Source organism: Cardiocondyla obscurior, linkage group LG08 (assembly GCF_019399895.1).
Source record: "Cardiocondyla obscurior isolate alpha-2009 linkage group LG08, Cobs3.1, whole genome shotgun sequence".
Classification (NCBI taxonomy): Eukaryota; Metazoa; Arthropoda; class Insecta; order Hymenoptera; family Formicidae; genus Cardiocondyla; species Cardiocondyla obscurior.
Genome location: NC_091871.1, coordinates 7,257,169 through 7,381,273, shown reverse-complemented (window position 1 = coordinate 7,381,273; position 124,105 = coordinate 7,257,169). Strand labels below are relative to the sequence as shown.

The 124,105-nt window shown below is 38.0% G+C and overlaps 12 protein-coding genes and 1 long non-coding RNA gene across 36 annotated transcripts; 7 read left to right on the top strand and 6 right to left on the bottom strand.

Moving 5' to 3' along the window:
* Positions 1 to 2,864: 2,864 nt before the first annotated feature.
* Positions 2,865 to 33,756, top strand: LOC139104566 (receptor-type guanylate cyclase Gyc76C). The gene is made up of 20 exons (XM_070660115.1): positions 2,865 to 2,980; positions 8,230 to 8,345; positions 13,526 to 13,985; positions 15,362 to 15,559; positions 27,019 to 27,325; positions 27,454 to 27,600; positions 27,856 to 28,049; positions 28,142 to 28,301; positions 28,510 to 28,664; positions 28,815 to 29,105; positions 29,210 to 29,470; positions 29,674 to 29,745; positions 29,815 to 29,983; positions 30,055 to 30,204; positions 30,300 to 30,639; positions 30,712 to 30,835; positions 30,914 to 31,012; positions 31,093 to 31,237; positions 31,350 to 31,606; positions 31,849 to 33,756. Exons 3-20 carry the CDS (start codon positions 13,569 to 13,571, stop codon positions 32,731 to 32,733), a joined length of 4,371 nt encoding a protein of 1,456 aa, XP_070516216.1. The 5' UTR covers positions 2,865 to 2,980; positions 8,230 to 8,345; positions 13,526 to 13,568; the 3' UTR covers positions 32,734 to 33,756.
* Positions 33,757 to 33,826: 70 nt separating this feature from the next.
* Nd-b14 (NADH dehydrogenase (ubiquinone) B14 subunit) lies at positions 33,827 to 35,042 on the bottom strand. The gene is made up of 3 exons (XM_070660118.1): positions 34,593 to 35,042; positions 34,242 to 34,357; positions 33,827 to 34,045 (listed from the first exon to the last, which is right to left on the bottom strand). Exons 1-3 carry the CDS (start codon positions 34,714 to 34,716, stop codon positions 33,917 to 33,919), a joined length of 369 nt encoding a protein of 122 aa, XP_070516219.1. The 5' UTR covers positions 34,717 to 35,042; the 3' UTR covers positions 33,827 to 33,916.
* Positions 35,043 to 35,838: 796 nt separating this feature from the next.
* On the bottom strand, positions 35,839 to 38,275 carry LOC139104568 (calcineurin subunit B type 2). The gene is made up of 5 exons (XM_070660117.1): positions 38,136 to 38,275; positions 37,898 to 37,937; positions 37,447 to 37,658; positions 37,169 to 37,378; positions 35,839 to 37,087 (listed from the first exon to the last, which is right to left on the bottom strand). The coding sequence occupies exons 1-5, from the start codon at positions 38,136 to 38,138 to the stop codon at positions 37,040 to 37,042; spliced, it is 513 nt and encodes a 170-aa protein (XP_070516218.1). The 5' UTR covers positions 38,139 to 38,275; the 3' UTR covers positions 35,839 to 37,039.
* A 3-nt stretch (positions 38,276 to 38,278) lies between these two features.
* Prp6 (pre-mRNA processing factor 6) lies at positions 38,279 to 42,678 on the top strand. The gene is made up of 9 exons (XM_070660116.1): positions 38,279 to 38,617; positions 38,729 to 38,788; positions 38,863 to 38,989; positions 39,605 to 40,155; positions 40,222 to 41,002; positions 41,127 to 41,342; positions 41,423 to 41,764; positions 41,835 to 42,178; positions 42,267 to 42,678. The coding sequence occupies exons 1-9, from the start codon at positions 38,280 to 38,282 to the stop codon at positions 42,544 to 42,546; spliced, it is 3,039 nt and encodes a 1,012-aa protein (XP_070516217.1). The 5' UTR covers position 38,279; the 3' UTR covers positions 42,547 to 42,678.
* A 2,885-nt stretch (positions 42,679 to 45,563) lies between these two features.
* Positions 45,564 to 47,326, top strand: Veli (L27 and PDZ_signaling domain-containing protein veli). Of its 2 annotated transcripts, none has more exons than XM_070660108.1 (6): positions 45,564 to 45,701; positions 46,053 to 46,189; positions 46,329 to 46,370; positions 46,437 to 46,549; positions 46,676 to 46,921; positions 46,995 to 47,326. In XM_070660108.1, the coding sequence occupies exons 2-6, from the start codon at positions 46,153 to 46,155 to the stop codon at positions 47,151 to 47,153; spliced, it is 597 nt and encodes a 198-aa protein (XP_070516209.1). In that variant the 5' UTR covers positions 45,564 to 45,701; positions 46,053 to 46,152; the 3' UTR covers positions 47,154 to 47,326. The 2 variants fall into 2 exon arrangements, with proteins under 2 accessions (XP_070516209.1, XP_070516208.1); XM_070660107.1 differs by having other exon boundaries at positions 45,592 to 45,741.
* A 51-nt stretch (positions 47,327 to 47,377) lies between these two features.
* On the bottom strand, positions 47,378 to 51,771 carry Hay (ATP-dependent DNA helicase hay). The gene is made up of 15 exons (XM_070660088.1): positions 51,549 to 51,771; positions 51,197 to 51,402; positions 50,960 to 51,070; positions 50,703 to 50,852; positions 50,445 to 50,618; positions 50,166 to 50,354; positions 49,841 to 49,938; positions 49,664 to 49,770; positions 49,277 to 49,573; positions 48,939 to 49,207; positions 48,591 to 48,755; positions 48,298 to 48,484; positions 48,091 to 48,239; positions 47,747 to 47,863; positions 47,378 to 47,642 (listed from the first exon to the last, which is right to left on the bottom strand). Exons 1-15 carry the CDS (start codon positions 51,580 to 51,582, stop codon positions 47,514 to 47,516), a joined length of 2,382 nt encoding a protein of 793 aa, XP_070516189.1. The 5' UTR covers positions 51,583 to 51,771; the 3' UTR covers positions 47,378 to 47,513.
* Positions 51,772 to 52,652: 881 nt separating this feature from the next.
* On the top strand, positions 52,653 to 78,155 carry Nfi (Nuclear factor I). Of its 10 annotated transcripts, none has more exons than XM_070660092.1 (13): positions 52,653 to 52,817; positions 53,011 to 53,671; positions 57,370 to 57,525; positions 60,079 to 60,270; positions 60,496 to 60,679; positions 61,453 to 61,506; positions 61,722 to 61,820; positions 63,440 to 63,580; positions 64,071 to 64,208; positions 74,214 to 74,398; positions 74,678 to 75,040; positions 75,170 to 75,404; positions 75,491 to 78,155. In XM_070660092.1, the coding sequence occupies exons 2-13, from the start codon at positions 53,591 to 53,593 to the stop codon at positions 75,718 to 75,720; spliced, it is 2,058 nt and encodes a 685-aa protein (XP_070516193.1). In that variant the 5' UTR covers positions 52,653 to 52,817; positions 53,011 to 53,590; the 3' UTR covers positions 75,721 to 78,155. The 10 variants fall into 10 exon arrangements, with proteins under 10 accessions (XP_070516193.1, XP_070516201.1, XP_070516194.1 ...); XM_070660097.1 differs by lacking the exons at positions 52,653 to 52,817; positions 53,011 to 53,671 and adding exons at positions 54,335 to 55,326; positions 56,524 to 56,692; XM_070660095.1 differs by lacking the exons at positions 52,653 to 52,817; positions 53,011 to 53,671 and adding exons at positions 54,335 to 55,326; positions 56,023 to 56,692.
* LOC139104563 (uncharacterized) lies at positions 72,373 to 86,315 on the bottom strand. 5 transcript variants are annotated; one of them, XR_011546051.1, is made up of 8 exons: positions 86,198 to 86,306; positions 85,950 to 86,030; positions 85,824 to 85,842; positions 85,458 to 85,525; positions 83,948 to 85,377; positions 75,516 to 75,729; positions 75,145 to 75,328; positions 72,373 to 74,990 (listed from the first exon to the last, which is right to left on the bottom strand). It is a non-coding gene; the product is annotated as an uncharacterized lncRNA (long non-coding RNA). The 5 variants fall into 5 exon arrangements; XR_011546050.1 differs by having other exon boundaries at positions 85,824 to 86,030; positions 86,208 to 86,315; XR_011546049.1 differs by having other exon boundaries at positions 85,824 to 86,030; positions 86,183 to 86,306.
* Positions 86,316 to 86,386: 71 nt separating this feature from the next.
* Positions 86,387 to 93,185, top strand: Kr-h1 (kruppel homolog 1). Of its 2 annotated transcripts, XM_070660104.1 has the most exons (3): positions 86,387 to 86,524; positions 86,674 to 86,812; positions 89,184 to 93,185. In XM_070660104.1, the coding sequence occupies exon 3, from the start codon at positions 89,197 to 89,199 to the stop codon at positions 90,919 to 90,921; it is 1,725 nt and encodes a 574-aa protein (XP_070516205.1). In that variant the 5' UTR covers positions 86,387 to 86,524; positions 86,674 to 86,812; positions 89,184 to 89,196; the 3' UTR covers positions 90,922 to 93,185. The 2 variants fall into 2 exon arrangements, with proteins under 2 accessions (XP_070516205.1, XP_070516203.1); XM_070660102.1 differs by lacking the exon at positions 86,387 to 86,524 and having other exon boundaries at positions 86,535 to 86,812.
* A 3,145-nt stretch (positions 93,186 to 96,330) lies between these two features.
* Idh (isocitrate dehydrogenase [NADP] cytoplasmic) lies at positions 96,331 to 99,076 on the bottom strand. 2 transcript variants are annotated; one of them, XM_070660106.1, is made up of 4 exons: positions 98,937 to 99,076; positions 98,687 to 98,853; positions 98,454 to 98,594; positions 96,331 to 98,054 (listed from the first exon to the last, which is right to left on the bottom strand). In XM_070660106.1, the coding sequence occupies exons 3-4, from the start codon at positions 98,466 to 98,468 to the stop codon at positions 96,843 to 96,845; spliced, it is 1,227 nt and encodes a 408-aa protein (XP_070516207.1). In that variant the 5' UTR covers positions 98,469 to 98,594; positions 98,687 to 98,853; positions 98,937 to 99,076; the 3' UTR covers positions 96,331 to 96,842. The 2 variants fall into 2 exon arrangements, with proteins under 2 accessions (XP_070516207.1, XP_070516206.1); XM_070660105.1 differs by having other exon boundaries at positions 98,454 to 98,853.
* A 227-nt stretch (positions 99,077 to 99,303) lies between these two features.
* Positions 99,304 to 106,796, top strand: LOC139104552 (neprilysin-4). Of its 6 annotated transcripts, none has more exons than XM_070660081.1 (18): positions 99,304 to 99,421; positions 100,032 to 100,172; positions 101,111 to 101,222; positions 101,326 to 101,531; positions 101,659 to 101,813; positions 102,095 to 102,289; positions 102,524 to 102,653; positions 102,862 to 103,041; positions 103,249 to 103,509; positions 103,809 to 104,011; positions 104,346 to 104,525; positions 104,599 to 104,810; positions 104,919 to 105,141; positions 105,252 to 105,428; positions 105,569 to 105,731; positions 105,874 to 106,083; positions 106,165 to 106,271; positions 106,373 to 106,796. In XM_070660081.1, the coding sequence occupies exons 2-18, from the start codon at positions 100,064 to 100,066 to the stop codon at positions 106,646 to 106,648; spliced, it is 3,099 nt and encodes a 1,032-aa protein (XP_070516182.1). In that variant the 5' UTR covers positions 99,304 to 99,421; positions 100,032 to 100,063; the 3' UTR covers positions 106,649 to 106,796. The 6 variants fall into 6 exon arrangements, with proteins under 6 accessions (XP_070516182.1, XP_070516185.1, XP_070516181.1 ...); XM_070660080.1 differs by lacking the exon at positions 99,304 to 99,421 and adding an exon at positions 99,651 to 99,949; XM_070660082.1 differs by lacking the exon at positions 99,304 to 99,421 and having other exon boundaries at positions 99,651 to 100,172; positions 102,524 to 102,638.
* Positions 106,797 to 107,106: 310 nt separating this feature from the next.
* Positions 107,107 to 114,821, bottom strand: Dsh (Segment polarity protein dishevelled). Of its 3 annotated transcripts, none has more exons than XR_011546047.1 (11): positions 114,310 to 114,820; positions 113,840 to 113,909; positions 113,219 to 113,471; positions 112,814 to 112,996; positions 112,499 to 112,709; positions 112,126 to 112,254; positions 111,820 to 112,034; positions 111,174 to 111,665; positions 110,657 to 110,905; positions 107,522 to 109,382; positions 107,107 to 107,413 (listed from the first exon to the last, which is right to left on the bottom strand). XR_011546047.1 is itself a non-coding variant. In XM_070660090.1 (11 exons), exons 1-11 carry the CDS (start codon positions 114,468 to 114,470, stop codon positions 107,373 to 107,375), a joined length of 2,073 nt encoding a protein of 690 aa, XP_070516191.1. In that variant the 5' UTR covers positions 114,471 to 114,821; the 3' UTR covers positions 107,107 to 107,372. The 3 variants fall into 3 exon arrangements, 2 of the variants coding, with proteins under 2 accessions (XP_070516191.1, XP_070516192.1); XM_070660090.1 differs by having other exon boundaries at positions 107,522 to 107,590; positions 114,310 to 114,821; XM_070660091.1 differs by having other exon boundaries at positions 107,107 to 109,382.
* A 440-nt stretch (positions 114,822 to 115,261) lies between these two features.
* Csn8 (COP9 signalosome subunit 8) lies at positions 115,262 to 117,900 on the top strand. Its single transcript, XM_070660109.1, has 4 exons — positions 115,262 to 115,541; positions 115,703 to 115,773; positions 116,238 to 116,416; positions 116,879 to 117,900. Exons 1-4 carry the CDS (start codon positions 115,476 to 115,478, stop codon positions 117,136 to 117,138), a joined length of 576 nt encoding a protein of 191 aa, XP_070516210.1. The 5' UTR covers positions 115,262 to 115,475; the 3' UTR covers positions 117,139 to 117,900.
* Positions 117,901 to 124,105: the final 6,205 nt, after the last annotated feature.

The window sequence follows — 124,105 nt, the reverse complement described above, 5'->3', positions numbered from 1 at the left end:
ACAGCCCGTATTCACGTAGCGAAATCATTTAATATTTGACGTCAAGCATGATTATCGTATAACGGTATGTAATGACCGTTTGTTTGTACAGGTTGCAAGCGGCGCCGTAATTTTCAAATGGTATATTTGTCTCCCTGAGAACGATACTGCAGAACGTTCCTGCATTGTTGCAAAGCTATTTCAAAGCAGCTCGTAAACGAAATCGCCGACATGTCCAGGTACAAAAGAAAATCCATACATTCGCCATAATAATTATTACGATAAAAATCTAAAACGTGCCGCAAAGTGGCTTTGATACAGCGGAGTGCAATATACCCCAAGGCTTCTCAGGATTGCGATTTTCTATCGCTCGCGCTTGGTGCAAAAAACGATGTTATTGTCAACGTACATACGCGGTTACTTTAAGATGGTACGCGCTAGGAGTTGAAAATAAACTCGTTGCTCTAATTCGATACGTTCGATTACGACGACCGACATCGTCGTTACTTAGTCTGATTTCCATCGGCACAGATTGCTTGGCCGGTTAGCGAAACTCGACAATTTCGAGCAAATCGCACGTTCAGATTCTCGTCTTGGATATGACGACTTTAATTAGCGATCATATTTGTGTTGTTCGATACTCTGACTTATTTAAAATCGTATCTTTTTTTTTTCCCGCAGCTTTGTCCGTGTATTACGTGAGGTGTTAGCGAAATCAAAACTTAGCAAAACGTCGGAAAGACGCAGGAAAGAGCAATATCCCTGATGTCAGTACACTACACATGACAAACGCCGAATGTTGACATTTGCAAGGAAAAAAAGATAAGATAGCAGCTGTTAGCACCGCGATCGCCGTTTCTGCGCGTTTTACCATCTACATCATTGTCGCTAATCGTAGAACGTATATGCGTGGAGATCTTTCTCGCACGTGAAAATCAATGCCACCGATAAGCAGCGGAGGCTGCGCCGTCCGTGAAATTGTTTCAATCACCGTAATATTATTACCAGCTGCTTATTTTCGTCATTGCTTTATACTCGAAACGTTTTTGGATCCGGCGATAAAAAAAGAACAAAAAAAAAAAACGACGAAACCGACCTCCGTTTTTTTTTTTTTTTTTTAATCGCATTCCTCGAATTGCAAAGTCTTCCAATCGCGATGTCGCGACTGCTTTCTGTGGAAACGTGACGCTTCTCATTATCGCGCTTCATTATTTACCCGCGTTGTTTTACAAGCACGTGCATTGCGTTTCGCGGCGAAATACCGGCAGAAAACGAAAATTTGCATACTTTATTTAGCCGATCCAATTCTATGTTTAACGCTACATTGCTCGTTCGCGAGGAGCACGTAGGTGTGCGTTAAAGACGCTAACTAAATTGTAAGTCCCAAATATTTAAATATTTAAATGCGATATCCAGACGTGGCTCTTCTAATTGTAAATAATTGCCCTGCGCGCTAATCGTTCCACTTGATTCCCAAATTAAATTTTATTTCGGCAAACCAGCATATGGCACGTGTAAACATCGACAAACTTTTTCCACGCGTAACGACATCGTGTCGCTAAAGCCGTGCTCGTGATCGTCAATCACTTTTACGGTACGTGTTCGGAAAGCAAAGTGTGTTGCGCTCTCGGTGAGCAAATAGCGTTAAGCTGCTTAACTTCTACTCGTAAATGAGATTACATTTAGCAGACTATAGATTTGTTAACGATTACAGTGCAAACGAGCACATACTTTAGCGGTGTACCCTGAAAGGCAGATATGACGTTTGCTGCGGCGACAGCGAATGTCTCTTTTTATTTTACAAAGTTATAATTAAAAAAAAAAAAGATTTAATTTGTGCGCTTGTTAGAGTTCGCGGAGGGCAAGTTCACGCGCGTGAGCGGCATTGTTGCGCAGTGCACCATAAATTCAAATTTTTATCCTAGATCAAAATAGGAAATCAATGCGATCGCATGTTGCTCGTTAGCGTAATCGATATATGTGAAATTACAGCAACGAGTTTCATCGACGCGGGCGTCGTTGAGAAAGGCGGGGGATTGCGACTGATCGCGAATTCGAGCTGGATCGCGTACTCTGAGCACCCCGAAGTGCACCGCTCATAACGATCGCCGCATCGATTTCGCCGTTGCGGTGGTGCCCCCTACGTAGCGATCACTCGCTGGCACTAGGCCCCGTCGAATCATGTGTCGGCTTCTTAGCGGCACTTCTCAGTACGTTGCGGTCCCTGCTTACGTATATATCGTGCGGTGGTCATTCGCGGATTCGGCGCGAGCAATCAGGATCCGAGAGCGGAATCGCGACGAGAAAAGAGAGAAAGAGAGAGAGAGAACGAAAAAAAAAAAGAGGGTGCATGTGTGCGTGTGTGTGTGCGTGTATGTGAGAGTGAGTGCGAGTGCGCGCTAAGCACGGAAAATTCGACTCGATCTAACGAGGAAAAGGAAACAGTGGCCACCGACTATTGTTGCTGCTGACCAATCCGGCGATTGGTTTAACTGTCCGTGTTCTCCCCCCCTTCTTCCCCCCCTGAGCCGCAAGAGCGCCGCGGAAAGGCACGCGACTAGTAAGCGTGCAGCGCGAGATTTCGCGGACCCGGAAAGTGTAGAAAAGGGAACCTCTTCCGGAACTCTTCCCTTCCCCCCGCCCCTCCGCCCCCGTCATCTCGCGCTCGGTCTTAGGGCACTCTCTCGCATTGTCCATCGTGCGCGAACGTGTGTACGCGCGTGTGCATGTGTGCCCCTCGGATTGTGCGACCACAGTGGTGATGTGATTTCGTCTCGCGCGCGCTGTTCCCGTTTCGTTCCGTCGGCGAGCGAGTTACTCTGAGCGCCGCAAAGTGAGAAACAAGTGCTACCCCGGCCGCACGGAGGTTCGAGAGGTCGACCCCCCAAAGTTCGGGGAATGTTGAGATAGCCCGGCCCTCCCCCCCTTCTTTTCTGCCCGCCGCTTCGTTCATTCACGGCTGGGAGTGGATTACCATGCTGGACACAGCCACAAGTCGCAGGTAAGAAGCAGAGATCGCGAAAAGAAATCCCTCCCCCTCCCCCGTTCCTACCGCCCCCGCGCCTCCCTCGTCTCTTTCGTTCGGGCCGCGAGGCGACGGCGAGCCGCCAGCTGTGCGTTGTTCAAACGCGAGGAGACGTTCTTCCTCGCGTCTAGGTACGCGCGCGTGCGTGAGAGAGAAAGAGATCGTTTGCCGATACGCGAGCGAACGTCGTCCCGGCTGTGCGCGAACGAATCTCCGCTCGTGCCGCCCGGTGAATTTTCTCACGCCAGGCGGCCGCTCGGAGACGAACGAACCGCGCAGAGCCGTTCCTATTTCAATATCGGAAACGCGCGGCTTATCTTATCGCGCGAGGGGCCTTTTTTTTTTTTTTTTTTAAGTAGAACCACCGGGAAAACAAAACGCCGAAACGTATGTGCGGCCCGCCGCCGCTTGTTCGACCACCGAAACGCAGCATCCGCGTCTGGCACCTTGCTCGATATTAAGACACGAGTATCGCAACGCTGCTGCGTGGGTGGGTCATAATATTCGCATTTAGAGAGGCGGCTAGTGCACACGCTTTGAGAGCTACATTTGTTTATTTATTCTAACGCCTGCACGTGCTTCCGTAACGTCACGATAATATCGCGAAGAGCAGCGCGATAAATCTCAAGCCGAGGGCCTGGCAGTGCTCGCGTTAACAAGTCGCTTTTGCGCGCTCGGAAAAAGTCACTTTGCGAAATTTTTCTGTCCCTTTCGGTATTTTCTTCGACGTTACGCGAGGCGCGTAACATCGTATCTCTAAGCTAATCGCAAGCGAGAAAGAACGCGACGGATCGCACGTGTCAACAAGCAGGCTACCGCGTGACATTGATGCTGGCAAAAAACGCGTCTGAAAAAAAAAAAAAAAAAAAAAAAAAACAAGCCTTCACATGAGAGAATAAAGATAGACGTATACTTGCGTGCCAATTATTCACGTGTCGATGAAAAAAAAAAAAAACACGGAGAAATATCATTTTGTATATAGTCGCGTTTCAATGACGTGCAATTTGCAGCGAGGAGATCGGAATGCTTCGTTTTTCGCTATTTCAATTTTAATTAATTAGAGTTATTTTTGTTCCGATACGTCGGAATAAATATACACGTGTTACGATATTAACGTAATTTATATATTCGCGTGTATAAGTTATATTTATAATTCGCGGATTCCCGGTTTCTATTCGTCACTTAAAAATAAATTAAAATTAAAATAAAATTAAATTAAGTAAAAGAGAGGGATTATCTTATTGTGTCATTTTGACATTTAAAAAGTGTTCCAGGACTTCTTTTTCACTTCCACGTTTCGTATTCTCGTCGCATACTTGATCGAAAATTCTTGGTTTTTATCCGCGTCGGGCGAACATTTTTATTTGCCTACTTTATTTAATCTTTTTTTCCTTCTTTATTCGTATCTCCGACAAGTGCATCGCGTTGATCCAACGAATAAAGTCGAGAGAGTTTTGAGAAGGGAGGGAAAACGGGCGGGCGTACGATACACCAGGCACATTCACGTTTCGCCGAAAGTCTGCTTTAAACGCCGCCTAATAATGCGCAATATTTACATATTGAAGCTCGACGATAAGATAATCGGTCGCCTTACGCGCTGCGTGCGCGCCGAATAAAAATTGGCAAGTCATATTTATAATTATAAACAAGAGTCCTGTTTTAATCAAGCCGATGATTCTCAGGCCGGTATTCGATAATTCACGGTCCGCTCTCAATCGTTAAAAATCCGTCTTGAATATTACGGCTTTGTGATCCGCGACAATTAATTTTTTTTTGTAACAACTGATTGACTTAAAAATTTTTTAAATACTTGAATATTTTCTAACTGGTCAATGCTTTAAAAAAAGATAATAATAATGTATCGCACGTGTAATACCAGCTTTCCCGCAAATCTCGATATGCGATTGACGACGTTATGTGCAAATCCATATTTTTGCGCCTCACAAAGTCTAGAGTTATTGTGCACGCGAAGCAGCACATTGGCTTCCTCGCTTACGTTTCAAGGCACCGATTGCCATCGCGTTTCTTTGTTGTCCACCGCGGACGAATTTACGTGGGATCGATATCTCTCTCAATACTACGCACTGCGTTGCTTGTACAATATGTGTATAATATCGGTTGCGTTGAGCCGCTTTCGCGACGCGGACCAGGCTAATCCGGATGGAATAAATCCGGATCGAAATAATCTATGACTAAGATTGGATAAAATTCAACTCCCCCGCCTCGATTGGCCTTTCGAGAAGAAAGAAAGGAGGAAGGGTCGAGTCATTCCGGCGAATTATCGCGCTTGAAAACAAACTCATTAATACGCGCCATGCGATAAATCTCTCGCGTATTGTCTTCGTCGTTGTACATACGAGGTTTGTTCTTTCCAGGCCGCACTGCTGAACTGGTGCGCTCTAGGGCAACAAGTTAGAGTGAAACAAACACTTTCTTTCGCTCTAACTTCCTGCATCAGTTTGGCGGCGCAGCTGGAAAGAATAAATCTATTGCGAATCGCGCGAGTCTTTTAACGTCTTCCCGTCTACAATCGCGGTTCACGCTATTTTCGCGACGTACCTCGGGATTTTAGCCGCTTTACTTATCGCTGGTCGTCGCGTAGTTTAAAATACACCCTCCCTATATTTACGCTAACGCGTCCCCGGCCTTTGTTCAGTCAGCCGCTAGATTACCGAATCTTCTCGCGCGTCAAACTGTCTGGCTAACGAATCGCTCCCACGCGGATCTATTCCGATTCCCGGATTCTCTCCTGAAAATAATTCCGCTCGCGACTCCTCGGACGAAAGATGAAAATTCCGGCTTATCGATAAAACGAGCGCGAGCTGGGGAAATCAATTTCGCGCTCGCAATGTGGATCAAAGGTTGCCACGATAATCATTCTCCGGCCAAGCTATGGCATCCGCCAGACAATAGTTTTCTGTTGTTACTGTTAAAAAAGAATCGTTCTCCAGCGGAATGGACGTACGAGAACGATGATAGGTTGGTTCGTTTTACCAGACCTACCGCTTTAATCGCTGTCTCTATTTTTTTTTTTTTTTTTTTTTTTTTTCTTTCTTTTTTCGTGGCAAATATATGTCTCGTATTCGCGCACGTTTTATTTGCGCTCGTCGCGATGACGTTCTTCTCTCGTCAGCGATTTTGAGTAGCGCGAAATGTGACAGCGTGGAAAACAGCATCAATGAAACGGCGAGACACGTGCTTTTCAGAAGCGTGAAATTTAATCGTGATATAAGTACAGATTTCTTTTAAATAATGCGCAAATCTATACTCGACATTGTCTTTAAATTAATTTCAACAATTAATTTGCGATCGGGGCAGCGCTGCTTCCGACACGAATGCAGGAATTACGATTGGAATTCGATTTAATCAATCGAAAAGAAAACGGCCAGCGCCAGGTTTCGCGAGTCTCGCTTTGAGCGGTTAAAATTCACTTAATCTCAGTTTTAACTTCTAGTTCGCCGCGAAGTTAAAGGAATAAAGATGTATTTGTCTATTCCGTATACGCGCGTTACGTACGGTGAATAAATTTTGTCTTCAAAGCTGGCGCCCGCCACTCAACTCACGGGCCGAGCATTCCGACATGTACGCATACATAAAAAAAAAATATAAAAAAGTAGAAAAAGAAAGAGAGAAAGAAATAGGGAGAACGAAAAGACTCACGAATTTTATTTTTTTTTTTTTAATTGTTTACGCGTGAACTCGTGGGTTGAAAACCTTCCGCACGTGCCGCCTGAAAATTGTGCCATTTGAAAATTGATAAACGTTCCGCGTGCTAATAGTAAATTGAGAGCCTCGCGATCCGTACGCTGGTAATATTGCCATCGTATGCGCAACTTATTTGGGTTAAAATGATGATTTACGACGCGAGTAGCCTGTTGAACTGACTGCTAATAAATTGCGAAGCACCGTATGGGATTACGTGATCGCGCGATCGCGACGATACGAAGAGGGACGCGTGATTTTATGCCGGTTGAAATTTTATATTTACCGCGAGGAGCGTATCTGGAGAGTTTAATTTGTACAGACTGGCGTAATTCGACTCTGACCGAGCACACCAGCGGATTCCGTAACTCCGCTGGTGGCTGGGAACAACACAGGTTAATCGGGTAATTTCAACGTTCGAGCTACGCATGTGGCTAATTATGGCCGTTAACCACTTAACTTGATTGACTAATTAGAAAGCACTTTTTTTTCCTTTTTTTTTTTCTCGGCCATGCGTCACGCTCGGTGAGATTGATCGTCAGTCGCACCGTTTTCGACTCCGCGCGACTAATCACATTGTGAACGATCATATTATTGCGCACGTGGATGTTACTTATAATTATTCCTATTTTTCTCAAGTTCATTGACATCGCGTGCATCAACTTCTGTATAAATTTCTACGGTAATTAACATCTTAAGGAAATCAATTTGCTAATTATTTTTCCCACAATGCGAGAGGAGGACGGAGTCGGAAAACGCGTTCCTACGCACTGAATGTAATTAGACTAATAAAATAAAAATTAAAATTAAAAAAAGAAAAAAAAGAGGATGCTGTGCCTCGCGTCAGACGCAATGTTCGGCAAACGCGCGGTCACTTTCGTGTATGCACTCGGTTACGTATTCTCGCTCGGTATTAAAATAAGCACCGGGAACAAAAAACGTTGCGAAAAGAAAAAAAATAAAAGATCGTATGGAGGAAGAAAATTATGAACGAGAAAGAGGAGACGCGATGGCGGCGATGGTAGATGATGCGGTGGCGGAGAAAGAAAAAAAAAGATAAGGAAGACGGAGGAGAAGGAGGAGAAGAAGAAGAAGAAGAAGAGTAGCTAACCGGCTGGCCGCAACAAACTTGAAGTAAACTAAACCTACCGGTCCTACCGCTCGCTACCACTACCAACCCACCGAACTATTGCCTGAAACCAGTCTATATCTGGACTCTGGCTCGATCTTCCTCTCTTCTCCTTTCTCCCTCTTTTATCTAACGCACCGCGCCAGAATAGTGGAAACCCTCGCGTCTTCTGCATTCGAATGACGTGGGTGTCCCTTACGAGGGAAACTAGTCGCGAGAATCTCGTCAGATTTGAGAGCGAGATCTTGTACCGAATGCGCAAAATGTACTTTGTTTTTCAATTTTTTTTTTGTAGTTAAAACAGCTTAAGATTTAACGCAAAAAAAAAAAGAGAAAATGATGATAGAAATACGTGATTGTCGTCTCGATTACATGACGTTTGTATGTCTTACAGGTGGCTTGACGTCCAGGTTGAAATCGCGAAGGGAATAGTTTCGCAGCAGTATGCTCACGACCTAGCATTAAAACTTGGACCATCTTTTTCCTGAGTCCCTGTGCGATGTTGTTTAGGTAAGTCAGTTTCTCGTTTGGAATCGATTAATCAAGGTCTCAAATATAATTAATGCCGTCTGTCGCGTGGAGATTCTTCGGGGAAGCGTTTACGACGAACGAGCGCTGCTCGGCGTCGCAGCGTTTGCGCGATTTAATATCCCCGGGAGGCGAACGACGTCTCGTAGCAGATATTAAAAGTATGTGTTATCGTGTACGCTGGCCGTACTATTTTAACGCGTTATCTACGTCCACGTCCGCCACGAAACCGCAAACACGCTTGCTCGCTTTAGCTCCCGCGCTTCGATTGCAGCGTCTGTTCGCCCGAACGCGTCGCGCAAAGACGCATCTCTTCTCTCGCTCGCTCGATATATCTCGCGGGAAAAAAAAAAGATGCGAGGTATGGATCGCGATTTATACGCAATCACCTCGCGCCGTGTACTCGTAAATTTCACGACGAACAATTTTTCTCAGTGACAAAATTCCTTAGAGCAGGTCACGTTTTTCAACGAAAACGGACACGCCCGTGTGTGAAATACGATCGCATTCCGTTTCGGAACTGTTACAGCCGGCGATATTTTCGTATCGCGAATGTATTAAGAAACCGGTGAGATAATCAACTTTAAGGGGGATCCGTCCTGATTCGCGTGGCGGCTAATTATGGCCTGCACCTTAGGTACGTTCGCAATCGTAACTCGAAACGTTGCGCATGAAACATACCGGCGCAAAGGGCAGTCGCGATAAAGTGACATGGTCCACGTGCGCGCATCTCGCGCTACTTATCCGTCTACCGTTCTACAAATGCTCTCCTTGTAACGTAATCCATACCGCCGCGCAGAGAGCGCGACTTGGGTCTACATATCACGAGTGCGAAACACGTCGTTGGAAGCCCGAATGTATTCAAAGTCGCGCACCATCTCGGCCAACCCTTCGCGCGAAATGCGTCAGACGCGAAATCCGAATCGTATCTTTCCGCTCGATTAAATTAACACGCGTTATCTCGATTATCAAACGGCGTTACTTTTTTTCTTTTTCTTTTTTTTGGTCCATCAGAGTTCTTGCCCCGAGATTCGCAAGGTGGCCGATTAACCACGTACCGATATACAGTCGGCATTGACTTAGCGTTTTCAACCGAGCACATTTGAATGTGCTCGCAGTCGGGTAAAAGAGAATTTCAAAGAGAAAGAGAGAGGGGGCATGGATTTATCGCTGTTTATCTAAACGATATGCACCGCGAGATTATTGACCCTGGATTGCGTAAACGCATACCAGGAGCGTGTGCCATGGCTTCTCCATATTTCGACTTTCTACGTAATTCTGTATCCGCGGAAGAAGCCACGGTATTTCAAACATTTATTTTAGAAGATACGGCTGAACAATTGCGACTCGGGGGTTGTCGGAGAAATTCCTTTCTATCATCCACATCGGAGAAATTAATCGACCGATCACACCCGTGATACTCCTTATTGAAATGAAATAATAGTCTCGCGACGAATAATTCGCCGGGAAATAATTTCGGTGCACGACCGCTCGCAACTTCGCGCCCCGTTTAACTTACGCGTAATCTAACCGCTCTTACTTTATCACCCGGAGAAATAATTTAGTCGAAACCGCCAGGCGAGCGTAACGTATAAATAATGTGTATGCCTCAATAAACATGTTATTTTTAACCTTTTATCGGTCTTATATTTGCCTCGCATATCAGTTACGTCTTTTGCGAAAGACCTGTTTAACTTGCCTGTCTTATTAATAGGAAACCTTTTTGCGACTCTGTGGCTTATTCATCTCGAATCCTCACCGATGCAACTAATTCGTCATCGTCGAAAAGATCTCGCGATGATAGCGCAAAGATTTTCGCGGCGATATAGCTCTCCTCCCCCCCGCGGCTCGCGTGTACGAGCGGCAGAGGTAATTAGTGGCTCGATCAAAAGCGCTCGAATACGTCCACCTGGCTGAATAACGAGCGGCGCGATAAGGGCCTCTCGAACGCGCGGGGAAACGCACAAATCTTACGAATTGCAGCGGTGACAAACGCGCGAGAGACGGTAAAGGCGCGCGACCTTCGCCGAACGCGTTTGCTTTACGCCTCGTGCGCCCGAAGACCGCATAATATTCCGCGGCTATTTTTAGAACGTAATACGCGTGCCCCGCACTAGTTGCCGGCATTATCGCGATAAAACGAGTATACGTGAGTCCATCTGCGTGGCTCGTCGATGCGATCGTTTCGAGATACACGATATCTCTCTCCGGGCCGCAAATGTAAAGCATGACGTCGCCGTACAAGCGTTGGCCTCTCGATTACAAGGGATTAATCGCGACGCTTTAATTGCCTATTTCGCAGCACTCGAATCTAAGCGGCCTATGCATTCTCCCGCATGTGAATTCTAAAGTTAGGATTTTTATCAATTTTATTTATTTATTTTAATTTATTAATTGAGCGATAAATATGACTAGGCATTCCTTTTTTTTTTGTTAAAAGTATTATAGAATTACGGTTAAGGCTAAAAGTAACTATAATTACTTCGGTGCAGTTGTATGTGTGTATCTCTTTTTTTTTTTTTTTTTTTTTTTTTTTTACTACGGTAACGTTTAACGGCGAGCGGCCTAAGCTAGTGGTAACCAAGTTAATTAAAAACCTCCTGCGTTGGAAATTAAACGCAAACTACGACCGGATGAACCAAGACAATACCTGCTTCCTCCCCCTGGGCGAATGACACCGCGCGTCGGACGGATGCTTTTATCGTCGTTCTCTCAAGTTACAGACTGCTGCGGCTCGTCTTAGAGATTACGTAAGAGATCGTAACAGGTGCTTCCCTTCCATTCTCTTTCGAGTTTCTTTTTGTCTCGCAACCGTGCACGTGTTTTCTAACCGTACGCGTTATTTTCTAACCGTACGCGTAATTTTCTAACCGTACGCGTATTTCGTGACGGTTATAACCGGGTTCAGAGCAGCGTCGATAGCTTTCTGGCGGCTTTCAGCGGCGACGGATCGCTGAGGCGAGTCGACGCGTTATTCGTACAGATGTTTCCTTATCGGTTATCATTACAGTAAACGTTGGAATTCGTAGATAAGTCTCCTTGTATTTTTCCTCTCGGGATACTGTTCTCGTCGAAATTAGGTCGCGCTGTTTAAATCCCGCTTCAACACGAATTGCTCGCGTAAACGTTTATCTCGGTTAGCGGCAGCGCGGGCTGTTTAGACTGTTTTGCATAAATCGTGAGGTTTTTAAAAATAGACCGACGAAACGGAACATATAATGAAAATGCTAATGCGCGACGTGAATTGCCGGGGTCGCGTTGTAGGCTCACAATTACATATAACGTATACATTAAAAGAGAATGCTTAAAAGAATGTCCATCGCATAATGCATGTAAATCAGTTGGATAGACACATCACGATGTAATATTATAAAGGGTTCGGCTATTATGAGCTGGGCATATAAATGACATGCACGATGATTCAAGCGAATAAGCGTGTTCTCGCGATAAATGCAGTCAAGCGGGAAGACGCATTTTATTGTTACAGTCGCAGTACCAAGCACGGCCAGTTTTCGCACTTACGGTTGTATCGCAGAAAATGTATCGTTCGTTACTCGTCCAGTATACGAATAGACATAGCTACGTATATAACAAACGCGGGCTATTTTTTAAGAGATCCCACCCAATTTCAAATTACTAAATGAAATGTTGCAACTCACCACTCTGCATGAGCATCAGCGGAGTTGAAGATTTCTGCCGGTGACTGTAACATAAAATGTAAAATATTAATGTAGACATGACGATGTATCTGTTAATTAATTTAATAAAAGAAAAGGTAAAGGTTTTTTTTATTAAAGATTTTATTTAATAAATTGATGCTCACCTAAGAGTTGCTCCGCCGATGCAGGATGCCCCCCGGGCCTGCTCCTCCTCTCAGTTTGTGTGACGAGTCATCCTTCCGCGCACTAGAAACTCGCGACCGCGCCCGGATTAATTACTATCGCGAAAATTATTAAGCACTGTCGCGCGTGATTTTTCGACACTCCCGTAAAAAAAAATAATCGTAATAAAAAGCGCCCGGTAACTGCGGCACACCCGAAACGACCGACGAACCGACTGTGGTTCGTAAAATTATTCATATCGGCGTTTCGGCACTTTTCACTGAACGACGCGACGCAGCGGAGTTTCTCTTGCTGTAACAGAAAAGTTTAAAAATTATTTTGTAGATATTAAATTAATTAAATTAAATATTAAAATAATGTTAGCAAAATTTTGAAGCATTTAACTCGAAAGGAAAAATGATACTTACCCCTGGGTTGCTCCGCCGGGGCAGGATACCCTTCCTGGGCCTCCTCCTCCTCTCAGGTAGCACGTGTCGAGTCATCCCTCCGCGCACTGGACACTCGCGAACCGTGATTTTACATCGCGAAAATTATTTACTACTTTCGCGTGTCCTTGCCTGGTACTCGCGTTTAGAACAAAGCCAAAAAATTGCGCCCGAATAGTGCACGGAAGTCCCGAAACGACCGACACGGCACGATCACGTAATCGCTGCATGGGGCGTACTTTACGGAAAGGAGACGTAATCGCCCGTACTCTCCTCACACCGAGAATCACACGTGCTCTCCCCACGCGGAGAATGGGGAGGAAAAGATCCTACGCCGGGCGGATTTCGTTAAACGCGAGCACGTATTAATTTCGGCGCGTGCACGTGGTCGCCGCGTAGTGCGTACTTTACGGAAAGGAGACGTAATCGCCCGTACTCTCCTCACACCGAGAATCACACGTGCTCTCCCCACGTCGAGAATGGGGAGGAAAAGATCTTACGCCGGGCGGTTTTCGTTAAACGTATTAATTTCGGCACGAACACGCGGTCGCTACGTAATACGTACGTGCGTCTTACTCTACGGCTAGACAAGGACAAAGCGAGAGTGGGAGTGGTGGGGGAAACTACCTAGCACGCGGCACGTAGGCTCGCGCTCGCTCTCCCCCACGCCCCCCTCATCCTCTTCCCTCGCGGCACGTATTCTCGCGTTCGCCTCTCACCCCCCTCGCCCCTCACCACCTCCCCTCACCCCCCTCGCCGCCCGGGCGATATTTTATCACAAAATAATTTCTTTTCTAATTTTTTCTTTTAATTCTTTCTTATTTTTTCTTTTATTTAATTCTTTTAATTCTTTTAATTTTAATTTTCTAATTTCTAAATCTTTTAAATCTTTTAGGTGAGCAGGAAGGAGGTGCTGCTGACCGGTGGCGGCGGCGGCCATGCGTCCGGGTCCGCCAATTCAGCCGAGCCGCCGCAGACCTCTTCGTCGCCAGCATCCGCACCAGCAGCAGCTTCGTCGAGAGCGCAAGTCCCAGCAGCAGGCGCGTCTGCGATCGCACCTGTTACCGCGGCCACGCAACCATGGTTCACGCGCCCTTCTGATGCTGCTGGTGCTGGCCAGCAACTCCCTAGTCCTGGCTCAAGCTGAACCGCCGGAACCTTCGGCGGCTTCGGCGGCCTCAACGACTCAATGTCAGCAAGTATCTACCACACACAGGAATGTGTGGTCGGCAATCAATGACACGGCTATTCAATCGCGGAACCTGACTATCGGCTACCTCACGGCCATTAAGGGAGGTCTTAAGGACCGCCAGGGTCTCGCTATATCCGGCGCTTTGACCATGGCCCTTGACGAGGTAAGATAATAACAGCAAAATTTTCGCGTGTTTGCATGCTCGCTATAGAGATTTTTTTTTTTTTTTTTATTATTTCCGTCAACTGAAAGTATCAATTCGGTCGACGATACGATCACTAGCAGCAGGAATCGTCGACAATACCCCGAGTTTCTTTTTCGCGAACTCCGCCAGATTGTTCGCCGTTTCCTTTCCCCGTTCTCGTCTCGTAAGAAGTCTCAATAATTTATTCAGCGGACCGTCTTCCCTTCCATTAACTACTCGCGTATCCGCGAGGAACCGTGAGACCGTTTCGGGCGTTCCGGGCACCGTTTGATAAAGAGGAAGTAAAAAGAGAAAGGTACACGCAGCTCTTACTCGTCGCTCCCTTTACCGTCGCCGTCGTTATTGCGAGAGGAAAAGTAACGATTCTTTTTGTTGGCCGAATAAGCGTCGAACGAGTTGCACGAGGTCACGAAGGAGAGGCCGGGCACCTCCATAAGGGTTTAAAAATATGAGACCGGCGTTATTCGCTGGTCCGCCCACGCGTTGCCGGCAGAAACGACGCTCTCTCGCAAACCGTGAGAAGAATTAGCTCGCGGAGTTCGGGAACACGTAACCACCCGTTGCTTTACTCCTCGTCCCGTTCTTCTCTTTCTTTCCCCCTCGCCAGCCTCCTTTCCCGACCGGCGTCCCTTCCTTGTTCCCACCGTTCTTTTTATTCCTTAAACCTGCCTGCAGTCTTGCAACTTGCGACCACATGCATAGGATCGAAAGGTTTCTGGAATGGGAAAGGGAAATTGGATATTAAGGGGGGAAGTAAAAAAAATTAAGGAGAGACGAAAAACCCGGACGAATATCCGACACGCACGTTAATTTTTATCGCAATGCGCAACATCGAGATGTACGTACGTCGAAGCAAAGCGACGCTGCTGTTTAAAGATTAATTGTCGCACGGGGGAATGTAAAGTCAAACGTGTGTCTCTTGCTGAATGTCCGGCTCGCTCACCGTGATCGCCTCGCGAATGCAATACAGACGCAGGTGTAACAGTACCGCTTTATGGTCAGACTTCGCCCGCGGGTACGGATAGCGAAAAATAAACGACAAATAAAAATCGTGGAATTCGCGCTCGCTGCGCGCACTCCCACGAAGTAAGTTAACTCCGGTTCGGTATATTAGTAAATGGAACGAGCGTTAATTGGCAATCTCGCATAATCGACGCGAGAGAGTCTGGACGTAATAAGGCGCGGCGCGAGCTCTCGGCTTTTCAAACGCTGCGAGTCGCATTCATAATTATCGCGTTCATATTTAATATCGGATATTTCATTCGAGAAATTTTTCTGGTGCGTCTGGATTTTTAAAGTTGGTGAAAAAAAAAAAAAAAATTAATGTGTTCTAGATCAACAATGATCCGAACATTTTGCCAAACGTGAAGCTGGTGATGCGGTGGAGCGACACGAGAGGAGAAACCGTCGAAGCTACCAAAGCGATGATCGACATGATTTGCGACGGGGTTGTGGCCTTTTTCGGACCGGAAGGCTCCTGTTACGTCGAAGCCATAGTTTCGGAGTCCCGGAACATACCTATGCTGAGTTACGTAAGTAAAACTTTATCGCTTCTCTACCCCCGATTCGATTTTCACGCATATCAAACCCACCCGTTTCGTCAATAACCGCGCTATTGTACGCGCGATTATTAATAGCGCGATATGAGCGCGGAGATATTGAGTAACGCCACACAACGAACGCGTTATTCTCATTTCCCGATGGTGACGTGCGCGTGACACGGGAAAACAAAATGTTGCCGACAAGCAATAGCGAAAAAAAAGTCACAGAAATATAATCTAACGTTGCAATTTTTAATTATTCATTATTGCACTAAGTTAAAAACATTATCGCGATAACAGCGGAAAGAAAATTAGGACGAGCGAGCAATTATTATTTTAAAAATAAAATAAAAAAATTAATTTAAATTAAAAATAAAATAAAATTAAAAATACCGCGGTGACGCAGCCGACTAAAGATAATTTTCGCTGTCGTGAAGCTGGCGGGATTGTCAGGCTCTGACAAGATGAAATCGAAGGACCCGGTCGGCGAAGGGCGCGAGAGAGCGGCGGTACTTAACAAAGGTGGTTGAGGCGGCGGAGGTGGGTTCGACAAATTGAACACCCGCGGCGAGACAATATAATTACGGGCCGTATGCTCTGTGGCGTGCCGGTACGATATGCGAGATACGTCACAGCGAAGCACGCAACGCCGATCCGATCCGTAGCGCGATTCGATATTGCCGGAACGTAACAGAGAAAGAGAGAAACCGCGGCTGGCTCATTAAACGCAGTTCCGGCGGCTGTTAATTGCGACCACAAAAATCCTGCATTTACGCATCGCGTTCATCTATTTCATTTCGAGTCCGTTGTACTTTTAATCTCCCGCGGAAAAAAAAAAAAAATAATAATTTATCGCCGGAAGATTTCTTCGCCACTGGTTCGCGGTATTAAACTTATATAACCTTAATTGATATGACTAAGCTTAATCTATAGACTGCCGGAAATTTCTGTTTGCTATTTATGCGGAATGACAGTTTAATTTTGACTCGAGCGTACGCTGGATACGCTGAAGAAAAAAAATAAATAATCTTGCGTACTGCTAATTTTGTAGAAAAAAAAAATTATATTTTAAATTCCGTTTTCACGTTTAATAACTTCCGTAATTATTATCGTAAAGCCGACGACGAATTATGCCGACGGTCTTCGCGCGACATTTTATATATTTTCGTGAAAGTCGCCGCGATGCCAGAGGTCTTTGAGAAAACGAACCGGCATGAAAGACGATTCGCGACGGAAAACCACGTGTTTATATATCGTTATGGAAAGTTTCGATGAGACCGTAGTCGCCAGACGAGACAACTCGTCAATATAAATCCTTTCCGCGATTAACTTGAAGCCACCGGCCGAGCCGTTCGGATTACGACACGCGAGATGAGATGCTGTGACGGCAATTTAAAGGACGACTCGCTGATACAGGCACAGGAAAGTGGGCACTTGAACGTTGAGAGATCTCCAGATTAGTTCGAGTTATATTCGCGATGAGGGAAAGAAAACAGTCCGCGCGAAGCGAGCAGCGAGATTAAAAAAAAAGGAATCTACGCGATCGTTTGATTTTCCGTTCCACTTTTTCATGGATGTACTGATGCAGCTAAAGTATCACGAAAGTTGACGAATATATCGAGCACTGACAATGAGCTTGTCGCAGACGTGAATTTCGTGCGCGCGCGTTTCGGTCAGCACCGGTTCTTCCGGTTAAAGCGAGGCAAAGGTGAAAGAGAAGCTCGTCGGCGATCGAATAGGAATGTCCGTGGGCCCTTCTCTTGGCACGTGAGGGATAAGAGTGCGCATAAACATAAGGAGCTACCACTATACTTACTTTCACCTAGTTTCACTCGCCAGCTGCAGAAATCGTACCGCAAATTTGTACCTTCTTTCGATCGAGCACCGAACGTTTATCCGATAAGAGATTCTCATTAAATTCAAAAGGATCGAGTCTTTCTAAATTAAAAAAAAAAAAAAAAAAAAAAAAAAGAGTCAGCTTCGGATTAAAATCTATACGTTCGAATTGACGCGATCGTAGATTTTATTCGTGCGCAAGATTAACATTCTCAATTTGAGGAATACCTTTCTCTCTGCGTAGAACCATTCTGAGCGCCCGATCCGGATTTGTATGCGTGATCGGAGAACGCCCGGGCGCGGCGGCAGATATCTCTCGTAATAAAGCGTTTATGTAGGATATCGCGCGGATCAATGGAAACTTTTGACCCTCTGACACAATTACTAAACCGCGGGTGTGTGGGTCCGTGCCCCGGCACGCGCTCACCGCTTGCACGTATACTTGCGGCCACGTGTCGCTACCTGTTGCTTGCGGTATCGCACGGTGATAAAACCGCGAGTCGGGCTCGTTCGCTGCAGCTGCGTTAGAAATTGAATGGCATCGTCGACGATTCGCGAGGCGTTACCTCGCTCGGGGAGCGAATCGCGCTAATAGGAACGAACGCGGCGATGCTTTCCGGAGCAAAGGAAGAAATCGCATATCGTATCGACGGCGCATTTGCATGAAAACTGCTGATTCCCCTGACCTTCGCGATCTATTTATAGCGTGATCTGCTGCGTGATGCACTTGTGCGGACGCTTACCTGGCTGCATCGCGCCAGGTACTGCCGCGATCTGACACGGCCGCGGCCCTTTTCCCCTTTTAGGGCCAGGAGAAAAGCTCGAGCAGTGAAATTTAAGATCGCGTAGGTGCTTGACTTTCGCGAAACGCCACACGTGCTTTTAGTCGAACGTAACAAAAGTCTTGGACACTTTCACAGAGTCGCAGCACGTAATATAAATTTATTACATATAGAAATTAATTTGTCTAATTGTGTTTGTCATTAGCATCTTTTTCTCTCTCTTTCTTTCTCTCTTTTTTTTTTTTTTTTTTTTTTAATTTTTTTTGTGAGAGTCGTATCGGCATTAGTAAGATACGCGTGTGGAGAAGCGCCACTTAAAATCGACCGAGGTTGGCACAACATCTGTTCCAGCATCGCGCTCCGACGATCATTAAATCTTCTTAATCGCTCGTCGCATTTAATAACCTCCGGAGTGCTGGACGATTCTTCGGTCTCGTCGCTACACCGGTTTATTAACTTCCCCCGCGAGAACCACGCGGGATTTCGTTCGTAAAGGAAGTATCCTAGAAGCTGTACTTTTTATTTATTAGCTTTTTATTGACAATATTAATAATATTCGTGCGACATTGTAAACTTGCAATGCTCTTTGACCTACAAGCCGAATTCTTTCGCGCATACGTTAATTAATTTAAGGGACCGCCGGCGACTTTTACCATGTGATCCGGCAAGAGTTTCGCTTAATGAACATTGCTGGCACGTAACATGTGCGCTCGCGCAAATATTAATTCCAACACGAGAGGAGGGTCAATCGGGAGTCGCGGTTGATTATTAAACGATCTCTATCGCTGCGTGGCGATTGACGATGTTTCGTATGCCGCGACGAAGGAATCCATTCATTACGGGCTATGCTTTTGCGCGCGTAGATGTGCTATTTTTAGAACCCAGTGGAAGAATGGGCGAGCGCGGCGCGTGAGAATACTGGTTTCGCGGCGCGGTCGAGAGTCCGACCCCGCGTTTGCTTCATCATCATCGCCGTCACGCGCATATATTTATACCGCGCGGAATGAAGGAAAAAAGAAAAAAAAAAAGAGAAATAACCGTGTGTAACGTAATACGCAGAAACAGGATCAATTAATATTTATGCGGACCCGACGAGCGAGCGAAGCGAGCGAGCTGAGCGGCGGGCCCTCGCCGCCGCCGCGCCGTATCGGGAATAATAAAAAAATCGGGCAGGGCAAACAAACGGTTATGAGGGAACCTGTTATATAAATGCGTCATCGGTTTATTTTGTTCTGGTGGTAGACAACGCTTCGCTCCGACGAGCATTCGCGGCACGCACCAGGATACACGTTCCTATTCCGAATCGTGCTCGTCTATTTTTACACTCGCCCAGATGTATTTATAGCCGATATCAAGCTCGCGCGACGTTTTCTTAGAACGTTATTATCTTTTTCTTGGGAGGCCACGGATGCGTAATTGCCCACCGAGGGTGGAAGAGTAAAAATTTCTACGCTCGAGTTGCGCGACTTCGCGGGGGAGAGGTTGTCGAAAATCGCTGCACGGCTCGCTGATAACGCTACGTTTATTGGCAAGAATCCTCCGCGCGAATTAAATGCAGCCCGTCGTCTGACTTTCGTTATCAACGCGCGTGCTGCCCGAATCTGCCGCGGTCTTATGGGTTCGATACCGACGACTGTTTCAAATAATTTCGCGAACAAAGGCAGAGCTAGACAAAGTCGAGGTACGACATTTCATTACGGACAGATAGGTATAAAATATCATAGTGCGTGGATAACACTCGAATGCATTGAAACATAACGCGCTTAATAGCGCACTTAATGACCGTTCGTCGATTTGAAATCACTCGTGTACGTACACAGGGTCCACTTTCCTGCAAAGTGTCCGCGCAAAAAAAAAGAAAAAAAAAAAAGTCTAGTCTCCGGAGCGACGGTTCGACTTCGACTTCGCCTTAGGGCGAGTCGTCTTAAGTAACGATGATGCACCCGGTTTCAGGCTAAAATATACTCAATTAACTCTTAATTGGCCGGCACCAATTATGGATCCCATGCGAACGCGTATTCATTTGGTCAACGAGAATGTATGGCCCGCCGACGATATGTCCCTTTTCTTACAGTCCCTCCGTGATTATTGCGTCGCGTAGACGAAGAAACTTTTTCAAGCGCGCTTCTGCATTCGTTGCTTAATTATTTTTTGTAGCACGAGGAATACTCTATCGCTCGAAAGCGATCGCGTGGAAGATCAGGTAGATAAAATGCAAAAGAGCGGACAATGTACGCGAGCAAAATGGAAATTGTCGCGGCTGACAAATACGTCGCGATGGTCGATTCGTCGGTGTACCGTTTCGAGATCGGCAATCTTTGCCGTGGCGAAATTATAATCGAGAGCCCGGTGAGACACGAGCGTGCCGGCGTGTTTCTCGAGAAGCCGATGCAAGGTTAAACTAGATTCCTGGTCGTCGTCGCTTCCGCGTTCGCAATAATGAGATCAGTCCAGCTGTCACCTTTCTCGCCGAGAGTAACCATTCGCATGGACTTTTAATAATCCTTCGCGTAAAGAACGCGTTGAAAAAGAAAGTTCCCGATCCGGCAAAACTAATGAGCACCCAACTGTAGGAAAAGCTTTGTTCGTTTATTTCGAGCATCTTGTATACGTCGTATAATACGACCCGCGACGCATCTCGCTCTTTCGCGAACAGAGTTTACAAAGAAAATTTGCAACAGTTATTTTATAGCTAGTTTATTACTTGGCATCGGTATCCCCGACGGTGCTCTCGCGTGAGAAACCTTTCATTTCGTAATCGGTCAAGCACACTATTCTTCACAGTGAGTGTACCGTCTCCCTATCAATTTCGAATATTTTCTCTGTTACGGACGAGCAAAGGAAGCGAAAGCGATAAATACTTTTCAGCGATTCTGTAGCCTCGTTCCAGGAATAGATAACGGTTTCAGTCGATCTACGTAATGTCCATTGCAAAATCGATCGTAACCGTGCCTCGGACTATAAATCATCGCGTCTTTACGCAATTACCCAACAAAGTTACGCGCCGCAAAATTTTTTTCTTCGTAATTAGCCGAACAATCGACGAACGATTACAATTGCTTTCTTGTTGCATCTCGATGCCTGCGAGGCGCGGCGTATTAACTTGCTTGGGGAGGCGAAAGTATGCTCGACGCCGACGCTACCGTGTCGAGTTTCATTATCCGCCAAGTTCTAAAGAGCAACTAAATACCCTTGTAAACCGACCAAGTATGCACGACAATTTGCGCCACCTTGATTTCGCGGGGCGATCTTAATTAGTTGATTATGTTTCGTCCGAGCGATGTTTGTCGACTTTATGAAATCTTCAGAGTAACCCGAGACGCTTTTCAGACGCTGCGGCGTAAAGTGCGTGCGGTTTTAACGAGTCGAGACAGCTTACAATTGCTTTAATTTCTCGTCACCCGAGCTCGGCCGTGCATTTAAGTTTAACACTCTAAATATAATATCAACCGTCGTTAATAAGTCGTATAATAAATCGACGGTGACACGGATAATCTATCAACGTCGTCGTCACCGCGTTGAATAAGATTATCGTACATTTTTTTTTTTTGATCGATCATTAAGCACGTTAATAGAAAACTGCTCAGACGAGGAAGTGTTTCGCCTTCCGAACATTACATATGTCGCGCGATAAATTAACGTCTCGTTTCGATTCATTGAGACGACAATACGAACGGACAGATGACCGCGTCGTAATAGCGAACAAAGGAGTGATTATAATTAATATTTTACCCGTGCGGTAACAGTATCCCGAATGCGGCACGAAAGCGTTGCGATGACAGTTGAACATTTCCATGCGTGCGGTTTAATTACAGATAAATCATCTAAATAGGAACAACGATATGCGGCATAAATATGCAATTTTTCTCGAGCGCATAAATGCGGCTTCGTGACAAATTACGTGAAATTGTTCACTCTCGAGTAATATTTTAATTTTTTTTTTTTTTTTTCTTTTTTTTTTGCGAGACAATAATTATCTTTGGAATTTTTTAAGATTTAAAGAATAATGGTAAAATAATCTGTTTTTTTTTAAATCTATTTTTTGACTCTGAATTTTAAACTTAATAAGTCAAATAGTACATTTAATATAAAATATTAATCCCATTAAATATTGCAATATTTTTGTATCCTAATCCATCTATAAATTAAATTTTTCTTTATATCGTATGTGTGCGGTACGATGCTCGGAATCAAACTTGAGATCTGACTACGAGTCAACTGCGGTACTCGTATGGAGCCACGTTATCTCTATACGACGGACGCTTTAAATATTTGATATTTTAATTTGAAGCGAGACGCTGTCTCGATAGTGCAAGCGTTATAGAAATGATAAAGACCGATATCGCGCTCCATTTTACGCGTACAAAAGTGAATTACCAATCGCGAACGGGACGACGCCGCTCAACGTGGTCCACGGGACGCGCCGCGCGGGATGCTGTGGCAAACGAGCGGCGAGAAGTACCGGAGGTGTTGCATTATTATTGACGGAGGAGGACCGGCCGAGTATTAAATACGCCGGTCGTATCGAGATGTACGAATCGCGTTCGTCGCGGCGTTTGTTCAGCTTGCGCGTCGCCGTCTCGTTCGTGTACATTCAAGGATATCGTCACGGCGCTACACGGCTTACGCGGCTTACTAACTACATGTGTTTATCGCCGGCTATATTTAGCCCGGGCTATTACTTCGCCGAGCACGACCGACGCGAGCGAGCGAGCGAGAAACCGGCGAGCGGGTCGAGAATTCATGGCGCGGCAGGCAGCGCGCCAGCATCAACAGCCCAGCCAGCCTGTAACATTATGGTCGCGTTCCCATGGCGGTATATCCCCGTCCCCGTGCCGCGAGATATCCCGTACGATCGCCCTAACCGTTCTTCCATAGGGCCATCGCTACCCCGGTCCTACAGCTGCCGCCGTCGCACGATCATCACGACGCCTCGCACAAAAGACCCGCTTATCTCCGCCGCTATTCCGTCGCTTACTCGCGAAAGCATAACCGATCAGGCGCGGCTGCAATTTCTCGTGCAATTATTTATCGCCGAAATAGCATTCCGAAGTAACCGTAAAAGAATTTTTCCCTCCTCGCGTTGTCGTTCGTCGTCCGACGGAACCCGCGCCGGGCAGCTGGCGGAATCGTCGTTTCGTTCTTAACGCGGGATCGCTAAATGCTTGGACAAAATTGCAAATACTTGGAATAGTTTCGGCGAAATGTTAAACGCTGAAATATGTATTATTTCGACGTGCGAAACGAGTCGAGTGAGTTGCGGAATTCCGTTTTGATAACGCGGCGTTGTGGGGAAAAGGAAAAAAAAAAAGAAAAAAAAATAAGAGATGTGCCTCGATACCGCCGTATGATCGCGCACCTGTTATCGTCGAGAGAATTACTCAACGGATCTCTCGTTGGGAGACGCAAATAACTTGCGACGCAAAACTTTCTAGAGTCCACTTTCCTCGGACCGTGGCCTCGTGGACGGCGGAGTCGCCCCGATGTGCGGAATCTCCGTAATTCCGAAAGTCCCACACGTGTACTCGGGCGAGAAAACCATCGCCGGGATATCGGTCACCGAAATATAATACATTAATATACATAAATACATGTTTTTTCTTTTTCTATTAATACTCGGCCGGAAGAAGAGCCATCGAAAGAGATACCGTTTCGCTAAAATAAACCGCGACGTTAACGCGATTTATTCCAGTTCCTTTTATCGAAATTATATTTCTGCGAGCTTCTCGCGGGGATTTAGTTCAGACTATTATACATTTTTCGTTAATCAGGTTTATTTATCGCGTAACCTTTGGCAACTTATCGGCGTTGGGACGGCTAGATATATTCGCCGGATCTATCTTGATGGTGTCGATAATTTTGCAAGACGTTGGAACAACGATCGGGCGATGCTTGGAAGACGGCGGTGATAACGACGAAAGACTTTGCTTTTGCGGAATCGTCAGTTTCCTGTGTGGCAAAGGTCACGATCAACGGGGCATGGCAGTGAATCGTGGCATGTTTCGAGGTCAGGTCTTTAGGAGGAACTTCTGCGAGAAACACGTTTAATCCCGTACCGGATTTAGAAAATTGAGACGGATCGAATTAGAAACTGATGATTGACGGAGAGCTCGAATCGCACCGAATCGACCGAGCTATGAAATTCGTCAAGTTCGTGCAGGTTTAAAAGTCGGTCGTCCGTAATATCGTCCGAAATTAAGTGAACTTAAAGTCGAAAGGAAATTAATCAATTCGAATGAGACTTCGACGCTCTAGACAATTTTGAAACACGACTCTTTGGCTGCGTTACGCGACATTGCGTAATTTAGAACCGGCGATTTATCCGGCACGGTACGACCGCTCGGTGGATTGACACGTTGATCGTCCCGAAAGGATGCAAAGCCGTTCGTCATCTAATAAAAGAGGATTTCCTCGACTGTTTTTTCGAGCAATCGTTGCACAACCAGACACAATCGGCCGGTGAATAAAACCGGCTCGCAGTGCCGGGGAGAGAGATAAAAAGAGAGAGGAAGAGAACTCTCGAGTCTTAAGCTCCCTCAAGGTGGTCTCGTCTAAATATAGCCGAGTAGAAGCCGAGAATAACCCCGCGCCGAGCCAACAATGATCAAAACTCACCTCGCCAGCGTCTCTTTTATGAACTAGGATAACCATCTCGGCCGGCGGATCCGTTTTGTCCGCCGGTTCTTCTGCCATCGTCCTTTTACCCAATGAAAAGATAAACAGGGAGATAAACAAACAGAACAGAATGATCGTTCGAATGCAGCCTGCATAATGAGAAGGCTGGAATAACGTATCCCGAAATGCAGTCGCGCTCGCACGTAGCCTTGTTCAGCTCGAAAAACAAAACTTCGAGATGAACATTGTAAAAACGAACGTCGGTAGCTATTTTATCCTCACGGGAATTTGTAACTTTGAGCGTTAATTTAAGAAATTGAAATTGCGAGATTATTGCGGCGAAGAAAGGCACGATTGATTAAGTCGGTCGGTCGGTCGGAAAAAATAAATAAAATAAAAGCGTAATCTTGAAAGAATTGCGTTGATGCCAATGTTTAGATTTGTCACTTCGTGTCCCAGATAAGTTACTTACGCGCCGTTTCGTTCACGCACGTGGGCAATTTTTTTTTTTTTTTTTTTTTCTGCGAGAGGCGGCTAAAAGACGGCAGATTGTCACGTTCGGTATGTGAAATGCGCGGGAGGACACGGGCCATTGCCCTGAGACGTTACGGTAACGAAGCCTTCTACTTGCTCGTTGAAAAGTCCACGTGAAATCATATTTCTAAAATTAGTGCCTCGCCCACGAACTAGGCTAACCGACTCGAGCGTATCGGGTCAGTTTCGCCTATCGAAGATGCCGATCCCACTGAGCGCGAAGAGGAAAAGAAAAAAGAAAAAACCTCCGCGAAGTCTAGATTTCGATAAATAAACCTGACCCGCTTTAGCTCTCTTTTCTATTCGTGGCTCGCGAGAACAAATCCGTACGCCGGTTTTCTCCTTTCAGCCGACGACGATGCTGTTGCGGGAAAACTGGTCGCCGGCACGTAGGACAGCGGCATGCGAGCCTACGTAAGATCAATTTTTTTTTTTTTTCCTTTTTTTTTATAAATATAAACGTGAAAATTGCCGACGCGTAAATTAAAGAAGGAGAGCCTACCGAAAACGTTGAAACACTTGCTCTCAATGGGACTTTTTTTTTTTCTCTCTCGATTCGCTCTTGATTCACATAACGTCGTCGGGGCGTCGTTTAAGTTAGGCCAAGGGCTACCCCACCAGAAACTGATTGCTAATGAAAAATCAACGACGTGCGCGAACGTGTTACATTATATTTACCGCGATTGTATCGCTGAAAGGCATTATTACATCCCGGATTCTTGGATGAAGAAGAATGGGCGGTCGGCGGGGCGCGTACTCGACGAGGATGAAAGGGAGGCCCGTGAGGCGGCACGGCGGTGGTCGCTAAAGAAGAACTGACCCTCACGACTGTCACGTTTAATTTATATGTTAATGAGGAGTGCATGTCACATTTCAGCCGCGCTGTGCACCTCTCTGGATGCGGGAGCGCGCGCGGGAAGACTTCGCCCCGTTCATTCCACTCTTCTCCTTCTCCGCCTTCTTCATCTGCTTCTTTCTCTTCCCCTTTCTTCTTCTCCACCTCGTCTTCCTGGCCTCCTTCGCCTTTGGGTTTATATTTAACCGTGCCACACACCATGGCAACCCGACGCAGTCAACTTCGCCGCATTACTCCTGGTGCATCTCCATCCCTTTCCTTCCCCCCCTTTCCCTCCCTTCGTCTCAGTTCGGCGTGTCCTCCCCCCGGTCTCCCTCCTTCCTTTTTCTTTCCCTTCGCGGCGGTCCGTTTTTATTTTATTTTATTTTATTTTTTTTTTCTTTTCTTTTTCCCTTCGCAACTACACTCGTTTTCGTTGTGCCGATGAAGAAGGCGAATACGCGTTACAACGCGGTGGTGCCCGGTCGCTTTCAAAGATAAGGCGGGATCTTTGTTGAATTTATGAGCCACGTAATTAAATCATGTGTCAATGCGTTGAACGTATTTAATTGTGTTTTCGTAAAATTTTACAGCAGTTAAAATACGGTCTTTATTTAAAAAGAAGGTGCAAAGACTTGACTGTTATCCGAGGTCTTATCGCTTTTCCGCGACGCCGATTGATTCTCGCGGTCGCACCTCGGCAAAGAAATGCGGGAATTATGTCGTCGAAGTCACGCTTGGGCCTCACGACTTTTGCGTATCTCGTCTCTCGCAGTTTAACGCGTTACAAAAAATAAAATTTATACGCCAAATATTATGTTTAATTTCCACCGATTTTCTGGTTGCAGAAATGCTCGGATTACAAGGCTTCGAAGGTGAAGACCTTCGTGAGGACCGAGCCGCCGGACACGCAGGTAACTAAATCGGTGATCGCCCTGTTACTGCACTATGGATGGAACAAGTTCACGATTGTAACCGAGAGCGCTTGGTCGACGGTCGCCCGTTCACTTCAGGAACAGGCGACCGAGAACAATCTTACCGTGAACCATTACAGGACCGTCGAAGACCGACACACGTGTTGCGAGGACAGGCTACCATGTTGTCAAGTCAACGTGTGGTTTCAGTTGATACAGGAAACGAAGAACATGACTCGCAGTAAGTCTGTATTTTTTTTTTAATTTGGCTCGGCTTTTTTTTTTAGTTTGCCTTGCCCGTATAACACTTGCCGTAATTTTCTTTATTTTATTGGCGAAATATATTTTTCATTAATTTATTTCTTTCAGTTTACATCTTCCTGGGCACGGCGATGTCACTGATAGACATGATGAATTCAATGCAAGGTCAAAGGCTTCTAGATAACGGAGAGTATATGGTAATACACGTGGACATGATGACATATTCACAACGTGAAGCACAGAAATATTTGTGGAGTGAGTGAATCTAGCAAATCTTATCAAATATTGTGTTTATGTCGTGAACAGTAGCGCCGATAAGCCGATTGCGTAATTTTATGCTATTTATAATGTATAAGCACAGCGTTACAAGACTGTAATCCTTTACTGAATTTAAAACAAAGTTATTTATGCATATATTTTTTTTATAATAAACTTAAAGGTATTATAAATTCAATGCAACACAACACGTTTATTTTAATATTATAACGTACAATAATCTATTATTTTTAGAACCGGAGCACTTTAATCATCTGAAAAATTGTCTGGAGCCGAAAGATTTTTTAAAGAGGGCACGTTCATTAATGGTCGTTGTGTCAACGCCACCGACGCAGAATTACGAAGAATTTACTAAAAAAGTCCGATATTATAATATCATCGAACCTTTTAACTTCCCCGTTCCTGAACTTTTGAGAAAATTTGAAAAGGTATTTCTAGACACTAAATTAATTGTAATTGCCAAGGTACACAATTTCTGTTACACATTTAATCTTTTTTTCTTTTCTTTTTCTTTTTTTAGTACGTGTCTATTTATGCTGCATATCTCTACGATTCTGTCAAGCTGTACGCGAGAGCTTTGGATCAGCTAATACGAGATTATCCGGATCTTTCTATTGAAGAATTGGCCAAGAATGGCACTCTTATAACTGACATGATTCTCAAAAATCGTACATATCAAAGTAAGTATAATAACGTTCGACAGATGTAATCTATATTGATTGGATTAATCTGAAGTGGTTTTACGATTTAACACTCGACATAGTTGTCGATAAAAAGAAAATGCAATTAAATCGATAATATTTAAGTGGATCTCTGCTTTTTTTGTAAATATTGAAGAACATAGATATATAGATACCTTTATTAAAATATATTTTGATGGTTGATAAGGTGTGAGCGGCGCAACCATTAAGCTGGATCCATCTGGAGACTCGGAAGGAAATTTCTCAGTGCTCGCTCTAAAGAAAGAACCATTTACTATTCAAAATTTTTCTTGCGACTATCAGATGATGCCTGTAGGTCAATTTCAGCAAGGCGAAACTCTAGTGAGTGAGTTATTTATAGCGTTCGCAAAATTTTTACGGCAAATTAGAAATATAAAAGATGGTCGTTCAATATTTAAATAATAGTGTCATAGAGATTAAAAAAATGCCACAATAAAATTTGAACGAATATGACATAATTGTATAACGCAGGTTTACAAGTCTTGGCCAGGTGCTATGGATTGGCCTGGTAAAAATAAGCCGGAGGCAGAACCTGGTTGCGGTTTTCTCAATGAACACTGTCCGAAAGATGACACGCATCTTCGCAGTATCATTGTCGCTGCAGCACTGGCTGTTTTACTGTTTTGTGCTACGGTGATCACTATGAGCATATATAGAAGATGGAAGATTGAACAGGAGATAGAAGGATTGCTTTGGAAAATTGATCCGAATGAGATACATGGTTATCCTCATCTTGATAATATGATGTCTTCCCCTAGTAAGGTAAATAGCCTGAAAAATAAATACCCCGTCTTTCTTAATTTCTTAATGCGCAAAATATAATTAAATAGATAGATAGATGGATATATTATATCATTCCGTTACAGTTAAGTTTGGTTAGTGCAATGTCCTACGAGTCAAGATGCGGCGGCCAAGTGTTTGCGCAAACTGGACATTATCACGGTGTTATGGTACGAATAAAGGAGCTAAAATTCTCGAAGAAAAAAGACATTTCACGGGACGTTATGAAGGAGATGCGCATTCTCCGTGAAATTAGACATGGTAATCTCAACTCTTTCATCGGAGCGTGCGTGGAGCCGATGAGGATATTGTTAATTACCGACTATTGTGCCAAAGGAAGTCTTTATGTACGTCATAGCGTAATCACGGTGACATCCTGCTATTATTCATAGTATAGTATATTATGTAGAAGAACAATATATTATCATGCATAAATTAAAATTATATATATATAGCGTAAATGCACTCGATTTGAAAAAAATTAAATAAGAAAAAAAAAGACGGCAAAAATCAAATATATTTATATGAATATGGTTTGTATATTTTTCAGGACATTATTGAAAATGAAGATATAAAATTAGATGATATGTTCATTGCATCGTTAATTCACGATCTCATTAAAGTAAGTATTTTGCGAATTGGATTAGAAATTAAATTATATTACAATTAGTAATACTGTTTTATTTACCAGGGTATGCTGTATATTCACGAGTCGTCTTTACTAGTCTGTCATGGTAATCTGAAGTCTTCTAATTGCGTTGTGACCTCACGTTGGGTACTCCAAGTCTCTGATTTTGGTCTTCATGATATGCGTCACTGTGCCGAATCTGACAGCATCGGTGAACATCAGTATTATCGAAGTATGCATTTTAAATATATTTATATTTTTTATTGTTTTAATAATTATTTTGACTAAATTATTTTATTGCAGGCTTATTTTGGAAAGCTCCTGAATTATTAAGAAATCCACATGCTCCCATTAAAGGCACTCAAGCAGGAGATATTTATTCTTTCGCTATTATTTTGTATGAAATTCTTGGGCGAAAAGGACCGTATGGAAACATAAATCTGGAACCCAAAGGTAAAATTATTAACAAGAGTGTAATAAAGAAATATTATAAATATGATTATATATTAATCTACATTTAATATTTAATTAAATATAACTTATGACAGAAATCATAGACCGAGTGAAAAGATTCCCGGAAGATGGCGAACCGCCATTTAGACCCAACTTAAACATACTTTCGGAGTCGAAAGCAAATTGTGCCGATTACGTCGTTAGCACTATTATGGATTGCTGGGCGGAAAGTCCAGAGCTTAGGCCAGACTTCAAAATGATAAGGACCCGATTAAAGAAAATGAAAGCTGGATGGCATCGAAATATAATGGATCAAATGATGAATATGATGGAGAAATATGCGAGCAATCTCGAAGATTTAGTTACTGAGCGTACAGGACTTCTTTTAGATGAAAAAAAGAAAACTGAAGACCTGCTTCATAGAATGCTACCTAAGTAAGTTTTTCCAAGATGACGTATTTATTAATTAAAAATAGTGCAACCATAAACTATGTTATTTGCATTTAGGCCTGTCGCAAATTGTTTAACAAATGGTATTGGAGTAGAACCAGAAGCTTTTGATTTAGTTACTATATACTTTAGCGATATTGTTGGTTTCACCGCAATGTCAGCGGAAAGTACACCATTTCAGGTATATATTTATAATATATAATTTTATAAGTAATAAAATAAGAATTTTTTTTTATGCAATCGATAATTATGACAACAGGTTGTAAATTTCTTGAACGATCTGTATACATTATTTGATCGTATAATCAGAGGATATGAAGTATATAAAGTAGAAACGATCGGAGATGCCTACATGGTTGTAAGTAACATTTTTACGTAATTATGAAACACAATTTTTTAATGTTCAATTCTCTTTAACTTTCTTTAACTTTTTTTTAGGTTTCTGGTCTTCCAATAAGAAATGGAGATCAGCATGCTGGACAAATAGCATCAATGTCGTTAGAATTACTTAACGCTGTTAAGCATCATACAATACCACATCGACCTCAAGAAACTCTCAAGTTACGTATTGGCATTCATACTGGTAAGAAGATATATGTATATACATACTATATGCATGTACACACATGTATATGACTATATTCATATATGCATACATGCATTACCATATTACTTAGTGATAATGTGACTCACAGGTCCTGTAGTAGCAGGCGTTGTTGGTTTAACAATGCCTAGATATTGTTTATTCGGGGACACTGTCAATACTGCTTCTCGTATGGAATCTACCGGAGAACCATTACGAATACATATCAGTAAGCAATGCAAAGAGGCGCTAGATAAGATCGGAGGTTATAAGATCGAAGATCGAGGTTTCGTTGAAATGAAAGGAAAAGGAACAGTGAAAACATACTGGCTTACGGGAGCTACTGTAACGCATAGAAAGAATACAGAGGTTTGTAAGAAAGTTTTAAAATATAAGTATATATGAATTAAATATGAAAACATGAATAATAAGGACATAATAATTTAATAATAAATCTGAGGGGCGGTCCTATGTGAAAATTCACTAACAGCATTCAGATTGAGTGAGAAATATATTATTAAATTTTAATAGAAAAAAAAAATATATATATATATATTTATTTTACGTTATGATTATTTTGTTAAATAGATCAAGTTTTTATATTTTTACAGAATTCTAATGGGGATGAAAATCTTCCACCATTATTCTGTAGACCGCGAAAGAGCCCAAAATTAAATCCGGATTCACGATACGCATCGTTGCTAGATGGATTAGGCGCGGGTAGCCGTAGGCATTCAAGCGTACCATATCCAACAGCGGACGATTCTTCTTCGCAATGTGGTGGCTCTAGTCCAGTTCCACGACCATTACACGGTCGTAAATTTGAAAGATCTCCCCTATCTCTGACTGAAAGCGTTTCAAAGACCACATTGGATAATATTTCAGTACAGGACGAAGAAGAGCAACAAAGACGTTTAAATATTAAATCAGTCGATGATCTGTTCATAAGTACAGGGCCAAAACTTAGGAAAAATGCACGTGCCTTATCTACCATCGCATCTTCGTCATCGAGCGATTATCCATCTCAGACAGTCATACGCGGATCCCGTTCACTCGACCCACTTCCTACCGATATATATAACAAGCGATTCGAATCATCAAATTTCTGGAAGGAGAACGAATGCACGCGAATCAATTCAAAAACAGAAATTTCTGAGAAAATGTTAAATAATAATTATTCTAATGGCAATGTGATAATGATGTCTCACACTGATAATCCTCCAAATGAAGCAGATCCACTGTTAGGTGACGACAGTGTAGACAAAAGAGAAATACGGGAGAAACGTTCGCGCTCGCTAGATCAGGTGGTACCTGCATCTAGTATGGACAGTGTACCTGATAAAAAGTCTTCTGCGCGAAAATTGTTAGAAATGCCAGCCGTTTCAACTATTATACAGATGTTCAATGGTAATGGATTGCGCAATAGTAACGTCTCTTTAAGAAGAGGAATATTAGCAGGGTATGATAAACAAAATGAACGTGAAAGTGTGGTCTAGTACGCATTCAAGAAATTTTTTTTTCTTTTTTTTAAGTGACGAACTGCACAATAAGAATCACGTGTAAAAAAAAAAAACTATGCACTGTCAGATGCATAATTATGTGAAACATTATTTACGAATCATAAACATGATTTATTGTTGCCATCTTTTTTTCTAGCGTAAATACGTGCAATTTATATGTATATGAAAGTTACCGAATATAATGTATATAATTTTATTTTAATATTTAAGTATTTAACTCTTGTACTAAAGTGTGTGCATTGAGGCAATGTAAAAACAATTTTTACACGATGCAGGACTGCTGTTCTGTTCTCTTCTCTTTGTTAAGGTTTTTAATTCGAGTATGTAACAGCAAACTATTTTATAAAAATCATGACCAAAGTACCACGAACACTTAGTTCACACGACAATTCATTTCATTTAATAGTAAAAAAGAAAGTAAGATGACATCGCGTATAGTCGATGTCAGAATGTTATTTTATAGGTAACTTTTATAGTTTTATTTTTACGTGAAACAAAACAATAGTAATAACAAAAATCTGCAGTAAATATAAAATAGATAAGGACTGTATTTAAATTCGGATCGATGATCAAAATCTATAGGAAATGACACATTTTATTCCTATTGTGTGTTTAATATCAATCGATGTAATTGAAATATATGCAGTAATTCTATAAAAATTACCTAATGAAAACTTGCTCGAGCATTCCAATGTCGACTATACATACACGCGTGCAAAATCAAATAAAGCACATGAATGTATAAGACGTGTATATATAATACATATATTAAAACATATACATATCTCTTTGTAAGTCTATATTTGTTTATTGAAGGAAATAAATTGTCCGTATGGCTGTGAGAAATAAACTAAACTAGATTACACTTAAGGTGCTTAGTAATATATCACGTTGTCAACTGTATATAACTGAATAATAATATATCAATGTAAAGATAATATGTAAATTAAAAGAATTATTATCTTCTATAAGAAAAAAATTAAAGAGTTTTTAACTGTATCTTCGTTAACGTTCAATGAAATTTTATTTCATAAACAGATTTATTTGCAACATGTAATATTCACATATCTTAATTGAAATCTTTATATTTACACATTATATATACATAAATTATTACAATCACATGTCTTTATGACTAGTGAACTAACAGCAAAGTAAATTAATCCTGGCCTTTAAGAAATTTTGACATGAAATCAGTTGGCTTCTTTTCCCATGTTTCTTTCCAGTAATACATAACTGCCCCTTTAGTTTTCCATGAATTAGCTACCTCCTGCAACTCCATTTGACCCTGTTGAATTATATATAACTTTTGTATTAAATTTTATATTTTTATTTTCAGATAAAGTACTTAAAATCTTGGAAAATGCTATGCTATGATATTAAAATAATATAGAAATTCACTATTTTTTTAACAGATGTTACTGCTGCTAAAAATTACTCAAAGGAGGACGAAATATATTTATATAAAAGACTTTTATTCTTACCCTTATAATTAGTTTGTCTATAATTCGTAAATCAGACACGTGAGCATGGCGTTTAAACTCTTCACGTATTTTCTGCTTGCAGTCCACTTTATTTTTCGGAATATCGTAAGTCTGTACTGTAAAGGAAAGGTAAAATTACAAGTTTTAATATGCACTGTGCCAAATAAATTAATTAGTTTTACTGTAGAACTTGCTGCGTGTAACGTACAATCTGTGACGTAATTGCACGCAATAAAACAAATTATTCGTTTAATATATAAAATAATTAAGGAACGGAAAAGAAAATGCATTTTAAGATTAGGCAACAGAGCTTATAAACGTTTGCAATTTGTAATACATTGTGCTACGTACATAACAGTGGTATTTGACGGATCCACGTTTTATACAACGTGAGCACTTTACGCCGAGCGTCTTCCTGATTAACAGAAAGAATTGGCTTTACTTGGCGAATGACGGTCGAGGTTTTGCTGGCCATTTTGATCCGTTCTGTTAACGTTAACCCCACGTCACCCCACGTACGGGTCGTACAGTTCGTTGCGTAGCCGGCTAGTCGGAAGAGAAATAAAGACTAGTATATGCTCGATAATTCTGTATTTTATTCCAGATTACCGCTCCGATTATTCCGAGCAGAAGCGCTATTGAGCGCGCGTACTGCCCTCGTGTGTTCGCTTTCGTATACTATAGTGTGCACCAGAGAGCCCAACTCGGAATCGCGGCTTCCACGCGTACAGATACACAGGCTTGTCCGTGTGAAGCCAGCGCTTCGGCTGCCGTCGGATAGAAAAAAAAGGCCAGAGCTATACACTGTCTGTCGCCGGCAATTATCGCAGATCCGCGAAGACTTCTCTCGCTCCGAATATTTTATAATTTAATATATAAAAATTTTTTAAGTAGTACGAAGTCAGAGTTGCCAAACTGTGTATGGTCAGACATTTTCAAGATGTAAGTAGTAAGACTCAACGACAAGTCAAGTATTATTAAATTATAAAATCATTAAAAAATCTTTTTATTTTACTGTTAAGTTTATATGTCCGCTCTCATCTTATAACTCGGCGATGTTACCGAGAAGCGGATCTGCGATAACTGCCGGTGACGCCGCGAAAGAATAGGACAGACAGTGTTATAGCCTTGGCCTTTTCTTCTATCCGACGGCAGCCGAAACGCTGGCTTCACACGGATGAGCCTCTGTATCCGTACGCGTGGAAGCCGCGATAACGAGTTAAGCTCTCTGCATGGAACCTTTATATTTAGATCCTCCAGAAAATACTTTTCGAAAATGAAATACAGCTGGATAACATTTTTCTTTCCCTCTTTATACTTGTCTCAAACGAGCAATAATCACAATACTATTCGATCTTGACGTCAAATAATTGTCTCTTGAATATTCTGTAAAGTAAATTATTGTTAATAATTGATATATTAATCACATTTAATAAAATTGAAGAGGAAAAGTCAGCACAATGCTAAGAGTACGTTGACAATGTGTCTTTAAATAATGTTTAATAATATTTAATTAAAAATTATATTAAAAATTTCTTTAGAAAATAATATTAAAAAACATTAATTCTCCTAGGCATCATCAATAAAATGTGTGGTATATAGCAGAGAGTAATTTCAATATATTTCACATTTTTAAACTTTAACTAGACATATGATAAGATTATATAACATGTAAGTATATATAGAAACAATTAACAATAATAAAATTAAGTTATTTGTATTATAAATATCGTAACACATCTGGTCTAATTAATGCGATAATGTGATAAATTATTTTTCTGATTGATTACATATATAATAAATAAATATTACATAAATAAATTAATTGTACATTCGAAAATTACAAATCGACACATCTCGTCAGTATGTCGCTTATACATATATGCGAGTTGTATGTACACAAAGATTAATTAAGTAAACTCTTAGTTGAATATTCAGCATTCTGTAAAACTGTAAAATTTGCTGTATCTTTCGAATGCACACATTTGTGATGGTTCGTTATAAATATAATACATTTTAATAGTTAGCTTATTTAGTGTTTATAATTTTTCTAAAATATTAATATGGTAATACATTTAAATATTAATATCTCGCAGCACATCAGCAGAAAGTTCATATTTTTCAGGGATTGCCAAAACTATTAAATAAAACATTTAACAATATTAAAAGTTATAAAGATAATATTAACAATTATTTTTTGAACAATGATAGAAATATGACATTATGGTAATAGTTATTTACTACCATACTATCATAACAGGTGGTCGTATTAAAGATGTAAAATGTTATATTCGTGCTTTTCCATCAAGAATTAGTAAAAAAAAAAAATTAAAAAAAAATTAAAAAACAAAGTGCATCTATGTCCAAAATTTTTTATTAATTGGTATTTGAGAAGACTACCTTTATCGTAAATTTTGTAGGAAAATCTTGACGATCACGCGGCATCAAACTTAAGATGCTAGTTAAAAGTTGTAATTTAAGATCATTTGTCGATCTTTATATTTAATGTGAAACATCCAAGATTTGTTCCACTATATTTTTAATGACATCAAAATGTATCACATTGATATAATAATATTTGTGTGCCATGTACTAATCTGGCATACCATGAAAATTTTCCATTCGCATAGACTTGTAACGATCAAAGGCTTAAGAACAATAATCGTATGAGGTTATTCTAAACAGATCTCTGTTAGAACTATCCCATAAATCTATTGTTAATAGATTATTAATTTATAGATTTTAATCAACATATACCATGTTTTGTGTAAATTAAGAGTTTGTTCACACTTGGTCACTTAAACGTCAACTACCATTTTCTTATGAATATCTGTATTGCCAACTACCTGAAACATATATTTAAAAAATGTGTAATATTTTGTGTATTGTATAAGAGTTGAATGCACATGATGTATAGCAATACTAACAGAACAAAATTCTTCAAAACTAATCCTGCCATCCTCATCTTTATCAGCAAACAGTATTGTTTTATCAACAATTTGCTGTAATTGTGTATCTTTCAGATTACTGCCTACCATCATTTTTAGCACTTGGAAAAGCTCTCCATTACTTATATAACCGTCATTATCCATATCGTAAATTCTAAATGCAAATCGCAATTTGCTCTCCTTGTCCCCCTACAAATCAGAATTATTCATAATTGTTTGCACAGAAAAAAAAATAATTATTTGTATAAAAAGATTACCTTAACACTGAACTGGGACACTCCATGAATAAACTCTTTAAAATCTACCTCTCCATTGCCATCTGCATCAAATATATCAATAACACGTTGTACCAAAGGATTTTGTTGTAATTCAGGTAAAGACATAAACTCATCAATGCTGAGAGCTCCACTGTTATCCAAGTCTAATTTTCGAAATCTTTTTCCCAATCTTCTGATTTCGTCTACATCAACTAAGAACAAAATTATATTTATTAATTATAAAATTATTCATTAATGCTAAACCAATTTTGGCAAACTTTATTATTAGCATTTTAATTTCTAACATTATAAATTATACATATAATGCATTTTACTAAGAATGCAATAAGCCTTTCTAAAATAAAACTGTTTTCTTTGGATTTGACGAAGAGACAAGGTTACTTAAAAATACTTGCAGTAACTAAACATAAATAAAGTATTCTCAACTTACAGTTTGAACATAGTTCCATAGGCAGCGAACTTTCGTTACCCTGCAAGATAAATGACTTTTAAAACATATTTGTTGCTTGAAGACGGATCGCATGGAAAATAACTGTCGTTATAAATAAAAATCGTTCCGAAAATCATTTTCATGCAGGAGTCAGGGGTTAACGGAAAGATGCGGGATAACATCGAGACCGTGATGGGAATCGTGCTGACTCGTATGCCCGCGTGATGCGTTCGATTACCATTTCGAAAGCTTCGCGAATTTGTCGCTAAGATCTTCTCAAATAACACTGTATTTTTCGAAAAGTCTAAAGAAACTTGAGCACAGTCGCCATAAAGAGAAGCTCTAGCAGCGTATCGACGTTTTGCTCCTTTTTCTTCCAAGTATGTTCCTGTCAGCTGCAACGGGTCCGCTATTTTGGTTCGGTCTCGGAAAGTGTGTTCTCAGGCTCTGTTTCTGTAAAGAAATCGAGAACGGAAATTCCTCTGATTGGTTAGACTTACCTCTCGATCAGCAAACCAATCAGCTAATTCCGTCCTTTCTTTCTCTACGTGGTCTACACTCTACAACTCTACACTATTCTACGTCCGTGTTAGCCGCTGTCAGCTGCTGTCATTTTGTAAATACGATGGCGGTCCCTTCAGTTTCGCTGAATACGCGAAATAAAAAGCATTTTTTAGGTGTACCGGCACCTTTGGGATATGTTGCTGGTGTTGGTAGAGGGTAAGTCTCAACTCAGCACATATCGATTACTAATATTTCTCTATAACATTAATTACAACGTATTGTAACGATCGGTGATATCTGTAATTAACCTCGTTCTCGCTTAAACAGTGCAACAGGATTTACAACACGGTCTGATATCGGTCCAGCTCGAGACGCCAATGACGTTTCGTAAGTAATTTGAACAATTGTACAGATGAAAATTTCGGGCTTGTAAGTTTTACAATTATTTATTCTGAATGCAGTGACGACAGGCATGCCCCACCTACAAAACGTACGAAAAAGAAAGAAGAAGAGGAAGAGGACGAAGAGGACTTGAACGATTCAAATTACGATGAATTTTCGGGATATGGAGGCTCCCTTTTTAGTAAGGTAAGCGCGTGTGTCTGTATATGAATGTACTCTTTATATCAGCGCTCGGAATTAGTAGCTTAGTTTGGTGGATTTTTTATTATCTCCGCCTTCGGTCTTTTACTATCGCTCGAAGCTCGACGGCCGGCTGCCGATCGCCCGGGAGATGCTTTAACTCGGAAGCGTTCCTATGTATATTCACGCTGGAATTATACACTTTAATAAATAATTAATAAATTTCTTTTCCTAATTAATAACTCATATAATTACGTACATATTTCTAATTTCTTATTATCATTTTTATTATTTTTATTAAATTACTGTGTGGCCGAGTTTCAAACATATAAAAATGTATTTTAATATATATAATTTTATATGTTTGAAACTCGGCTACACAGTAAAATAATTATTAATTAAGAAAAAGAATTTTATTAATTATTTAACAAAGTGTATGATTCTAACGTGAATATAAATAGGAACGCTCCTAAGTTAAAGCGTCTCGCGGGCGATCGTCAGCCGGCCGTCGATCTTCGAGCGATAGTGGGGGATCAAAGGCGGAGACGATCGGAAATCGGCCGAACTGAGCTACTAATTCCGAGCGCTGAATTATATAGCTAATGTTCTTATCTACTTTAGGATCCTTATGATAAAGATGATGAAGAAGCAGATGCAATTTATGAAGCTATCGACAAACGAATGGATGAAAAACGCAAGGAATATCGTGAAAAACGTCTCAGGGAAGAATTGGAGCGTTATCGTCAGGAACGTCCTAAAATTCAACAGCAATTCTCTGATTTAAAAAGAGAATTAGTTAATGTTACAGAGGACGAGTGGAAAAACGTTCCCGAAGTAGGAGATGCTAGAAATCGCAAACAACGTAATCCACGAGCAGAAAAATTCACTCCATTGCCAGATTCTGTATTGGCGAGAAATTTAGGAGGCGAAACATCTAATAGTATTGATCCATCCAGTGGTTTGGCTTCTATGATGCCAGGTGTAGCAACACCTGGCATGTTGACTCCCACAGGAGATCTTGATCTTCGAAAAATTGGCCAAGCTAGAAACACATTGATGAACGTTAAATTAAATCAGGTTTCTGATTCTGTAGAAGGTCAAACTGTAGTTGATCCAAAAGGATATCTTACAGATTTACAGAGTATGATACCTACTTACGGTGGCGACATAAAGTAAGTACGATTTGTATGTATTTTTTAATGTCTATTAATAAATATTTAATTAAATTTTTATTTTAGTGATATTAAAAAAGCCAGATTATTATTAAAATCTGTCAGAGAGACTAATCCTAACCATCCTCCTGGCTGGATTGCATCTGCACGTTTAGAAGAAGTAACTGGAAAAGTGCAAGCGGCGAGAAACTTAATAATGAAGGGATGCGAAGTAAATCCCACTTCTGAAGATCTGTGGTTGGAGGCTGCAAGACTTCAGCCACCAGACACGGCAAAAGCAGTGATAGCGCAATCAGTTAGTCAGATTCCGACGTCTGTCAGAATTTGGATAAAGGCTGCAGATTTGGAAACGGAAGTAAAAGCAAAGCGAAAAGTGTATCGAAAGGCGCTGGAACATATCCCTAACTCAGTCAGATTATGGAAAGCAGCTGTTGAGTTGGAGGAGCCTGAGGACGCGCGTATCTTGCTTAGCCGTGCCGTTGAATGTTGTTCCACAAGTGTGGATTTATGGCTCGCTCTCGCTAGATTGGAGACTTATGATAATGCGAGAAAAGTTTTAAATAAAGCAAGAGAAAATATTCCAACTGATAGACAAATTTGGACTACCGCTGCCAAATTAGAAGAAGCAAATGGCAATAAACACATGGTGGAAAAGATCATTGAACGTGCGATATCTTCATTGAGTGCAAATGGAGTGGAGATCAATAGGGAACATTGGTTTAAGGAAGCTATGGAAGCTGAAAAAGCGGGAGCGGTACATTGTTGTCAAGTTATCGTTAAAGCCATTATTAGTTTCGGAGTAGAAGAAGAGGACCGAAAACATACTTGGATGGAAGATGCAGAAACTGTAAGGCCTTTTGCACTTTTATTATGTTATTATATTAAATTTAATTATATTAAATTTTTTATTATATTAAAAAATGACTGAGGACAACGATTAATCGTCATACTAAAAAATATATCGTTTGCAGTGTGCTCAACAAGGAGCCTTGGAATGTGCCAGAGCGGTTTATGCATATGCATTAATGACATTTCCTAGTAAAAAGTCAATTTGGTTGCGCGCCGCTTATTTCGAAAAGACGTATGGTACGCGGGAATCGTTGGAAACTTTATTACAAAGAGCAGTTGCTCATTGTCCTAAAAGCGAAGTACTATGGTTAATGGGCGCTAAATCAAAATGGCTTGCTGTAAGTAAATTCGCAATTTCTTAATTATATTTTATGTTATTTCCTGAATTTCTTTTTATTTAATTTTAATTTTGTTTTAGGGTGATGTACCGGCAGCTAGAGGTATTTTGTCTCTTGCGTTTCAAGCTAATCCAAATTCCGAAGAAATTTGGCTGGCAGCGGTAAAGCTCGAGTCTGAAAACTCAGAATACGAAAGAGCGCGACGTTTATTGGCAAAAGCCAGAGCATCTGCTCCAACGCCTAGAGTAATGATGAAAAGCGCTAAATTGGAGTGGGCTCTTAATAATCTTGACGCAGCATTACATTTATTGAAGGAAGCTCTCGAAGCCTTTGACGACTTTCCGAAACTATGGTTAATGAAAGGACAAATTGAGGAACAACAGGGTCAATTAGACAAAGCAATAGATACATATAATCAAGCGGTAAATAATTTTTCTTCAAATTGCAAATAAAGATAAATATTATTTTTCTTTTTATATGTATTTATTACAGATTAAGAAATGTCCAAACTCGATACCGTTATGGTGTCTGCTGGCACGATTGGAGCATAAGAAAAATCAAGTAACTAAAGCACGATCGGTTCTGGAAAAAGCCAGACTTAAAAATCCTAAAAATGCAGAATTATGGTTGGAAGCTATACGCAATGAATTAAAAAGTGGTGGCGCACGAGATATGGCAAATACATTAATGGCTAAAGCATTACAAGAATGTCCAACATCTGGTTTACTCTGGGCAGAGGCAATTTTTATGGAACCGCGACCTTTACGAAAAACTAAAAGCATCGACGCTACTAAAAAATGTGAACACGATCCACACGTTCTTCTAGCAGTATCGAAGTAAGTTTTTTTTAAAGTTTATTCAAAATATAAAAATCTAAAATTACTGCATTTATAAATATTTCATGTATTTTTTTTTTAATTATAGATTGTTTTGGTGCGAACACAAGATTTCAAAGTGTAGAGATTGGTTTAATAGGACGGTAAAAATAGATCCAGATTTAGGAGACGCGTGGGCATATTTTTATAAATTTGAATTACTAAATGGAACCGAAGAGCAGCAAGAAGATGTAAAAAAGAGATGTATTGCTGCGGAACCTCATCATGGTGAAAATTGGTGCAAAGTTTCCAAGAACATAGCGAATTGGTGTTTGAATGTAGATCAGATATTAATATTAGTTGCAAAAGAGTTACCTATTCCTATATAAAATAAAACCTAACCGTGAATTGATTAATTCATTTAACTAGATTTAAATTAAGATGTATTATTAAAAAATAAGATGCCTAAATTGACGTATGTTAACTTTTATCGCTACCTCAATAAACTCAATTTATCGGTGGCAGTCTATTTCCATCAGTACCTCGAATTTCGCGTAGTATAATTTATATGCCGCGCATTTTTTTTAATGCTGCGAGAAAGCAATCGTGACGCCACCGTCGCCGACTGAATTTGAGGTACTGATCAGTGGTCGCAGATTTCAGACGGGCAACACACGCACACTAGGCACAATGCCGTGTCCGTGTGTGCCCGTAGCGCCTGCCTCGGACGCAGAGAGTCGAACTCGGAATCGCGGCTTCCACGCGTACAGATATAGAGACTCGTCCGTGTGAAGCCAGCGTTTCGGCTGCCGTCGGATAGAAAAAAAGGCCAGAACTATACACTGTCCTACTCTTTCGCGGCGTCGCCGGCAGTTATCACAGATTCGCTTCACACTAACATCGCCGAGTTATAAGATGAGAGCAGAAATATAAACTTAACAGTAAAATAAAAAGATTTTATAATGATTTTATAATTAAATACGCGTAATTGCGGAGCGATTAACGACGCGTCCGCACCCACGAGGCTCCGCAACTAGACCGACTGTCAGAGATTTCGGCGCGTACAGAGAAAGATTTCGATTGCGAACGAGTATAAATTTATTTAGAATTTTTGCCGATATGTGTATCGGTGAAACGCGCTTTAATGCGCGTAGCTATTATGCGATAACTCAATCTCACGTTTCTTGATTAAAACGAACGCCATCGATCGGATCGTTTATTGTTAATGAGCGGATTAAATTTCTACATATAATTTAATTAGCGGGGTTCGTTTTACACCGCATATCTGAAAATCACTCGCGCGTGCTGGTCACTAAAGCTCTATTTGACTTTACGATATCGCGAATGAGAAGCGACATGTCTAATTTTTATTCACAATAATCGTCGAAATAATTGAGTGGCTTTTTTGCACGTTATCACTCTCGCTTTCTACGGATTAACTTATTGTAAAACTGCGAACTCTCTTTTTCTTATACCGACAAATGTCTAAATAATTGCCTTTACGAGTATGCTTCGCGGGAAAAAATTGTCCATAGCCGGTTAAATTATTTTCTTTTTTGAATATTAAAACAAACCATGCGCATGCTTTGCATCCGCTATTTTTCAAAAAGTTTGTTGTCAGCGGAATGAACGGCGCCAAAAAAGTGCGCATAACGGTAAAAATAAACGGGTCGCAATACAAAATTTTTCACACTCATTGGACACTCGCGGTATCATCCCCATGCCGACCAATTACAACCCTTCTCTTATCACCTGATAGGTGGGAACGTTTTTTCCCTAGTGCGCCAATTAATTACCCCCCCCCAACATAAGTACCGTTATCACGACCGCGCTACCCTCATTTCGCGCCTAAATGTAGTCGGGAACGGATCTGTAAAGGGGGGATAACTGTTCTCTACCGGAGTTCAAGTTTAAGTTCACGGTCACTTCGATGAGTCAGCGCCTTGAGGAGTCATAATTAAATAAAAGTTTCATCGACGATACATCAAGATACATCAAGATACATCAAGATACATCAAGATACATCAAGATACATCATATTTCTTTTGTCAAGATCGAGGATTTAACGGAAGCGTCGTGGACTATCCTGCGAGCGATCTAATGCGCGATGAAGTATTATGTGAGTGAGTGTGAGTGTGAGTGTGAGCGTACAGTTTTGCGTTTTTGTATATTATACGGGGTGTTGTGTTTAAGTTATTATAAAACAAGGTCGCTTTTCTCGTGATCGGAATATTGTTTCGCGCTCTCGGGTTATAATTCGCGTTTTCAATTTATTTTTAATTGATCGTTGTACAGCCCGGAGTATTCGTCGGTCCCTCGCGGAGTGTCGTTTTCTGTTTCGTTAGCCGTGACTGATAGTGCGTGCGCTACTGCACGCAATTCGGGAAATTGGCATCTGCTGCTTGAGATTCGCGTTACGCCGGATTGTGCGACGCGTATTTCAGTAGTTTTATAAGTCCTATTCGAACAATTTTTCCTTGTTTTATAATAATTTAAACTAAGTATGAGTGATATTGTAATAAAATGCGCGGTGAATATGAGTCATAGTGTTATGAAGTGCGCGGTGAATATTATGTGAGCGAGTGTGAGTGTGAGCGTACAGTTTTGCGTTTTTGTATATTATACGGGGTGTTGTGTTTAAGTTATTATAAAACAAGGTCGCTTTTCTCGTGATCGGAATATTGTTTCGCGCTCTCGGGTTATAATTCGCGTTTTCAATTTATTTTTTTAATTGATCGTTGTACAGCCCGGAGTATTCGTCGGTCCCTCGCGGAGTGTCGTTTTCTGTTTCGTTAGCCGTGACTGATAGTGCATGCGCTACTGCACGCAATTCGGGAAATTGGCATCTGCTGCTTGAGATTCGCGTTACGCCGGATTGTGCGACGCGTATTTTAGTAGTTTTAAAGTCCTATTCGAACAATTTTTCCTTGTTTTATAATAATTTAAACTAGGTATGAGTGATGTGTAGAATGCATCAAAAATTTTTAACCACACCGGTTGTACTTGCAGAAAATATGAAAAGTATATACAACCGACAGTCCGCAGTCTGTTTAAGTGGGACGGAAAATTTTTGCTGCATTGTACATTAAAAATTTATATTACATTATATCTTGAAAATGTCGTACAATACACAATTCGGTGACTCGGATTTCGTACTATTTAAAATTATTTAAGACTCCGCGATGTTACCGAGAAGCGGATCTGCGATATGTGCCGGCGACGCCACGAAAGAACAGGACAGACAGTGTATAGGTCTGGCCTGTTCTTCTATCCGACGGCAGCCGAAACGCTGGCTTCACACGGACGAGTCTCTATATCTGAACGCGTGGAAGCCGCGATTCCGAGTTGGGCTCTCTGCGTCCGAGGCATTAGCTGGCGCTACGGGCACACACGGACACGGCATTGTGCCTAGTGTGCGTATGTTGCCCGTCTAAAATCTGCGACCACTGGTACTGATGGGAGTGGATCGTCACCGAGAAATCGAGTTAATCAAGATAGTGATGGAAGTCAACCTATGCTAAATCATACGTCCCATTTTTTAGTGGTACATCTGAATTCCAATTTAATTAAACAAAATATCGCACGTCAGTATATAATTTAGTTTTTATCGAGGGCTTAAATCGGGTCAGAGTCAAATCAAAGTGGAGTAATTAGTCACAAGATATATTGGTTACAACAAAATTTATTTTATTACTGTTATAACTAACATATTTATTGGATAAATTATACATAACTCTGACTCGATTCAAACCTTCGATAAAACCTTAATAATCAATAGCATCAGTAAATTAGAACGATTTTCTAGTTCTATTCTGTGACGTCGCCAATATTTGCAGTGAATATCAACGTAGCATAAATACACTTTTAAACTACATATTTTTTCGATATTTTACAGTATATGCACATACATACACACCACACAACGCGCGCACGCACATATAATCGCGTATATAAAGGTGCATCAAGAAAATCGTAATTTCTTCTCACATAAAAATATGGCTACCATGGGCGAGCCTCTTACTCTAGCGAGAGGTAAATTTTTATTTATTAGTTCGAGTTATGTATCGTTATCTTATATATATGACAGTTAACGATAACGTAAGCATTTATCTCATAAATTATATTAGTTACAAATATTTATTTATATAAAATTTTAACTGTTCCTTTTTAGACGTCAAAAGGTCTATAGAATTATTAGATAAACTACAAAAAGGTAAGCAAGCACGATATATTTCACGTATTTTAAGTAACTTGATTTTATGACATTAATTTTTTTTAGGAGGGGAAGTTCCTACAACAAAATTGGCAGCATTACAAAAAGTATTACAAAGTGATTTTCTTAGTGCAGTACGGGAGGTTTACGAACATGTGTATGAAACAGTTGACATTCAGGTAGGAAAAAAAAAGGAAGACGAACAAATGATCGAGTTGTGTTGGAATAAAGCTTATCTGAAACAAAAGAAAAAATCTGCTTTTGCCGTTTGAATAGGTACAGTGTTATAAAGAGAATTGTTACAGGGTTCACAAGATGTACGTGCATCTGCAACAGCAAAAGCAACTGTTGCTGCCTTTGCAGCCAGTGAAGGCCATGCGCATCCACGTGTAGTCGAATTACCTAAAACAGAAGAAGGTCTTGGTTTTAATGTAATGGGAGGGAAAGAACAAAATTCGCCGATTTATATATCGCGCATTATTCCCGGTGGAGTTGCCGACAGACACGGTGGTTTAAAACGTGGAGATCAACTTTTATCTGTTAATGGAGTGGTTAGTAATAATTTTTTTACATTTGATTTATTTATTGTAATAGTATTTTACTATAATAAGATAATTTTTTTAGTGTGTTGAAGGTGAAAATCATGAAAAGGCGGTAGAATTATTAAAGCAAGCCCAAAATTCTGTAAAATTAGTCGTTCGTTATACTCCACGCGTTCTCGAAGAAATGGAATTACGTTTTGACAAACAAAGGGCTGCTCGTAGGCGTCAACACATGCAATAAAGCGTAAAATATTTAATTCAATAAAGAAATACAAATTTATTAATTGATATATCTACACATTTAAACTATTTATGCTTTATAGGTATAATTTCACTAGTGTTCAATTATTCTGATAGTTGTATTTATATTCTCATTTAATAAATGTAATATGTGATCTATTCGAGTACAGCAAAGTATAATTTTTCTTTGATAATTCCCTTATTAAATTATGAATATTACACTAATGATTTATTCCATCTTTCGTTTAATTTTATATCCGATACACGTATTACAGACTACATTTTATAGTTTAATAATGTTCATTTTTTTATCGATCAACTTGTAATATCACGACAGTATGTTAAAAAAAAATTATGCTACTTATGTTCTGAATTTTTTAAAGAGAGGATGTTTATTTGCCGTCGACGAACTGGAAGCTTTTTTGTATTCGTAATAAACAGCGTCATCCACTCCGGACATTGATACCATTGTGCCAGCTTTACGTATAATCTGGAATAAAGACTTAATTTTATTTTATTCTAATACACACAAATTTGACAAGAGAACCCTTGATATGAACTTTACGTTTTTACAGAAATATTTTGTACACTTACCGGTCTTAGCCCTTCACCAGGTATTCTTTCTTCATCTGCATCCGTGTCGCTAGCTGTTAATACTTGCTGTAACAATTGACCTTGTTCCTCTCGATTTCCATACATTAAATCTGGCTCCTACAAACATGATAATCGTATTTTATGAACATATAAAGATTGTATGCATTTAATGCCTCAATTAACATTTTGTATATTGGTTTTGACTGCTTTTTTTTTTTTAATAAGCAACGGAGGAGAAAGAAAAGAGAGAGAAGCGACGGAGAAAAAAAAAATTGAAATTTTATCGATAGTTAATGATGTATAAACAGCGTGGTTAATACTAATGTCATTAACGGTATAATTACCTCTTCCATGCCTGCAAGTTTTGTGATAACTTTGTAGGAATAACCTTGATTGACAAGAAATCGTTGACGTTTTCTTGAATAATTCATTTCCATTGTATCTTGCGATACGAGTGTATAAAAGAATGCATTATATTCCTCCGCAATTGCACCTACATAATAAAAATTGTAGCAATACAAACTTGTTTAACTGAAATGTATAAGTCATACCTTTTTTAGCCCTAAGAATACGTCCTAATCTTTGTGCTTCTTGTCTTCTAGATCCACCATGAGATGAAATTTGAATTAAAACATTAGCTTCAGGCAAATCAAAAGAAGTATCTGCTACTTTACTAACAAATATCGTATTTACTTTCATGTTAAATTTAAAATTTTGCAAAATTTGTATTCTTTCACTCTGAAAAAAAAAAAACATAAATTATGAGATAAAGTTTTATTATAATTAATTAAAAAAATTATTCTTACACATAATCGGTGTATTAATACCGTAAATATTAATTTACCTGACTAGTTGGACCATAAATATATGGCTTATTCATTTTAATGGCATAGTGCTTTAATGCAAATACGTTGTCAGAAAAGACAATCGTTTTATCGCCACGTTTTTCGTGATATCGAATTAAATATTGGCAGCAACGAAATTTATTTGGATTCATCACATATAGTAACTGAAATTATAAAGTTATAGCAGAAATGCTCCATGTATGTACATTAATCAACATATTCAAAATTAACCATTTCAAAAACACTTATTACATTATACAAAAGTTAGGAATATATTAGTTTGATATAAAAATGTATAGCTTAAACAATTCAGAACATTAATTGTATAGATATAAATAGAATCTAACCAATTTTCTATTCATTTTGCAGGCAAGATACTCTCTGTAAAATTCTGATGTCATAGGACACCAAACTTCTGCGCATTGTACCCTCGCGATATATCCTCTTTTTTGTAATTCCAACCAGTTGGCTTCATATAATTTAGGGCCGATTAAAAAATTCAGATCGGCAATTTTGTCGTCTTCTCGCAAGAGCGTGGCTGTTAAACCCAATTTACAATGAGATTGAACAATTGTTAACACTCTACGGAACATTTTCGCAGGTATAGTGTGCACCTCTAAATAAAAATCATCATTAGTACATGAAATATTACTTTGTTTCATAATTTTCGAAAAATATATTTTACCATCTAAGACCATAATACCCCACTCCTGTTCTTGAAGCCAACGCATCGTTTGTTCTGCTTCCCACGATCGTTTCTGAGTATGAGTAATCATAGAATATGTCGTTATTAATATTCCACAACCCATAGGCTTATCTTTCGCTTCACTAGTAAAACGACAAATCATTGAATCGTCGGCAGTAGACCACATTTTAAATTGTTGCTTCCATTGTTCTACAGATACACCAGAATTACATAGTACTAGAGCGCGTTTACGTACTGTACAACAGGCCGTTACTCCAACTAAACTTTTACCAGCACCTGTATTATTAAAATTATTTATAAATGTACATTATCGTTACTATCTCTTTTTTTCATGTTATATTTAATATCATATATATCACAATTTACCGCAAGGTAAAACTATTACTCCAGATCTAGCTCGTCCATTGCCGAACATTTTCCGTAAACTTTTTTCTTGATAAGGCCTTAATACAGCTGATGGCTTCAAGTCGATGCTAAATACGAAATATTAAATTATTATATTATGAGACGTGTGCGTGTACAATTTTTTATCCATTTACTTACTTTATGTCAGGATTCACACTGTCATTTCGAAAATCATATTCCGCCAATAAAGGATGTTCCAACTCAATGCATCGTTTTTGTATTACTTCAATTTTTTCCTTTTCAGTTTATGTATTATTAAATACATGTAATATTTAAAGAATATAATAGAATATTTTCGATTACTCGACTTTAAGAATGCGTTCCATTTAACAGCCGCAAAATAATGACGCTCCCAAACGTTGCGAACATTAAGTGAAACACGTTCTCAAAATCGAGTGATCGAAAGTATTCTATCAGTCTTAATAAAAAAATAAAATATATGTGCGTATATGAGAATATGTACCTGATTTACTTCAAAACTAACTGTTTTCAGTTCTTGCTCTTCTTCATCTTCATCTTCCTTATCAATCTTGTCATAAAAAGCAGTTATATCTTCTGGAATGGTAGTCGCTTCCGTTACTATCTGTTCAGATTCAGTCTCTGAATTTGTCTTACTAGGTGCAGGTGTATTTATGGGTGCTTTTGATCCAAACTATATTGCAACATTAAAGAATACACCACATCTTATTAGATTCTTTTATTATTAAGATTATTTGTTACTGGAATAAGAATTTAAACACACCTGAGGGACTTTTATTTTAGTTTGAATATTTGTTTCAATGTCATCAGTTTCCACATTTTCTACAAGCTTTCTTAATCGACATTCTTGAATCACTGGATCCTTTAATAACCTCTGCAGTACTTCAGGAAATGGTGATTCAATAAAATATTTATTATGTTTTAAAACGAGTTTAACCTGTATATAAATTGTAAAACATTTTAGAAAATTTATTTCTTTATAATATTAAATAAAATGTTAATAAAAATCAATGTTACTCACTTTTCCATAAGATAATGTACATAGTTTAATAAATTCAATAATACCATCAGGAATACTAGTCTTACTTAATCTCTTTAAATACTCTATTATATCTTGTGTTTGTAGACCTACACTAACTGCAGCATAAAGTGAATATGCAGTTAGTTTATACTAAAATAAAAAACAAAGCATTATATTGTATATTGATTGCTCATTCTCTTTTTATCACAATTAAAACCTGACATTATGTACATAATACATTTTCATCAAGCTCTTACCTCGTGAATATATTCTGGTCGACATACAGGTTCTGATATAGCTATTAGAAAATCATGAGCATGTTTGTACACAGGAGAAAAAGATTCCAAAAAAATATGTCCATTTGGTGCCTGCAAAAAATATAAATAACTATTACTTTAGAATTATTATATATTATTTCATAATAATTTTATGTAATAAATTCCCTTGTTAAATTGTATAATTTAATTGTATAATACAATTAAAGACATTTTTACCATCCACAGTGGTCTAGATGAACAATCTGGTTTTAAAGTCATTTGCAAGCGATAATCTTTTGCTCCAAATTCATCCTCAATCGCACATTCGTCTTGTTTTTCCACATCATTTTTCGCTGCATCCGGCACGTCATTAATTTCATTACTATCTACCAAATCTTCATCATTGTACTCGTCATAATCGTCCTTACGCTTCTTCCATTTACCTTAATTTAATGCAAGTGAAAAATAAGCAAATGCAAATGTAAAAAACAAATAATAATTAATTTTTTTTTTTACAATTAACTTCTTAACGTAAGTGCTAAAATTAAATCAAATAAATTTAACAAAATATGATGTACAGGTTACGTACTGTTATCTTTCTTAAAGCGTTTTGGTGGACCCATCGCATAAAGATTCTGTGATTTTAATTTTTAATCGGTACAAAAAATCGTGACGAATTAACGTTTGTATAAAAGGACCAGTTTCTTCTCCTTATTTTTAGTTTGCAGCCTCTTGGTGTATCGTTCATACACGATGACACGCAATGCGCGTGAGGATGACTGCGAATGACTGCGAATGACAGCGTTCGATTCGTTTGGGTGATCGTTGAATAATTTTCCAAACGGTCGCTAGAGGCTCTCGGCGTTTCGAGCATGAGCAGTGTCAACTGCACTGGCGCCACTTCTGGCACGTAAAAGTTTAACTAAAACGTCCGTTACTAATAAGGAAGAGAAACAGTTGAAACAGTTGAAGCAGTTTTATAATGGCTCGCAATAACCTAATTGCATTTGCCCGGCTAGACAATCACGTTGTAGACCGAGATGTCGTACAATTATTCATCGGAGACGTACGAAATCAACTACTACGCTTACAGGTAAAGGTGCATGTATGATGTATAAACGGGCTCTTACCGAAAGAAATATATATATGTATATATATGATACGAATATAATAATTTTTCGTGCAGTATCGGTGTACTGTTGGAGTACACTGGTTGATATAAAAAATGGTAATTGTTAATTCATTCAAAATTAATTAAATATTCAGGACTCGTTGCCGCAATCTTACTCGAAGCTTGCGTGCTGTGCCTCTTTTTTGCAGGAGTTATTTTGTCGTAATTCTTTGTGCCTTTTTTATAGATACGATCCCCTTTGTATGCACTAAAAGTGTATGCACAAAAAAAGAAATGAAGGTTTCTATTTTAATGTGTATGTATCGATACTTTTTTCTAATTAATTTGTATTTTTCTATTTCGTTTGCGTACGTCGATTTATTTCAACTTTGCTTCAATTTACTCGTTTCAATTCGCACGTCTTTTATTTTTCAATCTTCTGAATTATCTTTTGTATCTCGTAGTGGAGATTGCACTCCGACATCGAGTTTGCGCGACGTCGCTGGCTTTTTACGCCGACGCCAACACCGACGCCGACGCCGACGACGCCGACGCCGACGCCGACGCCGATGCAGTGTTCGCAATTTGGAGTCGATAAAGTTCGAGGCTCGACGTCTTCGGTCGCAAGAGAGCTAACAGAAATTGAAACAAAAGGACTCCGCTGTGGTTCAACGTTTGTCGATGTGATAATCAGGACAAAATTATTCGGCGAAAAAAAAAGGAAAAAGAAGAGAGAGAGAGGAAAAGGTATGAATTATTGATAAAGAAAAAAAGAGACTGCGTGTGTGTTTGTGTGTGTATGTTTGGGGGCGTGTGTGTGTGCGCGAAAGAGAGAGAGAAAGAGAGAGCGAGAGAGAGAAAGAGAGCGGGAGAAAGAGAGTAAGAAAAAATGTAAAAGAGATTGAAAATTAAAGTTTACCACTGTGGGTGCTGTGATTAGATAGGATGCGTGTGCTTGGGTGCGGCGTTTTGTCACCACCCAAGAAACGACAGTTTAGCAGTATCAAGAGCATCTGTAATACCAACGCCAAGAACGGCAGACTCGTTGGTGCCGGGAACGACAACGACAGTTCGGCGAGAACGTTTCTCGAGAGTGCGGGATCGTTCGCGAGAGATAGCGGTCGAGTCGCCGAAGACGAAAGATCTCCGGGCTTGAGAATTCCGCATTCGAACCGCATCATCACCATCGCTACCATCATCGAACTATCGTTTAGAACTTGCCCGCTAATTTGCGAAGAAAGAAACTTTTCTCGATACACGTGCCTCACCTTCGGCAATTCGCGAAAGCGATTGCACGATTGTACACCGGAGAAGGCGTCCAATACGCGGTCTCTATTATTCGGACGATAACGGACAATTTCGACCTGGCATCAGCCGAATGAAATTTTTCTTCCGCATGGTAACGAACGCCGTTGGATTTGGACGTTAAAACGTGGGGATCGAGTGGCGTTAGATTTCTGGCGGCAAGGTCGAACCTGGACCAGCTCCAGCCTGGGTCTCAGACAACGTTCAGACTACTCATGTTTATCCCGGATACTCTGAGAAGCTGCATGGTGGAACCGGATGTCTCGACTTATTTGCAAGCTCCTTCCGTCGGACAGGTGCTTAGATTTTTAAAACGCCTGGTTTACATTCGCCGCTCATGTAAAGGTTATTCGATTTTGCTATTTCGTGCGCCTTTGCTGCCATCCGAATTTTTTTTTTGTTAATTTTGATAGCTTTTAAATCACATTTTTTTCCCCTTTTTTTTATAAGATAAAGCATCACGAAGCACAAGTAGGGATTATTTAAGTACGTGCGCTTTAAATGCATGAAACTCGCTTTTTGCTTCATTAATTTAACTGAAATATTTTATAACATGTATCAAATTTCGTCAATTTATCTATTTCTCGGCAATAATCTCCGCGTATCGTAATTAATTAATTAATGTGTGTATGTGTGTGGGCAACTTTTTAAAAATAATTTTAAAAGGTTCCCTATTTCTGTTCTAAAAACATTCTAAAGAGTTGAAAAAGAATTTACTTTTCCTTCTTTATATCGTCCAGTCTGGATTTTTTACTGAAGAAAAAAAGAATGATCAAGAAATTAATGAATATGTTAATATTAAAAAAATATCTTGATAATAATATTCACGTTTATTTCGAACAATTAACGTTACTTGGAGAAACGTGGAAAGTAAATTCTTTTAAAGCTTACAGCGATCATTGCGCTATTTCGATCGGGGTTCAGTTTCACCGTTTGATAGAAAGAGGGAAGGTTTAATAAAGAAAATGCAAGAATCGCTTGATATCGCGTCGCGTTGTGTCGCGTCAGTTGGAGGGCAAATCTAGTAAGCTAGGACAGGAGCTATTAATAACTGTTTAGGGTGCCGTACCTGGCCGCCGCGCGCGGTACCATCCGCGTCTCGATACGCGCGGCGTCTCGACGACCGGCGTCTCAACAGCTCGACTCTCAGTGTCGTCGCGACGATCAAGACGTTGCGTTCACCTCGTGTTCCGTTTACGCCGATACGTTAACGCAAATCGTCCGAGCTAGTGGAATTCAAAATAGCCCTTTGCTACGTAATTACGTGATTAACTTGCTTTTCTAGCGGAAATGATAGTTTGCGGTTTAAAAAAAAAAGTTATCGCTGCAGTTGTATCAATTGTTATCATCTCGTGCCAGTTGTCTTGTTAAGACGGTGTTCTTTTTTTCTTTTTTTTTTTTTAATTTGTTCATCCGTTCAAAGCCTGCGTTTCGTCGGAGTCTTCTGCACTGAATGGCGCGAACCAATATACCACTTGAAAGAATATGAGAAAACTGCACCACGCGCTTCATATAGAGCTAGATGTTCTACTGACACGAGCACTCGCTCTTCAAATTTCCAACGAATCAACGTGTTAACTTCACCTTTTCTTTTACAAATCGCTTTATACTTCTCGCGTTAACTTGGTACATTTTTTTTGTACATGCTTTACTTTGATCGCTATTATTTATTGCCGTTAGATAAAGAATCTCTATATTATTTTTTTTATTTTTCTCTTTAAAATCTCTACGACCGGTAAAGATTATATCTTGATTCGATGTACATGTTTTATTGGTTGTGACTCGTAAAATCTTTTTTGAACAAATTTGCGCGAATAAAAACAGAAGAGGAGAAGGAGGAGGAAGAGAAGGAGGTGGCTAAAAAGACGGTGGTGGCGGAAGAGAAGAAGGAGAAAGAGGAGGAGGTGACGGACTCTAATTTGAGTTCGCGAATCGCTCGTACCTGACAATGGTACGTTTCTCGTGACCATCGTTTTCCGGGAGTGATTCACTTTGCTTCTTCCCGTTTGACTGCTCGTCGGTTTTGGCATGAATTTTCGCGTAAGAACTTACAATAAAAGAAAAAAAAAACAGAAACAAAATATTTAAAAAAAAAAACAGGGAAACGAGAGAATGCACTGGAATCATTTCATTTGGCTTTTCTGCACTTGTAAATCTCCCTAAAATACATTCAAACATTTGTCACGGCTTTTTAACCAATGGATCTTTATCTTCGCCGCGATATAAATGTTCCACGTTTTTGACTTGGTTGCCGAAAATAATATTACGTAGACAGATGAACACGTGTGTAAACGTGCAGTGGCGCGTTTCGTCAAACATCTATGAGCGACGGGTCTCACAGATAGTTACGCAGTTACGTTTCCTATTATTTTATAGACTCGTATTAATTTACACGTACGTCCTCCCTCTTCCCGATTTATTTATTCGTTTTCTTATTACTTGATAACCAATACGCGACTAACAGATGTTTTGGTTTTGTTATCTGATGTCCGATAAGGTGCCGAATATACTTCTCCTTCGATTCCTTTTCCTTTTTTTGTCGCTTTATCGATTCACAAGACTCTGACGAGATCACGAACTGCTTGCGATCTTTAAAATTTAAACTGCAGCAAGTTTAAAAGGAGCTTTTTTTTTTTTTAAACGAAAGGAGCCTTAAGTTAGCCGTAGTGGAGATGAATTTGGATCAGTCTTTTTTAAGAAGGAAATGTCGTCTACCGTTAACGCGTGTAACGTTAGAGATCCCAATTTGAGATTACTATTGCTCGCTGATTTAACGAATATCCGATTGACTTTATGGTGACGGCTTTGATAAAAAATTATGCGTTATTAGCGTACGACCGAACGTGTAGAATACACGAACGTGACAGTGTTTATCAGAAACGATATCGTGAATCAGACTCGACACTGATATAAGTAGAAGAGATTTTTGTCTAAAGTGTGAATGAAGAAGTAAATTATTTTTTGGAATAATTAAAAAAGCACGCAAGGGAGAAGGAAGTAAAAGTGCGCGAGAGCAAAAACTGAGAGAGAATTAATAATCTTTGAAAAAGGAGGCTTCTCAAGTTGTTGATTCTTGTGCATTTTCGACCACTCACGTAAGAATTAAAATCGCGAAAAAAAGGCCGATCTCGCTTTTTTTTAAGAACAGATCGATACAAATAAGACCGCGCGCAATCCGCAACTATGGCATGAAGGAGTACTGGGATCTTCGAAATTGTTACCACGAGGATCGCTGTGTGTAATAGCTAGACGCTGACAAAAGGAACGTACAGACGATAGTGTGCTACAGTGGCTGCAGCGTTTGTAAATACTCGATGGTTTGTTTTTTAACAATTTTTTCGTGGCATTCAATGTATGCGCAATGCGAGGATTTTATGTTACATTTATCATGATTAATATTCATGATGAAAGGAGGGAGAGAATAGTCAAAGAGAGAAGAACGGGGAAAAAAGAGAATATCATGTAAAAATATAAGCTCGTTGACTCTTTCGAAGCGGACAATTTTTACGCAAACTTTTTTATTTCGCAAATTAGGCCAAGATTTCATTTGGCAATTATTTAATAAGAGGGAAGTAATCGCACAAGCGTAACGAACGGTAAATAAAATGCATCCCCCCGTGTCTTGTATCAATATACTGAGACGCTGGATTAAAGTTCGAGATTGAATATTAGGAATAATATTCAGATTATTAAGTAATACGCCAAGAATGTTTTTTTTTTAATACTTTTTGTAATTTTTATACATTTTTCTTTTTACTTGCCTAAAGCTTTACCTAGCCTTCGTTATTAAAGCTGGTTGAATTAGTAGTTGGAGAGTATCGTTCTTTACTTTTGCGTCTTCATGGATTTCGAAAACTTGGTATTTTTACAGTAGTCGAGAAATTGCATGTGCACTTAAAAATAAACTTACCAAACTACGAGTTCTAAAGTTTAACATAATAATTTTATGGACACGGATAATTCTATAAAGGGAATAAATGTTGTCTGATTTCAGGATGAGTTCCATCCATTTATCGAGGCTCTTTTACCATTCGTAAAGTCTTTCTCATATACATGGTTCAACCTACAAGCTGCCAAGAGGCGATACTATAAGAAACACGAAAAACGAATGAGTTTAGAAGAGGAACGTCAATGTAAAGAAGAACTTCAGGTAAGGTATTAATAGAATGAGAAATTTTTATGTAAATTCGGACCGCTGATTATAAAAGCCCTCGGTGTGCATTATCGGTTTTAAAATTAAAATACAATTAATCGTTAATAATTCGTAATAAGATATTTTTTTTAATATTTCTTTTTTTTTTCCCCCTTTTTTTTTTTATTGTACGAATATTTTGGTCTGCGACTGTATACGCGTTGGCGAGGGGAAAAAAAAAATCCGGGAATAAGCGAACGTGGATGGAAAAGAACGAGAAACAACGAGTCCGGACTATGCGCGACGCGGGTCTGTCGTTTTCTCTTAATTTCGAGACAGACCGCAGTACGATATCGACTACTTCAATTCGGGTGTAGGATGCTGCGAGGGACCGAGATGAGCGACTAGCGCGAGTAAAAGAGATAGAAAGCCGGGGCAAAAGAAAGAGAATGTGAGTAATGGACGGATAGATGGGGATAAACTAGAATGAGAAAGGGGTGCGCGGTGCGGTACAGTGCGACCTGGCGCGTCGCTCGCAAGAGAAAGGAAGAGCGTACGTATGTGAGAGGAGTGTATGTAGCCCGGCGGAGGGTTGAAAGGGTCGCGGTGGAATCGAGAGAGTCTGTGCAAGGAGAGCAGAGCGATCGGAATCATCCAGAGGGAGAGATAAAGAGAGAGCGAGGGGCGAAGAGCAAGGTGGACACTAACACTCATGAAAAGTATCCGCTGTGCGAGCATTGCGCACCAACTTTTCGGCAATGGGATGAGTGGAGAGAGAGAGAGAGGAGAGAGGAATGGCCGGTTGGTTTGGGGCGGTCGAAAATGGTGTTGGAGGACGTAGACATGTAGCGCATACGCCGTCGCGACGGAGGCTGCGGCTATGCGGCGCCTACCAACCACCATCTATAATCTCTATGCAGATATCGATTTTCTACCCTGTATTTCCTAAATTTATGCAAACTAGCAGCGCACTACCCTTTCCACCGTTACCGTTTGTCGTTCGCATTGTCATTTTTTTCCCCGACCCGCAACCCGGAAGCTATACGTGATATAACTATGGATTTCATTTCGTGAGATTTTATGTTTAATGATTGTTCTTTTTTATTTTGTTTTTTTTATCTTTTTTCTTTTCTTTTTTAGGGAATGATAAGTAATCACTCGCATTCGCCAGTAGATTAATTGCACTGCAAAATTATATCCCCGGAGCGAATTAAAACGAGACTACGTTCTTTTGAAAGCTCATAATTATCAAGATAGAAAATAAAGAGAGGCGTTCTTTTTCGGCGGGTCTCCGGATTTTCTTGATTCTCGTTCAGTTGCATAACAACGCTTGGTAAATCGACGACAGAAGTAAAGACGCATATGCGTTATAAAACGTAATCGTGTAGAATTGGTGAGGCGAGGGAGATTGCCGCGCCTTCGAGGCAGTCCATGTACGCATGTCACGATATTGTGCGTTCTCGGTACAATTCTCGTCAACGCAGCTCTCCTTCGCATTCAGCACACTTGATATCGAGTATACGCAGGATGCACCGCAAATGCGCGCGTGACGCTTTCTCCGGCAAGGAGCGAACTGTAAATGCACTTCTTATCCGCTTTATTCGCGAATGTACGCGAATGCGCGAGGATGCGTGCGAGCGTCTAAGAACGTGCCTAACATTTTGTCTGCGCACGGAAATATTCAAGTGCCGATGTATGATAGCCTCGCGATTTCGAATACACGCCGTTTCGATCGTTTTTTTGCGTCGCTGCAAACTATTATCAAATTAATTAATTATATCTTGCGCCTACTCTGATAGAAGTCAGACAGATATGTCATTAGAGGATCCATTAAAGTTTTCATAACTTTATAAGATACTTTCCGCGGTGGAGGATTCGCGTTAACGAAGCCTACGACGTGTTAATGATTTATTATTATTATTAATATTCTTCGCAGCTTTGAAAACTTTAGAACAATTTTAATTTACCCTCCTTTTAACTCGTCGAAAGTTCGATATTTTTATAAGTTTTTTTGATTGGACTTTTGTAAGGAATTCTCTCGATGACGAAATTAATTAGAGACTGAAAAGAAGCGCTCTGTGCCTCGTTAAGCTATAGGTAACACGTAGGTTAAAGAACTTTTTTTTTTTTCTTTCGTGGTATACGGACGTACGTACGTATGTGTGCGCGTGACAAAGATAAGATAGATCGTGCGCGCGCGCAATTACGCGTGGATGCATTCCACGCACTTTCAATGCATTTCTCAGGATTCTTATGCATGCGTGTATTTGCTATTCCGAGGACGGCAAGGGTCGTATGCGTGAGCTGCATATTGCGAACGGCCGAAAGACGAACGTCCCTCGTTTCTTTCAACGATTGTCGTTGATCGCTATTCTTGCTCTTCGAGCGTGCAAACTTTACTCGACGAAACATCCAGATCAAATGTCATTAAAGTGGTAGAGTCCTATACTAGAAAATAAGCGAATTAAAATCAGTAATCTTTAGATCGCGCTCTTCCCTCGTTAATAGCATTTTTTAAATATTTTTATACTTATTATTTGTAATTCTTTATTTCTCCTTTTCTTTTCTTAGAACGAAAAGTTGGAAGTGAAACAGAAATGGGCCTCACGGCTTCTGGGAAAACTGCGGAAAGATATCACGCAAGAATATCGAGAAGATTTTGTGTTGAGTATTACGGGAAAGAGACCAGCGATGTGTGTTTTGAGCAATCCTGATCAAAAGGGCAAGATGCGTCGAATCGATTGTCTCCGTCAAGCGGACAAGGTAATTGGAATTTACTTGCGGTCCTTCTAAACACATCTTTATTCATGCACCACCGGAGAAATTATGTGTAGAGAGTTGCGAGATATTTAAAATTTCCTTCTCTAAAATCAGAGAAGGAATATATGGAAATCTTCAATGGATTAATGGATATATTTTAATCAAGATATTTTTTTTATCAAATTTACGCACACGTCTTAACGATTTTTGTTCAACATTTTTTAACAGGTATGGAGGTTGGACCTAGTTATGGTAATCCTTTTCAAGGCCATTCCATTGGAATCGACAGACGGCGAACGCCTCGAGAAAACTACGGAATGCGCGCAACCAGGACTTTGCGTCAATCCCTATCACATCAACGTTTCCGTCCGAGAACTGGATCTCTATCTCGCCAATTTTATTACAAGTCACGGTAAGAACCTTTACAGTTAATAATTGTTCACACATACACGTACACACACAACTATAAATATATATATATATATATATTTATATTATATATAATATATATACATATATAAATATATATATATATATATATATATGTATTATATTTGCGTGTTTTAATAAGAGTACCTTTCGTATTTTTGTATGTCTACGTACCGACGCGAGCGGTGTGCCGCATGAACATGTAGAGAAAATATGCACGCAAGCGCGTGACCATGCTTGCTGCTGTATGCTCGCTCTATAAATAAATAGGCAACGGACATCTTTAGCGAGAGCTCACAGAGCCTCGTTTATACGTTGATTTTCTTTCGTGCTACTGAAAATACCTGAATATTTTTGCACTTGTGTGAGAATTCGTCGTATGCCATTCAATTTAATTTTCAATTACTAAAGCCATAGATCTACGCATTTCGAACAAGTATATTCGAGATAGACGCGATGTATATTTTCAGCACAGATCAAATTTTGTCGAATAAAATATTTTAATCTCTATTGAATTAAGATATGAAACAATCAATAATATGTAATCTCTCATCTTTGAAGCCTCGCTATCTCGCGATAATCAACTTGAAAGGATTTGAGGAATATATTTATAATTTAAAAAAACCCGTGAATCTAATTAGCGATATACGCTGATGTGATATAATTAATGAAATATGTTGTTACTTATAGTCGCAAGTAATCAAATTACAGTTTATTAATTGAATCTGTGTCTGTCACTTTTTTTTTCTGTTATAGAAGTACTTAATGGCATCTGTAACGCTAGCAAAGAAGAAGACAGGCGTCGAAAAGGTATCTATATAATTGCAATTTACATTTCTGTAATCGTATCTGTATTAGTTATCTCGTGGGGGGTGGCGGGAGGGGGGAAACAATCACGCTGTTGTTGGTTAATCGTTTTCCATAAAATTTTATACGCACATCTGACATATATTCGAACTCATGTATATCGGGTCTTGGTAAATTTTAACAAATATTAAATATTATTCGCTGGGTTTTGTTCCCAGGTACAGGATATCATGAACTATATAATGGTGTCGTCTGCAATGATACGATTCTTGCGACAGGTGTCTTTAGTTCCAAAGAGCTTTGGATGCTTTCAAAAGGTATGACGCTATATTTCTCATAGATTCGAATTCGAGTTCTCCCGTTAATCGTACGTAACTTGACTTAAGTGGCCATATACGGCTGACACGCGTTTACGTATATAATAAAGTAATGTGTTAAAAAGTCGTCAATTTTTACCTTCCGCCACAACGAAAATTTACATAATTTCTTATAATTTTTTGGACGTAGATTTATTTATTTGCAGTTGAACTATGATAACGTTATAAAATAGATTTTTTTCTTAATTTTATGAAGTTTTTATTATGTTTTTTCAACTATCTATTTGATTAATCCAAAATTATAGATTAATATCGCTAAAAGACATTTAATTTACAGTAGACTTGATAGAAAAAGTTGCTCATTTAATTGTAGATATATAATCGACATTTCCTTCTTCAAAAATATGTCGATGCCGAGTTTATTACAAATAAATTGTTTTTTAGCGATTTTACTTTACCATTTTAAATGCGCTAAGTTAAATTTTAATTTAAACCCCATAATTAGCGATTGTAAAAATTTATCGAAAATCCTTAGATAGAAAGTTTTAGTTTAACATAACAGTATATAAAATAAAATATTAATAACCTTTTAGAAATAATAAATTTTTATTTTAATAACGAATAAATCTTCCAGCATAAATTTATGTCCAAAAAATTAAAAGAAATATATAAATTTTACGTTGCGACCGAGAGCAAAAGCCGACAATTTTTTAATATACTTTTTTACATTTGGATCAATTTTGCAGATTAATATTTTTTCAAGATATTTCATATGCGCGAATAATTCCTATGTGGATGCTTTCGAAAGGTGATTAATAGCTTAATACAAATAAATCTGTTGTAAGTACTTTGAAAGCATCCTGATAATTACACACATTAATTTTCTACTTGAAAGAAATACACATTGTATATTTCTTTAAAAAAAAAAAAAAATAACTAAAAAGATATCGGTAAGCCTATAATGAAAAAGCTTTAAGTATTGCGATGGGTCGTTATCCCTTTGAAAAGATTATATGCAAGTACTCGGTGTGAATTTATTGGCAATCTCAATAACAACAAGCGGATTCTGAATGGCAATTGGCCATTTGTCGAAAATCAAAGACGATTAAGATAAAAACACTTACTGAATTCTAATATTATTTTTGAATATCTTTTTCTATTCTTGAGCTTATTAAATTAAGAATATAATTTCCCATATTATACATATACATATGTTGATTATCACGTTCTTATTTTCAGTATAACAAAACTTTTAATACTCCGTGCGTTTAATACGCGTACTGTTTTCTATACGTAGATCAATAATTTATTTAAAGAAAGAAAAAGAAAGACACCCAATTGTCTTAGCAAATATCTCGTGGAGACAATTTTTATTATAATTATTGAATATCGAGAATAACTAAATTTTTCTTCTCCTCTTTCTGCTACTTTTCTTCTACCTCTCTTTTCTTTCTTTTCTTTTTTTTTTTTTTTGTTCCCTTTTTCGTCTATTCTACCTTCGTTTTTTTTGCGCGGAAGTGTCGTTTTTGTGATCATGCTTACCAAGTGCAAGGAAAACGAATGACACACACGTACTAGTATACTAAAAACCATAGCTGCTAATGTGCATCTGGTTTCAGCGTCCATATTGCATGACCTCAGCGACATGCAGCCTCAAATAAACGCGATCAAAATAGAGCACCCGCCATACTACTGCAGCAGCTACACCCCACCATCCGCAGCCACGACCGCGGATCACGTTCAGCCGGCGGCTAGCTTCAGTGAGTTTCAAAATCTGCCTTTGCCCTTATTTTTAGTAGATAGAGTCGGGGTCGAGCGGTAACCGCGGTGTAACACGCTTTCGTCTATGTCCATTAGGCTTGCTAAACTAGTTCACGTCATATAAGCGGGAAGAACCGGGGAAGGAAGAGCAGAGAGAAGAAGAAAATTATTTATTTTTACGTAAATTATTATTTTTTTTTTTTTCTTATTCCGATTCTATTAACGAATATTTTATTTCGTCTTATTCGTCGTTTATATTAAATTTTTATCGCGAGGATACGCTTATTATAACGCAACGGATAAAAGTTTTGTTGCAGAAATGCTGAAAATAATTTCCACCGTTTTAAAAGGAATTTACACACGCCACTAATTAGTTCTATTAATTTAATGATTAGAAATTAAGTTTCCTGTTATCGACGAAGCTTGAAAGTATTTATATTATTTTAAGTTTACCTGTGTAGATTCATGTATTTTTTTTTCTGTACGTAGGTCCTCCACCGGTTCATCAATTGATAAGGAATGATAAGACTGAGAAGCCGCCAACAGTCACAGTTTCGAGTGCATCGACATTTTCGTCGGTCCTCAGATCGGAAGATGGGCATCGAGGAATGGAATCTCCACAAACGGGTATGTATTTCGTTTTTCAGTTTTCGCCGATTTTCAGATCTACGACTTGTCTCTCTCTCTCTCTTTCTCTCCCCTTTTCTCTCTCTATCTCTCTCTCTATCTCTATCTCTCTCTCTCTCTCTCTCACTATCTTTCTCTTTCTCTTTCTACCTCTCGCTCTTGACAATGTTGCGAATCATTCGAATCTGGCTGCCATCCGATGATTCGCATGAAGAGAGAAGGCTGGACGAGACATCTCTCTGCAAACATATATTTAATATTATGAGGGTTGAATTATTAACTAAAATTGCTGCGAAATTAATAATATGCTTTTCCAGTCAAGTATAAAATAATTTATATACAAAATTTGATTGAGAGCTATCAATTTACTTTTTTAAAAAAAAAGTAATCCTAGCTTTTGCAAATGTTAAATTATTTCTTATCATATACTGATTACAAGTTGCATCAGCATATTCCAATTTAGAACTTGAACTCAAATAAATATAAATTTTTATAATTATGAAAGAAGAAGCTTATACATAAGGGAAAAAGAGATTCAAATTTTGTTATTGTTAAATAATGACATATAATAACCAATTATAAAATATATTCGTACGTATTTATGTAGTTTAAACTACAATTAATACTAATTAAAATATATCTTTACTTATAAATTGATAATTTAAGTTACTTTGGTTAGATATTATATTAATAATACTTGTTCTTTCTAAGCGACAAAAGCAACACTGATTAAAATACGCTGCTGAAAAGCTGGCGAAGACTCGCTTCTTGATAATTCTGGATTCAAATTTCGAATCCTTGTATCTGTAAGCAGCGCGTGTTCTTATCGCGCTTTTATGGTTGCCACGCCGATAATTCTAAACGATATTTTTTTATATATAATTCTGAACAACGTTCGCATAATTATAATTATTTTAATACATTTGGACAAACGGCTCCGCCCATTTATTATTTTTTAACAATTTTGTAAAGGCGGCTGGCATCTCATTTTTGTGAAATATGAGGGTGCCAATAACTTTGATTGATTATTTGGCAATCCTCGGAAGTCCACAGTTGCGATTATTTGAATAAATTTAAATAATAGTGCTGTCTATTTACCACATACGTTATACTTTACATGAATGAGGTGCCACGGTGGGCTTGAAAAAATTGCTTAAAAATACACCGGAAGAAACGTTAGTCCAGAACTTTAAGCGTTCGTTTTATATATATAAGCGAAATGATCGCGTGTTAATTTCAACGTGTAAGTTTCTCTCTGGGAAGTAGTTTTCCTGAGTGTAGCAGATGTATTCGGCCGGTACAAAGCCGCGCCGGTACCACTAGTTCGCCGGACTAGATATCGAGCAGCGCTACGCAAAGGCATGCCGAGCAAGACCAAGCTCACCAAAGCCATCTAAGCGTTTGCATGCAAAATCGGTTCCAGGCAGCTAGATAAAAGTGACAAGCCGACTCTCGATGTCCTACGCAAGCTACGCGAGCGAAAGTAGCGGGCTTACTTAGGTGTACAACTTACGCAGTATTCCTTGAGCTTTATACGTGAACCACCTACAGCGGACGTTTGTGATGTACCTTTTCTACTGCTATTTCGAACGGATGCTAAGGTGATTCCTTCCACGCGGAGTGCCAGAGAAGAATAGCTAAACGGAGGTATGAAAAAGCCCCAGCAAACAAACATGCTCGAGATTGTCTATCAATTACAAGTAAGAAGATCAGAGGCCGACGACTCCGTTGCGGAAGAACACTTTTTTACTACTTACTACTTGTCCGTGGAAGGTGATAGATCTCTTTTTAGTGTAAAGGACTCTACTCGTTTTTAAAAACGTCTGAGAACTAAGATACATCAACGGAAGCAGCTGCAATGTTTAAGAAAATTCAACGCAGTTCCTTGATAATAAGTGACGACACGAATAAACCTCTGGATTGCAACCTTTTAAAAAAAAAAAAAAACAACCTTCTACGTCTACTACAATATTTAAAGAATTAAAGGTGAGCCAGAATCAGATTAATCCTGATAATTCCTTATCTTTTTTTTTATTTTAATTCTCAAGAGCGTTGAATTTTAAAAATTCGCGCTCGGCGTCGATAGGCGCTTAAAAAACTGCAAAAAAATAACTTGTACTTAACTTAATATAATTTGTACGTTGGAATAAATCTATCGTCGCCAATAATCCACACTGTTCGTTTACTGATCCTTCTTTTACCGGCGTGAGAAATAACTAAACCACTCTCGTGCTCTCTTTAAAAAAAATTATTTTCAGATTAAAAACTTATGTATTCAAATTAATGCAGTCGCTGCTGCTTTGCTCATCAGTTTAACTGAATCAAAACTATTTTGAATACTCGTTAGAAATTATAGGACTGTTACGGGTACGTATGTACCGTAATGGACCACTCTTATACTGCTGTACAGTGCTTTCTGATGTTCTGGATGGCTTGGGCATGTTGCCCGTGTTCCTTTATTGAAGGTAGTTGAAATCTGATTGTGTACATTAACCATTCTTAATCGGACGCACTTCGAATTGCACACTAATCGGATTGAAGATTGAAAAGTTATTCCAACTGTTTCGATGACGTATTACAGTACAGCAAATTAATAATGTATTTTTTAATTACCGTTGCATCAGCACAGTAAACTAATAATATATAAGAGTTTGATGCGCCCGAAGCGCATTTATAAAACTATTATATATTATTTTTATTCGTTTGTTTTATAATGAGAGAAATTTAATATCATGGAAAAGTCTTTTATAATGTATTCCGGAAAATAGGAAACTTGTTAATAGATTACAAAGAAAGAAATAGATTACACGAGGACGTACATTTATAATTAGTTCTTAAGTAATCAATTGAAACGTCTGAACGCTGAGAAAGCTGTGGAATAGACGTGGCAGACACTCTATCTGCATATATCATAGATAAACGAGTTCTCTCCATCACTAACGGGCAACGTAAAACTGTCGTAAATTAATTTTCTGTAGTATGTGTGTTAATCGCAAATAAATTTCGCGTCGACACTTCGTTAACCCCTGGCGAAAGTGGACTTTACCGAGTCGTCAGTTTTCTGTGCCTACGTCTTGAAAAGCATTCTCATGTATTAATCCACCAAGTTGTCCAATTTTTACCTATCAATCAATGTTTGTTTTAATGAGTCGCGTTAAAAATGACGCGTCATGATGTCTGTTTCAGTCTGACCCTGAACGTAGAGAGAAGCTCGCTAACTCGACTAAAAGGTACTTTGTGACTGGTTATTGACTGTTGTCTTTCCTCTTCTCTATTTCTTTCTTCTCTCTCTCTCTCTTTCTCTGTTTCTTTCTATTTCTACCTACATGTATATGTATGTATAAACACATATACACACAAACATCTTTTTACGCACGTGACTGTTTGATTATACGCGCATACACATACAAAATAATTATGTGTTAATTGCAAGACAGTGGGAGATTTGTAAGTCTCTGCATATTCTTAGACTCTATGCTTGCGTATCAATTAGCACTATATGTTTACGTTATGATAGATATCAAGCTGATGTATTATCAAAGTATCTTACATCACTAAAATCAAACTTATATTAATCGATTTATTATGTCATTTTTTTTTTTTTTAATTAATTTATTTCTTCGATGACAGATAATGTCGTTACACAACGTACACGTACAAAAATTGACTACGAGTACCGGTATATATTATTTTTTTATTATGGAAATGCGATAGTTTTGTGATGAAGTAGGACTTTTAAAAAGGCTGACTGTAAACACGTCGAAATCTTTTCTATCGTACGTGTTTTTTGATGCAAGGATAGCTTATCTCCGCGAACGTAATTGATATCGCGCGGAAAAAGGACACTTATCACATTTTATGAACCTGTATCTTTGTAAAAACGTACAGGTACTTTCATATTTTTCTTTTTCTGTACCGAAACGGTTATTTATCTTCTTCCCTTTACCTGTATCATTTCTTTCTTTTTTTTTTTTTTTTTCTTCTTTTTTTTTCCTCTTCCTTTTCCCTTTTTTTTTCCTTCCCGAATTATTATTATGCAATTATTTTATATTATTATTGCTCAAGATAATTGTATGAAATATGCAATGATCCACAAACCTTGATTGTTCATTCATGTCCATTTGACATTCACCGGACATCTATTGGACATATTAAATATATTAGAAAAATTATATATATTAGAAAAAAAAAATCATATCTCTGCTAATTTCATAAACGGATATGCCATGAATATTCGTAACATATTTCGATATTGCAAGTAAATATTTTATGAATATTTTTCAATATCTTTAAAAAAAATGTTTGTAAAATATTTCTCAGATATCCGTTTACTCTCTGGAGAACGACCGCGAATTTTCAATAAATTTACGGTACGTCTAATAAACGTCTTTAATAACGTCTATTAGATGTGCCTGTTAGACGCACGCAATGCGAAACTATGAACTTTTCATGAGTCTCCATTGAACGTCTAAACACCTATTGGAAGTTCCAAATCTTCATGACAAACGTTTAATGAACTTCTATTAAAGGTTTTCTTCATATGTGGCGAAGCCGATTCAATGATGCCAAATACCGAGCTCCAATAATATGCAGCGTTAAAAATACAATTTCTGCTTGTTGTACGACGGGGGTTACTTTATTAATTTATTTTTAACATATTATTGCACTCGGACTCTGACATCATTTGCTGCATATAACTTGATACAGACTATTTTAATTTTTAAAAATTAAATAATAGGTTCCGGTAAATTTCTTACCATATAGTAACGTTACATAAACTTTGTTTTATTATAATTTCTATCACTTCGTAACCATCCAGATAGCACAATTCGACAGGGAATATTTTGCAATTTACGTGCTACAGATCGCGTCGACAAAATGCTAGCAGAATATGTTGAATCAATTAATGCTGTCAGAAGCGCAACGACAATCAAGCACGAATGTGCATCAAGTTTCTGGCTTCTGTTCTGGCTCTGATACATACTGCTTGCACTTTGTCGACCGGGAACTTTGATATTACATTATTATGGGGTTATAAGAACTATTTTTAGAACTTTATTCTAATTAAAAAAAAAAAAAAAGAAATACGCTTTAGAAATTTATCCAAATATTTCGTAAACACTGTATAGATATCTTTAGCACTTAAGCAGCACTAAAGAAAAGCAAATCCCGTTATAAGCGGGAATTGATTAACTTAAACTGAAAAAAGAAAAAAAATTAATGACGATTAATTCAAGATCCTCTGTTTATCAGGCAAATCCTCCTTAGAGCGAGAAATCCGCCTGACGTCTGATTGCGACATGGTAAAATGCTTGCGCTCATGGTCGCAAGAATGTTATATTTTAGCACTAACAATTATATATATACATATAAATATATATATAAATATGTGTTAGATTGATGTTGCATTATTGTGTTTCTTATCTATACACATACACATATATCCGCCTGCAGCTATGTGCACGAACGTCGTTGATGCGGTACTATCATTGACTGCCAAAAACTGATTATCTATTTACTTTTTTACTTCTTTTGGTACTCTTGTCGTCCACAAAAGAAGCCAATACTCTCTACTTTCCGATTATTTTATAATACATGTGTAAATTGAGTAATAATCTATTTATTCTGTTGTTTTTTTTTTTTCTCTGCTTATTTTAACGTTTATGTGTATATGAAATTTGTGCATAAACATGAGAAATAAATAATTAATATAAATATTAATATATAAATGTACAAATATATAAATATATATATTTAAACCAAAGAATTTTATCGATATTAAAAAAAGAAAACTAATTGTAAGATATATGTGTATATGTCTGTTTTATACACATGTACACGCATAAAGAACTTCTCTCTCTTTATATACACATGCATATCGTGATTCTTAATATAAATTTAATATAAATTAAATGCCCAAGCCAACAATAGAGTCCGATTTTATGATATTTTCACGTCTATTTCAGATATCATTATTATTAATATCAATAATAAATTTTCTATAAATTGTACTAGTATAATCACACGTCGTTTTCATGCACAATACGATCCGTGCGACGACTGTTTTACTTGTCGAAAACTTAAATAATTATGTAGCATATTCGATACTAACTCGACCAGTCGAAACAGCTTTTATAGCGTCATTTTTTTTTTTTGCATTTACGTTAATCTCAGAATTATATTACAACGATAGAATGGACTCGTTAATTTTTTCTTCAATTTCAAATAACGTGATTGGAATCAAAGTGATAAAATTTCTTATGATAAATAAATAGGTTACAGAAGAAAATTAATATACTGTAAAATATTAGCTTTCTAATTAAAAAAAAACATATTTAACTTTGCACCTTTAAAAAGAAAAATAATAGTTTAAAAATAATGACAGAGATTTTTCGTTCTCTATATAGTATATTTTTATTATCTATGCATATATAATGGCATACAAGTACAGGATGAATCAGAGTTGACGAACCAACCCTTTACATAAGAAGATATGTGTGTTGCCGACTTACTAAACTTTTACTAAAAATCTATAGTCTACATTAACGTATGCTATGGATTTTTAGTAGGATTATCCTCAGTTGAAGACGGCAACTTCTTGTAGTAAATGGTTGGCTCATCCACTGTGATAAACCCTGTACAATATTAATATATATATATATGGATAATAATTTTCCTTATAAAGATTTTTGCTTGTCCGTCTAGTTCATCTACCTGTTGATACGTCTATCTTGTTGCTTTATTTAAGTTAATAAAAAGAAATGCTACTTTAAAAACGAACGTATTTTGTTACGTTTCCTAAATCTTTTTTCTATTACATTTGAAAGTATTGTTTGTACTCCGTAGTAAAAGCAAATATAGTAATTAAAACTGGGTTGATAAACAGACGGATGTCCTTTCTTGCCAAATGCATAGTACGATTTAACTAGCAAGCTAATTATTGCTATCTGTCTGTCTATCTGTCTCTCTCTGTCTCTCTCTCCTCTCTCTCTTTCTCTCTCTGTCTCTCTTTCTCTCTCTGTCTCTATCTGTCTGTCTGGCGATCTATTTTGTTAATTTGTTTTTAGTCTTTATTTAACAAACCTTTTTTTTTTTTTGTATTCACTTATTCACGTAATAAATTTGACTGTACAGTCTCGACGCGGCTCGGTAATCCAAAGAGAATCTTTATAATTATATTTAAATTAGTATTATGTAATATTGAAGTTAATATTGGGAATTAATTAAAATGGATCTCATTACACAGATGACTAAAACAACACATTATGTTCTTGATAGATGACATGGAAGTATATAATATGGTTAGCGATAAAAAAAAAACCAATGGTCGGACTTTTTAGTTCGTTGTGTTTAAAAAAAAAAAATAAATTTGTTAATTAATAGTTTTTAATACAAAGAATTAAAATATATTACGTTCAAGTCTTTCAGTATAATTTGTTTTCATATTTTTGTGGTAATAACGAAGAGTGTCGTTCGTACACGAGTTTTATTTAATTGTTATATGAAGAAGAACATTTACGACTTAGGTTATTATTATTAATTATGTCACACAGCCTAAAATAGATGTAATAATCGGTTGATCGAGCCACGATCAAGGCTGCCATTTAAGCGTGCACTATATAATTTAGTTCCATTTCGCACACTCAGTATCGTTTATCATATTATTCACTGTCACACAGCTAATGCTCTGAGTATGTCGTATGCTGAATGGATAAAATTGACTTACTTGGTCAATCAATATTCAACTCGCGTAAAATATATATTGATTGAACGTTTATACCCTCTCCATATTATCTACATTATTATCGTTGCGATGTTGGTGTTGTTTAATATATCCATATACTCTAATCATTGTATTGATGTTGATGTTGTTGTTAATTTGATGTTTTTGATGTGTTGTTTAGTCGTTGTTATCTTGCTGTTTGTTTGATGTTTGCACTATATCGTTGCACTTGGTGTGTCTACATACACACACTTACATACGTATATATATATATATAAATTTCTTATTACGTATTATACATACACGTATTATCTATGTTGTGCACAAAATTAATTGTTTAATTAATCGTTGAATAACTTTTGCTATCTATATTGTGACTAATCACAGATGACGAAGAAATTAATTAATAATTTCTTTAAATATAAAGTATTATGTGAAATATATATTTTATCTCTGACTTTTATTAAATTAATAGCATGATTGTTGTAACGCGAATGAGAGATCTTATTGGTAATCTAATCTAATTGTGATTCTTTCTTTTTTTTTTCCAATTTCTTTATGTGCATACAGCTCATTATGAATGGTTGTCCTGCATGTCAGGAGTACGAATCCAAACGGTAAAGACTTACACAGTGCGAAAGAATAGACAACGAATATAAGAAAAAAAAGCGAACTTTTAATTAAATAATTTTAATATATTTTATCGAATAAAGCGTGCAGTTTTCTTATTATCGCGATGGTGACGCGTTTGGACAACCTGGCGTAATAAGCTGTATGCTTGTACAACACTTTGCATACATGTAATTTTATAACAAAATATTATTTTACTATTGAAACAAAAGAATCGCGACAGATCACAAAACAATAACTAATTAATTCTACCTGTCGCAACATGCAATACATTTTAATTTATATGATACTACATTAAAAGTGTGTTTTATAAACGTATATTTCATCCATTTAATCTCACGCTTGGAATGCATCGCCCAATGCATACGTATATGTGTATGTATGTACGTCGCACACCTACACACGCGCACACATGTACACCACACCACACCGCGCAACACCACACATCACATTTACACACCGCATTCATATTACATATTACATACCACGCACACACACGCACACGTTTCTTCCTCACACAAAACATACACACACACATATGTGTATAGTGTTCCAGAATTATCGTACTTTTTTTTATTTGTAAATTCTTCGACTGAATCTCTAAGACACAATGCTTTCGAGTTCTAATGATAATCTGATAGCTCATTCAATTATTAAATCGACGAATAATGTTCACAGAACTTTGGGAGAATCCCTTTTCAATTTAATAATTAAAATACAATTAAAACTGTTAAAGTTAAACGTAATATTAATAAGGTTTGTAAAATATTTTTCTTTTTCACGAATAGCGATTTGAAATTCAACGAAGAATCTAATTGAAAGAAAATGCGATAATTCAGAATATGATCTGACAATATAAACAGATCAAAATTTGATCGGATTTGTATGCGTCACTAAAACCACCCCCTAACAAGCTCATGGTAACAACGACTTCTGTCCTTATTTAAATATATTATTTATGCGAATATTAGTTATGAAATTGGGCTAAGCTATAATGTGTTAAAAAAAAGAAAAAAAAAAAAGCAAGGAGAGATTAATTTAATTGAGTATTTTTATTAGCTTAACACGTTATCTCTACGATTCTCTTTAATCTCCATATATGTAATATATCTCAATTCTATGATTTGGTATGAACAAACGTGCTTATATGAAAATATAATTTAACGCGTTTTATTTTTAGAATTAAAAGATTTAATATATTTATATTAAACAGTAATTAGATTAAACACAAATAATTTGTACAGTAATTATTATTATTAGTACTAATGTTTAATTTCATGTTATTAACGATAAAATAAATGCAAGGAAAATAAATAATTAAACGTGATAAGCATTGATAAAATAAATTTGTATGGAGGCGTCGAATTAATTAGATAGATTAACTTAATTTTTTGACGATAAACAAATATTCGTTAATAACAATTTCTAATTCGGAAAAAAAACAATGTTTCGCTACATTAAAATGTATTTTTCAATTTTGATGAAAAAAAAGAGAGACAAAAAAGAGAGAAAGACAAAGATTAAGTAAAATAATATTCTTTGTTCACAAAGGTAAGAAAAGGAAGCAAGCGTTAAATTAAGTTAAGGGGGTGGTTTATCATGACATCGGTATCATTAATTAGATCATATGATCATGGGGAAATGTGTTTCAGGATTGCATTCGCCTCACGAAGGACTAACCGGTGGGTCCGGTCAAAGTATGACTGGACTTGCTTACTATCAGCCAGAACATCCTGGATCTACAGGGGTAAAGTATCCTGAGAACGGACATGATACTCTTTCAGACTTTGTAACGTTTGTCTGTCAAGAAGCTGAGAACACCCAACAACTTTCCCAGGTAACATAATGATATTAATATTTGAAGTAAAGTAAAATAAAATAAAAAATAAAAAAACATTTAGTTTAAATATAAATTTTGATATCAAATAAAAGAAAATTAATTTATTTATATGTCAGATAGGCTTTTTAATAGAAAATCTATCAATTTATTCCTCGCACTAAAAGAAAAAAAAAGCTATTAATTTGTCACGTAATACCCGCGTATACTTAATCTAATATTTTACTTTGACCTTATTTCACTGAAGATGAAATGCTATGCGTAACCAATTATTTTTAGACGCAACTAACTGGATCACGCACCGGTATACAAAAGTTCCCGCAGTATTATCCGAGTTCGATGTTACCGCCGCCGCCACCTGCTCCTATGGCAAGACCAGTGGCAATAATAAGATCGACGGGTGAGCTAGCAGCGACGACTGCTAGTTCACCACCAACGTCGTCTACGTCACCAACAGATCCAGGCGAGATGGGGGCAAACCAGGAACAAATAACTGCCGCAACGGCAGTCGGTCTCGTCGGATCCGCTTGCCAGAATTCTGTTGAACCCGTCGGTCGAAAAAGTCCCGCCAGAATTCTCGTTACGCCGCATACTACCAGCAGAGAATATACATTTGCTCATTTTCATTCACAACCCGGACAGGTAAACCTTTCAAACTATTCCATTTACATTTTATTAAAGATTTAATTCGATCAATCTAATATTTATAATTTAATACTTTAGTTTTATTCTGTTTAAAAATATACCTGATTATAATATGTTTTGTTGTAGCAAATCTTTACGTATCCGACCATTAGCTCGATGTCTGGAGTAATTTCACCGACTAACTTGTCTCTATTCTCGTCTCCTGTTTCGGTAACGAGACCGGTAGCCACTCAAAGGTCGGTTTCTAATGTTCCACCGCGTTGGAATACTGCGCCATTTATTAATCTGGAAGACGATTACAATATGATTGCACCGATTATCGCTGGAACAAACAGCGAGCCACCAGCCGCTATGGACGAAGGTAAAATTAAATATAGTATTTTTATAAGAATTAAAACAGCGATGTAAAATATATATTTTTTAAATTCAAATTAAAAATTGTTTCAGAACGGTATTTTCATCCTGTACATACCAGTGGCATAGTAGATAAAAATGGGAGTAGTAGTTTAATAGGTAACGAACTCGGAGTTAACACAGATCCTGCGTCGCATCATCATCAACAATCGCATCCGCAGCAACAGCATCAACATCAGCAGCAGCAGCAGCAGTCATCTTCACAGCAGCAGCAGCAGCAAGTAATGGCAGATAAATCTAGCGGGCCTAAATCTCCTCCGTGACAGTGGAATCTGAAAATGGAGAACTTAGAGAGATTCACAAACTCATCGTGTTTCAGGATCGGTACTCAACGTTATGTAATAACGTGTATGTAGTAATTATGCCAAGTCATGACCGAAACAAAGTTAGAGTAATTGTAAAGAAGCTTATGCTTCATATTGAATTACGTGATTTAAACTTACGAAAAATAGAATGCTTAAGAGATTCCATCTTAATCTATACATTACAAAGTGAAAATAAGTATGCTTTCAAGAATACAACTAAAGGGGAAGGCCGTTGATTCGTATTTACCAAATTGGATATATATATGTACATATATACATATATATATTACATATATTTATATATATGTATGTATATACATATATATATATAAGAATATTATACAAAGATTCATATTGTGACAACTTAACCAAGTATTCTGTAGTATAGTTTACCATGCAGTAGAATTCGCGACGCTTAGATTAGCTATAGGTTAACGTCGCCATGCATGCCTTATCCTGCTCGAGAACAGAAGTTTGTCTACGTACACGTCGTACAAAAAGGTATTGTTCAAGCTATAATGTAACGTAATTTTTAAACGATAGCCTAATAATAATAATATAACAGTTACATTATTATAAAGTAATAGAATGTAACATGCAATATAACATGTACGTTATACGTTCACGTTAGTTAGATGTAATTTCCACTGAAGCAATAACATATATGTATATATAATATACAGCGTGTAAAAAAATAAAGTTGCCATGCCGAAAGCTAAAGTAGATTATGTGAAATCGAGACGAAAAGGCATTAACTATTTTTTCAAAATCGTGGTAATTATCAATTAAAACGTCTAAGCGATATTAATTAGTGGAAAATATCGTTTCGATCTGTCTGATTCCAAATTCCTATATTCGTTTGTGCGGCGGTTAGCACAGTTACTGCACTAGTTGACATTAAAATCTTTTTCTTAATGCGCGGATAGGAAAATAACTTTTGAATTGGAGTGACTGCGTTAACTGCTGCTGGAAATTTATTTTATTGTTATTGCCTGTTCTTTCGCATGGTGTTTATACCTCTATGACTCTTGCATACGAAACGCGGCAACACTTAGTACGCGGTGGAAGTTCACGCGATAGCTAATTAGATATTTTGCAACGTTGAATCGAGCTCGGCTTTAAATTAATATTTGGCGGAAGTTAAATCGATCACGTTCGAAAAAGCAAATATTTGATTGGTTATCTTGTTTCTATCTTTTGATTTGATTAATTACATAATTAAAAAAAAAAGATGACAGTAGCGGCGACACAGAGTATTCAAGCGGCAAATAACAAAATCTGACAGGGTATATTTTACAATTTACGTGCTACACATTGCGTCAACAAAATGCTAGCGGGATATGTTGCGTCTGTTAATGCTGTCACAAACGCGACAAAAATTAAATTAATACGATGTGCATTACGTTTCTTGCATCACGTAGCGTTATAATTCCGCTGCAATGATAACAGAAACTACCTTAACAAGGACGCAATTGAACGGAATCTGCTGACATACCGTTAGTATTTTGCTGACTGCCAATCTGGGATTATATTTTAAAAATACAAAATAATATTGAAATAAAACTAACACATTCCAGAACTGAAATTGATATTTTTGCATGGTAATAATGAGAGCGTCCCAGATGAGCACAATGTAAAATAGACACAGTAGAACGAGTGATCGGACACAGTAACAATTGGAATAGACTGTACTGTTTGCCAACTATTTTTAACTTGATACTTTAAGTTGATATTTAAAATTATGTTGTAATTAACATTTTAATTATAAAAATATAACAAAAAGGAAATTGTTCGCATAATAATTGAGTAATATTTATATTAGTAGGAAATTATTATCTAATGTTGCATAAAATCTAATACAAACATGTTATATTACGTGTTACATTCCATTTCATTATAATGTAATATATATGTATCTGCGTTTGCTGGGTAAAGAATATGGGAGGAGAAACGGAAGCGTCTCAGATGCACACAGTTTAAAACGGGTTCTACCAATTAGATTGCTTAGTTAGGTAGGGATAGAATAAATTTATATAATCTGGTTGACGGTGTCCGTTTTACGCTGTCCGCATCCGAGATGCACTTGTTGTAGTTACGATTTTTCTTTCAAATATCATTTTTAGAACCCTGTGTAGCGACTGACTATTTGCCTCGTACATACAACCCTTTAAAGCTCGATGGGCACCATTGTTAGAGTGACCACACCAAGGCTAAAATGTATCAGCCGATTTAATAAAGCTAAACTAAGCACTTCACTGAAGCGCTCCGTTTAATTCCAATTGCCAGTCTCTCCGATTGGTACATCCACCTTGGTTGTTGTGACTTTTAGGTGCTCAACTTCCTAATTTCGTACCTTTAATTTTATAGAAGAAAATAGACTTATATTTTCTTTTTTCCTAAATAATTAATTATTTAAAATTTGGTGAAACTCGAAAGGCATTACATTTTATTTAATGATGCTTTCCTGCCAGTTGTTAAATATACGAAATTGCACGTTGCACAAAATTAGAGAACATGTAAAAAATTATGATTAATTTGCATAAGTTTGATTGCTGCCTACAAGTCCTCATAAAAAAGTTCGCTTATTATGGGTTATTCGCGTCTAATTATTACGAATCATATATTTCTTTGTAGAAAATAATAGTATTTAAGAAAAAAAAAAAAGTTTTAAATCAAACTTCTGTCGCAAAAAAATATTGACTTAACAATACTGATATAATAATTCGTCAGATTGACCTAAAGCTATTTTCTTAAATACATTGTTATGTACAAAATTATGTATATAATTTAAGACTGGACGCGAAATTTTCCGATAACCAGTGCCGATATGTCCGGATTGTAAGATTTCTTCTGTATTTATCTTTCTTTTTTTCTATAGCTTCTATGACTCGAGATATACAAATGGAAATAGCCGAATTTCTTTATCATACAACTGAAAAAGAAATGACAACTAATGTGGCTATTACCGACTCTTTGTATGTCTCTACCACAGTTTTTTCTCTCTTGCAAGAAATTATTTTTTACATTTACTTTGTACTTTCGGTTACATTTTTAGAGCGCACGCACGCACGCACGCAACGCACGTATGCACGCACGCACACCCATCTCTGTGTATTTCTGTTTTATACAGTTTATTGTTGGAGATGTGAAAATGAATTAAAAAATGCAATTTTAAATCTTTCCATTAAAAATTACAAAACACAAAAGTATGTGTGTGTTTTTAGACACTCACTTAAAATAAAAAAAATATTTTCACGAACAGGAAATGTGCTTTACACATGTAAATGTCTATCAATTAATTTTTTTTTTCTTTTGCATTTTGTCTTTTTAAACGGAACGGCTTAAAATCATTTTGTAAATGCATTTTTACATCTCTGTAATTATTGTGTATCGCGTATTGCAAGTTGGCGAATAAATACAGATGTAGCTTGAACAAAGAAAATTTGTTATATCGCGCATCGCGTATATATCAAAATATGTATAAATAATTTATAAGAAACAAATTGGTGATTTATTCCATCGAGTAATTAAACGTTATGAAGAATTTTTCCGTGCCAATAAAGCAGCACGTATGCGCCATTCTTTTTAAATAACAGAATATTATTAAAGTAAGAACTTGGCGTTAACAAAAGAGAAATATTGGTAGAAATAAATAAAGGTTCCGCTTTAAAGAGTCATTGAGAGTCCATGCGAATTTGATAATTTACGAACGAGTGATATTTGATAGACGAAGTAAACGTAGCATCTCATTGCGTAATGCTCAAGCTAATATTAAAAGAGAGCGAATGACTAGTCATCAGAGGCTATTAATTACAGACAAGATAAATAAGTATCATTTACTAGTGGAGGTATTAGACATTTAATTATTTAAATATTATCAATATACATCGAAGAAAGGAAATAGTAGTATCGCATAGAATATGATTATTGCGAATAAAGAATTTTCGAGTTTTATTTAACTCAACTTTGTTTTTTCGGCAACGATAATTTTTAACAGCAAAATTGAGAAAAGAAATGCATAAAATACTAAGTAATATTGTAGGTTTATAACGTTGTACGTTTTAAAAGATACTCAATTTAATTTAACTAAAAAGAAATTATTTTTTTGCTTCACAAACATGACGAATAAAATGCTTATGTATGTAATATAACCGTACTGCTGACTTGAATCAAATAGATTTGATTCACCAAGTGGTATGTCATTCATCTTAAATGCATTACATTCATATGATAGAAAGAGATTATTTATATTAATTATATGAATACTATATTATAATTTTTCTTTTTCGTTGAAATAGATATTTTTTATGGGTTTCTTTTTTCAGTTTTAATTATGTTTTAAAACTTGATGAAAGGATTTATTAAAAATTTTAATCAGATAAATACTTAATCCAACAACAACTTAATTATACACATGGTATCTTTGAAAAGTATTTAAATAATAATTTTAATTAATATATATTATATTTATATCACGGCCTCTTTTTAAAAAGAATATTTGTAATGAATTATAAAACATGATACAGCCAAACGTTTGTGAATATAGCTAAGCAAATAACTTTTTATGCGGAAAGTATAGCGGCATATACAAGTGCTTAACTTTATAATTACCTATTTATCACTGTTTATTATTTTAATTACTTATCTATTAAAGACATGGATTATTTGATTAAATATTCAATATTATTTACTAAAAATAAAAAAATTTAGTTGTCTATTTCTAAAGTAAGTCTATTTATTTTATGAAAATTAATATATAAAATGATTACTTTTAATTTATAGCTGTAAATATTACTTTTTGTATACATTTGTTTTCTCGAGAAAAATGTGCGAAGAAAAATAAATGTAAAAAGCAGAAAAATCGAAATAAATCCAGAAAAGGAGATAAAAATATGTAAAAAAAGAGGAGCGAAATATTATATAAAATTAGTAACGTATTATTTATTATTTGAATAGTTTAAATAAGAACACAGATCAGCAAAACATTTTCTCTTTTTTTTTTTTAATTTTTCCCCTGTTTATTAAATTAATTTATGTTAATTCTTAATTAAAATATGTTATTGTTTCGATTTCTAATTTAAAGTATCGAAATAACGACATAATTGATAATAAAGACAAGTCAATACTTTGATTTTTATTACATTTTAATTATTGTATTAATAATTTAGTTAGATATTTTTTTAAATCTCTTTGGCGTCACTTTTCTCAAAATTGCAATGTGCTATTTAAATTTAAGAAATATATTTGTATTTAGCAAACAAAAATCTCGAAAATAACTTTATATTCAGGTTGTAGAAAAAGTTCGGGCAGTATTATCACCACTTGTTTTCCACAAAATTATTTTTACTGAAATAAATCAAAGTCTTGTATAAAAATGAAGTTTTAGAATTGTTACAATGTCCATTGTAACAGTTTCAAAACTCAACGTTGTATAAATTTCAGTCTAGTTCCGATATTGACAATAATATTCATATTCTACATATGGATATTTGTAGTAACAAAAAGATTTATTAAAAACAAGAAATCTAATAAACTACTGAATAAAGCTTATTTTTTAAAATAAAATATGTTTAACATTTTAAAAGGTACGTACATAGAAAAGTCGGTGCATATATGTTTAATATAGGTGATGAACTAAGAAGTGAACTACGTAAAAGGAAGAGCAAAACTTCCAAAAATGTTATATACCGATAAAAAAACACAAATACTATCAATTTATTACATAATAATAGAGATAAATTGATAATTTATTGATAAAATTAAATTTATTAAATATTTTCAAGACTATTAAAGTGTTTTTAAGTTATTTACAATTTATGAAATATAACACCATTTATAAAATTATTAATTACGTGGAAAATCATAACTAAAATGAAATGTTCGATATTATTACAACTAGGCTTGTTATTATATTACGGTAATAATATATACTTCTATTAATGCTACGAGTAGTATTACTATTATTGGTCTATCACTACAATTATGTTATTACTAATCTATGACTGATATTTTATCTATAAAATATAATATTTCTATAATTACCATTACCTTTACAATTGCATACTTAGTATTGTACTTTCCATATTCATACCATGTTTACTAAAACAATTATTACTGCTGCTATTACACTATCCAATATTTCTACGACTTCTATTGTAATATTAATATTATTATTAACATTAGAATTATTAACTAATTTGTCAGTACTATTGTTACTACTACCATTATCATTACCACTATTTCCACAAAAAACGATAACTTTATTAATAACGCTATTATTACTACTACTACTGCTACTGCTATTACTATTACTACAATTGCTATCGCTAGAATTAATACAATTAGTACTCCCATCTTTATTAATACTACACTGAAAAAAAGAAAGAGAAGCTGTATTTGGTAATAATTATCCAGCCTTAATTAATGTTATGGATTATGGATAACATTAACCAAGGCTGGTTGATTATCACCATATATAACCTCTCTTTTTTTTTTTTTCAGTGTACCATTATCACTAATATTACTCTACTGTCATTATTACTATCACTGCTATAAACTACAACTCTCATTATTATTCCTAACTACTCCTACTACTCTTATTACTACGACTAATATTATTATTGATATCACAATTATTCCTATCATTATCATTATTATAGCACCTATTACTATTGCTATTACTGTATCACAATTACTATTACTATCTTTGCCACCTACGCTATTATTGCTTGTACTACTGTCATATTACTATCTTCAACATTATTATTATTATTATTATCACCACTACTACTGTTACTATTATTACCATTAGGATTACTACGATTGTAGTCCCGCACCGATTCGACGTTTAATCAATGTCTAATCAATGCATCCAACGTCTTTTCCATTTTCATTTCTTTACTCTAATATTGCTACTCTTTACTACTACTACTAGCGAATTATTACTAACGTGCGTATTACTACTGTTACCGCTACTCTACACTAAATCTCACTGTCACTACCATCACCATGCCTATTACATTTATTAATATTGCTAATATTATTATTGTTATTACTATTACTGTCATTGTTCCTGATATCGTTTCTATCGCTTCTATATTTTTACTTAACGTATTAACAGCACTATTACTATTATCATAACTGCTTGGTGCTGTTGCAAATGATTATTAATACGGTTAATGAGGTTTTATCGTTACCATTATTTTTTTGCGTAGTCATTACCATAAATACTACTATTAATCTTAAAGTTATTAACTCTATTTTATTGTTGTTACTGCTATTATAATATTTATGCTATTATTGTCTTCATATTTTTATTATTTATACATTTATTTTAAAAGTGGATATTTGGTGGAAGTATATATTAAACTCTGTATGGACGTCCAATAGAGATTATGTTCCATATGGGATACAATTAATACTTTTTAAATTTTTGCGCACTTCTTTTTTGTATTAATTATTATTAAAGACGTATTATCAGTATATATTATTTGTTAAAATATTGAAAGCTTTCTGAGTTCAAACCACAAATGTATATGTAATAATTCGAAGCAAACATGTGCAAAAAAAAAAAAAAATAACAATAAAGAATTGTTGCGATTTTTTTCTTTCTTTTTAACTGTGTTAATGTAAAAGTAATTAATTATGAACAAGTTTAAGAATTTAAAAAGATGTCATACACGTCTTAAAGACACACATATACACACGCACGCATACGCACTTACATATAAATATATATATAAATATATAAATATATAATATATATTTATATATTTATATATAAGAAAACAAAGTGGTTCGGAATATATACATCGCAAACCATTTATTTTTCTCATATGCGTGCGAAAGAAGAAAGAAAGAAAGAAAGAAAGAAAGAAAGAAAGAAATACGTTTCTGTTGAATAATGTACATCAAAGTGACTGACAACCTGCAATTGAGTGAATAATAATATTAATAATAGAAAACAAGTTCTACATTCATTTATACGAATTTAATGGTACGACATCCGATTTATCAAACCAAATTTCTTTCATTGCTTGCTATTTCAGTTTTAGTGTGATCATAGAACTCGTTTCTAAGGTCGCCGGCTCTTGTTCGTTCCGGCACAGCTTAAAACGAGTCACGTTGAGATTGGTCAAGGTACGACATCGTTTTAAATCTGCTCTTTAGCTTATCCTATCCTTACCTCTCATTTCTCCTTTTCATTTTCCCCCTCCGTCCTTTCGCCAATGCTGTCGTTAACATCGCCACCATTTCTGGTTTTACTGGTTTTAGCTGGTTCATTTCCCCTTCTATCATCCATGCATAGCAACAGTCTCTGTTGAGTTTTGGCCTGCTCTGGCTTCATCCTTAGGGCAGCTTGCCTTTCGAAGGAGAGGCAGGCCTCGTTTCAGGGAAATCGCACGAACGCAGATGTTCGCAAGGCACGTCCAATACACAGGATTTCATTGAAAAAAAATTTTTCAAGATTAATTTCATGTCAGAAGATTTATAACAGAAAGAAAAATTAAAATATATAGTACAAAATTGTTATTTCTTTTTCGATCAATATTTAAATATATATATATTTTTTATATATTTAAAATTGTCTCGAATGTAGTCTTTAGTTGTAAATCAATCACAGAATTGCATTAGAATCATAGCATATTAATTAAAATATAATTAATTCGTTATCGATTACTCTTCTTTATCGTGAATACAAAAAATAATTTAAAATCTTTATGCTAAAAATATATGAAGAGCTTATTACAATGTGTAACATTTAGTACTGAAATTACGATAATTACGTCTTTATCAAAAGAATTATGAAGTTGGCGTATCATTATCAAAAGTGAAAAATCAACAATTTTGTTTCTGTGCCGATGGAGACGAGGAGAAACCATGGACGTACGAAAGATGAATCTTGCGTGTCCATAGCTCGGTCCGTTTGCCGTCTAAAAATGTGTGGGGCCAAGAAAGCTAGAAAAGAGAGGGAAAAAAGATAGACGTTTGTGTCTATACGCAGAGAGAAAGAGAAGGAGAGGGACCACATAGGCGCCTCCATTTTTCTGATGGGCTGCGGGATTCATATTTTCGGCGTCCGCAGAACGAACGCGTACGCAACAAAGAAAAGAGAAGCGACGAGGTATTTTATTTCCGCTCTCTTTCTAGCTTTCCGGACTTCTCTTTATTAGACGGCAAACAATAGGTACGTGATACGTCGGTACATCCATCCTTCCTCCGTCTATGAATCATATATATTCTTCTGTCCATCTCTCTCCGACCTCTCTTACCCAGGCGACGATTTGCCCTTCTCCCACTATCGTCACAGCCGCACGTGGCACCCAATGTCCCGTCGTGAGGCAGCCGCTGTGGTTTCTACTCGACACGTGTACCGTGCGTACTAGGTCATTGCTCTCCGTACTCTGGATCTCTCTCTCTCTTTCTCGCTTTCGCAAGCGAATCAAAACGAATCGTAGCAAGCTGACAGGCTCGCCTCTTCGGCACAGCACTTGCCGCACGTGCGGCATGACCACGACACGCCGAATTACATGACCCCTTACCCGTACCTCCACCCGCTGCTCTGCGTAATCATAGAATGGTTGCGAAACCGACGTTCGTAGTCTAGAAGCTTCACTGAAAGGAACACACAGTTATTTTTAGACCCGGCCAGAATTTTACCTGAGACCCACAATTCTTATTTTCTTTTTCCTTACCTTAGGTCACTATACAACTTCGCTCTCTTCAAGTTTAGGATTTCCTCAAAGGCTGATGATGCAGACTTCTAAAATAAAAATTAAAAGAATCAATGCGAAAAAGAAAAGGAAATTATTTTTATGAAAAATATTTATACAAATAAATATAATAAAAGGCATACAGTTTATAATACCATTGAATATTAATTATTAAAACCTTGCAAAGAACATTGAAATGTTATTTTGCTGCACAGAAAGGTCAATTCAATCAGATGATTAGTTTTTTAAATTATTCTGCATATCAGTTTCAAAAAGTAATATCAACGCTAAATAAAACAACGCTTAAAAGTTTCCGTTGTAGATAAATTACAATTCTTAAGTACTTACAACTATTCAAACTGAAAACCTTGAAGAAAACACTTTTGACTCTCAAAAATCTTTGGTCAAAAAAGAAAAAAAATAAAAAGGGAAACCTCCATGGTTTTTCCTTTCATCTCTTTCAGCGATTTCTACCTAAGAACACCCTGGGAGCGTGCCTTTTGTTCCTGCTCTTGCCTGTCCAACATCCCATTGTACACGCATACAAATAATAACCTAAAAAAAAAAAAGAAAAATAAAAGTGCCCAATATTAGAAAACACTTTGCATTAAATCTGATAAAAAAAAAAAAAGAAATTGATTTATCATTCGAAAATAAGATAATAAAGCGGGGAATGTAATAGTGGAAAGATAATGAGCGGCCGTTACGTGGCTTGTGCGTACTCTTGCGCACCGTTGTTCCCTTCGGTCGCGCCTCTCCGTACTGTACCTCGACGAATTGCACGCGCGAGGCAGGCAGCGCCGACCGCGGCGACCATGCCGGCAGCCTCCACGTGCTGTCGAGCGGCACTCAGTCGCCCCAAATTGTAGGTCGCTGCCGTCAGTTCGCGAAGAACGAGCGGCGGTGGCAGAGCACGGGGATAGGTGAGACGGGGCGAGGCAAGCGGATAATAGCGCTACGGTGGGCGAGAGGAGAGCGGTAGGGAAGATCGGATTGCGCGCTCGTGCGTGTGCGCCTCCATCGTGATCGCGCTTGGTGCGGTTGAAGAGGTAAACATTGTACAGTACGATTGGCCGGTCCCGTGGCGGCGGGTCTTTCGCTTTTTCGTCCTAACCTGTCACTGCGTGAAGACGAAAGGAGAAGCGGCTGTTTCTTTCGCGAATTCTTTCGGGTTTTCACATCACGGATTCCCTTCTAGATCGCGGAATTCTAAACCGGCGTTCTACGAAACGCTGTTAATGGTGACGAAACTACTCTTCGGACGGTCACCGCGGCGGTGGACGATGATAACCGACACCCGGATTTTGGATTACGCTGGATTGTAACGTGGTGGACAGGTGGGTGGATTCTTTATTTCGTACGACTATCGCCAAGTCCGTCGTTTCGTTTATCTCGGTTTTTCTTTATCGAGCGCGCGTGTATGTGTCACCGCGTGCCTAATTCGTGAAAACTGATACCTTCGGATTTTTCGGAACCCATCCGGGCGTCCTCTTTTTATCACATTCCATGTTTTATGAATGTCTCTCTCTCTCTTTCTCTCTCTGTCTGTCTCTTTCTCTTTCTCTGTCTCTTCTCTTGTCTCTGTCTTTTACTCTCTATCTCTCACTCTGTCTTTCTTATTGTCTTCCTCTGTTTCTCTCACTCTCACTGTCTTTGATTTTTATAGATTTTTATACATAATTACTTAGATTTGCAATCTCATCTTCTTGTACATTTAAGCACACGCAAACACGAATAAAAAGTTATCCGTTACATTAATGTTAAGCAGATTATACGGCGCTTTTCATGATATATTACGTGCTAAAATAAATATCTGCGACTTTGAGAGTTTCAGTGTTAAACGGAAAATATTCCGAAGAGAAAATAAAAAGAAGGAAAAAAAAAAAGAAGAATTCCGTAAAGAAAGACGCGAAGAGGAATTAACTGTCATCGTTTTCTAAATCAAAATATCGGCGTTATCACATTCCGATAGTGATAAATTTCGTTTCGCGTTTCTTTTTCGTTCATACTTGGCGATAGGAATTATCTTACCTACGTAATTATCAAAGAATTAATACAATTTTATTAAAATGTAATTTATTAAAAAAAAAATAATAACGAGCCGTAATTTTCCTCCTTTTACTATCGGAATATTTTTAAAATCAAAGTATCAAATGTAAATAATATATCAATAATTATAAGATTGCATAATGAGTAGATAAAAAATTTGTTAAGTAAGTGAAATGGAAAATACAAAAAGGTAAAAAATAAATTATTGAAAATTAGAAAAGTGTGGAAAAAACGTCGGCGTGACAAATATTTATAGGGAAGGGGGGAGGAGGGAGGAAAAAAATTATATACGTATACAACTTTCAGTCAATTAAAAAGGTACACTTAATCACGCTTATACCGGTGTAGCAATTTGCATAAAACGTAATGAAAAGGTATCGCCAAATTGCCCGAGTCGAGCAAGAGAGAAAGAGCAGTGGCGTGGCTTCACGAAATTCGGCATGAAAATGTCTTCCGGGCGTGAGTGGCAAGTTTGGTCATAGGAAGAGATCTCCCTTCTCGGCACGAGGGACGTTTCCACGGATCAATACGATCTTTTTTTTTTGCGCACTTCTTTTTCTTTTTTGTGCGTTGCGATACTCGCATGCGATCTCTGAGATTTCTCGACGAAGAAGAGGAATGGTCCTTGTGGAAAACAGATGGTGGACAACGGTGGAAGAAGAGGAGAAGAGGAGGAATTAGATACGTGGTTAGAAAGAGAAAGAAGATTTATGGGGGGGTGGAAGGAAGTTTCGAGGGGCAAAGACAGAGAAGGAGAAAAATGAAAGAAAGAGCGCATTATCGTCGGGACGTGTGCCGCTGCGTGCTCTTCTTATGATGTAACTCTTGACGTCCTTACTGCGCGCCGAGTTGGACGAGGTCGGTGATCGCTATAAAAAAATGCGACGCGTACACGTGGAGGCGGCCGCGCGGGTTTCGGCTTAGCGGCGTACGAAGGCTGAGCGGCGGGGTTGCGGCGGATAGAGGAAGAGCAAAGAAGAAGGGGAAGGGAATGGGCTGGGCTGTAATGTGCAATACGTTTGCAACATGGCCGCCGACCATTTCCGCAGCCTCTCGCGATCGTTGTTGAACGATAACGCCGCGCGCGTGCAGGCGGCTTCACTTACGCACGCTTCGTCTAATTTAAAAGATAACAATATCTCCTTTTCACTTGTTGAAAAAAAAAACACATTCTATTTTACCTGAGATTTTAGTTTGATGTTAGCCAACGCGGGAATTCTAATTCTTTTTTTTTTTTTTTTTTTTTTTTTTGGGATGACGAAGGATTACGTTTTAAATAGTATAACGTAGAAATAAAAATAGAGATCAAGTTCAATATCCGTGTAGAATTTCCGAGTTAAATTCGGTGACCATAAGTTAGCCTTTTTGTTCTTTAGGATTCGATAAATATTTATAGGAAATATTACATGCATTACTGGGGAAGTAATTGAAGCAATTAAATTAATTATGATTAGTAATTTCAATTGGGTTTATAATTAGCTTTTAATTAAGGGTGATTTTAATCTCTTTTAAAAAATTATAAAATTGCTTTCTATTTTTTTTTTTTTTTTTGGAATAACGATAATATTAATTAAAAGAACAAAAAGTATTTAATATTTAATATTAATAATTAAAAAAAAAGGGGAAATAAAAGACTAATTTAATTTTGAAACATTTCAGCTTTCCGTTATCGATGTTGGGCTATTTTCAAACGGAATCCTTGCCACCGATTTCAGCGATGTCAACTTTGGTACCGAGCAGCGGCTTTGAAACTATGAATTCGGTGAAGAGCTTGGTGTGCAGCCCGGACCTTACCATGTTCGCGGCCACCCCGGGATGCAGCGGAGTCGAGAACACAGATCCGGTTAGTCGAATGTCGGCGGAGATCGTGCTGAAGTACCAATGTCTCCTGTGCCAAAAGAGTTTCGCGCAGAAGAGTATATATCAGAGTCACCTAAAGTCGCACGGTAAGGAGGGCGAGGATCCGTACCGGTGCAACATTTGCGGGAAGTCGTTCGCGGTGCCGGCACGACTGACGCGTCATTACCGTACTCATACCGGAGAAAAACCGTATCAATGCGAATATTGCAGTAAGTCATTCTCGGTGAAGGAGAACCTCAGCGTGCACCGGCGCATCCACACGAAGGAACGGCCGTACAAGTGCGACGTATGCGGACGTGCGTTTGAGCACAGCGGAAAGCTGCACCGCCACATGCGCATCCATACCGGGGAACGACCACATAAATGCACCGTGTGCTCAAAAACGTTTATACAGAGCGGTCAACTGGTGATACATATGCGCACGCACACCGGCGAGAAGCCGTACGTCTGCAAGTCCTGCAAAAAAGGCTTCACCTGTTCGAAGCAATTAAAAGTACATACGCGCACCCACACCGGCGAGAAGCCCTACACTTGCGATATCTGTCGCAAGGCATTCGGCTACAATCACGTGCTGAAACTGCACCAGGTGTCACACTACGGCGAGAAAGTCTACAAGTGTACGATCTGCAATGAAACCTTCGGTTCCAAGAAGACGATGGAGCTACATATCAAAAAGCATCCGGAATCGCCAGGATCCGTCACTTCCACCGTCACCGATTTCTCCTCGCAAATTATTATCGGATCGTCAATTAAGCCGGACGTTGAAATCTCTCAAGATAGCGCGAGCCGTGCCAGCAGCGGCAGCAGTAGCGTTAACACCGACAGCAAATTCGGCCCGACCATAATTTCAGCGAGTCCAAATTTATCGGGTATTATTATCGACAACAAAGAAAACGTCAAGACTGAAGACACCTACCCGGATTCGACGTCGAGCGCTTATACTGTTCAGCGCGACTTTGCGTATTATCTTCATACCGGCAACAAGGAGCAGTATTCACAGCCGTCGGGTCCACCGTCGAGCACCCAGGAACCCATATACGTTGACATCAACGAAAAGCGTTTCCAGGCGAGCGTAGTAGTAAGCGCCCCGTTAGAGCCTATGCATCATATATTTTTCTACCCCGAGCCAGCGTACGAAAACTTCGACTTGACGTCCAACAACGGTGACGATCTCGACACGGCCGATTACTCGTCTCTTCTTAATCTGCCGGGTAACGATGCGCGCCGAAGAGTCGAGGCTGCTTTAGAGGCAGTCGAGGAAGAACGTCAAAGACAAGACTACGGTAGCGAAGTCGATAGAGATCCATTACTCACGCCACCGTGCAGTAATCCTGAAAGCCCGGCGTCGTCGCCCGACCTTGCCTTGGACCTGGCAATACCGTCGCGGGAAACTCTGATCCTGCCACCCAGGAAACGTAGCAAAATGATTCTTCAATCTATGGAAAGCGAATACAAAAGTAGCTGTCTTAAAGGTGGTGGTTTAATTGCGGCCTCGGAGAGGCAAAACACTGTCATTCAATTCGCGCGAGCTTCATAGTGAACGTGCCGAGGCCGACAAAGCTTTGCAAGGTCAAAAGTGACTTTAAGAACTGGAAGAGAAGCTTTCCTTGTTCCGAAAGGTATCTTCAGTAATACCGTGATCAAGATTTGGAAAGAATTTATTTTTATTTTTTCGACCAAGAAACTGCAAAAGAAGAGTTTAAGAGTCAACGTTAATTTCATTAATTTTCCAATATCGAGAGATTACAAAGCATACCTACGCGTGTAACTTCGTTTTCTATCGCGATGCGAAACTGCGCGACTGACGAACACGGCGATTTCCCGTTTTTTTTTTTGGTTTTTTTCTTCTTATTTTAAAGTTTTTGGAAGAGAGTTACTTTGGTATCTCCTAGATTAATCCTAAATGTAACGAAACAAAAAATCAATCAGCTTGTTGACTTTAATTTTTCATTCACAAGCGACATAATTAAAAAAGAAACATTTTAGTTTAGTTCAGTGATCAAAGCCGTGTCTATTACTTAATGACATTTAATAACAACGCAATACATTACGAATTGCATATATTTTCCTAATGGCTCACAAGCGACTACACTCGCAACTGTCTTAATCTTGTTCGATAGCCTTTTGGTCTTTTGAGGCTTTAACGTTACGTGTAATATTAAATACGTGAGAAATGAAGAAAGAGACTGAATATATTCCTTGATTGCGAAAAGATCCCATAAAGCATAGCATGCAAGGTGAAGTAACCGCCCGTACGCAATATACTATAATAATATAGCTATTAAAAAAACGTAATCTCATTAAATCAAATTTAGAAATAAAAATGTGATTAATTTGCAAAAAAAAAAATATATAGTTTTAATTAAAACATTAATATTTTTGCTTTTTATTTGTTCCATTATAAACGTCAACATGCATGCGTTTATATCTTTCACCTTTTTTTTTTTTTTTTCAAAGTTCTATTAAACAATTTTATGCGCTGCGTTTAATTTTATTTAAATTGTTTAAAGAGGTGTAAAGTGTATTATATTTATTTTATGAACATGTATTATCTACGCTTCAAGTATATTAAGTGTTACACGTGAATTAAATAAACTGTAAGAGATTACGTCTTTTTAACATTGTGCGATTTCTATAGTGCGATCAGGTACCACTCACGTACAATATTTAATATTCCTCAAGCAGAGAGAATGTACCTGTGGTAAAAGGCAGTTCACTTAAGTATAAGAGAAATATATTAAGTACATTTGTGGTATTTAGCTATTATAAACTGACATTGTATGGCAGCTTATTGCCAGCAATATTTAGCGGTCAGTAAATCAACGTACAAAATGATAAAAAATTATACTTAATGGCAAGTCAATTTTTGTGAGACGATTATCGCTAGCCATGCAACTGCCAAATATCGTCGTCAACATCGACCACTACGGAATTATTCAATAATACGATATACAAGGAAACTTTGGTCACTGAAATGTTCATTCATTGAACAGAGTGTGATCAAAAATTACAAGTCTTACGTATTACCTCAATGCACGCGAGTAATATCCGGATTCTTTTTTATAAATAATTTATATATGCCAGCGTTTAGGTCTAACGTTCGACGTCGTATATTTGTCACGTGTGATTGTCTAACTTGTATATCGATCGACTCGTCCTTTGCTGTGTCGAATGCATGCTTGTGAAAGTCGAATAATTTAATCTCTTGCCAGCCTTAACAAGACTGACGTCAGTTTACGAAGGCAAATTTTTTATTTCAAAAGCTTCTGAGCTTAGTTTCGTCAAAACCGTTCAGTTGCGTTAAACATTAATTTAGAAATTGATCAACTTTAGCAAAACTAATTACGCATTATTATAAAATCTTTAAATTTCGTTCCCACATTCATACGCTTTTAATTACATATACGTATTATTGTAAATTGTATATATAATATAAATAATGAGATAAACTTGCATGTAAATGAAACAAGGACGAGAAATTGAATTTACAAAAAAACTCTGAACAGTACATATGTTCAAAAGACTCAAATGTAAAGACTTAAAATCCATGAGTCATTTGTAAGAGATTCGGATATCTTTTAGACGTTTTTGGGACATATGTACTGTCTGGAAAGCATGAAAGGAAATTGAACCTTAATGGTATCGTCATAATTGTTTATCGCTTTTATGAAAATTTGAAATCGATCGTTAGTGCGTGAAAATTAGTGCGTAATATATTAATCAAAGTAGCCAGACGATACCGCTGCGGAATAATAACAAAACAAAAACAAAAAAGCAAAAAAAAAAACAAAAAAAAATAAATAGCAAGGTAGAATATTGGAGAAAAATAGAGGAGAGGAAAGGGAAAGAAAAATGCACCAAACATTTTAATATCTCTGTGATAAAAACTCCATAATACCACAATATTAAACGGAGCTGAGCCCACTGCCAGAATATACTGAGGTATAAAAATTACGTCCCGTTTCGATGTAAATAGATGCAGACAATTGCGTGATTTATTACTCCATAAAATATAGTCACACTTTCTATTCAATCATAATCAACGGTCTCGACTACGTCTATTTGCATCGAAAGGAGATCGCATTTTTGGACCACCGGTGTATAAGCGTATATGTGCACGTGCATGATAATGTGACGCAAAAACAATGACATACTACTTGACGATGACGAAACACTATAATATACAGTTAAAGTTTTAAAGAATTTTTTTTTCAACAATTTGAAAGAATTAAATATAAATCCTATTACTTATCTAGCGATTAGTGATCGCGGATTTATTTAGAAAAACTTATTTTCTTATTACGTATTTGTTTATCATACAAGTGACAATCTCAAATTAATCTGGCAAACAGAGCTCTGCTGCCCAGCAACGCTGATAGTAATAAAATAGACGCCCGTTCGCGACGCCTGGCTACCGTAACATGCGTGTACATATACGTTTATTTAACTTCAACATTACGATAACGAATAGTGTTATTTATCTTTACACATAATATTCGCGATCGTCGTAAAAGCACACCGCGCAGCTCTCTACTTACTTTCAACGCTCCTTCAGTGTTGAAGACAGTGCAATTGTAATTTTAAGTTCCGACCGGTCTCTCTGACCGTCTTACTAGCATACAACCTCTTCCACTTGAACTTCCTATAAACTGTATTATCAAATATAATTTATTATGTGATACGGTCATAACCTTCAAAATTCTGAAGCTGGAATTCGGAAGTAACGAGAAAAAAAAAAAGGGGGAGGATAATTGTTAAAATTTATTCGTATTCTTAATTAATTCGGGAATATTCTAAATTTTACTTTTAGACTAATTACTTACTGATAGCAATTGTAATTGTATGACAAATGTAAGCCGCGCGGTGTAATGCGAATTAAGAGTGTTACCCCTTGTCCACAATCTTACTTTAATAATCAGGCTTCAAACAAACGTTAGGCGGTAAATTGTCGTTTCTTGTCTCTCATTTAATGACTGCACACCGTCATGCATTTTAGCAATAAGCAATTAAAATGAAGAAAATGGGAATCGTCCACTTTGTTACAATTTATCGTTTGCACACTAGAGTTAGCTTGACGTTGGACATGGGCGTTATTTAGCGCTTAGAGTTTAACGCTTACATTCAATTAAAGCAAGGTTGTGAACAAGATGTTATTAAGTATTACATAAATGACGGGAGGAGATGTAATATCGTAATGACATCACTATTTTGCTAGCATAAAATGCTTATTACTATTATTACCTATTTTACCATACTGTACTGTTACGATTATTATCATTATTATAGTCATGGTCATTATCAATATTATAATTTTATCAATATCGCAATTATTATTTATAATTACCATGGTGAAACCGCGTACATGCCAGTAAAATTAAAAACTATTTTATTCTAACTGACGTGTAGAACTGACTATGTATAAAAATATCATTATTTTTGTTAAAGAAAAGCTAAACGATATTTCACGCATTTTTCATTACATCATACTATCAAATCATTTCTTTTTTTTTTTTTTTTTTTTAATCATTAATCGAGAATATTTTCTCACGAAATCGAATGAGAGCAACCTATTTCGAAGTACAAGTGGAGATTCTTTCTTAATTTTAGAGCGTTGTAAAAGTTGTATAAAAATTTATTATTGTTTTTGTATTTATAAAATTTAATATAAATAAATAAATAAAAACTGAGTTTTTAAATGTACGATATACTTGGTACCTTTTTCATTATTAATTTCCCAAGTAGATGAATTTATTAAATTAAGTCCAGTCGTAGTATTATTAATCAACGTCTAATTTCCATTGTTTTTACCAGAGTCTAAACTATCCATGCATTCATATAAGATCGTCCATATCGCCTGTAGTAGTCTTCAATGTCGTAAGAATAATACATAAGACTAGAGAATTTTTTAAAACATAACGTATACCTAAAAATAAAAATATTAAGTATATAAAAAAATGTATATAACTTGTACGTCATTAAGAACAATATTGTAGAAAGTTATCACTCTTTTATAAAACATACCTTTGTTAAATCTCACAATTTTAAAGAATACAGACACTTTCTCCAACCTGGAATACCTGGTAAAACTTCTTTCTCTTTGTATTACATTCCTGTCCCAGTGGCATCGCATAGCTCTCAGCGCGTTCAGTCGTCATCAAGAAAAGTAATTTGCAAATGCAGGAACTTGTCCTCGCTGGCCATAGCTGGGGTAATATCTTTTCTCTCAAAATGGCATTCTCTGTAGTAATTTCAACCCGTGCTGCTGTCGCGCTTCGATAAGAATTCAGGATTTCGCATAACATATAAATATTTTATAAAAAGGTTTCGAAAGGTTGATAAAGCTTCTGCAATTCATTAAACAGAGGTAATCAATACAGACCTTTGTGCCCCGCTGATAGATCCATCATTAAACAAAAATAACAAGTCATTGTTTTAATATTTATGTTCTTTTTTTAATATTAAAGTGGACCTGGCTTGACTAAGAAGTTGAAAATATTATTTCTGTTGCCCGAATGTTCAGCTTTGAGTATTACTCAACAATAATTAATGCACAACGATGCGTACTAAAAACAGAAATAGATGTATACATAATATACATAATATTGAAAATATATTTCCGGCACATACGGAATTTCACAAATTATTTAAACGTCGAAGATAATGTTTTGTTCAAATCGTAGTAAAATAAAAAGAAATTAAAGTCTCCGATATTGGCGTAACACTCGTTTATATTACAGAGAAAATTAAGTAATCGTGTGTTGATAGCTGATAGCAAAGTTATTTACGAAGTTGTTAACCGCCATGTGATAGATCACGCGATGCATTTTTTTTAACTGTATCTTGAAATTGCGATTTGATTGTAACATACAAAAAAAAAGTTCTTTTTAAGTGCTTTAACATTTAATTTTGCCTTAATGTAATTATTACTATATGTCAACTTATAATCTTATACGATTAAAAAAATTTTATTTAAAAATCTATATAATTGTACATTACTTTTTTTTTTTTAAATCATCCAGTGCTTAATTCATACGTTGCATTATATTATTTAATTTACTAATGACATTTTCTATACTTTTAGAATACCATTACAAAAGTCAATGATTTACGATTGCTTCGCTGAGTTGAATAACTGATTCGATCACTAGTTAATATCTCTTTAGCATTTATCTCCTTTTTATATCGAAGAAATGTGAAGTAATCAATTCATGTTTTGCAAAACGAATGGCCTGATTAAAACCTTGAAGATAAATTAAATGTGGTCACGATACAACGTGAAACCAAAGATTTAACGTAACTCTATAGCAACAATTTTATAAGCATGTATAATTGTAATTAATATATGCTTATTGAAGTTTAGTATTTTCCCGTAACCACGTAAATATATTTTTTTTTTTTTCTTGCAATATGAATTTAATACTTGGCTCGTAGGCTACGTTCTTCGTTGTCACTGACGAGTCATGCATTGAGCTGCTTCTCCAGATTCTCAGCGAGTTTATTCATAAATTCGAATGTTTCAAGATAATCGGCTCTTGTGACATTGTTCATGCCTTTGATGCATATGGCGAGATCCTTCGTCAAGAAACCAGATTCGATAGTGTCGATGCAGACCTTTTCCAGGGTTTCGGCAAAGTGTCGCAGACGGGTGTTGTCGTCGAGTTTAGCACGATGTAGTAAGCCGCGAGTCCATGCGAAGATAGAAGCGATTGGATTAGTGGACGTCTCGTTGCCCTGCTGGAATTGGCGATAGTGACGGGTGACAGTGCCATGGGCGGCTTCAGCCTCAATCGTGCGGCCGTCCGGGCACACGAGAACCGATGTCATCATGCCCAAAGAGCCGTAGCCTTGTGCCACGGAATCAGACTGTACATCGCCGTCGTAATTCTTGCACGACCATACAAAACCACCTTCCGATTTCATAGCATAAGCCACCATGTCATCGATCAATCGATGCTCGTACCATATTTTCTTCGCCTCAAATTGTTTTTTATACTCCTTGTCGTAAATCTCCTGGAATATATCTTTGAAGCGACCGTCGTACTTCTTGAGAATTGTGTTCTTAGTGGAAAGGTACAGTGGATAATTGCGCGAGAGCGCGTACTGGAATGAGCTATGAGCAAAAGCACGAATGCTCTCGTCTGTGTTGTATTGAGCCTGGGCGATGCCAGGGCCATTAAAGTCGTGGACGGTGTGCTGGATCTTCTCGCCTGAAACTCCAGTCCACGTAATCTCTAGCTTCCCGGGACCTGGCACTATGAAATCTGTAGCTTTATACTGGTCAGCATGTGCGTGCCTCCCAATGATGATTGGTTCCTTCCAACAGACCACCAAACGCGGGATGTTCTTACAAATAATCGCCTCGCGAAATACTGTGCCACCCAGGATGTTCCTAATGGTGCCGTTTGGACTTTTCCACATCTGCTTCAACTTGAATTCCTCAACTCGTTTCTCATCAGGCGTGATAGTCGCACACTTAATGCCGACGTTGTAACGTTTAATCGCCTCAGCACATTCCACTGTCACTTTGTCGTTAGTGGCATCGCGATTTTCAACGCCCAAATCATACGTGTGCAGCTCGACGTCTAAGTAGGGCAAGATGAGTTTTTCCTTAATTGAATCCCATATTATTCGTGTCATTTCATCGCCGAGAATGTCTACGACTGGTCCCGCCTAAAAAATTGCAAAATATTCATAGATTTACTCAAGAATCTCTAACTAAAATACGACTCTCCTTTTTCCTGAATGTCGTTTTTAGATACGAATGCAATTTTATAAATAAACTATAAGTTTAAAATAATAAATTATAAATTAAAATCTACTTTATTTTTTTCTTTTTTTGTAGCATTATAATGAAATGCTGGCCGCAATCTTATATATTTCTCTATAAAAAAATTTCTCCTATAATTAGCAATAAAATTCATATAATTTTCAATTCAAATCGAATGTAAAAGACGTCGGGAGAACCGGAGTAAAGTCCACTTTCTCACGTTCTTTCCCGAGGCGGTGAAAATCCTTAGACGATGAGCACGTATAATTCCGAAATCGATAGCTAGTTTTGTTCATATTTACCTTTATTTTTGCCATTGTCGCAAAAGAGGCGTTGGCAGTTTTAGATAATTGTTCTATCGTCTGATTTCGCAGCAGGTGACGATGATTAGCGATCAAGGGCGACGATGACAACGATGACGTGACACCGTGGTAACTAGCAGACTGTAATGAGCGTACAGTCTTTATAAAATGTGCGTACGCCTGAAGGCCACGGTGGGGCGTAAGCATGGCAGCCTTAAACATGTATCACCCACCTCCACTTATATTCTCAATATTTCCTCTCGAACCGCTGTTCTCCCACCTGTTCCTTTTTTTCTCTCTACTTCACGCCGGCAATCGATTGTTTTTTTCTCTTAGACGATTCGCTAGCGTGACAAACGACACGGAACGTCTTGCCTGCATCGAGGGATCACTGCAATCACTGATAAAACGGATTCGTTATCGCGCGAGAAGTCACATGTTCAAGTGGAGTTTGCACCCCGGCAGCAAAAAAAAGATTCGTACCTCGGGGTCAACTTAGCTTGCGGATTAAGCCGACGAATCTATCTCTCTTCTTTTATCTCGCGCAGTTTCACCCTCCGTCCGCCTGCCTCCTCTCATACCGACGAACGTGACGTAATTAACCGGAGTGGCCGGCGTCAGACGAGAGCATGCATTCACGTTTCGCTGGACGTCGTCGGTTCGCGTTTGTCACGAAGGATCCACGAGACGCTTCGACGCGAAGTTACTCGCGCAACTGACGTTCGCGTTCCCAGCCTTGAGATCTCGCGATTCAACTTCGCCGTGATCCATCGGAGCTATTTTGAGACAGCCGAAAATAAGTGGGACGAACACGCGGTCCACGTTTCTTTCTTTTCGAAGGCACGGCGCGTATTTAGTGACTGCTACCATGTCGCGAACCGATCAAGGAGATTTCTCGGTCTTAATTTGGCAGCAATGGACTTTGAGCACGAAGTATGTGACTCTGTAAGATCGTCCGTCACATCCGGGTACGGTTGGTAATTGCAAATGGCGTCATCCATAAAAAAAAATCTATTCTTTTCAGCGGTTGGTGCCATTTTCGTAAACTATTTTTTGTCTGGGTTTCCTTACTCTTACTTCATGGTTAGAGCCTAACAGATTTAATTCAACCATAATTCAACATTCCCCCTCCAGTAGCTAATCTAAGGTTATCTTCTAATTAATTCGTGCCGCCGTTTGTTTATTTCAAGTAATATTCATTATTAATTACAGCGTACTTCTCGATACTGTCCTAGTATTACTTGTAAATATTTCTGTGTGGTATGTATGTCCGTACATTTGTAATAACCACAAAAGGTAAGACTTGAAAATTGAAGATATTAAAGAAGTATCACCGCGCAAGGAAAGACATTAAAAAGGATAATTTTAGAAATGAAAAAGAAAAGAGAGAAGACGCGATTTTGGTTCGAGTGTTACTAAATTTTTTTTTTAAGAATCTGAAGTATCTCGTCGATTTTTACCGACTTCAAATATTGAGTATAAAAATTGTTGTAAATGTACGTTGTCATGTATGTAGTAGGAACATTAATCAGATGAATGCCGTGTATCATCATTGAGATGTTAAACGTGTGTCCGCAGTTTTGTCACGAACGGACTGGACTTTAATAACGATGAAGGTCATTTCACGGAAGACGAGCGTCGTAAACGATTATAATAGATTTCGTTGGAACATTTTGCCGAGCTACGACGATTATCCTGGCGAAGAGGAGACCAACAAAAGTGAGTGAGGCGAGATAACGAGTCGCAAGAACGGGGCGGCTAGCAATACCATTAATTTTGAAGAAAGTTCAAAGAAATTCTTGACCAGAGACGAGCTGAACGCGTCCGGTATCGATATCGTCGGTATTTCATATCGGTGCGTCTCTACTATTTTTATACGTCCCACCGAACGTAACGTGTAAATATTAATCCGTCGGAGAATAGCGTTGGATCAGACGAGCTGGTAGGGAGAGCGATTGGTGCGCGACAACTCTGATAGATTCGATAACGATGGGGTCGCGCGTAGAATGTGAAATATGACGTATCGCGTTATTGAACGATAACTGCAAGTTATTAGGGTCGATTGACGAGTAACTCGACGTAAGGAGCGTGTAAAATGTCTCTGAACGTGTGCGTGCCGCGTACAAAGGGTACCCAGTGTCTCTCCCGGGCCCGGTTGCGCGAATCTCTCGCGCGATTGGCATGTTACGAGTTACGTGTGACACGGGCACGCGCGGGACGACCTTACGTATGCAAATTATTCCCGCACAAATACCGCTCTCGGCAGATTCGCTCTCGCAACACGTAGACACTCGTGCGCGCTCCGCGAGTGTTAACTAGTGCTTCTGCTTCGGGACGAGCAACAATCTCTTCGGTTTATTTCCGAATCTTCGCCGCGACTTTGTCACTGATATTCCCTCGATCACATTTTGCGCTTACTTCGCGAGAGTACGTTACTTTTTAGCATTCGTATTTCGTATTGTATAGTGAATGAATAATTGTGCAATTTCCAAAAGTAAGTTGAGCAACTGGATGTACGATATATCCTAATACTTGGAATAATAATTTTGCCCGAAGGATAAAAGAGTCTTCTTTCCTTAACTGATAGTACACGATATTATGTTAGATTAATTTTATCTATGTTTAACAGCATGTTTAACAGCTTATGTTGTTTTTAGAGAAAATGCAAAGTGGCAGTAATTTGAACCAATTCAGCGACGATGATTTTTTGAGCGGTGGACCGTGCCCGTCGTGCAGACTGGCTATCAATAAGGAAACCGGTAGACTCAAGTGTGTTACAAGTTTGATAACATATTTTTTTCTTAAAGTACTTCTGAGGACAAGTTTCTCGTATTTTTAACAAATTATTGAGTGAATCTTTTGTAACATTCAGATGGTGCACCGGCGGAAACGAAGCGCGACGCTTTCGTATCAAACTGATGCTTCTTATACCCGCCGTATTGCTGCCGATCACTATAGTGTTTATCGCATTATCACGATTTCAAGGCACAGCCAAAGCCACTGATTCGCGCGCAGTTTCTACATTTTACGAGATGAAAGAACAGGACAAAAAAAGGATCGAGGATGACGTTCTTTGGCGTAAGCTTTAGCTCCTTAATTACCATCATTGCATGCAATATACATATATCTCGACGTATCGAAGAGATAAAGATAATTGTCAAACTATAGCGTATGATCTTGAATAATTGATGAATTATATTACCAGCTACCAGTCGCAACGACGTAGAACGTATGACGGAAGAAACCGAAGAAGAGGACCGACTTTTGCTTCCCGATATGAAAACGAGTTACGTGCCCGTAGACACGCATCCCCCGTTTCGATCGCAATCGCCCTACCGACGCAAACGAGACATCGACGGGGTACTTAATCTCCAAACAAATTCAAGACTCAAGATCCCAAATTTGGCTCTCTGATTAAAGAATAACCCACTTTCCCCTGCCTGTCCTCCTTTTACCGCTCCCTTCTTCTACGCGTCCCTTTTTCACGTCCGTTTCTCATCTTCGCGCCTCGTTTTATTTTCTCTCTTTTCTTTCTCTCTCCCGTTCTATTCCGATCTGTCCTTGCAATCTGCGTCTGCAATCATTATCCACACACGCCACAAGGCAAGAAAGTATCCCGAAGACGACACAATCCTTTTCAGGAGAATCACACGAGGGATGGTTTCAAACTGGTGGACGATCGAGCGACGTTCTCGACTCGTACGCACACTCATTTAGCTAACGGCAAATTGGCAGATTCTCTTTTAAGGGAAGAATCAGTTAGGATAGGTGGAGAGACGGCAGAGAGGTCCGTCTTGGGTTCAGACAGGGTGAGGGCATACGTCGAGCGAGTCAAGGTGCGTGCCGCTTCTCATTTTTTATGTTTTAATTTTATGTATTATATTATATATATATATATATATATATATATATATATATATATATATATATGTATATATTTTTTTAATTTTATTTTTTATGTTTTAATATTTAAGAAGAGCAAAAGTATGTCGCATATATATTATACTTATACTGTCCAAAGTGTATGCGCGCATAAATGATTCTATCATTTATTAATTAATTCTGCCTAGGTAAAGAACGGCGATACGATCGAAAGCAGCCACACGCGGAATACTATGAAGGAAAATAAATTTTCGGACAATTACTATCTGGACCTGGAAGAAATAGCTGACGATACTTACGAAAGTAATGGAACCAAGTGTAACTATTAAAAATTAATATTTTAAACCGATCAATACACGAAATCTATTAATTATTGATCATTTCAGTTCTTAATTTTTATCTAATCGTATGTGAATCTCAATTGCAATAGTCAAATTGTTAATCTTGATGTATTTGAGAAATTTTATATATTTAAAGAAGAGGAAGAAATGATGCCATTTAATAATTTTAAGATTCGCCGACATAGGTGTTGAGAAACGGTCGAAGGAGAAATCATTGAAAAAGATCCGTGAAGAAGACAAGCTTTTTTCTTCGGTCAATGAAACGCGGCTATCGGTGGTCGATGCGATCAAGGATGACCAAGCGCCTAATCTCCGTACATTTTGGAAAGACGAAGAAAACGCTACAAGTATTAGAGAAGCTCGAGGCGAGTATACATATAATAGCAAGCTACGAAATTTCTTTCTTTCAAATTTATCTCTTTTAATTTAAACTTTTCGATATACTATATTTTTTTAATATCGCCGTTTGCCGACTTATAAATTATTTGTCGAAGAAAACGCGACGGCATGAAAGTACTAAAAGTATCTTTGACAAATTAAAGATAATCTAAAAGAGAGTTTGTTAAATGTAGCTCGAATAATGCTGAGGTACATGGATGAGAGTATGGACCCGTGTCAGGACTTCTATCAATACGCTTGTGGTAATTGGGCGAAACGTAATCCTATTCCGAAAGACAAAGCTGGTTACGATACCTTCGAGATGCTCAGAGAATCGCTGGATTCTATATTGAGAGAATTGTTGGAAGATCCAATATCACGCGACATCGACGGGATAGACAATGATGATGCTACGATTAAGGCGAAATATCTATTTCAAAGCTGCATGAATTACGGTAAGTAGATGTACACCGAAGGGTAGATATGACGTTTTTAGCGGCGACAGCGGCCAGCGTACGTAATTCTAAGCGGCAGAGGCAGAGGCAAAGGATGAGAGAACGGGAAGAAATCAGTCATCGGCAAACCGGCCGGCGCGGTATATAATACATGCGACACACGTGAAACTCGACGCACACGACGCTAAAATCACGTTCGCTGGCTGCCGTCGTCATATCTGCCTTTCAGCGTACGTGGATAGATAAGTTAAGCTAATATTATTTGTGCCAACTATTTAACGTGGTAAGGATTTGGCTAGAGATTTTGGAGCAACGTATGGAACGACCACTCGTTCGACTTCTGGACGAACTTGGTGGCTGGCCGATTCTAAGACCAGACTGGGATTCCGACAAGTTCGACTGGCTTCTTTTGACCGCTCAACTGCGATTGTATAATAATGACGTATTAATCTCGGAATGGGTGGGTCCAGATATTAAAAACAGCGACAAGTACGTGATACAGGTAACAGGGTCGTATCGTGCTTGACCTTGCTCTTCCTTGCCATGCTATGCCATTAAAATCGTTCCTCGATCTAACCCATAATGTGAAAAATACATTTAGAAAAAGGCTAAAGAATTTTCCGCCTTTCCGTTTAAAAATACAAAGTGCAAAATTATTTTTCGATACTCATTTGCTGAAATATTTCTTATTTTAAACGAGTGCCTGAAAACAATTATGCATCTGTTTTAAATAGAGACGTGAAAATTATTTTATAATATATTCTAAAGATATTTTTCACATTTTTGAATAAAAATTTAAACAAAAAGTGAAATGCGAATATTTCAAATTTTTACAGATTGATCAAACGTCGCTCGGACTTCCTACGAGAGATTATTTCCTTCAACCATCTAACGCGATCTACTTGAAAGCTTACAAGGATTACTTAATAAGCATCGCATTCTTACTCGGCGCATCCTTGAACAACTCGTCTATTGATGCTGAGGAGCTAATTCAATTTGAAACGCAGCTAGCATCGGTACGTTCTTATTTAGTCTTCATTTATCATGTCATTTAGTTCACGATACGATTAACGATCTCGAATCTCGTAGATTACATTGTCACCGGATGAGAGACGAAATTTTTCAGAGCTCTATCAACGAATGAATATTGGCGAATTGAGAACACTCGTGCCGCAAATTGATTGGCGCCGTTATTTGTCGATCGTTTTGGGTCGACCGATTCATTTTTCTGAGCCAGTGGTTGTCTTCGCCTTGCAATATATCCAAGATTTGGTTGTTCTACTTTCGAAAACGCAACCTAGGTGCATTATAAATTTAACATATTGCAAATACGATTCTTTCCTGCGATATTTTGCATTTTTAATACAAATATATAAAACGTTAAAGCGAGTAATTAATTATTTTTGCAGAACAGTAGCAAATTATCTTCTATGGAGATTTGTACGGCACAGAGTGAATAATTTGGACGATCGTTTTCAGGAGGTCAAACAAAAGTTTTATTATATTCTATTCGGTAGAGAGCAAGCACCGTCCAGATGGAAGAATTGCGTAACCCAAGTTAATTCTAATATGGATATGGCTGTCGGTTCAATGTTTGTCAAAAAATATTTCGATGAAAATAGTAAGAACGACGTAAGTATGCTCAACTCTTTTCAGAGTAAAAGAGCAAAGAAAAGGTAGAAATAAAATGTTTATCTTAATTAAATATGAATTATTACACGACATATTTTGTCTTCCGGCAGACATTATCAATGACGCGAGAGATACAGCGATCATTTAGAGAGCTGCTTGATAAAACCAGTTGGATCGACGATGAAACGAAGTACTTGGCATCTGAAAAAGTAAACGCTATGTCGCTGAGAATCGGCTATCCAGATTTTATTCTACAGACACACCTATTAAACGATCGTTACAAAGATGTAATATACTTTTAGTATCTAAATTTGTACATGTAATTAATATATGTATTGAGGCGCATTTATTTCGCGCTAACGGTGTATTACGATACGCAATGGAGACAAATAATGAGTGGTTTATAATTAATATTATTTTAACGCAGGTTGTAATTCGACCAAACAAGTATTTTGAGAACACGTTAAATATTCTACGGCACCTGACCAGAGTTGAACAAGCGCGTCTTGGTAGCGCAGTTAATAAAACGTTGTGGAACACTGCTCCAGCGGTTGTCAACGCTTACTACAGTCGCAACAAAAATCAAATAAGTCAGTTTTAGCCTGTTGTTTAATAAATAGCATCTATATTCTTATTTTTATATATACTTTCTCTCGCAGTTTTACGCTTTAAAAAAAAAATCAAAGTTTAGCTATTACACCATCTAAAGCTCTTTCTCATTTTATCTTCCAGTGTTTCCAGCAGGCATATTACAGCCTCCTTTTTATCACAGATTTTTTCCACGAAGTTTAAATTACGGTGGGATTGGTGTCGTGATCGGACACGAAATTACTCATGGATTTGACGATAAAGGTAGATTGTTCGACCAGGATGGAAATCTTCATAGATGGTGGAAAGACGAAGCGATTGACGGTTTTCACCGACGAGCGCAATGTCTTATTGGTATAAAAAGAAAATTTTTTTATTAATTAATAGCAATAGATTACGTTATTTTCGTAATTAAATTGTCTTTTTTTCTTGCAGATCAATACGCTCGTTATACAGTGAAGGAAGTTGGAATGCAGATAGACGGTGTTAATACTCAAGGGGAAAATATTGCCGATAATGGTGGCATTAAACAGGCATTTAGAGTAATTTTTTAAGTTTCTGTTTTCTCTTTTCATTCGAATAAAAACCAAAGAAAGTTTAAGTCTCTGAAAGTCCAGTTTCAACGACTCAAATTTCCTTACAGGCATACGAGAGATGGCTGCGTTCGAACGAAAAGGAAGACGAGACCTTACCCGGAATGAGTGTGACGGGCAAGCAGTTGTTTTTTTTAAATTTTGCTCAAGTATGGTGCGGTTCGATGCGTCCCGAAGCAACGAGAAATAAATTGAAAACAGCTCTACATTCGCCCGGCAGGTTTCGAGTGATCGGCACGCTCTCTAATTCGAAAGACTTTGCCGAGGTTTTCAATTGCCCTCCTGGTTCTCCCATGAATCCCGTGAACAAATGTTCGGTCTGGTAAAACATGTGTGGCGACCAATATGTAGTGTTGTATGTGCACCGATACGATTTATTCCAATCGCATTCCGATTATCTAGCGTATTTGTTATTGTAAACGCGTAATTTACATTTGAACGGTTTCTAGAAATATAAAAAATAATAGAGAAATATATATATATATAATATTTTAAAATACGTTTATTGTATATTATTTTAAAATATCAAGCATAGAAGGTAAAAAAGAAAGAAAGAAAGATCGGGGAACAAAATATAACCCGTGATATGTCGAAGATAAAAATGATAATAATCAATTAGCATTCTCGATAAGAATCTTAAAAAATTTTTTAAACTTTTACTCTTGGATTAGGAATATTGATTGGGCTTTTTTCTTTTTTCTCGTCTTTTTGAAATAGAAAATTGTAAATGCCACTTTTGAAAAATCAGAGAATTATGCAGGTGTAGCAAAGTCGTAAAACAAACTTTAATTACCACGACCTTTATGTCGTCATAATTTTATTACGTGTATAGCCGTTATTTATATAATATATATATAAATTATAATTACGTGTTTTAATATTTTCTTTACTTTCTATGATATTTTATCAAAATTGGCCTATTAAATATATAAATATACGTTTCGCGTTTGCTACTTCCATTCAACTAACGTTGAAACGTCAATGGAAATATATCTTGACCACTCATTCAATTGGTTGCCGTCATCGGTACGTATACTTTAACAAAGATCTTCACTTGTGCAGAAATTGATATTCCAAAATGTCTTCCTCATCTGCAAAAAGAAATATTTTATTTCATTGCGTTTTATAAAACAGCACAATACCACAGTGTGAGAAATAGAGCAATCATACGTATCATGATTATATAAAGATACACTCACAGATATCATCTCTGCTATTGTTATCCAAATCACTAGTTTGCGTATGACTTTCCTCGTGCATACGCCGTCCTGCGTCATTCATCAGCGCAGCACAAGGCACAAAAATGACTCGGTTATGTATTTGACAAGATATTATATAATAATATAATACTAACGATATAATATTTCAAGAATTAGAAACGCAAATGTCCTATTTTTGGGAAGAATAAAAGGGCAATACAAACGGAAGAAGTAGAAAACATTTCATAAGAACGTTGAATTTTAAAACAAGATAAAAAAAATTCCAGAAATCTACATAAAACTCTCCACCGTCTATGCGACTATGTTGCAAATTAGAGTTGCAATAATTGGCACAGAGACTTTTGATGAAAAATATAATTATAAAATGTAATTGTAAAAAGAAAGACAGATTATCATCAAATATATTGCACTAATTGTCTGCAACATGCGCTAGACGTGGATCTTACATTACGTTGTACTTGTCTATATAAATAATTACGCACATGATAACTCGGTGGAATACAATGAAAGTTAAATGCAATCGACTCGTATGCAATTTTTCGCAAAATGTTTGTGACAAAATAAACATAAATGCATTTTCTTTATTAAAAATTAGAGATTTAGTTACTTACAATTTTCAAATTAAATTGTATTATAATCTTCGTCTATATAAAATTATTTCCATTAGTAAAATATTTTATATATTAAATAGAAAAATTGCATAATATTGAAAATTGTCAGTATAGCTTCACGATAAGCAACAAAACGATAAAATACAAACGATTTGATGTAACGCAAAAAAGTTTCCTTTGAAATAATTATTTATTTCTATCTCGTAACAAATGTATCATAAATAAAATTTGAATATATTTGGATATATGTGGATTGATATTCGTGAAACTATATTTCGAGGTTACTGTCCCGTCGTATAGTAAACACACAGTGACCATTTGCTCGCTGATTTTATACTGGCTTAACATGTTTTGCGTCTCGTGTACCGTCAACATAATATTTTAACTACTTAAAAGTGGCTTAGCATAAACGTGCCAATGCAGACAAAATTAAAGACATATTTTGTCGTTATTATTATTAATATATTAAAACCGAAAAAGATAGTTTTAACGTTTGTAATTATTTCGTGGGCTTAAATATCATTTTTATATACGACGGTAGTAATATAAACTAAGAATATACATTTCTTTTTCATCGTCGTATCGAGTCGAGTATTATTAAAGATTTCCTTTTTGTAACAGAATGCGGTAAGTGGAGTCGACATAATATAATGGCAAGGTATAAATAGAAAGAACGCATTTTGACAATATAATACGTAAAATACACTTAAAAACTTAAATAAAACATATATGAAAACTGTATATCGCTATATAAAAAATATTTGAGACAATGACGACAAACGTAACTTCTAAAAACATAAACTTGCACAAGCATCTACATAAATTACAAGTGTTCGCAGCTTTCTATACTTGCAACACTGCGTGATAAAATGGCACATTTAATATGGGAGTAATTTGATTGAATTTGAATATTGCCTATTGAATATGTACATTGAATTCCAACATGTCGTATAATATAATTGCAAAGTCTGTTTCTTTTTTCGACTCAGGTAATAGCTTTACGCAGTATAGGAATCTGTTACGCGTATAAGTTTCTAATGAGTTTACAATTGCAAACGCGATGAAATATATTTCGCATACGCTAACATTTCTTTTATTTATTTTTTCGGACAAACGTTTCCGCTTAGCCGAGATACTTTTAAAGTAATGGAGATGATTGAATTATTAGATATTTTGAAACAATATCCTTCGATTTTAAAGAAATAGCTGTCCCATTGTCGTAGATAATCCTAAAACGCAATCAATTAAATGGCATTATTAGACGTACTACATCTTTTTTCGTTATAAAAGTATAAATTACATGCATGTGCAAAGAATTCTTATAAATTCTAACAGTTTGTTCTCAGTTGATGTGAACCGTGTTATTTACACATGTTCATTTTTTGTGCTTTATATTTTGTGCGATCGTGCTACTGTAAAAGTAACGATTGCCATATAGTTACATTTGCAACGAAGCGTGCGAAATTGCGTGTAAGTATACGATAACAAATACAGGACATACGTCATGCAGAAAGACAATGGTAAAATGTTTTGTCATTATTCGGAACAATTTACCTCGATACATTCATTTTATCATGTATACAAGTTTATTCTTCTATTAATATATAATCAATATCGTAATATATACGAAAGATCTGAGCTAATATTTTATATGTATAAAACTGCTTGTATTATTAAATTATAAGTATCTTTTATATTAATTGTTTGCTACAGATATCAAAAAAAGAGAAAAAAAAAATACAAAAAAAAGTTCTATTTACGAAACGTCACCCAAAGAAACGAATAACGAAAACGAGATACGAAAATTTTATTATATTGCAAACTGTAAAGACTTGGGTTTTATTTCTTTGTTCAAGTAAAATTTTACGAGTTGTAACGTAACTCGAATCGTATTAGTGCGTATACATCGCTTCGTTATAACATGCAATGTATCTTATCAACGTAACCTCACAAAATATATTTTGCAAAGTACTGTTATGCAAGATGCAAACGAAATAAAATGCAAACGACGATATATAAAAATTTGATATAGATATATACAAATAAATGAATAAAAAAGATCTTGAAACCTCCTATTCAAATCTGTGCACGCTAGATGAAATTAGTGAATAAATACTTTGAACATTAGAAAAAGCGATAGTAACCATGCATGAATATCGGAGCGCACGATAGATTCATGACAATTACAATCAAGTAATCTCCGATTATGAAACAAAAGTACTGAAAGATCTGAGACACAAAATATTTAAAAAGAAAAAAAAGAGAGAAACAGATTTCACATTACAAGTATTTATCAGCATTAATCTTCACTTAGCAAGCATAGAGCGACGGTTTAATGTGCTTGAAAAAAATTATTTATCAAAGTATTCATCCACGTGTTTAGCTTTATGTCCCCGCGCTATATGTATCTAGCTCTTTTTTTTCTCTATGTACAACAGCTACATAACATCGACAAAGAATTCACAAGGATTTCCCATCGCAATGCGAAATGACTGTCTACTACCAGATAAGTCTTGCTGATTTTGTTGATTTCCTGATCCTGTTCCCGTTTGAACAGATTGTTCGGAACCGCTGGAACGACTGCGGCTTCCATTGGACCTCTTTCCATTCGATCCATTACCGTTGCCGGAATTTTTACTTGGCATTGACGGCACCGACGGATTATGCAGCTCCGATTCCGATGCCGAAGAACACGACTTCAAATCATGAATAGGTTCCTTACAAATGCGTTCACTACCTGCACTGCTACCACCTGTTAATGTTAATATAAATACATAATTAGTTTTATATACTTACATACACGCATATGATAATTTGCGGAATGATGTTTATATGGATGCGCTAGCTTTGGGTGTTCGCGCGCTTAGAGCGTCATTCTATTTTTCACAGATATAACGAACGACAAAAATAAAGTGACACTTTCAGCACATGATCATTCGAAGCAAACGGTCCGTATATGCTAACATACGCAACGAAAAAAATCGCTTTAAAAAATTGTAAAAAAAATAATGAATCTTTACCCGAACCACTGTGCACACTTTCTTCTCGATGATAACCATATACCGTGGGCTCATTTGTAAAATTAAATGGCATGGGACTGTAACCTGTCGCCGAATGTGGTGCATATGTTCCCGAATAAGGCATATCCCAAGCGCTTGGTGGTGGCAAGGGACTAACTGTATCATTGTCTAGTTTCATGTTACTCATAGCTGAACACAGATCACCAAATATGTAATAACATTGTTCGGAAAACGTTATCTTATTTACTGTATGTCGAATGTAGCCAGCTTTTAACATAAGCGATGCATATTTCCTGGCGTCACGTCGATCGAGAAATCCTTCCACGTGCGTGTTTAACCAGTCCACGACATCCGCGCCAATAAATGCATTCGGAATAGTAATTTTCAGCCACATTCGATCGCGTATCTCCAAGCCGGAATCAGGTCGAGCCATCGCTCGTACTATTGTCGGCATATCGGTATGAATGGTCAAGTGAAGCTCTTCCAGAGGTCCTGAATTAAAATAATCCAAAACACGTTCTTGCAATACATAAAACATCCATTTATATAATAAAATAATATAATATAAAGATTTTGTTAATTTTTACAACTACATATTAAATACGTTTAAGTATATGTTAAATTTATCGCATTGCAGCATACTTACGTTCAGTGTCTGGCAGTGTGCTAGCAAGGCTGCTCGAAGTTGAAGTTAACGTTGTGGCACTTGGTGGACGAGGTGGAAAACCTTCGCCTCGTATAGCGGCCGTATGCGCTACCCATGCACCAGGATCTATGGGACGTACCGGCTCTGTGCGAGGTATTGTAAAGTAGCCCTTTGGATTTGGGTCCCAACATTTTGCAACAACAAGTTTAATCGGTCTAAAAAGAAATTTCACTTAAACATAAATCTCATGGTTTGCTAAGAGTAAATTGTTAATAATTAAAAACGATTAAAAGTCAATTGTCATACCCTGGTTTTTGCACCACCTCGCGTAAAACTCTCACCGCTTCGTCATTGGACATGTTTTCGAAATTAATATCATTAACTTGAAGAATCATGTCACCAGGTTCTATTCGACCATCTAAAGCAACTGCTCCCCTATTTTAGGTAAGTTATAATATAGTAAACGATGGAAAATATTATTAAAATACATGAAATAACACTTTGCATTATAATACGGTTTAATAAAAAACTTTGGACGTTTAAATAAATGGTGATGCAACCAAAAGGACTACAGAATGTGCTCTGTTCTCGTGTAATTAAGTATACAGAGATTACGAATCTCTTAAACATTTTACTAAAACTATTACACACGTGTACACACGCGCGTTTATATACCAACCCTTTCATTATTGAACCGACATATATTCCACCATCTCCACCTTTGTTGCTTTGACCGACAATACTAATCCCGAGAAAATTAACAGTATCCATATTTAACGAAACAGTTATAATATTTAAAGACATTGTACTGTCAGTAATACTACTGAATGACGAAGTTCGAGACATAGGTGGTAATCTATGCCGTCGTCTTCTTTGCGGTCGACGTCGATCTGTAAGAATTTACGAATTTGGCACATGCACAAATAAAAAGAGACGGAGACTCCTCACGATATCATTCTTTTTTAAAGTAGTATCATATCATTTTTTTTCTTACCGAGAGTGCCCCTGTCAATTGTGCTACTCATATTGGTGTGTCGACCCGTTGTTGAAGTAATACGACTACTTGCGTCGTCATCGGATTCTAAAAATGTCGTAGTTTCGAGGTCTGAACTTAAAATAGACGCAGTTTCATATCCATGACCAGAGCGATGCTTTGAATGACCATTTATCCGGAGTCCTATTAAGTAATTAAGTACATTGCAAAAATGTAAAAGAAATACTACTCCTTGCTAGACGTGATTTTACACGTTGTTCGAAAATTTTATGTATAAATCTCATAATAAAAAATATTTAATTATAATTATATATTGACTTTTATAATATTATAATTAAATTAAATATTATAATTAAAATTATAAAGTAACAAATTAACAACGAAGATACAAGGCACATAACTCACCATTATATTTATTATATTTTTCATATTTTTCCGAATGATGCCTCGAACTTTTATGCAAGTGATGTCCCTGTCGACTACTTATAATACTTTCTGTTTCCGTCAACGTATCATCGTGTGAAAGCGGAGCATTCGCTCTATTACCGTGTCCAGGAGTTGCATGATCTACACGATCATGTTTTGCTTCACTATGCGCCACGGAGTCTGTACATTGAGACGCACCATCCGAAACATTGCTACCTTCAGCAGATACCAGCTGGCAAAAGTATCATTTCATTACAAACAACATATACCATGCAAAGTTAATTTTTGAGAAAAAAAAAGAGGTTACTCCAATTTCAAATTAATAACTTGATAGCACACATAATTTTATTACATTTTACAATTAAACAGGTGTTTTAAAGTCAATGGAAAAGAATTTGGGCACAGATCAAATTTATTGAAACAAAAAACAAAGTTCTATGCCTTAATTCTTTTCCATTAACTTTAGAAGACCTTGTATATTTAATCAATTAAGAAGAAGGAAACATAGATTTAAAATAATATATTTCCATTTTACTATTTCAAATAATTATTATTTAAAGAGCTTGCATTTATTACAAAATAAATATTTTAGAATCTTACCCAAGAGACAACACGGCCATTGAAACATGGCAAATGGGCATCATCATCTACTATTTCTTCTTTCACCACTCTAGAAAAATAAATATTCCCTTTCTTTTACAAAAAAAAATAATTTAATGTACTTTACAAGCATAAAAGAACATGAATAAGAAAGAAAAGAATATGAAAGATAATTTTTTGCAGCAGTACTAAATAGCAGTACTGCATGCACGTATTTTTTTTATAACTGAGAAAAAATTTTACATACATATATATCTACATCTGTCAATGTACAAGCAGAAAAATGTCAAAAGTAAATTAAACAAGTAAATTTTTTTTAAGAATAATAATGTTCAGAATGTACATCAAGTTGAACAAAGTGAGACCCAACGTAATATATCACGTAAAGTGTAACACGCCTGTGAAACAAAGGACAAAACGGAAAGTACGATTCGACGGCGGAACGTAAATGAGACTAGTTAACTAATTACCCAAAGTCATCGTCCATCGACTTGAAGAAATACTTGTAATTCGGCCGATTTAAAACATTTTTGAAATCGGCCAGGGTCACTCTTTCCGGCGATATGTTGAGTTTCACCAGATACGGCGTCTCCTCGTCGTCCATGTGATAAATGATCTTCGTCTCCTCCATCGCTGGAGCACGGTTGACAAATAAAATTTATCCGCGGTACACAAATGATACGTGACAACGAAAGGTTCCACCGACTCGGGCGATATTTTCTCAAACCAATATGGCGCGTCGTGTATCGAGCCAAAGCCCTGGTACGTAAAAAGATAGCATGTTCACGAGCCGGTGAGATGCTCGCGGAGCTCGTCGCCGAGAACGTGGTCGCGCAGCGTCACGGTTTACAGAAAGAGCACTAGCATATTACTCGCTAAAATACATGCGTAACGATTGCAGCGATGAATTAAACGTCAACATCGCCGTCAGTGCTGCGCGTTTACTTCTACAAACATATACTACATAGATTGATATAGATAAGCCGCACGCTCTTACTAAGCCATCCCAACGATCCAACCAATGAGAACGAGCCATTACATGGACTATAGCTACTTTCGTTCAAAGCCGGTTCTATCGCTTTCCATTTAGTGCCGCAGGTCGAACGAAGCCTCGGTCTGTCTTTTTTCAACGCTAGAAGAAACCGTGCGCGCGCCGCGCTGTGTGCTATTTTTTAAAAGACTCCGATTACAAGCTACGAAAAGAAAATCATGCGATTTACCAAGCTGCACGAGTTTCAGCGGAGTCGTAAAGTTCTGCCTGTGATTGTAACATAAAATAAAAAAATATTAATGTAGACATGACGATATATCACTTAATTAATTTGTGCGCGTACTCGTGACGTAAAAGGACATTTATAACACATTTCAATTCTGTGCTTTACTTTCAACCATCGTTGGTTGGAAAACTTGTAATACATGTACGATTAGAAATATTTAGCGCGTCGTGACATCGTGAGATGGCGCCTGCTGGCCTTTCGACCGGCGCCGCGTTCGGTTTCGTCAGTTCACTGCTCGGCTCAGCTGTTCGCGTTCGTCGCGTCATTACGTTCCGTTTTCTACTCGCGAGCTCCATGTCGGGGTGTTTTCGGACGTCCGTGTCGTCGTCACCGTCGGAATAGTCAGCGGAATTATCACCATGGTGCCCAGTTGTACGGTCGAGCTTAACAAGTTGATGAACGAATTAGAAATAAGCGAACTAGAGGTGAGTCTCGAAGCTCGAGCGCGCGAGCGATGCTTTTCAGGTTATGTCGTCTCGCTCGTCTTTCTTTTCACGGCTAATTGAGCTAGAAGTAAAATGCGCTTTCAACTAAACGTCGCTGCAGTCGAGAAAACTATTAATTTACTGACATTTTGCTGTTTCAGTCTCCAAATGGAGTTATAAGCGCGCAGTCTTACATGCGACTGCTGGCTATCTACCTCCATCAAAATGATCTGTGAGTGGGACTTTTATTACAATGTTAATCGTTTGGTTGTTACATACTTATTAAAGACTCGTTTCACTTTCGATAAGCTTTGTTTGACAAATATCTATACAAGTATATTAGATGTATTTTTTTGTTTGTCTGGTAAGAAGACTTATCAAAAAGTCAGGTTCAAGAATGTTATATTTTTAAATATTTACTTTGCCAATTTAATTTCGCGAAGAAATCAAGCCGAATAAAAATAGCAGTTTACATATTAAGTAATATAAGACTTTTATAATATTTTATTTGCAATTAAAAAAATGCGAAAGTCTCAAAGTTGATGCTACAAATAAATGAATATAATTTAATCAAGTGTAACAGAAGTAAAATAATAATAGTAAATGCCTAATGTATTTCTTTTTTTACTTTTTACGGCCTAACGATATAATTGCTCCTTATCGATTGGCTCACTGGAATAAATGACTTGATTGTAGATGCAACGCAAAGTATCTTTGGAAACGAATCCCTTTGGAAGTGAAAACCGCCCACGAAGAGCTCGGCCGGGTGTGGACGGTAGGACGATGCATGTGGCAACGCAAATGGCCCGCGGTTCACATTGCCCTAAACGTCGAGTGGAGCGAGGATATCAAAGACGTAATGGTAGCTCTCAAAGGTAAGTCAAGACAAAGAAAGTTACAATGATCAAACAGAGATTAATCCATATCAATGCTCAATGAATTGCAAAAGTTTGTTAAACGATGAAACGAAAATCCGATATGGGCTTTCAAACAATTGTACGGCTCCTAATAATCATTTACTGAACATATGAAACACATTCGGTATTCGAAGGGACATCGTCGCGTTAGCTATGGTAGATTGCTTTCTCTATTTAGCTGCCTGCATCTGTAGAAGCGAAGACTAAATATGTACTTTATTATAATTAACGACAATCAATTGTTATTAAACCCACCGTCTACTACACAATTAACGCTTACAACGCCAGCCGATAATCGATTATCCAAGCGGAATCTGCACAGCACATTGGAGTCACTCTTAACTCGAACTTGTACTTTGTTAAGCTGAGAAGGCTGCCCGCGTTAACGAAACCTCCCGATTTCGACCACGATTTTTCCAGAAAACGTACGAGAACGGGTGATGAGGCTGATATCGAAGGCATACTCCTCCCTGAACCTGACCACCATGGCAACGATGAGCGGAATGTCGCTGGACGAGGCGCGACAAGCCGCTATTGACCGGGGCTGGACCGTTGACGGTGCTATAGTGCAACCGCGTAAACAGATCGACGAGGAACAGTACAATCAGTCGGACAAGGTCTGCCTGACGGAGGAGCAACTGCAAAAGCTCACGCAGTTCGTCTCCTTCCTGGAGAATTGAGAGAGCGCCTCGCTTTGTTTCCCGGTCCTCGGTATGTGAACTCGGGTTACCGCGCGATCTCTATACGACGGACTCCATACATCTCTCGCAATCTCGTCTCGTAATCCTATTATATAAAGGAGGAAGTGCGCGCCAAAGGTAGCATCATCAGCGTTCGTGTTCGTAAAATAAGCATACTCTGCGAGAGAAAGGGAGAGGGCAAAGTGAAAGAGAGAACGAGAGGGGAAAAAGCGGCAGAGATAGAGACAGAGAGACTACCCACGCGGTTTGTCCGTTCGATCGGAAGGATAATTCAATGAAGCTCCTCGCAAGCGTGGAATCAACAACTATATTAATCGATAATCAGCTGTGCGTGCGAGAGGGCGGACTGGCATTTGCGGAAAGGGATCCGCATCGGCAGGGAGCCTCGCCTCTCCTTTCCTCTCTGCCGTTCCTCCGGCGGAGCGGCCCTCTCCTCCGCCGGATCTTATGAAAATACACGGCGTTCACAACCGTTCGCGTCGCTGTAATTATCAAAGTGGATCGCCGCAGTAAGAATCGCGCAGGTAGCTGTTAACGTTCCTCGCGGACGACGACGTACCTCTGTCTTTCCGACGCGGACATGCGAACGATATTACGCGTGGATTCTTCGTAGCGTATTTTTCAATCGATTTTGAACGAGAAAGAAGAGGGAAAAAAAAAAGAAAAAAAAAAAGAATTATTGAAACTGTGTCGAGCGGCGTGCCCTGCTGGATTTTGATAAAGTGTGTATTATAGCAGCAAGTGAGTGTTCGCATTTGTTTCTTTCTCCCGCTTACCGACCGCATTATTATCCTCATGCAACTCTCCTCCTCTCACATCATTACTTCCGAGAGAACCATTCGTAGAGTACGTCGAAAATGTATTTCAGAGATAGATACGAATGTTACGGATTCGTAATCGACCGCTGTTTTTTTTTCCCCGTCGAAATAAGCCGACTATTCGTTTATTCTTCATAATTTTTTTACACGTAGCTGTTATCGTTCATCAATTTTGTTACATTCGTTATTAAAATATATTTAGTGGAAGCGATTAATTTCAGTTAACTCAGTCGATTCTTCGTCTCCCGTTAGAATTTGTTTGTCAAAAAAAAAAAAAATAAAGGCTAAGCGTACAATGAAACTAAAATGGATCAAGTTCAAATTTTACAAGCTTGCCCAAGAAGTTTTAAAGTCCTCGGTCAGAGAGGGATTCCCCCAGTATTTTAGAAAGAGCGAGTGCATATCGAGAGGAGCAATGATTCCCTGCGAATCGATTTCTGGGCGGCCCAACCCGCCGGCATCGTTGCACACGGGTTGCGTCGCCGATCGCGCGCGGTTGTTACGCAATCCTATGGGTATTCTCGAGGAGACCTGCAGCGGGCAGGTAGCTCGCGGTCTCTCGCCGCTACTCCGGGACGCTTGCTCTTTTTTTTTTTTTTTTCGGGCTCCACCGACACTCTAGAAAGTTGTTACACCAGTATCGCTAGTCCTACACACGCGCGTGTCCGCTAATCCGCGCCTCGCCCGCACCGTCTCTCTACAAAGTGCTGAAAAGTTACATGTGTACCTTCGCCGCCGAGATGCTTGAAGCACCTTTCGTTGCGGGCCCCGGTTCCCCCTACGAATTTATCGCCGCACAAATTAAAGCTAATAGCGGCCGATTAGCATTAGATAAACCTGCCTGGGACACGTTAATATTAATATATTTAAATGGACACCCTTTGGAAACGATTTACACCGAGAGTTTCGGAAGGCTTGCAGCTTCGGGGAACTTTTTTACATCCTCATTAAAAATGGATGTATTAACATCACGCTTCCACGTGACTTTATTAATTGAATCCGTTGACCGTGGAAATTATGTCAAGGATTTAAACACGAGAAAAAAAAAAAACCCATCGTGGGTAAGAAGAGTTTATTTATTTACGCACGATTAAAAAATGATTATCATTTTTCTTTAGACGAACAGTTATCCGCGTTTAATTAAACACGCTCTCAAATTAATTATTTAATTAAATGTAATTTTAATGTAAATAAAATTATGAAGATTATTTGATGAAAATTTTATGCGAATTATTAGCTTTACGGTGCTACGAAATTTTTTTTATAACGAGGAAATTCGCCAAACGATTTTTAAATTACACGTGCAGCTTTTCTGCGATTTCTGATACACGGGGAAAATTTTATACTTAAATTTACTGCTATGACACCGTAGTGATTCTGGATATAAATTTTTTTTTTCCCCTGCGCGATGCTTTATTCAGATTTTCATCTGCGGTTTCACGGATTGGAGGACCGAGGAACGTGAGAATTGCCATGGAGATCAGCCACGTTCGTTTCTACTCGCAGAAACGATTGTTTCGATCTCTGTTGATCGCGCCGCGGTACACCATTCGATTCAACCGCGCCGGGATCGCGAATATTTCGCGAGGAATATGCATGCTAACGAGAGAAGTTGAAACGCTCTCGTCGACGCTTGTTGAATTCGTTTCTATTATGCGGAATAGAATGCATATCATGCTGTGTACCCTCCGGAGTCACGAAGGTGAAAGCTTTTGTAACGCCTTTTTTTTTTTTTTTTTTTTTCAGAACAGATCGAGATACAGAGAATTTTTTTTTATCACTTCGAGTGGCGAAGAAAAATAATTTTTTGTTTAAAATAATATCAAGTCATCTATTATATTAAAAACTAAAATGTTTTTTAAATATTGCGTAATCTGAGACGAGCTCTTGTACGTTTTGACGAGGAAAAATTTATTAGCAAAGATTCAACTGCAAAGTCGCGAGGATAAAAATTTTAAACGGAAAAAAACTCCTGCCGATATTATATGCAAAATTCCCGGGACCGCTTCCTCCTCTCGGGAAGCGTCTCCAGGAAGTAGTTAAACCTTGCCCGATCGATGTATCTCGATCCCAGGCGTCGTAAGCTAATTTTCGCGCGTTAATTCCGACGTGTGGGAATGCTCGCAGAAAAGCGTTCAACCTGTCGATCGCGCCGGAGAAGGAAGGCGTGTTCCCACGCGAGCACTTGTACCTAACGTGTCTACGTACGAAGGCCTGTTCTAAACCTAAACGCGCCGTTCCGCGTCGAAGGTACGCGCGAATCGACGCAACAATCGGCATCGAAAAAAAGGCACTTTCCGCGGGTCAGCGGGGGGTTGAAAGGCGCTGGCGCAGGCCGCGAAGGCTCGCTCGAAACCTAAACGCGCCGCGTCGGGTACGCGCGAATCGACGCAATAATCGGTATCGAAAAAGGTTTCCCCCGCAGGGGGATGTGGTCCCGGACGCGAGGGCCCCGATGACGGGGCCCGACCCGAAGCCCTCGCTCGTTGTACCTGTTTCCACGAGGCCGTGCTCTCGCGTGCGCGCCTTCTCGCGCCGCTCGCTGAATAATGCAGATTCATCCGGCGAGATGATTGCATCGCGATATCGCGCCGATACTTCTTTTTCGCCTCGATCCCGACGGGAGGAGCAAGGCGGGGAGGAACGATCACGCGAGCCGGCCTCGCGCTCCGGGACGCTGCCGACGGCGGATACCTCGTCTGCGCTTCGTGCGATCGTCGAACGTTCCGCGTCTCTATCGGTCTTCGTTAACCTTTCAGCGGGACCCCTCGCTCGCGGATCCCGGGGGGAGGGAATTTGTCTTGGCCACGTCTCGCCAGCTGATTGAGTTGCGTCTTCGATTTAGCACGGCCGTAGAAGAGACGAACGCGCATCGATAATTTTCATTAATTACGCCGGGAAATCGAAGCCGAATTAAATTCGCATATTAAGAAAGAAAAAGAAGAAGAGAAAAGTTCTTGAGAAATAAATGTGTTTAAATGTTTTCACGATTCGAGAGAGGCTGCACGTGCTGCGGAGAAGTTACGCGCGGAGAGAAAAAAAAATATCGTGTGGAAGAACGTAATTACTTTGATATTTCGTAAAAGACTATATGGAATTAACGTGGCGCGTAAGTTTTACACGGAATTCCTTCGATGTGTGGAAAATGAAATCGCAACCGCGGTGATTTACGAGAATGTAATTTATTTGCCCCATGGCGGTATAACCGAAGCAAGTATCGAGCAATGAAGGAACACGCTGCTCCAAAGTCTTCCCCGACTAGCTGCCGCAAATACAGACATTAGTGAATGGCTCTTCTTATGCGCCCGATCGTTCATCATCGGTAATCCCGCGGCATGAAAACCACCCTACTCTATTAATTGCACATTTCAATCAAGCACTCAAACAGAAACATATTTGCTCTAAAAACGATTAAATAAATTATTATTAATATAATATAATAATATGATTATATTAATTATTAATAATAATTAATGTTATAAGTTAATCAACGTCACAAAAGAAATATATATCAGAGCAAATAAAACGCTACATAAAAGTTACTAAAAAAATTAAGATTGCGCATTTTAGAAAAATCGTGACAAAATTAAAAAGATCTCGGTGCAATTGTCTTAATTATATCAGAGCCGACGAGGCGCAAGGAAGCGTAAGAAATTATAAAATAAAAATTCCTTTGATTAGCTTCAACAGCAAGCTTTCCATCGATACCCCCGTTCGGTATTCGGTTCACTTTCTGCGTTATCAATCATTCAAAATCGGGATATGGGCTTTTATTCGGTGATACCCTATGATTATCTCGACGCAACGCGACGCCGGAGCATTAGCGAAGATAAGCGAGCGGCGGGCTTGCAACATTAAGCGAAGTGAAGGTGAGAGGCGAGAGAGGGAAGAGTCAGCCGGGTTACCTCAGCTGACCTCCCCTCGCGCGTAAGAGTACGCGCCGGTGACTCGCGTCTTCTTTCCCCAGCGAGCTCGCCGCGGTGACCTTTGCGCGTCGCGGAAAACCGCGCTCGGTTGCTCTCCGCGCGAAGCGAGCGGCACGAATCGCGCGGGATTTCGTAAGACCCCGTCGCGCACGCGGCGGAAGAGACGTCGAGGACGAAGAGTGGATGATGACGATAATGACGAAGAGAAGAAGAAGGCCGGCGGAGCCTCCGAGGATTCCCCTTCGCCGACTTTTCCTCCCCCTGCGATCCTCCCGACTTGACCGGTCCATCCGCGACCTCGCGTGCTCGCGGTCCGACTACGGAGGGATGCGAATGTGTTTTCCGGGGGCGGGGGGGAGGGGATGCATTTTCGAGAGTTAACGGCGATAATGTTCGCCGCGGCGATGACGGGTGCGTTTAACACGCGCGCGGAGGAAAAGGCGCTCCGAAGTGACCTTTTCTTCTTGATACCATTACTGGGTATTTTTATCGCGGGACGCTACTTGCACTTGCCTCTAAATGATGTGATCGATAGGAATCTGCGTCGCATTATCCGCGCGGATTTTGCACCTAATCGGGAAACGCGATTTGAGCCCTCGCGGCGATATGCGGTCGTTTATGTCACGCGTACGCATCGTTGTTCGCGTTTTAAGTTTCCCTCAGCTTCGATGAAGAGGACGACGACTTTGGGTTATAAAAAACGATAAGCGAAGATCGCGGAAGTCGCTCAATTTCAGACGTTTTTCGGTTTTCCTTTGTCTCAACACGTGGTCCCTGACCGTCTTTTAAAGCAATATTCAGACAACGGGATAATTATGTCGCGTCTCAAGTTCCGTTTAGTTATCGTTAAACAATGAATGATATTTAGCGCGACGGATCTGCGAGTTGAGTTAGAATATATTAAAAAAAAAGAAAGGCAAACCAGTTTAGTTAAAGGGTTAAATATTGTATGCAAATAATCTCTGCAGCTGTGTTGAAAGGAGAAAGACGAAATGTAGCCGCGATCGCAACCACTCTCTTTGTCATCACGATTCAAAGCGGAACAATGTTTTCTCGCATTCAATTATTCGTTGCGCAATCGAGCAATCCACCTTACGAGAGTTTGCATTCTGACGATAATTCTGAAAGATCCTTCTTCGACCGACGACGTCATCCCTCTTGTTAGGCTCTCTCTTATTTTTTTTCCCCTACTCTATTCTGATAGGATTTATGTCATTGTAGCTGTCTTAGCCGTACTTGTTGCTGACGTGCATTTTAAATAATTCGTGGCATCAAAGAACGCCGATAATATTTGGCGAACGAATTATTTTCGCCATCGGACGATTAAAATTCAATGTTTTTTTTTTTTAATTAAAATTTAGTAAATTTTTAGAGGTTCGAATAATTGACGATTGTTTTTCACGAAATAACTGTTCAATTTTAGAAAAGTACTTGGCAAAATCTATTTAAACACTTTTTCTTTTTTATAATACCTAATCAACGAAATTCTATAGAAGTAACTATTTCCAGCACATTGTAAACCTGATAACATGAATATCTTTTTATTTTTATTCAATATTATCGGCATCTACGCTAATGCATCTAAATTAATAAAGAGATATGATTACAGAAGGTAACACGGTTTTCGTAATTGACGGAGAGAAAATGGAGTTAATCAATTCTTTAAGTTAACGTCGTCGACAAATTTGTTTTCAAAGTTTCTTTCTTTTTTTTTGGAGTAACTTATATATTTTATACATCCGGCATTGAAAACAGATAACGGTACATGTGACTATAAAATCAAGACACACATACGCGCGGATAAAAAAAGACGACTGAACAATTATATTCACATACGAACTTTTATCGCGAAAAAGAAAAGATGGTTTTTTCGCGAGTCGATAATTTTAAAAAATTAGAAACTATCAATAGTCTGTTATTAAAAAACGTATACGAACGCGATGTTGCGACAAGCAACCAATTTACCCGCCGGAATAATAAGATTTTTTATTTCTACGATGATTGAACGGGAGGGAGAGCCGAGGAGCTTTGGAACAAATCGACGATACCCTCCGCGATCGCGCATACGTTCCGCGTGTACAAGATACAATTGTGCAAAGGTAACGACCAGTTTTCTTTCCTCCGATGGTATGCCACGGAGAAGGCGCATTCTGAGCGCACCCACCGGAGTACCATCGATTCGCATCGGCCAGCTCGAACGGG

Coding starts and splice junctions, on each gene's coding strand:
- LOC139104552 (XM_070660081.1), top strand. CDS start 100,064: ATGAAGGTCATTTCACGGAAGACGAGCGTCGTAAACGATTATAATAGA. Junction 101,532..101,658: donor CGAGGATGACGTTCTTTGGC/GTAAGCTTTAGC, acceptor TTATATTACCAG/CTACCAGTCGCAACGACGTA. Junction 105,142..105,251: donor ATGAAAATAGTAAGAACGAC/GTAAGTATGCTC, acceptor GTCTTCCGGCAG/ACATTATCAATGACGCGAGA.
- LOC139104568 (XM_070660117.1), bottom strand. Junction 37,379..37,446: donor TGTCCCAGTTCAGTGTTAAG/GTAATCTTTTTA, acceptor TCTGATTTGTAG/GGGGACAAGGAGAGCAAATT. Junction 37,088..37,168: donor GTTTTGAAGAATTTTGTTCT/GTTAGTATTGCT, acceptor TATATGTTTCAG/GTAGTTGGCAATACAGATAT.
- LOC139104566 (XM_070660115.1), top strand. CDS start 13,569: ATGCGTCCGGGTCCGCCAATTCAGCCGAGCCGCCGCAGACCTCTTCGT. Junction 28,665..28,814: donor TTCAGCAAGGCGAAACTCTA/GTGAGTGAGTTA, acceptor TGTATAACGCAG/GTTTACAAGTCTTGGCCAGG. Junction 30,836..30,913: donor CGGAAAGTACACCATTTCAG/GTATATATTTAT, acceptor TTATGACAACAG/GTTGTAAATTTCTTGAACGA.
- Hay (XM_070660088.1), bottom strand. CDS start 51,582: ATGGGTCCACCAAAACGCTTTAAGAAAGATAACA. Junction 51,071..51,196: donor CATCTAGACCACTGTGGATG/GTAAAAATGTCT, acceptor TATTTTTTGCAG/GCACCAAATGGACATATTTT. Junction 47,643..47,746: donor CTGGTGAAGGGCTAAGACCG/GTAAGTGTACAA, acceptor TCTTTATTCCAG/ATTATACGTAAAGCTGGCAC.
- Prp6 (XM_070660116.1), top strand. CDS start 38,280: ATGTTCCTGTCAGCTGCAACGGGTCCGCTATTTTGGTTCGGTCTCGGA. Junction 41,003..41,126: donor GGATGGAAGATGCAGAAACT/GTAAGGCCTTTT, acceptor TATCGTTTGCAG/TGTGCTCAACAAGGAGCCTT. Junction 41,765..41,834: donor TAGATACATATAATCAAGCG/GTAAATAATTTT, acceptor TATTTATTACAG/ATTAAGAAATGTCCAAACTC.
- Idh (XM_070660105.1), bottom strand. CDS start 98,675: ATGTTTAAGGCTGCCATGCTTACGCCCCACCGTGGCCTTCAGGCGTAC. Junction 98,055..98,453: donor CGACAATGGCAAAAATAAAG/GTAAATATGAAC, acceptor GCAATTTTTTAG/GCGGGACCAGTCGTAGACAT.
- Nd-b14 (XM_070660118.1), bottom strand. CDS start 34,716: ATGGCCAGCAAAACCTCGACCGTCATTCGCCAAGTAAAGCCAATTCTT. Junction 34,358..34,592: donor CCGTCAAATACCACTGTTAT/GTACGTAGCACA, acceptor TTTCCTTTACAG/TACAGACTTACGATATTCCG. Junction 34,046..34,241: donor TAGACAAACTAATTATAAGG/GTAAGAATAAAA, acceptor ATAATTCAACAG/GGTCAAATGGAGTTGCAGGA.
- Dsh (XM_070660090.1), bottom strand. CDS start 114,470: ATGGAGGAGACGAAGATCATTTATCACATGGACGACGAGGAGACGCCG. Junction 112,997..113,218: donor AAAATATAATAAATATAATG/GTGAGTTATGTG, acceptor ATTACTTAATAG/GACTCCGGATAAATGGTCAT. Junction 111,666..111,819: donor CACACTGCCAGACACTGAAC/GTAAGTATGCTG, acceptor ATTTTAATTCAG/GACCTCTGGAAGAGCTTCAC.
- Csn8 (XM_070660109.1), top strand. CDS start 115,476: ATGGTGCCCAGTTGTACGGTCGAGCTTAACAAGTTGATGAACGAATTA. Junction 115,774..116,237: donor TACCTCCATCAAAATGATCT/GTGAGTGGGACT, acceptor ACTTGATTGTAG/ATGCAACGCAAAGTATCTTT. Junction 116,417..116,878: donor CGTAATGGTAGCTCTCAAAG/GTAAGTCAAGAC, acceptor CGATTTTTCCAG/AAAACGTACGAGAACGGGTG.
- Veli (XM_070660108.1), top strand. CDS start 46,153: ATGGCTACCATGGGCGAGCCTCTTACTCTAGCGAGAG. Junction 46,190..46,328: donor GCCTCTTACTCTAGCGAGAG/GTAAATTTTTAT, acceptor GTTCCTTTTTAG/ACGTCAAAAGGTCTATAGAA. Junction 46,371..46,436: donor ATTAGATAAACTACAAAAAG/GTAAGCAAGCAC, acceptor AATTTTTTTTAG/GAGGGGAAGTTCCTACAACA.
- Kr-h1 (XM_070660104.1), top strand. CDS start 89,197: ATGTTGGGCTATTTTCAAACGGAATCCTTGCCACCGATTTCAGCGATG.
- Nfi (XM_070660092.1), top strand. CDS start 53,591: ATGTTTATCCCGGATACTCTGAGAAGCTGCATGGTGGAACCGGATGTC. Junction 60,680..61,452: donor CAATTTTATTACAAGTCACG/GTAAGAACCTTT, acceptor TTTCTGTTATAG/AAGTACTTAATGGCATCTGT. Junction 61,507..61,721: donor AGAAGACAGGCGTCGAAAAG/GTATCTATATAA, acceptor TTTTGTTCCCAG/GTACAGGATATCATGAACTA.